At 27.7% G+C, this 112,247-nt stretch overlaps 2 protein-coding genes across 6 annotated transcripts; one reads left to right on the forward strand and one right to left on the reverse strand.

The window, feature by feature from the left end:
- Nucleotides 1-22,446: 22,446 nt before the first annotated feature.
- On the reverse strand, nucleotides 22,447-61,893 carry LOC107452994 (4-hydroxyphenylpyruvate dioxygenase-like protein). 4 transcript variants are annotated; one of them, XM_016069643.5, is made up of 7 exons: nucleotides 47,893-48,064; nucleotides 39,276-39,340; nucleotides 35,335-35,990; nucleotides 26,379-26,554; nucleotides 25,883-26,034; nucleotides 23,786-23,898; nucleotides 22,447-23,567 (listed from the first exon to the last, which is right to left on the reverse strand). In XM_016069643.5, exons 3-7 carry the CDS (start codon nucleotides 35,982-35,984, stop codon nucleotides 23,360-23,362), a joined length of 1,299 nt encoding a protein of 432 aa, XP_015925129.1. In that variant the 5' UTR covers nucleotides 35,985-35,990; nucleotides 39,276-39,340; nucleotides 47,893-48,064; the 3' UTR covers nucleotides 22,447-23,359. The 4 variants fall into 4 exon arrangements, with proteins under 4 accessions (XP_015925129.1, XP_071044351.1, XP_015925128.1 ...); XM_071188250.2 differs by lacking the exons at nucleotides 39,276-39,340; nucleotides 47,893-48,064 and adding an exon at nucleotides 61,806-61,893; XM_016069642.4 differs by lacking the exon at nucleotides 39,276-39,340 and having other exon boundaries at nucleotides 47,893-48,102.
- FipoQ (F-box/LRR-repeat protein FipoQ) lies at nucleotides 57,817-107,768 on the forward strand. 2 transcript variants are annotated; one of them, XM_087155841.1, is made up of 7 exons: nucleotides 57,817-58,012; nucleotides 87,192-87,402; nucleotides 88,316-88,579; nucleotides 90,791-91,057; nucleotides 93,129-93,295; nucleotides 98,283-98,485; nucleotides 105,219-107,768. In XM_087155841.1, exons 1-7 carry the CDS (start codon nucleotides 57,953-57,955, stop codon nucleotides 105,568-105,570), a joined length of 1,524 nt encoding a protein of 507 aa, XP_087011967.1. In that variant the 5' UTR covers nucleotides 57,817-57,952; the 3' UTR covers nucleotides 105,571-107,768. The 2 variants fall into 2 exon arrangements, with proteins under 2 accessions (XP_087011967.1, XP_087011966.1); XM_087155840.1 differs by lacking the exon at nucleotides 57,817-58,012 and adding an exon at nucleotides 80,920-81,126.
- Nucleotides 107,769-112,247: the final 4,479 nt, after the last annotated feature.

Below are 112,247 nucleotides of genomic sequence, written 5' to 3' on the forward strand. Positions count from 1 at the left end.
CGTTTATTTCGAAAATTAAAAAAAATAATAGTAAACAGTAAATTAAGTTTACGTTTTATTTTAGTTTCAGTAAAATTTATAAATCTAAAATTCGAGTCATCAGAAGTATATAAAAGCTATTTACCTTATTTATTTATATAGCGTTCATAAATAGGGCGATAAAAATATGACAACAGTATTAATTGCTGTATTCTTCTCTGATCATGCTTTAGCTTAGCTGAATAGTTTTTTTAGTTTTTGATTTACTAAAATCTCTGCATTTATTATACTATTACGTATTTTTATAAGTTTGTAGTTAATAGCTTTAATTTGCACGATGAAAGGAATTCTGGGAATTCTGAAATTGCCGTACTAAATGGTAATGACATTTCGGGTAAAAAAAAAACTATAATTCTAGTTAATAAAACAAAATATACTGTATTTAAACCATTCATTTGGTAATGATTCACTTCATATGATGAGGATTTCTTATTACTACATATAGTAAAAAAATACATAACTGTAAAGTAAATTTAACCTAATAAATAGTTTTTATGCCATGCTCTACGGCATCATGATGAAATTAACCAATTTTAACCCATTTACCAAATTTTATCACATACTATTATAAAACCATGTTTTACTGCTAATTTTACCAAAATCAGCACTAAAGTGCTTCGAAAAAAATTACCGAGCTTTCTGGTGGTCTCATAGAGTACTGACATTGACTGTACTTTTTTTTCTCAGTGTGTTCTTGAGATTATAAACAAGGGTTAATCAGTTTTGGAAATGCATTATGGAAGAAAAAAAATTATTCCAACGTAATGTTCACAAAAAAAACTTAAGTATTCTTTCGTTTATTTAGTACTTGCAATGTTATCTAGAAATAATAAGAAAGCCAATTTGAAACTTCTGCAGAAAACTGAAAATAGTTCTAGTGATAGCTTACTAGTTTCAGTGATAATGGTCCTCATCAATTTCTCTAAATAAATTTGCTCATGAAGCATTAATATTTTTCAAATTTTATTATAATTAAAATAGGGCTTAGCCCATGTAAAAAAATTACCAAAAATTTGGTGTAATAGCTGTCACTATTTTTTGCGTTAAAATAAACTAAGTATATTTTTAAGTACGTAACTCAAACTATCGTACCAAAACATTATATAAAATTGACAAAATAACAATTGTTTGTAACTATTAGTGCAAATATATTATTTACAATGAGCTTGTTTTTTAAACGAAATGTTTTTGATATGAAGCCAATAAATTGATTCGAATGTTCGTGAAAATATATTACAAAACAAACAAAAACTGAATAAGCAAATAAACAAACTATAACAGTGAAAAAAATTTATAAAAAATGTAATTACACGTACTGTAAAAAACTTTTGTTTACCTCAGCACCAAAAACGTTTAGCAACTATACATTGAAACTTTTTACAGTGCAAGCATTGACCAAGTACAGATCTGATACATTACAAGTCAAAAATATTCATTAAAAATTTTTAATTTTCATTATTTGTCAATGTTTTTGAACTATTTAATAATATTTAAATAATTCTCAAAATCAAATATAATTATTTTAAAGAACAAGTATCTTTCTAGGATGTATCAAGCAATACTCTGCAGTTTGAATATTTAATTTCGCCATGAAAAGCAAGCTTACCCGTCACACGAGATAACATACTTAATACTTCAATGAACACATGTTTTTGTAAATATTTTTTCCTACACCCTTTTTTATTAATAACTATTAAAGTGGTTATGATAATTTTAACCTATTGCACTCGAAGGCTTCTTTCTAGTATCGTAAATTATCTACCACATTGAATGTTACACAAATTTACACTTTTATGGTAACTGTGCAAGCCTTATTTAATGGCCTCCAAGTGTTATATGGTAACTGTAGAAACTTTATTTAATGGCCTCCAGGCGTTATATGGTAATTGTGCAAACAGTGGACTTTTTGGGCAGGGATAGCCTGGTTGGTAGGAAACTGGAGCCATGTCCAAGAGTTCGTGGGTTCGATCCCAGCCGGCAGAAGACTCTCCCTGTAGTAACAGATGATTGATGCATGTTTCCTCCAGTTCCCATAACAAATCAATATCTCTGAGGGTACTGATCCAGGAGTTTTCCTGTCTTCTGGATTGGTTCAAAATTACAAGGCTACGGAGTTGAACATTAATAGTCGTAAACCCAAAATTGGGTCGGCTATTTATTGACAGTTATGTATATAAAAAAACAGTAGATATTGTTTCGGAAACTCTTAGTGTATGCATCAGTTTATTTTTCATTAAAAAGAATCTGTAAGCAGATAACTGCGAAGTGCAAAGATAAGTTCAAAAGGTTAAATACTTTTTTGTTTTAATCAAGCCTATATTCTCACCAGTTTCTAAATCTAATTTATTTTTAATATACCTAAACTTATGAAATTTACATATTTATATATTACATATTAAAGCGACTGCAAATTAACAGAAATACTAGGACTAGGGTGTCATTAAAATGTTCTAAATTTCCGAATGACTTGGATATGTTTGGCAACTCGTGTGCATTTTTGATGAACATAATATAACATAGAACTTATCAAAACAGCATGACAGTATTAATTCCATATGTGGTTCTAACAAAGTTTACTTTTTAAAAGCACTTTAGTCGCTTATTTTTTGAAAATATTTTGGAAATATTTGTCTTATAATTGCAATTCTAAGCTAAAATATATAAGCAACTTTTTAAAGAAATAATAAAAAACATAAAAACCATCTAACTTTTTTCCCGACAATTAGAAAATAACAAAAAGTATCATTGAGCTTTAATAATTTAGCTGAATATTTAGACATAAAAAATTGGGTAAGAAAATTATAACCTCTTAGAACATTCTATTTTTTATCATTGATGTCATCTTGTAAGATGTGTTCATATTTGTTTGATAAGAATTGCAGTTCTAAGCTAAAATATATAAGCAACATTTTTAAAAAAATAATAAAAAACATAAAAACCATCTAACTTTTTTCCCGACAGTTAGAAAATAACAAAAAGTATCATTGAGCTTTAATAATTTAGCTGAATCTCTAAGGCATTAAAAATTGGGTAGGAAAATTATAACCTGTTAAAACATTCTATTTTTTATCATTGATGTCATCTTGTAAGATATGTTCATATTTGTTTGATAAGAATGTAACCTATTGGAGTGATCTGAGAAAGTGCGTTAATCGGTTTTAACGACGTATCTTCAACCGTTACTTTTGACTTTTCAAACGTAAGAGGTAGAAGATTTAAGCGGATTAAACATAGCAATAACATCAAAATGCCATTGGTATACAAGATTGAGCTTCGAATGAAAATAATGGGAACACAAAGCCTTTAGAGGCGATGGCACTGAAGGCACAAAACAAATCGAACTAAATCGTAAGTAATAAAAAGATAATCGGTCCTGAAGTAATATTAAAGATATTTTTGATCTTTGGTATACTTTGCAAAAAATAAATAAATAAATAAATTTAAAAAACTTATCTTGAAGTTTTGAAAAAAGTATCACCTGAAATAATCTTTTTCTACAAATTATGTGAATTTATATTCTTAATTGTGTGAATTTATAATATTTATATGACAAATGCACTTATGCATTTATAGGAATATGCTTTTGATAGCTTATCTTATTTATTTATGAAATTATTTTTTATTAGGATAAGTATTTAGGATATTTTTTAATAACCAATTAGTTAAAATACTAAATTAATATAAACTCTGTTATATCCCAAAAATAAACTTCAGATAAAGAAATATATATATTAAAATACTTATTCTTTAATAAATGTTAAGAGGAAAAAACTGAGCCTGAATTATTCTTGTAACTTTTTTTTGTTTCTTTTGATTTAATGGTGGTAAATCTGCTGGCATTGAAACAAATAGATCGCAGAATATAAATTTTATTTCATAGCGTTTTAAATGCTTTGCGATGCGTTTACAATATTTTAAAACACGTAAATAAAACGTTTTAGTTAAGGTTGTGAAATGCGATTTCTTTTACGTCGGAATAATATTATTTTATATAGGAAGTAAATAAAAATGTTTGTCTGTGAATTAAATTTTTTAAATTTATTTTATTATCTACTTGCAGTTTTATTATTATGTATTATTTTTTTTATTTAAAAAGTATTTTATATCTATATTAAAACATATATTTTAAAGTGTCAGTTATACATACCTGTTTTATAATCTTTTTGAATACAAAACCTTTTTGAAACTTAATTTGAATATTACTGTAATTAAACCTTTAGAAATGTGCATTTTTAACCAAAACATTGTTCTGTTGAAGAAGAAATAAAATGCTGTATGAGAGTCTGAAAACTTGAAAATTTAAACAAAAATAAAAAAAAATTCAAATAAAACACCAAAAGCAATTAGCGTTTTATTATTAAAATACACTATTTTCAAGATTGAATTACGCTTGTATTTTTAAAAGGGCGCAGAAATTATGTTATGAATTGACTGCTTTTGTCATTTTATAAAACTGTGTGGTAGGAATTGGGTAATTCAAAATTGTGTGGTGTAAGAATCTGTGTGTTATAAAATACAGAATGCAAAAATTAATTTGGAATGAATGAAATTTTCTCCATAGTTAAGTAATAATGTCCTGTTAAAAAGGATTTCAAATCTGAAATTATACATTTTCTCAGAAAGCTAAATATATATATATATATATATATATATATATATATATATATATATATATATATATATATATATATATATATATATTTATTTATATATATATATATATATATATATATATATATATATATATATATATATATATATATATATATATATATATATATATATATATATATATATATATATATATATATATATATATATATATATATATATATATATATATATATATATATATATATATATATATGTATATATATATAACGCTTAAGACACGAAACATCTGATCTTAACTTATCGCATCAAAAAAAAATATATTATCTTCACGTCTTACGTAGCAGAGAAGTGGGGATACTTAGCATTCACTCGAGGGAATTTCATGAAATATAGATTAAGAACACATTATTAAATTGCATAAAACTGCAGCTTGTAGAGAGTAATCGAAGGCAGATTTAAAATTAGCAATGTGAAAATATCTAAGATTCGTTCGAAACTCTCATGCAACTGACAACAACAAAAAAAGTTGTTCGCCATTTATATTAGTGATATTTGAATCAATTTATTCTGAATGAATGAACTTGATAATAAATTACAAAAGCTATGAAGCGAAATTGCCGAGTATTCAATGTAGTTCCCTAGTATGTGACACCTCTATTGTAGCAAAAGACAGTGATGGATTCAATTAAAAATTATCTAAAACACGTAGGTTATCAGTGAAGATTTATACTTTCTTGGAATGAATAAAGTACAAGCATAGATGGTGTTTGAAAAAATTGAGCAGATGCGAGTGAATACTTATATGTTCTGTTTTGCAATAAAATTGTCTATAAATTTCTATGGTCCAAGATTGAAACAATTAGAACTTCGATACTAAACCATATTATGACACCATTTCTAAATGTGGAAGATTTGTTATCATTTTAAACTTCGAGGAACTAGAATAGTCAATCATCAATGATTTACATTGGACACATGTATACATTAGAATAATGAACGTCATAATAATTGTTATGTTCCTATTTTAGTTTTAAAATGAGTGTCTCACATTTGCTACATTTTCTGTACAGTTCGGTTGCGCTTAAGTATTTAGTCTAAAGCCTTCAAGAATTTTAATCGAACATATCTTAAAAATGTTAGCCCTTTTCTTACGAATAAAATACAATATTACATTGAAAATAGTATATTTCAGTTTCAGAACTTTGAACTGAGTTAGAAAGAGTTATGCTGTCCACGGACATTGTGCCTAGAAATTTCCATTAATAAGGCATCAATTTGATGGAACAACGATTCGTAACCGGTGATTTCGCATGTTGTCCACTGCATAATGTTACGATTAAAGAAAATTTGTAATGGGCGATTGAAGCTCAATAAGCGGAAAAGCATTTGAATCTTCCAGAATTCTTTTCTATTTCTAAAATTTTTAATAAAGATTTTGAGGCACAACCAATTTTTTTGTTATATTCGGCATGTGTTTACTTCCCCCCCCCCCAAATGGTTTAAAAAATCCCCATTTTTGCAATGACAATTCGATACGAATACCGAACTCGGCTCGCATACACCCCAGTGATGAAGTAAATTATCCTCAGTGCTAGACGAATCATAGGTTAGAGTCCCCTTGCTGTCAGGTTAACCGTGGGAGATTTTCGTGGATTTTCTCTCCGTGTAACGCAAATACGGGTTAGTTTCATCAAGAAAAGTCCTCATTGAAGGCAAATTTCTCTCAATACATGGTCTAAGAGTTCCCTTGTCTTCTAGATTGGGTTCAAAATTACAAGGCTACGGAGTTGTACATTGGTAGTTGCAAACTCAGAATTGGGTCTGCTGTTCGACGTCGGTTATAAAATAAAATTAAATGATGATCATTTAACCTTTAAAAGCAACCTAATAGTTTGGATAAAAAAGTTATCCCAAGCAAAAATTTTATTTTTTTGTTCATTAAAGTTCTTTGTTGCCTCGATTTCTGGCCATTAAAAAATAACGAAACATTATAAAGAATGAAACAAATATTGCGAATAAAAAAGTTTAGAATGAGTATTTTGCCTGTGCTATTTGCTAAAATATTTTTACTGTCAAAAATGGAATTTTAATGGAAAACGTAGAATAAAAAATATTACTTTCATTCTATTTTCACAGCTAAATAAATTTTATAAAAATTTTATGTGTATTATTTTTGAAGGCATTAAAAGATCCTGAAGACAAAAATAGGAATCGTTTCCCCATAGTGAATTTTCATACGAAATATTTTAAAAGTTCACAAATGGCTATTTCGAGCACTCTATAGAGGGTTTAGTACGGTCAAAATTTCAATATTTATAAATATTAGGAGCATTTCTCCAGTTAGCCATAATTAAAACTATTTTCTAATGCAAAAAAAAAAAGCTTATTTGGAAAAAAACGTAACTACCAAAGATGGCCAATTTACACTTTTGAATGTCGTATTTCAGACATTGACGATTATAAAGATAATGATGAGATAATGAGATAATGAAATGAAAATCATAAAATTTAAAGCATAACTCTGATAATATTTACGCGTTAGTGAAAAGCCTTTTTCAGTAATAATAGCAACTCGAAACATTAAATTTATTCATCATATTAATGTGGTGTTTGTTTCTTTTTCTTCATATGCATTTCAAAATTTTTAAGTAGTTCCTTATCTTTGAAAGTTGAACTTATTTCTGAAAAAAAATAAGTCATTATTTTGAAACACCTTAATTTCATTTTGATGTGTTTCTCAACAAATTTACTTTCTTATGTTTATTGGGAAATTTCCAAATACCTCGGATTATTAGATACTGCTGAGAGCTTAACAAAGCAGTATAGTTAATTCTTTCTGAGTACTTTAATTGTCAATTAATGGATTTTAGAGCCAATGCGCAATCATGATGTACTTTCTTCCATAAACTATTTTAGAACCGAGTACAAAAAGAAAATAGTAATACTCTACAGCTAATTTAAATTAATATATAATTTTATATAAAAATTATAAATTAATATTATATTTTTCCATAGGTATTTATTTACATCTTTTAATTTTATCAAATAATATTTGTAATGGTAAAGTAAATGATTTTTTAATGATTGACCAATTTAATTTGGGATGCGGTAAAAAGTTCCAAAACGGAACACTGGTTTTTCAATTACATGTATATATTAGATTCTTAGATAATTGAGTTTCCTTTTCTCGATAAATAATAATTATAGATATGTTGAAATACTCATGCTTTTTTTATTGAAATTGGGGTACCCTTTATGCATGTATATATATATATAGGATAATAAACTATTAAGAACATTTTAGCTTACAAATTTTCGTATCGTAATAAAATGTTAATAATACTGTTCTTTATAAAAGCAAAAAAAAAAGGATGGGTGGAGATCCATAGTTGTCACGTAACACGCTTGAGTGCTGCAGAATCTAACAACTCACTTAATATATTTGGATGAATGAACATAGGATCTAATTAAAATATTATTCAATATTAACATTTTATTTCCTCTACAGATCTGTATAATTAGAATGCAATAATAACTTCTTTTTTTATTTCATTATTTCAACTTCCTTCGTAATGTGAAATACAAATTACATTATTGCAGCTACTTTTATGTTTTGTGGAGATTTATTTACCTTCATTTATGTAAAATATTTAAATTGTAGTTATATTTCTATGAATATTCTATATCGAAACAATTGAAATGAATTAACTGACGATATTTAAAGTATTAAAATTAGTAATTCTATAACATTATACCTATTTAAAACATAAATATATTATTTGATACTGATCAACAAACACTGGTACTAATACCAAAATATCAATCAGGAAAAAAAGTCATTTGTTAGTACAAGATAAAAAATTTTATATTTTAGATACTTAATCTTAACTATACTACAATCTTTAAACAATTTGTTGAGTTATTAAACAGTAATGGAATTTTGTATAATAAAATGTTTCGCACAATTTTAAAACTGAATTATGTATTATTCCGGCAAGAAGAAAAATCTATATGTCGCAGGCTAATTAGAAGACCCGTCTCCTTGAAATTTTGCCGATTTCGTTTATTAGGCTATTGCAGTGGACCTCGTGCACTGTAAAAAATTCTGGGTCAAATTACAGTAATAAGAATGGACACCTTGAGTGCAGCATTCGTACTATCCGTTATAACCGTAAAATGTTTACCGTAATACTTAAATAATTACAGTGATTCAATGATTTAACAGTAAATATTACTGTATGAAAATTACGGTATGTAAGATTTTTTTTTCCTTAAAGTTTTATTGTAAGAAGTACTAGTACTAATTTATTTCCAAAATTTGATTCGGAATTTTCTACAGAGTATAGGTGCATTGCAAGTACATATATATATATATATATATATATATATATATATATATATATATATATATATATATATATATATATATATATATATATATATATAGATAGATAGATATATATAAGGTATATCAAAAACTTTATTTTATACTTTTAAATCCTTTTACTTTAATATTTCTATACTCAAATGAGATTTTTAAAAGAAATAAATGTATGAATGTATTTTTTAATAAAATTTAAAAAAGTTACATTGGAATTACCTACCTAGTTAAGTAGTTTAAATTGTAATTAATTATACATATAGATAAAAAAAAAATTCATTTATCATCAATGATAGTCACTTTGACTTACCTTCAGTTGATGAACCAGGGATTCCATTTGCATTCCTAGAATCAGTGGAATCTTTAGTTTGAGTTCTTATTGGACATTCTGAAATACTTTTTTGTACTCCACTATGACCGTTTTTGAATTCAGAAGAGGGTCTGCGACCATTATGCTCACGTTCATTCACATCAGATCCATTTTGAGAACAATTTTGAAAATTTTCTATTTCATCTTTGCCATTTGCCTTGGAAAGAGAAACGGGAGTTCTTGAAATTAATTCAGAATTCCCTTTAAGTTTTTTGATTAATCCAAGTTTGCCTGTTGTTCCATACTTGTCATAAGTTGGATGAACAGCTTTGCTGTTTTGCGCCAAATGAACTTGAGAGTTATCTTTTCTTGATTTCTCCATAGGTTTTATAGAGTTGTTTTTCTTTGAAAGAACGGTTACCTTTTTTTAGATTTTTATTAAAGGTTTCCCAGCTTCTTTTCAAGTCGAAAAAAGTTTACTTTGAGCATTTCGTATGAATCTAATTCTTTGTTAAAAAGTCCTCTGATGATATTCTTTATTACAAAAATATCATGCGATGTTTGGGGTGATAAGATTCAACAGCTTCGTCTTTATATGCAATCCTAGTTGATCATATAAATGATCATAAATTTGTTACATAATCGATAAAAAAGCACAATAGATGACTCCATTTAATATGTAGACATAATACTTGAAAAAAATTAAACTGCAATCGAACGAAAATGTTTTCGGAAGCAAGGATCATTTCATGCACAAAAACCAACATTCAATAATTTATGCACCATAAACAGTCACTTTTTTGTATGCAAAAACAAATAGCTACTTCATGTTCAGTCAATCCAGCTTATTCAAAGAAAGGAGAATAGAAACTTACCACATAATTAAAAAAAATATCATAGCTAATAGTCTTTCAGGTTCAATTGTAATCCCCATTTATTTGCCTTTATATTAGCAATAACTGATAACACTACTTACTGATGTAATTTCATGTGGTTCCTTAAAGACCACTTTATTAAATGATAGTAATTAAGATAACAGTCTTCACTGAATAAGATTCTTAGTTGATAAAAATTGCCGCAAAAATTATATGTAAGCAACTATAAATAGTTCGAATTTTACAACTGATAATAAATATGAACTCAGAAATGATGCTCAACAAGTTTTATGGGAACATTAAATATCAATTTTCCTCTATCATCTCTTCTTCTACGATGAATTCCATCACGGCATCTTGGATGAAGGAGCATCTTTAAAGAATTGCATCATTCCACTAAGAAACCGTTCTCTGTCACCAAACCGCATCACAATACAGTTTTCTTCAATCCTCATATGCAAAGTGACGTTTAGCTGTTGGAGATCATTAAGAGCGTGATAATACGCATGACCGGTTGCTTCAGATGTTGGACGGAATTTTGGTAGGGAGAACTCACATCCCTTTAAACTAGCTAGCTGTTGCCTTCTCTGAGAGAAAAGCCATAGTCACCTAAGTGGAGATGAAACTCCCGACGTATCGCACCATGTCAACCAAAACCTCTCGAAATCATTCAACCTCGAAGGCGTACCGTTTATTGTCGCAAACGTCCAATCGAAACTCGAATGAACAATGTGACCTGGTACCTATTTCGACCACCTCGAGTTTATTGCGTGCATTAAATCGTTTCCCTTATCTTATTTTTTTAAGGAAAATTCTTCTTATCAAACAAAAGGTGAAAATCCTATTAATCGAGTAGCTATAGTGTTAAAATGTGTGAACAATGAGATACTAAAAAACATGCCGGCTATGTTCCGTGTAGTAAAGCTGTTTTATTAAAAGTATACTATAAATTATATTTTCTTAAATGATTAGTTGTTCTGTTAAACATTTGGAAGTTTATATAATATGATGTTTATTTTACTAAATTTTAAACAATCCTATGAACAAAAAATTTCTTTAAGTTATAAAACAGAAAAAGACATTTGAAAAATATAAATAAAAATCTGTTTAAACTGTTATTTTGTTTCATTTCATTTGTTTGTTCATTTTTGATAACACGATTACAAGTTCTGAAATTTCTGCAAAATTATTTTTTGTCACATACATGATAAAAGTTAAATGTGATATATTAAGGCATATTTATCAGTAATTTTGTAAGACAAAGAAGAGGAAATTAAAAGAATCTTAATGAAAATATAAATTATGGATTATGGAGAAATTTTACAATTTTAAAACTATATATTTTAGCGTTGCGTTTATATATATATATATATATATATATATATATATATATATATATATATATATATATATATATATATATATATATATATATATATATAGAGAGAGAGAGAGAGAGAGAGAGAGAGAGAGAAAGAGATCGGCTAACCCCATAATCACCATACCAATTTATGGTTTACTTCGCAATATGACATCAAGCGCTGTCTTTCTAGAATTAACATCGGACCAACTCTTAAAAATGTTTAAATGTAGGAGACTCACTGCCATCTAAAATGTGTGTTTTTAGCTTCCAATTTGAACCAACGGCTCTAGTCCTTGTCAAGAGAAACACCCGAGAATATAATTCAACTTCCGCTAATATACAAAGGTGTATAAATACTATAGTTACTAATATATATAGTTATCCGAAATACGCCACTAGATGAAGTAATGAGAGAAAATAATGTGTTATAAAATTGAAATTGAATGGGAAGCAACGAATAAAATCATAATAAAAATCTAAACACGCTTCGGTGTCCCATAGATATACACTATAATTTATTTTTATTTATTTTTTTGAATTAACAGAAAAAAACTGTCAGCTAGTGTGCCAGTATAAAACCATTCATTTCACAGAAATGTGCGGTGATTTAAAAACGGAAGCCTGTTTTTAAGCAGCTAAGTACTTTTAGTTCAATAAACAAAATGCATTATTTTAACAACGAAAAAAATAACTCAATAAAGTAGTTGCTTCAGCATAGTTCGAGCCAAAAGTAGAATTCACACGATAAGTCAACTGGGGACACGATCCGAGGACGATCACGAGGACGCCGCTTTGCCCCTTCAACCGCGATAGCTCTTGTGGTTGACTGTCTTATTGAAAAGTATTACTTATTGAAGTCATATTTAAGAATAAAAAGATTTAAAATTACAGTGGCCAACCCTTACAAAAATGTTTGGCAATTTAACTTACCAAAAAATAATATCTTAAAGGCAAATAATAATTAAGTAGAGTATTTTACAATGAAGTCGATTTTATTTATACGAACTTCAAAACCGTAAAATAAATGCTGGAAAGTAAGAATAAGTATAGAAAATTATCTTAAAATGATATAAGAAAAGGTAAAGTAATGTTACGGTAAGCAAAACTGCATGGCAAAAACTAAAATTTCAATTAACACTTTTAATCCGTTTATGATGAGAGTAAAATACAATGAAAAACTGTTTTGTGATAAACAGCTTTAAATCGTCAAATATGCTATAACGATTATATGGGTAGCGATAAAAAACAGAAAAAAATCTGTATCTATCTTTAAACGTTTTTTTTCTGTAAAAAAATATACTTTTATTTCTGTAGAATTTACAGTACGTTCATTAGTAGGATAAATGGCAGGGAGGATATAACGGAAATTATATAATTGTTGTCTCAATTACCGTGACATAACCACTGCCGAGTTATCTAATCAAAAAATGAATCATATTTACAAAAGCAAAAGAGACAAAAAAGTAAATTATTAATTAAAACATTAAATAAATCAAAATCGAAAAACGCCTAAAGCAGCTAAAGCCAAATTTGTTTTATTTTAATTTAGATATTCAAACAAACGTTAAAGCAGGAAAAAGCAATAAAATAAAAGAAGTGTTTGTTTTTAAGATAGCACACCGAATTATATCATTTCTATTTTCCCATTTCTTCTGTATATCTAACTCTGTAAAAAATAACTGTAAATTTTACAAAATAGACACAAAACATATGACATATATATATATATATATATATATATATATATATATATATATATATATATATATATATATATATATATATATAACAAAAAAAACTGTTTGAACATAAAAATAAATGTAGATTATTTTTCTGCTTTTAATCGTTACCAGCGTTATACAAAAAAATCCTGTTTTTTTCCAGATTTTTTTCTGTTTTTAATCGTTACCCGCATGATACAAAAAAAATCCCGTTTTTTTTCCAGATTTTTTTCTGTTTTTAATCGTTACCCGCATGATACAAAAAAAAATCCCGTTTTTTTTCCAGATTTTTTTCTGTATATTTCATGCTTTAACGCTGTTTTTCACAAAGCAGTTTTTTTCTTTTTTTTATTCAAATTTTACTTTTTACCATGTAGTTTAGCTTACCGTAAGATATCGTAGCGTATTTAGGTTTGTAATAATAAATTAATATATTCGTTTTTTTAAGCGCCATCTTTTATTCAATTTTACTATTACATTTACATTTACTTCCGATTTTACATTTACATTCTATTTTACTACTACATTCGATTTACTTATAATGACTAAGGCATCGAATACTAATCGAATATTAAATACCAATTTCATTAACTTTCGTATTAATCAAACATCTTAATAAATAATACACTACACGCTGTTTCAATAATTCACTCTGTCTCTTTGTGTTAAAGCTTCACAACTTGTTTTTGTGTTTGTCTTTCATAATATAGTGGAAACTAATGATTTTAAAACATCTTTTACTTCCATCAATAATGCAAATAATGTTCATGCTAAAAATACGTACAAGTTGTTTTGTAATCAGTTCTTGATGGCGTTTCTTTAAGAGATGCTCTATTAAACAAATATTTCTGCTTCAGGCAAGTTGTGAGTTCAACTTAGATAACGTAACTTGTGAATTTTGCAAATAAATTCAAAATTAGGGGTGAGTTTATTTTTAAATTTTTAAACTTAATTAGATTATATATATATATATATATATATATATATATACAAGAAACACGAAGAAAATTAAGAAAAGCAATAAGTTTCATTTATTGCGCATAAGCTGCAAGTAAACAGAACTCATTAGATATGTTCAAAATGAAGTTAACCAAAGGAAAATTACAGACATATGAAGGGGAAAAAAAAAGGGGGGGGGAAGAAAAATAATAATAAAAAAATAACAAACAACTGGGAAGAAAAAAGGATAAAAATTTTTAAAAATTTTTATCCTTTCCCCCCCCCCAGTTGTTTGTTATTTTTTTATAATTATTTTTCTCCCCCCCCCTTTTTTTTTCATACGTCTGTAATTTTCCTTTGTTTAACTTCATTTAACAAATTAGATTTAAAAAAAAAACAATTATGAAAATATAATAGCTTTTAGCAGAACAACATACACTGCAAAAAACGGTAAATCAAGTTTTTTGTTTCGTAACATATTCCTGTGGAAATGGATTTACAGTAGAAAGTACCGACACCTTAAGTGCCGGTAATTTTTGGTGTAATTTAATCCGGAATTTTTTGCAGTGTAGAAGTTTGAAATGAAACGGGTGAAATAAAACTTGATTTTATGACATGTATTACGTCAAATGTTTCGAAAGAGTTTTAGGATATTTTTAAGTGAAAGCATTACCTTGTAATTATTTTGATTCACAATTTTATTTTCGAGTTGAAATCTTACAAATAGAACATTTTGCTATAACGATAAAACTCCTAAATTTTACTATATTTTATCGCGTATTATGAAACCATATTTCAATGTTAATTTCACAAAAATCATTACCATATCACTTCGATAAAATTTACCGAGCTTTTCTATGTTCCCATTGAGCCAGAAGCACAGTAAATGCTACAATATTTTGCTAGATTTTAGCATACTTTTTTTCTCAGTGTATTAATTTAAATTTAGTAAAAATTGTAAAAAAGCTTATATTGTTAAAATCCAATTAAGTTATCAGTAAAAAAAAAGATTCAGCAATTGCTCAGTTCTGTAAGGTAGCTATACTTTTAAAGCAATTCGATTCTTCTACTCGATTCTCCTTACCTCATTAATATAAATCATTGAGTTCTAAAAATTATATTTATCTAATTAATTAATAAATCATCAGAAAGCAAAGCTGTTATTAGCAAAACTAAGCACCTCTTAGACTTGAGGATCTCTGTGTTATCTCAAGGCCTAGTTTGCTTATCTAAAAGAACCTATTGTTATGGTTGATTGCCACGATAGGATGTGTGATAGATATCACTATGCTCAATTGCAATTTAGGGTTGAGGGGATGATGAATAGGTTAGAAAAAGTGCATAGGAAACTAACGATAGTCAAATGACAATCTATGAGTATCGTAGTTAATAATCCAGCGAAGTAGGCTGTACCAGGAAATGACGTGATATTGAGTTGCTTTATGTCACGTTTTATTGCCCTTGCCATTCGTGTGATTGACATTGAAGATTAATATCTGTTTTATTTTTTTATTCTTATCAACTAAACAAGAGCTACGACAGATTGGTAGGTGATGCATTTAAACTAATGACGTGATAAGCACTTGTTTCATTATTATTATTTCTCTGATTAATTAAATCAATGCTACTGGCTTCTTAACTGATGACAAGTAATCAATTTTCAAGACTTGGATAACAAAAGAAAGGATTACAGTTCCGTTATTGTAATTTTTATTTATATCAGTCTGTTTTGTGAGAATTGCATTAAAATAATATATTCAATTTAAAGTTTCATTCCTTTTTTACATTAAAAAAATTGTTTATTCATTTCAAATATTCATTACATTTTTATTATGTACAACAAGGAATATTTAAACATTTTATTAATTACTAAAATTAATTAATTTGGCAATAATAATTTAAAAAAATAATTGATAATAATTTTAATAGGTGATGTACTAACATAATAACCTGAAAAGCATTTGTTTCACTATTATTCCGATCAGTAAAATCGCCCTAAGCATTTTCGGATCAAATTACGATAACAAGTACTTGATATATATATTATTTGATATATATTATACAAAATTATTTGATATATATATATTGATACCCTCTACAGTTTGGAGGTTAGAGATCCGAATCTGATGAGAAAAAGGTATGTTTATTCAGAGAAAGTACGTTTTTGTGTCTGATTCCGTACCTTAAAATATCGTTTGCACTAATTAATAAGCCTATTTGAAGTCGCCTCCTCGAACCATTAAAAATGAGTCCTATAACGTGATGAACCGATTATAAGATCCAGGGACTAATATAGCTGATATTATATCTAGGAAATATTATATCTATAGTAAAATCACAATTTATTCAGAGTGGTCCGATTTTTTCTTCTGAACGCATTGTACATAGTAAGTGGGATCTACGGAAGTGCATGAAGTGCATAAAAGATTTCAACTGAGTGCATGAAAATTCGCTGATTAGTTAAAAAGGTATTCTTCAATAAGAATAACTTTTTGACACAATTCCTTATTGTCATTTCTTTTCATTTATTAATATCCCACAGTATTCTTCCAATGGATCGAACTCCAATAAAGTAAGACAATGAGTAAACAAACTATACTATTTATAGACTAATTAGACTATAAGAATAAGCCATGAGTAGCCAAACACTGGTTAAGAGTGGTGATGATAATTTAGTTTATATAGTAAATTGAAATTTTGAGCGCTGATTTTTATTTCTTTTTTATTTTATTTATTTATTTATTTTTTTGCACTTTTAAGCTTTATCACTTCGATTCGTTTCAAAAATTGTTTGAGCATGATTTTAAAATTACTTTTCCAAAATGATTTTTTAATACCAAAACTTTAAAATATTGAAAAACTTTCTTATGTTTTTTAATATTTTATGTTTTTTAATATTTTTTTAATCATTGTTTTTATTTATCAGAGTATTTTAATCAATAAGTACCATTTGTACCATTGAAACCGAACGTTTAATTAAAATCTCTTCTATTTTTTCAAAATCCAAGTTTTAAAGCTAGTATGAATAAACAAATACAAGTGAAATAAGAGAAAATAGAATTTTTTCTTTGTAATATAATCTATTATTAATGAATTTAAGGAACAATTTATAAAAATAGAAACTCGTGCAATCGTAAAATAAAGAGAAACTCATGAAACCGTGAGAGAGAAAGATATCGTGCTTACGCGACCGTTAACTTTATAACAGGTGTAAATATTTTTTTTACATTCTCTTTATGAACAAATATGAAATAATTTCTTAATAGATAATTATTTATCTGCAATATCATTACAATTTTTTAAAACTTTTTTGTTCGTTAACTGTTTTTTAATGATTTCTGAAGTAATCCATATCTTGAGAGTTTACCTAAATTTATTACTACACTGTAAAAATTCTGGATCAAATTATGATATTACATACTGTCACTTTGGGCTCATCATCCGTAAAATCCATTTTGCTGTAAAAGTCATTTTTACTGTAAAATATTATACCGTAATTTTTATAGTATATTTTTTAATTAGAAGTGATTTTATGGTAATTACTGCAAAAGTTACTATATAGATGATTTTTTGTTCCATAAAATGTTCCGGTAAAAATGGATTTTACGGTAAAAAATACTTTCTACCACAATTTGATTCGGATTTTTTTACAGTGCAGTGTATAGTAGTGTATCAGTAGTGTTTATAGTGTACATATTAGTGTGTTAAAAAATTGCAATTTTAATTGTAGTTTTAAGGCTTTCATCTTTAATTCCGACACTTGAAACAATAAAAAAGGAAAAGAGATTTGTTGATTTTCGAGAAGAAAATTGTTCATTATTGAAATAAAATAATCTCTTTTAAATATTTCCACTAAAAGGGAAACAATTTCGTCACAAATTGCTTCTTGTAAAAGTACTTGGTTTAAAGCTGCTTATCTGTAATAATTATCCATATACTATTTTGAATAAAATGTCGTACTTAAACTTTAATCCGTACGATTTTTCTCCTACCATTTTTATAATTCTTTTATTTAAGGGACTTTAAATTTTCCCTCAAACTTGTACAACCTAGTTTCAACAATCTTCAGTAAACAATATTCTTAAAATGTAGTTTAGTTATTGCTTTGTGCTATTCAGACGGATATATAATGAAATTTACATGCTAGAAAACTACACGCGCTTAAGAATAAAGTAATCATAAAAAACGAGTATATTAAGAAGAAAAAAAATTCTGATGGATTACGAAGAAAATTTGAATCTAAAAATACTCTATTTTCACACATGAATGATTTAGGATAGCATTAGACTGTTTTTAAACTTTTCATCCGGGGTAGCATCGAGCAAGATATAACCTTCAAAATTTAAGAACGATGGAAGTCGAGAAGGAAAAATTATAGTTCAATTCGCAGCTTATTAGGATAAACATAATCTGATTATTTAGAAGTGCTATCGGCATAGATAAAAATTTAACGCATTTTTTTTCTTTATTACTGTGTAAATAAATTACCCCCCCCCCCTTACATCCAAAGCGTCACGGAAAGAATATTTTTTTAGGGGTTTATTAGTATGTAGGTTGTTCCATAAATGGGGGGGGAGGAGAGTTCGAGTTTTTTTTTTTTAGAATTCTTGACAAAAATAAAATGTAGAAAAATTACACAGAGGTGGTCTTTAAGTAACATTTTAGAAAAGAAAACTATTAAAGATTGACAAATCACCAATTGCAGCAAATGTAGCTTAAAAATACGCAAATGTAGCGAGCGTAAAAAAATTTTTTAATAGTGTTAGTTTTTCGGTCTTCAGTACTTTTCACTTGCAATAAGAAAATCGTATTTTGATTATTTAATTCTGCTTTGATGAATCGGGATAATCTTTTATGAATTTTAATCACCTTTATCTAACTTTCGACAAAAATTTTAAACTAACGAAGACCGGTGTTTTCGAAAAACATTGTTTTGGATCTTTCCAAAATGTAGGTGGAGCCAGTTGTGTCCATCGAAGCACTTAACTGTTTTTTAAAAAAATGAAACAGTGATGAAATAAAACTAAAGAAATTTAAATATACACTACCGTACAATAATAGACCAGAAACTTACAATTATTGACCTTTTTTAAAAAAAAATTCCTCAACAAATACCTAGAGGACTGTTTCATAACTTTTAAGATTGTAATAAATTTAAAAACCTTTAGGGGGGACTTGAGGGACCGACAATAAATTGCGAACGGGAGCATCCTATCCAGAAAATATAATAATTAACTCTAAACTCAATCGACACTTTGGTTTTATACTATTTGTAAGAATTGCAAGAAAATTTCGTAAGCTTAGCTAAAATATTTAAGGAAGTATAGACATTTTTATAAAAAAAATTTTTTTTTTGTCCTACGTTTTTTTTTCTATAACATCAAAAAATATTCAATAAAATAAACAGTTTTTGGAGCAATTTTTGATAAATAACTAACATATTTTAAAATTTGAAACTGCTACTTGCTTTTGGAATTTTTTACCTTCTTATTATTTAATCGCAAATGTATTCTTCTTTGATTAAAATTTGAATCCTTGCAGCTCAAAAATTGGTAATAACAAAATAATGATCATTTTCATAAAAAAATGACTATATAAAAATGGTAAGTCACCTTATTTTCCCATTGAAATACTCAATGCACAAAATATATAATATCAACATAAATTTTGAGTTCTTTCAAACCACAATTTAAAATCGATAAGAGTGGAACATATTTGAGTTTCAATTCGAATCACTCATTATTTCCCTGAAAAACATAAGAGGATTAAAAGAAATAAATAGTTATCTGGAAAAATTATTCAACAATCGCAAGAACTATTCTCTTTCCATTAAAGTTTTATAATATTCTGCTAAAAAGGTAAATTTTAACTTATAAGTTTTTTTTAAATGACTCTTAATTTTGTAATTTTCGATCTAAAACAACATTTCCATTCTTTCCAAGTTCCATTCTTTCATTATTTCTTGTAAAGCCCCGTACACTTAAAAAAATAAGTAATGATGTAATGGTGAGGTATTGAATAAAAAGAATCTTACGCAGAACAAAAATTTAAAAAATAATCATTAATAATGATTGTAAATGAAGAAAATGTTTACTAGTACAACATTTCAGAATTAGTGCAATGCAAATATTATTTTAATGTTAAAACTAAATCAAAATAGTTATAATTTATGAGATTTTAGATTTTACGCCATCATTGAAAAGAAGGAAAAAAATTATAATGATAAACAATAAAATTCGTTTATTAGTCGCTTAACTTCTGCTCTTTGGAATCTTGCAGTTTTGAGGTAATCAACAATTTGTTAACACCTGCTGCTCGCCTTACTAGCTGTTAAATCTTAACACCAATAATTCATAAAGTTTACACCAAGCTCAGATGTTTTCACGCGGTTTAAGGTAGTCAACAGGCCGGTGGATATGTTTCAGCTTTTAATAGTTCTGCAAGTTTTGGAAAACAAAAGTCAGATTACATTTTATTTGTGTTAGAAGTGATATAACCCGGGGCTTGAAACTTCGTCTACTCATAACGATGGAGTTTACTTTATTATTTCTGAAGATATAAACTTTTTTATATCTTCAGAATAAGTTTTGATATCTTCAGTGTTTTTTCGATCTATGATAGTAGACATAACTAGCCTTAGCTATCGATCCTAGTACCTAAAAGAGAGCCACGGTCACAGTCGATCATTTGCAAGTGTTTTCACTCTTCTTGCTGGATGGAGTTGACTAACTCATCATAACTTATTCAATACTAAGTAAATTTCATTTCTCTTTACTGATTGATCAACATATTGATTTTGGTCGATTCTTTGCCAATCATCTGGTTGGATCGATTTGACAAATTACGTATGTTAACTCTTATAAAACACATGTATGTTCTTGGTTGTATAACAGATATATTATGTTCCCATAAGATTTACATAAATCTATAAATTGTATCAAATAATTTTATAATATTCAACTTCTATTCACTTCGGATTTGTTAAGCCTAAATTGAATCTGTATCAATATTCTCTCTGTACTGTGATTAAGAAAGTAATTTTATTTTAAGAAGTACTATATATTCCTTACTTTATATTGTACCGTAAAAATAATTTTACTGGCTCTGATGTGTATCACATTTTACAGTAATTATAAATTTTAGTGTTAAACTAAAATGTTTCTGAGTTTTTTTTTCCGATGGCAGGCACTGAATTTGAATCTTTCCCTATACTATGCCAGAATTGTTGCTCATTTCGCGTTACCCAGTGGGCACCTGTGAACCAAAGTCACGGAGGCGAGCAACATTGCCCACGCCACTCTGCCATAAACCCGTTTATAGGGTGGGCCACATTCACACATCATACGCACACACACAACAGAGGACAGCACAAGGAGAGAGAGAAACATCCATGCCCAGAGCGGGATTCAAACCCGCAGCCTTGTTTCTGAGTTTATTTTAGTGTTAAACTAAAATAAACTCATTGGCACTACAGCCCATAGAGGGTCAACGCCTACTGTGCCCATCTCAGTTTTCTTGACCTTGGGCTCTGGGATGCAAGAGTAGATGTTTCGGTTGGGTGTTTAGCCAACCGCAGAACCCTCAGTGTTTAGTTCACAAGCACGCTTGTTACTTATTTTATCGGCCCACTTAAGGAATGAAAGGCAGAGTCAAACTTGCTCAGCCCGAGGACCGAACCAAGGATCTGTGGAGCAAAAGCTCGGAGCGCTACCACTGAGCCACCGTGAGTGAAATTTTGGTGTTACCGGATAATAAAAATGGTGGTGAGTGTCTACTTTGCATCAAATAGTGTAAAAGAACTTTCTTGGTGCTTTAGTACACCAGCTTCTTGCTTTTTGGTGTAGTGGAACATTTCTTTAGTGTATAGTAAATGCAATTTCGGCTTTAAGATACTCTAAAAATTTTACAGTGTAATAAGAATTGAAAATAACCATGCCCCAAATTTTTTGGCTATTCAGTTTTCAAAATAACAAACCAACGTGAGTTTGTTATAATTAGAAAAACTTTCAATTTTTTATCATATTACATTACAACGACAGGTTATAAACAACATTCATTTTTTAAAACTAGTACTGTTTTTAATTCGTTATTAAATTGTAAAATTATATGATTTCTAGTAAGATTTCAACGAACATGAACTTATTATGCATACTGAAATAGTAAATCTAATATATGTTTGAATAATATTGAATATAAATTAAAGATTTATTTCGATTTTTTTTTATTGCTATATGTATGAAAGTAATGAATAACATAACATTCTATTGAAATTTTTATAATTATTTCATTATTACAATAGTTTTGAGCTATAAAAAGAAATGATGAATGTAACAAAAAACGATAACAATAAACATAAGCCACACAATATTCATTAAAATTAAAGCAATTATGAATAAAATTATGGTAAAAATAATTATCCACTAACAATTCAAGGGAAAATTATTCATATATAAACACCACAAGTTAGATGAATAATGAATTTTATCATGATACCTTTTAAGTAAAAAAATATTTTCTTCTTTGACAGAGGATAAGGTAAGATGTGGATTATTAAAATGATACAAAGGTAATAAAAGGTAATTTAAACAAGGTTAGTACAACTAAATTAAGTTTACAAACCCATTCAGCATTCAAATCGTTCAATTTCTATGTTTTAATAGAATAGAATAAATTAAAAAAACAATAATAAAAACAAACAAAATATTGTTTCTATATTTTTTAAAAGGAGGCAGCATTTTATTTACTCTTTGCTTAATGCAAATCGAAAACTTTTTAAAAGCAATTCCATTTTAGTTATTTTTACGAATCCTTCTCACAAAAATATAAAGCAGTAATTTATATACTAAAATAAAATCAAACATATTAATTTCATTCGCTTTATATTACAAATTGCACAATTTAAATGACACCATATTAAATGATAAATAAAATCTTTAGCAAGAGGACTCAACTAAAATTCTCAAATCATGCATTTCTCAATATTTCTTAACATTACAATAATTATACTAGCTTCATTTTTATCTACTATTATTTCTTTAACTATTTTTAACCAAAAGTCTTAACTCTCAGAGACAACTATAATCACATTTTTAGCAAAATTAAAATTCCGTGAAGGTATCAACAAACTCGACTTGTTTCCTCTTCAATATCTTGTTTCTTTGATGACTCAGCCAACTTTCTTTTTTCTTCTTCTCGTATCGAACGTACTAATGCGATAATATTTCCTTGACCAAGACCTCGAGCTTGGTTGCGCCTGTGAATAATTTCGATGAAAAAGGTTTTGGCTGGCAAAAATATAGGGTGCGCAAATATTTGCATCAAGTACCTGAGAAAGGAATGAAATAAAAAAGTTTATTTAATGAAAGCCAAATATACAATTGTTTACCACATTATGAAATATCTTTCACATATCATAAGAAGTTTTTATTGATTGTTTAATTCTGACTCTACTGCTGACGCAATTCTATTTGAAATTATTTAGATAAACTCAGTTGAAGAGGTAATAAAATTCACGCGATTAAAAATAATTAGAAATAAACTTACTTAGGGCAATTACTTTTTTCTGGCAAATTCTCGGATTCGTTGTCCAACAAAATACCCAGTTTTTCCAGAGACGCTATGTCTTCTTCTTCATTTATTTCTTTCATTTTTCTCAGCTAAAAAAAAAAAGAGTCAATACTTTTTAGTTAGCACTTCCTACCTTTTAAACAAAGGTTATATCTTAGAATTGAAATCTTTAAAAAATAATTTTTTTTATTATATATCTATATATTTATACATATATATATTCTGAAATATCGCATTTATCGTTAAGGATGCGTCCTGATGAAGACCTTTACTGTTTCCCTTATATATATATATATATACATATATATATATATATATATATATATATATATATATATATATATATATATATATATATATATATATATATATATATATATATATATATATATATATATATATATATATATATATATATATATACGAAAAACTTTTTAACAAAATTTTAGAAATAAAATTTAGTTCTGCCTTTACTTTCTTAAATGTACATTAATTTTAGTCATTTAAGTAAAAGAAATTAATGAATAGGTTATTTTTGTCAATTCTAAATTTCTACTCTGTTTTTCAATATCGGTAACTGAAATGCATTTATTATTCCTATCCAAATGTAATATTGATATTACCTAAAAGCCTGTTTGAATAATGAAATAAATCTTTAGTTTTGAAAAATTGTTTTCATCAGTAATAAACTACATTTCTAATTATTGAAGTACGCAAAACTGGTTATAATAAAAAAGGATTCACTTTAAAAGATTAGAAACCAAATTTTACGCACATTTAAAAATTGAAATAAATTGCAAGTAATAGTGATATTCTTGAACATTTTAAATAGGTTAGCTAATGGTTATTTTTATGTTCTTTTTCTGTAGATTGCATTTTTTAACCATTACCAATATTAAACATTAAAACTACAATGTTTATTTTAATTGTTTCTTGCTAAATTATGAAATTCATAAAACAAATAAAGTTACATTTAAATTAATTATTTCAAAATGTTAATTTCAGAAATTAAAACATTTCTTGATTATGTCCATTACAACTTTTATGAAATAACTTTTGCTTTGCTTTTTAGTTGATTATTTTACAATTAAAGATAATTAATTGTATTTTCATTCACATTATAATCAAATAATTGTTCAAGAGTCGTGCCCTACTTGTCATTGACCAACTTACAAGGTTCAATTTTATACGATAGTATCATTAGTGACAAAAATAGAAATATCTTTGTGTAAACAACTGGCAGAACTGTTCATATACGTGTTTTATAAGTGGCTTTCATTTCCCAACTGAGCAATTTGTTTTCGTGAACAAAAATAAATAAATTTTAAACATATATATAAATGTATAGTCTATAGCAAATATATATAATAAAACTAATTTTAATTACTGCAAAACAAAATCTGTTTCGCGATGAACCTCTGCATACTATTTCCAAAATTATTATAAATCTATTGTTTTATGCTATTTTAATTGAGAGAAAAATATTTTTTTAATGTCCCCAAAATGTTCAAAAACATTTTGAAGCTTCTTTCTCATATACACTGTAAAAAATTCTTAATTAAATTACGCTAAAAAGAACTGACAGTGCCAGCATCTGTAAAATCCTTTTTTACCGCAAAATTTATACCGTAATTTTTACAGTAGAATTTATTTAATTGCAGTGATTCAGTAAATACAGTATAAACTAAGGTATATCAGATTTTTTGTTCCTTAAAATTTTATGGTAAAAAGTACCGGCACTTATAGTGTGTCTACGTAATTTCAAATGATAAAATCTAAAATTTGAAGAGAATTAATCAGTTCTTGCGAAAGGAAAGTTCAAAAATATTTCTTCAAGAGGTTGAAATACGTAAAAGGACATTAAAAGGCATATGAGCTTTCACTCATTAATTTTTAACTTTTTTCACTAATTTCATCAATTTCTGATAAGGATCTCGAACCCATAAAATTGAATCCTAATGCATGACAATAAGATCATTAGATAAAGAATTATAAAAGATTTTTTTCACACTGTTCAACTTTTCTTCATTAATGCTTAAAAAATAATAAATTTTTGTTTTAAATTTTACTTACTTCGCTGTAATAGGCTCTTGGAGGTTTCCGAAAACTACATCCTTTTACTGTCATTAATGAAACTGCTCTATATATGTTTGTCGTACTGAGGGCGACATGTTCGATCCCCCCTTGCTGGTGTTCACGAAGGAAAGTTTCAATGTTACAATCAGCTGAAAAAATAAAAATTGTGATTTTGAATAAAAGGATTTGTTTCGTAATACTAATAATAGAAAATATATAACTTATATATATTATTATTATCATACACCGTGGCAGGCCTTCAACAACATGGTGTATAATGAACAGATTTTTATTATCCTATTGTTTTTAACGTCTTACTATTATTATTATTTTTACCATATTACTATGATTATTATTATTATTTTTACCATAATACTGTTATTATTTTTACCATATTACTATGATTATTATTATCATATTACTATTATTATTTTTACCCATGACAATTATTTTTATTATACTATTATTATTATCATCATCTTATAATCATTACCTTGCCCTGGAAGGCTTTCAACAACGACTAGCATCAGACTGTTTGAATTTCGTTCTCGGTTTTGGCACGATGGTGGATAAATGAGTCCTGTCTCGGCGCACCGATAGTATTCCATAGCTTTAAGCTTAATACCTATAGAATCAGCTAAAATCAGACCATCATCAGATTCATTATCCCTATAAAAAATAAAAGAGATTTCAGCTGAAATTAATTAAAACAAATTGCTTTTAAAATTCTGTTATGAAATTTACTATTGATTTACCGACACGAGAAAAACTCCTGCATACAAACTTACTAAATTAGCAAAAAACTTGTAGTATAACCAATTCATTTCTAATGTTTTTTGGAAGGAATACGAAATCCATGAATACCAAGTCTTATATTTATAACATGTTTGCATACATCGAATAAGACGGATTTGGTACTCCTCCCGGTAATGTTCCAGATATGAAATGGTTGGAAAAAAAATTTTTCTCGATTTTGGGTAAGACTTCTAATAAGAATTATACTCGTGACGGTTTGTCAATTTTCAATCACAGAAAAAGTAGTTTAAAGTTGAAACAATAATACTGGTATTCAAAGCTATATTATCAAACTAATTTGCTAAATTTCTCTCTAATGTGGCATTGAATAAAAAATTTTAGGCAAAATATTTTAATTTTTTTAATAACAATATCGTGTAACCATCTGTATACGAATCAATGGTTAGTATGATATGGTTTAACATGAGTCAGAATTTTAAATGTTTTGTCTACAAAAATATAATATTACTCAAGAGAGAAAATAAAGATTTTTTTCTACAAAAGCAAGAATAACGTAATCACTACAAATTAAAATTCACTTCTGAATAAAAAAGCATGCTATAAATATATGCTTTGAAAGTACGATGCATAGGTTTTAATGCATACGCATTCGGAGTATAACAACCATAATAGAAATGATAAGAAAGTTTGGAAATATTTTCATAGCAGATTATTTAGTACAGAAAATTGTTATTCCACATATTTTGCATATTGCTATAAAAAAGTTTGACTAATTTAAGGTTAATGGTACAACGCACAATGAAATGGATCTCATTTAATATTTATTTTTATATTTGTGCCGGCAAACGATGCTTTAAATTACGAAATCAGACACAAAAACGTACTTTCTTTGAATAAACATACCTTCTCGACGGATTCAGATTTCTGAACACCAAAATATAGATGGTAGCCGCAAAATATGGTGCCAAAAGTTTAGTCGGAAGAACGCTCCATAGTTTGGACCCCTTAATGTTAATTTTATTTTTTTGTTTATTTTGTTATATCTCGAGAACTTTTTAATAGAATTGAAGCATTTTTGCATAATTTTCATTTATTCAAAGATAATTCCATTCAAAAATAACATTCATTAAATATTTATTATTTTTTTAATTATTTTATTTAATAATAGTCAAAAAAAATTTTATTGTAAGTTACGCAATTTTTTGCATTATTTTAAAGAATATAGTTTTCACGGCAAAATACAAAATTTGAGCAAACTCGGTCGAATAGTTTCTGAGAAAGGGAATTTTAAATATTTGGCATTCTTAAAATTTAATTTCTCAGGAACTATTCGACCGATTTTGATCAAATTTTGTATTTTGCCGTGTAAAGTTATGTTCTTTAGAATGATGCAAAAAACATTTTTCCTTACAATTAAAAATAAATTTCAGCCATTTTTAAATAAAGTACTAAAAAAAAAACAAATATTTAATAAAGGTTATTGTTTGCATGGAGTTATCTTTGGATAATTCCATTATTGTTTAGCATATTTACTTATTATTCTGCACTTATTATTTAGCATATTTCAGTTCACCCCCTCGAACCATTAAGATTGAACGTGAACGTGAGAATCCGATCTTTAGATGAAAAGTTATTCAGGGAGATCCATTTTTTTCTATTTTACACTGTACTTAATCACATTGTGTTACTTAATAGAGGGATTCTCAATTGAATGTAAAAAAGAAAACAATGAAATAAAATGGCGAATTAAACATTCAGACTAAATTTGAACTTTGAATTATGCTTTAGGGATGGATAGTTTCGTATAAATCACATAGATACGCAAAAGCTAAATGAACTTAAAAGATAAAATCAAGTAGATCTATAATGAAATGAAAAAAACTGAAGAAAACAACAGTTTATCTGGTTCAATAAGTTTAGAAGATTCTACAGAAATAAAATTATTCGAATAGTTTTCTCATGATTTAAATCCGAAATGATAAATAAAAAAGTACAAGATTGCGCTTATTTGTTAGCAGAATAGTTAATATAAAGAGAAAAAATTATGTAATGATTGTGTTTATATAAGAAACGGACCAACATATTTTTCCTTTAGGTAGATCATTTTGAAGAATGTAATTTAACATGGTAAAATTCAAAATTTGAGCAAAATCAGTCAAATAGTCGTTTCGATTTCTCAGATTTGTATTCTGCCGTGTAAAATTTTATTTTTTAAAATGATGTGAAAAATTTTATGGCTTACAACTAAATACCATTATTAAGTAAAATAATAAATAATGGTAAATATCTTCTAAAAGTTGTTTTTTACATGGATCTTAAGATGAATGAATTTTAAAATTGTGAGGAAAAAAAATTCAGTTCGCTTATAAAGTTCTCGAGATAAGGTGAAATACGCAGAAAGAAAAGTTAACATTAATGGGTCTAAACTTTGGGCCCCTAAATGTCGGACCATTTGTATTGGGACCATATTTCTCAGATCGTGGTTACTCACTATATTTATGGGGTTTGAAATTCGAAACCATCGGAAAAAAAATATGTTTATGCAGAATAAGTGCGTTTTTGTGTCTGATTTCGTACTTTAAAATATCGTTTGCTCTAATTAATTAGCATATTTGCTAGCACCTCTTTGAACCATTAAGATTGAGCCCTAGAGAGTGAAGATGTGATCATTGGATCAAAAGTTATTTAGAGCAGTCTCACATATTACGCTACATTGCATAACATATAAGTACAAGCAGCTTAAAAATAAGGCACTGTGTTACATAATAGATTTGAAGCTTTAACTAATTTTAATGACGCGTGTGAGCATAACAATAATGGATCTGTTCTACAACATGGAGCTTATGGAGCCCTTTACAAATTTCTTCAACTTTTGAGAAGTTTTGAGTTCGACAGTTAACAGTTGTAAATCTTTCAACGCTTGATCTTTCGATTGATTTGATTCTTAATTTTCACGTGAATCAATATTTTAATATTTTTTCAGAAAATTGAACTACAATGAAAAGTTAAAATCTTAACGAATAATTAAATACAATTCAGAATTTTTACAAATTTAAAAAACATTCCTTATGAATGAAGTTTGATAGTTCTACTTTAAATGCACCAATCAAATTCTCAATTTCTAAACTTTCTTTACTTTCTCAATTTTCTAAACTTTCTCAATTTCTAAACTTCTTCTTTAAATGCACCAATCAAATTCTCAATGTATATTTCATATGGATTATTATTTCGATGAAAAGTGACAAAAAGTTCTGCCTGTGCAGCGTTGTAAAATATTTGTATTAACATGAAAAATTTGTTTTCAAAACATTTGAATTCTACGCAAAATCATTTACTCATAGCAAAATAAAAACTGATTAAACTTTTCAGATTGTTTACGAACGACATCGTCAGAACAGTTTGGAGTGGGCTCCAAAAACTTTCTGTCGGGGAATGATAAATTTTATTTTGGTGAAATGGAATAAAAACAATTCTTTACTTTTTATTCAATTGCATTATTTTGATTTCTTATAAAATAGTTTAAAATTTGTGAAAATGAAATGCTTTTTTTTAAATTTTTTCTTTGCCCTAGACGATTTTTTTTAAATATAAACTTTTAACCAAAACTTATTTTAAACCTTAATTAGCATCGATCGAGTAAAATTAATCGAGTAATCGAGTAAAATTAACCAAATCATTAATAATTAATTAGCTTTAACTGAAAGAGGAATGTAACCTTTAAAAGTAATAAATGTCATTTTCAATTATCAATATTGAATGGAAAATGAAAATAAATATTTTTTACTTTGCAAACTGTTTTAGTTTATTTAACTTTAACAAAATTTCTTCACTTTATGCTCAAATTTTTAAATCTTTCCTAAAATATGTAATTTTTCAATAACGTTCATTTAAAAAAATATTTGCTTCTAATTAAGTATGATAAAAAGTAAAATAATTGGACTGCATATTTCTCTGATTAGTTAGAGTATTTTTTATACAGCTGTTACGTAAACTAAATTTAAAAATATTACAAATAAAACACTAATAAAAATTATTTTTCTTTAATTTCTCTAAACATATTTACTTTTGTATGCTGTAAAAAATGGATACTTAAAATTTGCGTAATTAAATACGTCTTTGACTAAACCGTTTCCTGATAAACCATCAGAACAAACATTTCGTCAAATTTACGAAATTATCATCACTTGTATCATCACAAGGATACAAATTTCGATTTTAAAAAAAACATAACCTACAGTATTAAAAAATACCGCATGTTATTTACAACAGTTATTAATATGAAGTAAAATTATTAATGGCAGCTTACTTAATAATAGCCAGGCATCAAACCTGGAAACTTGTTTGATAAACGAGTGCACTAACCTTTGTACTATCTCTTCACCCGATACAAAAATAAAATAATAAAAATGATAAGTAAAGAAATTATTGAAATAAAAAAATATGTGGAGTAATCCGTCAAAATTTTTGAGTTCGCGTTAAGATATAATATAATACATAATTCTCACAGGCATGTTATCACACGCCGGCAATTATGTTATAACATGATTACGTGACAAAATATTTGACAGAAATAACGAATGCAGCTCAATGGTTACTGAATGGTCAAATTTAAGTGTTTTATTTCTGAAAGTATGTATTAGAAATAACAATAGACAAAAAAAGATTTAATGATCGACCGAATCAACTATAACAGGGTAATATTCTAAACATGTTGGAAAATATTTAAATAGTAATTAAGATACAAAAAAAAATTTTATTGTAGATGAAATTGCAAAACGTGTAAATAGAAGATTTAAACCCAAGTATTATATTAAATTCTTTGACCTTACGGCAATTTTTCACAATATTTAAAAACTATATTAGTTTAATATTTAGCTTTGTTTCTTACTTTTTTGAATCAAACCTTATAAATACATCTTATGAAACGATAATAAGAAAATAATGCTAAATTACAATGTTAAATTGAGGCACAAAAAAAAAACAGACAGAAATCGAACTCCCAGAAATTCGTTAGAATAAAATTTGTATACTCAGAAATTAAAATTTATAAACTTGAATTATTTTGAAAAATTGTAATAGGAATTTCTGTACAAATACAATTTCATAAAAGATAATTCCTTGTTCGAAAGAAAAAATAAAGTTTTTTTTTTAAAAAAATAAAAACAATAAAAAGGATTTTTGACTTTTAAAAAAATTGTGATATTATTGAATTATTTTACTCTTGGTAAAAAAAAAATACTATGCAATTTCAAATATCCATGGGATAAATATCGTTTTTGGGCTTTTTTCATACTTCATGTTTATTTCTTTCTGTATTATGTCCTGCTATCCGAGGAATAGCATTGTAGCATTCTACTCTCCATAAATTTAATCGAATACGCAATTATTTTAAGCAATTTGTACACATCTCCAACCACGGTCAAGTACATAGCCTTATTTTTAGGGCTTTACCATTAAACGACATGGTAAGAATTTGTACAGGAACAGTATTAACAGCATTGTGTTTTTCAAACTTAATTGCTAAAAAAATAAATTGAGAAAAATATTATTATCCATTTTCATCATTAAAATATAACCATCACCTCAATGCCCAGCTCTATATATAATATATCAAATTGAATTAAACTGTTATTTAAAGTAAAAACATACCATTATTGAAAATTACGTAATTTTGTCATTTATAACTCCTTCAGATTGCTGTTGTAAATTCATTTAAGTATTTTGTGCTTTGAAATTCTACAACTTATACGCTAATGTGCTATTTTAATATTGCACCATGTTGAAATAGATAAAATAAATAATATCATTAAATACATTAACAAAATATGAACTCCACAAAGAGGAAAAAAATTCTGGTAAAATTACTGTACCGCATGGTGATGACATTTTTGGTAAAAAAAAAAAGCCATAATTTAAGTAATTAAATTGACATTGTATATTGTATTTAAACCATTCATTTTGTATTTTTTCCGCTCATTTGGTAGCGATTTTCCGTAAATAGTGGTTTTTAAAATTATAGTTCTTAATACTGCACACTTATTAAAAAATACAAAACTAAAAAGTAAATTTTATCGAATAAATGTTTTTTAGGCTGGGCTCGAGGGTATATCAAGTTAAAACTATTAAATTTTACCACATTTACAAAATTTTATCTCGCATTATAAAACCATATTGTTGTAGTTTTTACCATACTTCTTTTTCAGGGAACATAAAGAAACTTCCGTAAAAAATTTAAAACATTATTTAAAAAAAGAAAAAAAAGTAATATACATTATTAGTTAAAGCATACCAAACTCTCCTTAAACTTTTACAAATCTGATATTAATTTAATTTTTAAAATAATTATTCCAAATCGTAAACTTAATGACTAATATGAGAGACAGACTTTTCCGGGTATTTTACAATATTAGTATAGTTTTAATCTGCCAGTATTTAAAACTAATTAAAGTACCCGACTACCTTTTTTTAGCCAATTTTGAGTAAAATTTTATTTTTATGTTTTTTATATAAAATAAAACTCTGAACTTTTCTCTTTCCAAAACCGTTTGAGCTTTGTTTCTACGCGAAATAGATCAGAAGTTATGATGTAAGTTATGAACCGGAAGTAAGCCTTTTTCGCTAGTTTCGTTTTCGAATTTCAACTTAAAACATAAAATAAGTTTACAAAATATTTTTAAAAAAATCTTTCAACCACATTTCTTTATTTGTACAATATCATATTCGAATAAATTTAACATCACTAGCTGTAAACATTCTATACTAGGTTGTTTACTTTTGAATTTGATTGCGCTCTTATTTCTTTGCTTTATATTGTCGTTATTTTTGTGGAGAGATTTCCGTATCCTGATCTGCGGTAGAATAATCGCCTAGTCTTGGCAATTTCCGGGGAGCGGCCCTAGAGAAACTTAAAAATAACATCACAGAAAGGGACCAACTCGAAATGTATAATTCGTATCTTCCCCCGGGCAAAAATCTATGCGTTTTTTAAAAAAAATTGCAAGTTTAAAATCTATTTGGCATCTCTGCGATTGTAATAGTAAAAGATCAGGATACGGAAATATCCCATTTTTGTTGAATTTTCGTTATAATATTTTTGCTAATTTGTAACGTTTACTGTTTCTGTTATATTTTTCTATTAAGTTGACTATTTTTCTATTAAGTTGACTATTTTTTAATTGTTTCATTTATTACTTCTGGCGTTGAAATGCCTAGAAATTCTTCACTGAACGTAAACGAAAGTTTTATGGAAACAGATTCATGAAAAAAAAACGATGTTTCCTTGGATATAGTTACTCCAACTGTGAGTGCTAGTAAACTGAACCCACAAAAAAGCAATATTACCGATTCTGAATCGGTTACTGTAAATAGAATTATTGATATGGATATAATCAAGATAGTTTTTTCAGTGTTCTGTTGTCCCACTTGTTTTTCAACTGCCATTAGTTTAGTTGAAGATAGCAGATATGAACTTAATTCACACTTTTCTATAAAATGTGAAACATGTGATTTCGTTAAAGGATTTGCCTCTTCTAGTAAAGAAAACAATACGGCAGAAATTAATTCCAGATTTGTGTATGGTTTTAGACAAATTGGAAGAGGACACGACGCAGCATAAAAACTGTGTGCTACAATGAATATACCTTCACCTCTGAGTAAAAGAGCTTTTAACTCACATCTAAATAAGCTTTTTGATGCTGTTTCAAGTGTTGCTCAAAATTCCATGCATTAACATTAGGGGAGAGTGGGGTCAATTGTAACAGGGTACGATTGTAACAGAGCAAAAATTTCGAGTGTCGGGTTCTAGATTTGGTTCCTAGGTGGCGCACAAGGTGTATTTAATAAATCTATATGTACACCCCTGCTGGCAACCATTTTTATGTACTTTTGAAAGAGTTACATCACAAAAGATATTTTCACGCAACGTAAGTACTTTTTTGTATTAGAATATTATATTGCAACAAAGTAATTTTGTTTAAATGAATAAAAATTATTAACCGAATATGTAAGTGGACACCTTAATTAACATTTCAAAAAAAATCATTAGTTTTGTTAATTAACTAGCATTGTTTTTAACAAATGAAGCTGAAATGGCGTCTTGGGGACGATTGTAACAGCTGAAAATAAATAATTTTATGTTCACAAACCATTACTTAACTCTTTAGGAACCACCAATAGTTTCCTATATCATTCATATTATGTTACATGTGCATTATTTTATTTGTCACCTTTCACAGCATAAATTAAAATTTTCAACCCCTTAAAGTTAAAAGTTTAACCCTTTAAGTCTCTGCTCATTATTATTTTTACTCCTAAAATATCACTACTATTTTGATCAATAAAAAAATATATCACAACTATGATAATATGTATAATTAACTATGTTTTAGTTAAATTTATGAACTGTTACAATTGACCCCGTAAGTGGGGACAATTGTAACAAGTGCACGACTGTCAAAAATTGTTAATAACTAATATAATAACATTTAAAATAAGGTGTGTTTTTTTTAGTAGATGATAGTCTACTTTACTCGTCTGTCAATTAATGCTAATAATATATTGGAATTTTTGTTAGTTAAAAATAGTTAAGTAAAAAATGTTACAATTGACCCCACTCTCCCCTATCTATATATTAAAATAAAAAAAATTGTCTATATATTAAAATAAACTAGAATGTACACTTAAAAAAAACTTACCGGCTGATGTTGAATTTTTTCATTCCAAAACAGGTTTCATAAAATTTTAGAACTCTTTCAGAATCTCCTTTTGTCACGGCAATTGTTACATGATCCACATGCGTCATGATTTCTTCAAGTTGTAATCCCGAATCATCACAAGAAAATTCTTCATCTTCTACAATTTTAAATCCAGGCAGAAACGGACCCTTATAGTCCGTTTTGTTTACTAAAGTGTGAATCACATTCCCTACACATGACCGAACACATGAGAATGTAACAGATCCGTATTCATCAGTAACTGTTCTTGGTTTTAGAATCACTGATCCTATTTCCGACGCAATCTTTTTAGTCAAATTATACACATTTCTGACATTAAACGACACATTAAAAACTGAATCAATAGTGTGCCGTTTGCTATCCCCGCAGCAAACGAAAACTGGAAAACTGTTAGATGAATCACATTCACTCCCTACTATTTTTCCGTGATACACTCGTTTATTGACAATGAATATGATGCCTTTACCCAGTCTTAGTGCAACCTGCTTACATTTGACGGTTTCCCGTTTTGCAAATACTCTAAATCCAAATTTTTTCAAAATAGATATAGTATAGTTTATATCTTCAACGCACAACTCAACATGATTTACAACAGGTTCTTCTGTTGACATTATTCTCTGAAAATAAAATAAAAATATTATAAAACACTTTCTTAGACTTAATTCAAAACTGGTTAGTATTATTAGTTTATACAACATTTGTACAACGCAATGTATTTTGTTCAAGAACTAATCATGTAAATAGCATATGAAATATCCATTCTAAAATGCAAATATTAATCTATGTCATCATAAATTAGTAATATATATACATAATGTTAGCAGTCATGGTCGAATGTTTAGCCACGTTGACAACAGTTGGAAGGAAAGAATATTTTTATTGAGTTTCACATCGTGTATTCAGATTATTTTCTAGCATTGGCGGAGCTCAAATCGCGCTCCAAAATCTGTGTGCTTTAGTTTTTATTCTAGGGAAATTAGCATATGTATTTGTAACATGTAAAATCTGTGAAATTAAAAATCTAGTGTAAATCTTGAAACATTACGTAAAAACCTTCAGAATCTCTGGCACTGGTTTGATTGAGGACTGTTGTCCTCTAGGTATTAAAATAGGGAAAAACTTTGCATTCACGATTTATAATATTAACCATAATTACAATAATATTAATTAAATTAAATTTATGATTTCAATTTATTTAACCCTTACAAATGTAGTGTTAAGATTTAATTTTTTTCTCCAAAAGTGAATTAATAAAGAGTTTCTTTTTTTTTCATCAAGAGAAAAAAAAATTATTCCGAAGTATTGTTATTAAGAAAAACCCTTTCTCAAAGCATTGTGTTTTTTCTCGCGTTAAGAAAATTTTTTTTGAAGGAAATAAAGTGTAATAAAGTATTTTTGCTTTTCATGTTATTCTTTTTAATATATTCTAAGTTCAGAAGTCCCGCAGTGGACTGATCGTTAAGACACGGTTCCCAGCAGATCACCGAAGTCAAGCATCACTGGCTGCGGTCAGTGTGCGGGTGGGTGACCACTTGGATCAGTCTGCGTAGGGACCGAGGGTGTGCGGTATGGGTCCTCGTTAAACTGTTCTACCGTAAAGTGCTCGCCTTCGCGCGCAGGTCGTTGGGCTACCGAAGCGGGGGTGCCATCCCCTCTGCAGAGAATCAAAATTGTGATGGCATGTCTTCGGATCATCCTCAGGGATGTTTCCCAGACCGTCGCCAATAGCCCATTGTGCAGCTCTAGTGCGACGTAAATGAACTTCAGCAACTAAGTTCAGAAAAAATTTAAAAACACATTTTAGAGTATGATCATAAAAGCGTGAGTACATTTGGGATTTTCTCTCTCTCACTCTCTTTAATGTTTTAAAGACAAAAATATGAAATTTCTCAAAAATAACCTAAAAAAGCTACTGTATACTACAGAAAAGCGAACACATCTATAACTTTTGTTCTAATGGTTGGTCCTTCAAACACTTGGACTCGATTGCTTGGGAAGTATGCTTATAAATGAATCTATAAGATATGAAATCAACTCTAAATAAACATAAATTTTTTTCTAATGGATTTGGGCACTCAAAATAAGGTAGGTAGCTGCAATCTGTAAAATAGGATTCTAACTGTTTAGGCAGGTTTACAGCCTGGGGCGTATATTCTATTCAAACAATTTGACCCTTAAAATTTCAGATTTTGCCTTTTTTTTTTTTTTTTTTGAATTGCGTAAATAAACTGGTGTATGAATTTGTCGACATTACATTTCAAAATGTTTAGGCCATTAGTCATATAATTAATAAAAAATGATAGTTAGTTTAAAAAATAATTTTTCACATGAATTATGTTTGAATAAACAACTTTTATAATTACGTGTAAATATTTTTTGAAACTCTTCCTAGTTCTGACCCTCTTTCCTAAACTATTAAAACCTTATTTTCCAGGTTTTGTATTACGCTTTCCTATTTTTAGGGTCAGGAATCTAAATCCTTCAAAACATATTTATTCAGTGAAAGTACATTTTTGTGTCCAATTTCTTAACTTAAAATATTCTCTTCATCAATTAATTAACATATTTAAGGTCATCCCTTTGAATCGTGAGCTTTTAGTTCGAGAAAATTTGATGATTAAATTAAAAGTTATTCTGTTTAATAAGTTTTTTTTTCTCTCTGTGCAATAAAAAAAGAAATTATCAATGTACAGAGCGCAAAAAAAAAGAACCACCCTGAATAAATTTTGATCACTTTCTAGGACTCAATCTTCATAGTTTTAGGGGCTGAACTCAAATATAATAATTAATTAGTGCAGACGATATTTTAAATTACGAAATCAAACACAAGAACGCGCATTTTCCGAATAAACATACCTTTTCTACGACGTATTTTGATTTTTGGCCCCTAAAATATAGGGGGTAACAGCAATCTGAGAAATATTGTCCCAATAGTTCGGTCAGGAAAATTTGGACCCCTTAATACTAATTTTACTATTCACGTATTTCGTCACATATCGAGAACTTTGCAAGCGACTTTAAAACTTTTGCACACAATTTTAAAATTTGTTTATTCAAGGATAATGCCTCGTGTACTCCATGCAACAACTGACTTTTCGTAAATATTTTTTTATTCTTTACTTAAAAATAGTCAAAAAAATTTTTCATTGCAATTTTTACATAATTTTCAAGAATGTAATTTTGAGAAATAGAATTTTAAAAATACCACGTTTTTATAGGATTATACATTTATCAAGTGTTTTATAAAATTAGCCTTTGAACTCTAAAAAACAGCTCGTTTTTATTGATAAATAAAATTTAGAAAATTGCTATCTCTTTTGATTTAAATTGCAGTTTTTAAAAATAATATACTAAGAAATATAAATGGTCTTAAAAGTTTGATTAAACTGCAGATTCACCCGAAGAAATGAAAAACTTCGTCTAAAACTTTATTATGAGCAAAAATATGTTATCACAATCATTTTTTCAACATTCTATTATTTCTCAAATAAAAATTTTTTCAATTCTGAATATTTATTTATGATATATAATTTCTTCTATCGTATAGTAGCTTTAAGATTTCGAAGGACTTTCTTTAAAAAGGAACATAATACACCCGTTTTAGTATTGTTGCATTCTAAAATACATAAAATATATCCATTCTAAATATCATTTTATTGCATTAAAGTAATCACAAATTTGAAATCTTTAAAGACAGTGATACAAAATACAATTAAGGCATTATTTAACTCACCTTTATCAAAGTACTTGAAGGTTATTGAAAACTAAAACCTTACTTACTTCGATATATAATATGAAAACTCCACTGGTATATCTTAAGATAATTATTTGAATACTTATCTAAATCATTCGCACTTTAAGAGAAATATAATTCATATAAAAGTAATGAAAACAAATCCTACCTGGAATTTAAATAGTAGCTTTTCAAAATTGTACTGTTCAAGTGTTCCACTTTTCTAGTTTACACCTGTTGTTAACGATTTGTTTGAGTATTTATTCATTTGTATTTAAGTATGTATTACATTTAAGTTATAAATATTAAAGTCAATAAAATTTATTTGATAAGGAAAATTTATTTAAAAAAATGGAGGTGGTGAAATTTGACACAGATTTTTCACATTGTGTCCCATACTTCCTCGTGTTTGTTTCCTGAACAATCTAGCAATAAGCTGTTGTTTATTTAAATTAGCTATTTCTTTCTTTAGTGTGAAAATACTCTTTATTCATCAGCCATATTTATTCAATCTACATTCTGTCGAATAATACCAGCAAATGTCCGTAATTTATGGATAATGCCAGCTCCGAGAGATAAAAGCTCAGAAACAAAACAAATGTTGCTTATTCATAAAAGCCTATTTATTAAACAAAAGAAGAAGATTTAAAAAGATGGTGTATGCATGATACCATTTTAAAGCTATGATTTTTGCTCCCTGGAGCAATTGTAAAAAATATCTCTTTTACAAGAACTTAATATTACATGGTTAGTATTATGGTTAATACACTGTATATCTCCCGTGCTAGAAAATACAGACCGTACAACGCCTAAGCATGCTGAGTATCAAACTATTGAGCTGATTTATTTTATTTTATCCGTCGTTGAACAGCCGACTCAGTTTTGGGTTTATGACTAATAATGTTCAATTCTGTGGACTTGTAATTTTGAACCAATCAAGAAGACAAGGAAACTCCTGGATCAGTCCCCCAGAGGTATTGATTTGTTATGGGGACATGGAGGACTTCGCGACTTCACAGATTTAGCGTGCATCAGTCACCATTTACTACACGGAAAGTCTTTGGCAGACGTCGATCAAACCCACGAACTCTTGGACATCGGCTCAGTGCCCTACCAATCAGGCTAACCCGGCCTCCATCGAGCTCTCGATTTAAGAGAAGAGGACTCAACTCAGCAAGTAATGCTCTCCGAAGTTCCGTTACACTTGTGCGAGGTGTTTGACTGACTGCAACTCGTCGACTAAGCATGACCTACTCATGCGCAATCGGATTCAAGCCAGGTGAGAATGCAGTGACATACTTAAACTGAAGGCATTCGTTGTTCAATTCTCACCAGCATGCGATTTTTGTTCGGTGATGATGGGCGTTGTCTTGGACAAATTTTGCAAAATATGCACAAATTTTGCGTCCATGGCATCCCTAAACATACTAAATTTGACCACTCGTGGTTCGTGTCTGAACATGCAGATCTGCTGTGGAGTCCATTATGATTCCAACAAAAACGATCAATACTGCACCACCTTAACGGTGTCGATCATTGATGTTGTCTTGGTGGTAATGGATACCTGGCACTAGTCACATGAAAGGCCGATGTGAATCAGACTGCTAATTGAACCTGGACTTGTTGGAAAACATCACACAAACCCACTGTGAGGATGTTCACTTTCTCTACTCCAGGCTTATAGCTGACGACAATGAGGTGGCGAGAGTAGAACCCATCTGACAGGTCTGCAAGCATATAAACCAATATTTCCCAAGCATCTATACACGGTTTGCCTTGAAATTGTGGTACTAGTAGCTGAAGAGAGCTGACGTGACAGGTCAGATGCTGAGCTCTGTATACCTTTTTTGGCAGTTATTGTCAAATGCCAATCTTTATTCGGCTTTGTATTTCAAGGAGTGGGGGTGATCGGCACTGTAAAGTTCACTGACATTTCCATCATCTTGGAATCCAAACCCTAGACATTGGGCAAATTCATGCTCCTTGTACTCCATCTGAATACAATTTCAGGTGGTCAAAAGTTCTACCACATAAAAAATTATCCACACGCTTTTAGTTATAACTATTCGGTTATGGCATTGAACGGCTTACAGAACGCTTCTAAGCAATTTTACTTTTCTGCCGCCATTCCGTATAGAAACCTCACTTACATTCTCATCATTGTGAGGTATTACCAGCGTAATTAATTGACTCCCTGTAATTTGTATATCATTCCTGAAGTTGTGTTAATAATTCTACACATGAAATTTTTACTTTAAAGTTTCCGCATAATTATGATTTTCCTTAATTTAAGGACACAAGTGTGTGATTGAGAATTCGCAAATATGAATGAGTTTTGATAAGAACAAAAGAAATTGGTTTGTAAGCAACGATTCGAAAAATCAACATATTTTACAATAACTGAAAATAGAATTATCAAAGCATTTAATAAAAATTAACTTTTTTCAGTTAAGTATAAAAGAGTTGAGCAGTTTGCGAAAAAGTAAATGAAACACGCTGAAAATCTATTTATCAAAAGATCAGATTTTCAGTACTAGGACTCAATGGTTCAAAAGAGCTACCTTAAATATAGTAATTAGTTAATGTAAACGATATTTTAAGTTGCGAAATCACACAAAAACATACTTTCTCTAAATAAACATATTTTTTTTCAATGAATTATGATTCCTGATTCCCAAAATACAAGAGGGAGTCGCAATTTTTATTTTATAACCGTCGTCGAACAGCCGACCCAATTCTTAGTGTTTACGACTACTAATGTTCAACTCCGTAGCCTTGTAATTTTCAACTCAATTCAGAAGACAAGGGAAATCCTGGATCAAATATTGGGGGAAATTTGCTTTCGTGCAGGTTTTTTTGATGGAGCTAACCCGCATTTGCGTTACATGGAGAGGAAGACTACGAGAACCTCCCATGATTGGTCTGACGGCAAGGAGACTCTAACCCACGATCCGCCTACCACTGCGGATATTTCACGTCACCACTGTGATCGGTGCAAGTCGGGTGCGGAATTCAGATCAACCAGTCGTTGCCGGGATCGAACCCCGGTTCACCTCGTTGGAAGGCGAACGCTTTTTTAGAGTGGCAATTTTTTTAATTTTTTATATAACAGTCGTTGAACAGTTTTCCATTCGCTTTGAAAGTTCTCTAGATATGTTGAATTACGCTAAAAGTAAAATTAACATTTAGGCATCCAAAATTTTGACCACTATCCTGGCCAAACTGTTAGGACCATGCATCTCAGATTGCTGCCACCCCCCCCCCTCATTTCTTGGGGTGGAGAAATCCGAAGGAAGGATATGTTTTTTTCCAGATAAAGTAGGTTTTTGTGTTTGATTTCATAACTTAAAACATCGCCTGCCCTATCTAATTAGCATATTTGAGGTCACATCTTCGAACTATTAAGATTGAGTCCTTGAACGTTAAAATCCGATCATTAGATCAAAAGTTATTTCGGGTGTGTTTTTTTTTTTTTTTTTTTGCGCACTGTTGATTAAAATTTTTGTATATTTGAATGTGTTTTTTCAAAAAGCTTTGTGGTTGTAAGGAGGAAAGTTCTTTTCTACTATCTTTACCGCTTTTTTAGATAACTTCTAACAAAATTATACGTAACTTTGAATAGTATAAAATCTCGAAGGAGTGTGGATATCATTAAATCAATTGAAATAGTTCGAGATAAAATAGATTGAGATGGGTATGACATCTTCTGATAATGATTGAATTTGTGAGAATCAATGAAATTTCACTCATTCCTTCGCAGAAAGAAGAAGATAAAAATAAAGCTACAAAACATACATTCATTCTGAGTGCTTTATTCACGTGTGCTTTGAGCTCTATTTCCGTTTTCCAGTTTTATTTCCATACATTGCTCAAAATATACCCTTCTTCATTTGAATAAGTGGAAGATTAAAAAAGGTACTGTAGGAGTGCATGGATGAAGAGTTTTCAGCGCACCAAGGCAAAACACTGGAACTCTATATCAGGAAAAGTGCAAATTGAAAAAAAATTGGAAGATGTCCCACAAACAGGATGTCCAGTTAATGCGACTGATTGAAATGCATTTTCTCCAAAAGTTAAGTAATTTCAAGTTTCTGTAGGAATTGTACTGTGCAAAATTCCGGATCAAATTACGGTAAAATGTACTGTCCCCATAAGTGCAGCATCCGTAAAAAACATTTTACCATGAAATATGATAAAACTTTTATTCTGCAATTTTTACAGTGATACTTAATTAAATACAATGATTAAGTGGTTTTAAAGTAAATATTACTGTAAAAATTACAGTATTTGAGATTTCCTATTCCGTAAACTCTTACGGTAAAAATGGATTTTACTAAAAAAAGTACTGGCACCTGAGTCCCGGTACATTTTACCATAGTTTGATCTGTAATTTTTACAATGTGACTACAATAATTAAAATACAGTTTATATATATCTATGAGTGTGTTCAAATCTCATGTAAAAGAGTATGAGCATGATTTTTGACATCACAATAATATTTTTTTTTACAATTCAAATATATTACAATTCAAAATTTTTTGACTACTATTAAATGAAATATAAAAATTATAAATGACTATTTAAAAATTTTTTCTCGGAATTATTTTTAGATAGACAAATTTTATAATTGCGTGCAAAAATTTTTCCAAGTTCCCTAGTTATAGGGATCGAAATTTTGAACTACTGGGATCCCCCTCTCTATAACCTTTCCAAACCCCATGCAACCCCCTTCCTATTTTGAATATACAAAAGCCTAATTCTTGGGAAAAAATGCATATTTAATCTGAGAAAGTAAGTTTTGGTATCTAATTTCGCAACTTAAAATATCGTCTGCTCTTGTTAATTAGCATACGCAAGATTGAGCTGTCGAACCATTAGGATTGAAAATTAGTGAAAACTCGATCATTAGATGAAAAGTTATTCAAGGTGCTCACTTTTTTTGAGCTCTCCAAATAATTTCTTAAAGGCGTTTTTCCCATCACCGCTTTACTAGAAATCTGCTATTAATGGGTTAAAATGTGCTTAATAATTAATGTAATTATATTTTTACGTAACACAATTAAACACATTAACGTATTTTCCCTTAATATTTTTCCCTCGATTGATTATAATTATTAAGTCCCAAACTAAGGGAAGTTGTCAAAATCTGAAAACTTTGCCTCAATTAAAAGCCTAGATCACCTTGAAGTTATTTTTACTTTTTGAGAATTTTGCTTTACATAAGACTACCAATTTCAATCAAAAGTATTTCTCTCTCAATTATAAGCCTCGTTAACACAAATATAATTTCCTGCAAATAATTGCGTTCAATAATTATGTATTATTCAACTTTACAGTGTTTGAACCATTTTTAATTTACAAGCTGTAAATGTTTTCATCGTGTTAGTTTGTGAATGTACAATAAATTAGTGAAATAATTGCCGAGAAATAAAAATTAAAAACAGCATATCATTTTTATACGAAATTTTGTTTCGTAATTTAAAATATTTTTATTGCATTGTTTTAAATTGTAGGTTTGGACATTCGAAATTATTTGTATTTTGTACGATGAAAAATATTTATAGCTTATAGCTTTAAAATATTAAAACAAACAAAAATAATTAGAACTACAACAAAAATTATCTTTCCATTAATCTAATTATTGTTATTTTATTTATTTAATTTTTATTAAACAAGTTTCATAATGGAGAGCAAAAGTTTTTAGTTCTTTCATTTATTATGTAATAGCCGTGAAAAATGCAAAAAGTAAACAGGACATTAAGTGGTCCACGTTTTTCTACCACTTGACTAAATTACTGGTCATTTTTTCTAGATAGTGAATATTCTCCTCATATTTTGAAGGTAAAGAATCCTTCAATAAAAAGACATGTTTCATCAGAAGAAATATACTTTTGTTTATCTGATTTTGTAGCATAAAAAGCACTTATCACTTAGTGTTAGGTATTAATTACCTTAACTTCAGTGGGGAACCTAAACTGTGAACATTGCATTTTAGTACTTGTAAATCCAATCATTAAATCAGAAGTTAGTACTCTTGTAATATTTTTAATTTTGAGAACTGCATGTTTAATGATCGAATGATAGGATTTTCGGATTATTGTTTAAAAGATCTGATGTTCATGTTAAAGATAGCAATCTTTGTGTTTTAAACTGACCTGTGCTAACTAATCTCTGTGCTAATAATTCTAATTATCTTAATATAATCACCATTTTGTTTAATATAATTAAACAAAATGGTTATCCTATTAAGAATAAATTTTTTTCATTTTGCACTTTTGATTTAAGAGGAAATGAAGTCACTGTGGATTCTAAAAGGACTTTTTTATTTTTCTTTGCTTCGTAAAGTTCTTTGCATAAAAGTTCTAAAACAAATTATCAGGGCCAAAAATTATCATTACTGCGTAAAGTTAATTGTCTCAACATAAATGCAGAAAATTGCCAATTTTAAGCAATATTACAGATTTTGTGTTAAATAATACGACTTCTCTGGGCTAGAATAGTTTTTTTTATGTTTACCAACAAATTTTGCATAGGAAAGTTCTAAGAGATTTATCAGGCTGAAAAATTATCATTACTGCTTAAAGTTAATTATCTCAACATAAATGCAGAAAATTGTCAATTTTAAGCAATATTACAGATTTTGTGTTAAATAATACGACTTCTCTGGGCTAGAATAGTTTTTTTTATGTTTACCAACAAATTTTGCATAGGAAAGTTCTAAGAGATTTATCAGGCTGAAAAATTATCATTACTGCTTAAAGTTAATTATCTCAACATAAATGCAGAAAATTGTCAATTTTAAGCAATATTACAGATTTTGTGTTAAATAATACGACTTCTCTGGGCTAGAATAGTTTTTTTTATGTTTACCAACAAATTTTGCATAGGAAAGTTCTAAGAGATTTATCAGGCTGAAAAATTATCATTACTGCTTAAAGTTAATTATCTCAACATAAATGCAGAAAATTGTCAATTTTAAGCAATATTACAGATTTTGTGTTAAATAATACGACTTCTCTGGGCTAGAATAGTTTTTTTTATGTTTACCAACAAATTTTGCATAGGAAAGTTCTAAGAGATTTATCAGGCTGAAAAATTATCATTACTGCTTAAAGTTAATTATCTCAACATAAATGCAGAAAATTGTCAATTTTAAGCAATATTACAGATTTTGTGTTAAATAATACGACTTCTCTGGGCTAGAATAGTTTTTTTTATGTTTACCAACAAATTTTGCATAGGAAAGTTCTAAGAGATTTATCAGGCTGAAAAATTATCATTACTGCTTAAAGTTAATTATCTCAACATAAATGCAGAAAATTGTCAATTTTAAGCAATATTACAGATTTTGTGTTAAATAATACGACTTCTCTGGGCTAGAATAGTTTTTTTTATGTTTACCAACAAATTTTGCATAGGAAAGTTCTAAGAGATTTATCAGGCTGAAAAATTATCATTACTGCTTAAAGTTAATTATCTCAACATAAATGCAGAAAATTGTCAATTTTAAGCAATATTACAGATTTTGTGTTAAATAATACGACTTCTCTGGGCTAGAATAGTTTTTTTTATGTTTACCAACAAATTTTGCATAGGAAAGTTCTAAGAGATTTATCAGGCTGAAAAATTATCATTACTGCTTAAAGTTAATTATCTCAACATAAATGCAGAAAATTGTCAATTTTAAGCAATATTACAGATTTTGTGTTAAATAATACGACTTCTCTGGGCTAGAATAGTTTTTTTTATGTTTACCAACAAATTTTGCATAGGAAAGTTCTAAGAGATTTATCAGGCTGAAAAATTATCATTACTGCTTAAAGTTAATTATCTCAACATAAATGCAGAAAATTGTCAATTTTAAGCAATATTACAGATTTTGTGTTAAATAATACGACTTCTCTGGGCTAGAATAGTTTTTTTTATGTTTACCAACAAATTTTGCATAGGAAAGTTCTAAGAGATTTATCAGGCTGAAAAATTATCATTACTGCTTAAAGTTAATTATCTCAACATAAATGCAGAAAATTGTCAATTTTAAGCAATATTACAGATTTTGTGTTAAATAATACGACTTCTCTGGGCTAGAATAGTTTTTTTTATGTTTACCAACAAATTTTGCATAGGAAAGTTCTAAGAGATTTATCAATCTGAAAAATTATCATTACTACTTAAAGTTAATTATCTCAGCATAAATGCAGAAAATTGCCAATTTTATGCAGTGTTTACAAATTCTGTGTTAGACAGTATGGCTTCTCTGAACTTTAATTTGGACAATATATCTTTTCTTAAACCATTTATCTTATTAAACGACGTATTTATTTCAATTTAAACCACTTTCATTGTTTTTCAAACTTTTTAACTAATGAGCAATTAACTCATTTTATGTTAAAATAATATCTTATAAGGCAAGAATTAATAATTGCTCGCAAATTGCGCATATTTAATAGCGCAGATAAAAGCAATTTTTGTTACATTCTTAGCTTTGTTTGAACCCTTTAAGTCCTAATTTTGACCTTCAAAATTAGCTTTTTAGTATCTAAAGCAGTGTTTTCTTTAATAAAATAGCTGATTTAAATAATGCTCAAAATACAACTTAAAGCCGAAAATTGCTTTTTTAGATATTAATTACAAATTTTACAACTATTTGAAGATAGTTTTGGACAAAAGAATTATTTGCAGATGCACTCGTAATTATAAACGTGTGAAATTTAAATTAAGAAACGATAAAGCAATCAAAAATTGAAAATATGTAGGTTAGGTATTAAAAGAAAAATTGTTCTTACCTTTTCTTAACACCAAAATCCAAGAAAGTTCTGCTCAACAAATGAAAAATATGTGTCGAAGTTTTATTCTAAAGTGTGAAAATTATCACTGTTACTTGTCTTTGCAAAAGACTGGACAAGAAGTGTTTCTACCACTTTCATTGGTTCTCAGAACAACAACTTGCCTTGACTAACCTCAATCAGAACGACCTCATAATGTAAAAGGACCCCTGACCCACTCCAACACAAATGACGTGCTATGCATTAGTGATAAGAAAATCTGTCGACATCGACTTGTCATACCTTTTAGTTTGTCAGCAACGGAGATAGAAAAAAAAGGTAGATGTTATCGGATTGAAGGGTATTTTCCAAGAACAGCAATAAAATGCAACAACTAAAACTGTAAAACAGGTGATGAAGAAATACCATTCATTTGTCAGGGTCAATGGAGCCATTTAATCTCGCAAAAATAGACAATTTTTAAAACCAACCAAAAGCAGATCCTTATATACAGACAATTAAATAGATAAGCAGATATTAGGAATAAAAATAGATGGTAAGCAAGGTTGTTTTCATATGTAAATTGCTTCCACAAGCATTCTCGAGAAGTTTAAGAAATGTCAATCGCAGCCAAATTGGAGAATAGCTTTGAATCACTCATAGATTTACGAGAAATTGAAGACTGAAAGATTTAACTGGTTTTTTATATTGAATCTTCAGAATACGGTTTTTAGAAAATTAAACTACTTTGATTAGAAAATTATTTGCGAACCTTTCGTGATCTTGCTTAATATGCTTTGTTTTCTATAAGCTATTAAATTTATTCTTAAAGAAAATATGTAAGTATATAAAAATTAACGCAAAACAGATACATAATTGATCACGAGAAAGAGATAGTTCCGAATTCAAAATAAATCTCTATTCTTTCCGAGGATTACATGGAAAAAAATTATAGTACGTTGGCAGCAAAATTTTCATCGAAGAGAGAACTTTGTATTCCTTTTCCAAAAAAAAGAAAGGATCTCTTGGACTAAAAGTGTTCTTAATTTGCGTTTTTGGAAAATCATATTATTACACTCTTAGAAAAATCAATCGAATGTTAAGGCGAAGTATCGGTATGTATTTGTAATATCGCGTTGAACCATAATATTGTCCACCTGTGATGCAACCTTATTAAACTGTTAAATTGAACCCCGTTTCTGCTAAATTTCAACAATTATAAGCAAATTTAACAATTTCTTAAAGTTGCAACTAATTTGCACGATAATATGTTTCAAAGTACCAATAGTTTGGTTAACGTTAAATTGAACCCTGTTTCTGCTAAACTAGATTTAGATTAGACTAATTTAGATTTTTTTGTTTAATTGTTTTTGTTTAATTTTTTTCGTTGCAATTAACGTCAGAAGAATTTTTTATCATCTTCTAAATCAGTTTTCGTTAATTTGAAGTGTAACAAAACAAAAATTAAAAATTTTAAAAACTGACAAAGCTGTAGTCCTAGTTGAGTGACTCGAAACCACCAATAGCATAACTTTGAGGAAAAATCCGTAAAAGTTTTAAAAATTAACAAGCTATTCTACCTAAAGCGCTATTTATATTATAGCCCTAATAGCGCTATTTTTCCTAAACTAATAAAGCGAACCCTTCATTTTCCACTTTTTTTAAAGGTGATGTACTATCAAATAATACTGTAGCATTAAAAGTTTCTAAAGTACGAAAAAGAAATCTGAATAAAATCAAATAAAAAACTTGTTTCCAGAACAATCTAGTAATAAAATCCAAGATGGCAAGGCTAGAGTCCTCAAAGGGAAAAAAACTAAATATCAGAACTGAATGAATTAAATTTTCATATTTCACAATAATTTAAATTTTTTCGCTATTATTATGCTTTGAAACCCTTCAAAAAAGATATTCGAATAGATAGAAGTAAAGAAAAGTTCAAAAGTAAAAACTTTTGAATCAAATTACGGTAAAAAGTACTGGTACTCAGGATGCCAATACTTTTTATCGTAAAATCCATTTTTGGCAGAACAAGCTATGGAACAAAAAATCTGATATACCGTAATAATTACCGTAAAATCTCTGAATCACTCTAATTAAATAAAAATTACTGTAAAAAGTGCAGTATAACATTTTACGGTAAAAATGGATTTATAGATGATGCACCCAAAGTGCCGGTTCTTTATACCGTAATTTAATCCAACATTTTCTACAGTGTAGTTAATCATGTTTAGAAAATTCTAACTTAATGTAACATTTGATATTCTTGTATAGTCATGTACTTATGAATATTCCATATTCTTGGAATATTCTATATTCTTAGAATATTCTATATTCTTAGAATATTCTATATTCTTAGAATATTCTATATTCTTTAAATATTCTATATTCTTAGAATATTCTATATTCTTTAAATATTCTATATTCTTAGAATATTCTATATTCTTTAAATATTCTATATTCTTAGAATATTCTATATTTTATGTTTGGTAGGATTATTTTGTACCTTTAATTGATTTCAATCCTAAAACTCGAAGATTTAAAAAAAGTCGCTTTTTAAGTAAAATTCTTCCATTTATTTTCAAGGTATAAGAAAATTAATTCTAAGCATCAAAACATATGACCTTTTAAATACTGTAAACTTTAAAGAAGGTCATATCATTCTAATGGTGAAAGATTTATTTGTTTTGATTTGAAAAATTTCATAGCTTATCTACTGCCGTATTCTCGAGGCTCAATATAAAACAATCAACTCTAATTCCAAGTATAATTTATTAATCAGTCATAACTAATAGCAGCATATAAATACATAAATTTTAAGTACTGTGATAAAAATTCTTACAATGAAATTTTTAATTTTTATAAACGATTAAAAAGCTTAACGATATCGAATAAAATTAATAGTGAATTGCCAGATCATTTGAATCAAATGTAAATTAATTCATACCTATTTCCCTAAATTGGGAAAAAAAGATTTATTTTAATTATTTTTTTTGGAGATTTGTGCATTTGTTTAATTAAAATTTAATAAAAAAGCTAAGGTATTAATAATAAATACCTTTGCTCTTTTAGATATACACTACCCGACAATAATGGAAGAGACACTTTTGGTTTTTGATTTTTTTTTTTTTTAATTTCTTAAAAAATACTAAGAGGACTATTTTGCAATTTTAGAAGTTTTGCGATTCTTCATACTTTTCAATAAAGGTTAAAGCTCTCAGGGGTTTTAGCAACTGACAATAAATTACAAAAAACAAGTATTTTTGAACACCCTATGTCAGAAATCAAGCAGTAGCTTGATTTCTGACTTAGACTTGTATTGATTACTTCAGCTGTTATTTGCAAAAACTGCTAACTAAGATTTTGTAAATTTAGCCTAAATATTTATGGAGATTTGAACATTTTAAAAAAAAAAACTAATTTTTTTTCTCATGTATTTTGCTATGACTTTAAAAATATTCAGTGAAATTAAACAAATTTTTGGAGCAATTTAAATTAAATTACAAAATTATGGTTTTAAAATTTTGAAATTTTCTGAAAAAAAAAATGCCCAAGATGTGAGTACTTAAAGTAGTTCTTTTATACTGCGCATGATCTGAAAAAAATTAGAATAATTTTTTCATAATTTTATTATGAACCGTATTTGACAACTAATGGTAAAAATTTGATTTAAATATCTTAAAAACGTAAACAGTTTTTTTAAGCAACATTATTACAGTAAATTTCGCATTTTTTGAAAGAAAATTCAAAACAATGAGGGGTTTTCCTTATATTTAATTTTGTTCTTGCTGTTCAATCATTGTAGGGTAGTATGATTTGTAATACTATGTAATAAAATTCTTGAAAAAAACCCTAATTAATTTGAGCTTTATTTTAAAAAGTACAAAACTACTTAGAAAATTGCTTGACACTTTACATTTGTAAGATATTTAAATCAGATTTTCTCCATTAGTTGCCAAATACGAATTCTTCCGCGCATGCGCAGTACAAAAAAATTACTTCAAATAATTATATATTGCGCAGTTTTTAACAAATTTTTTTCAAATTTATAAAACAATAGTTTTTATTAATTAATTTTGAATTGCTCCAAACATTTCGTTTAATTTCACTGAATATTTTTTAAGTTATGACGAAAAAATATAAGACAAAAAATTTGTTTTTTTATAAAATTGTTCATATCTGAGTAAATATTTAAGCTAGATTAACGAAATATTATGTGGTTATTGCAAATAACAACTAAAATAATCGATATATGCTACAAGCTTATTGCTTGATTTTCTGGCATAGTGTGTTTAAAAATATTTGTTTTCTTTTTTAAATTAATGTCGGTTTCTCAAACCTCTGAAAGCTTTAAACTTTATTGAAAAGTATGAAAAATCGCATGAACTAGATACTTTTAAATTTACAAAATAGTTCTCGAAGTATTTCTTGAGAAATTCAACAAAAAAAGAAACATCAAAAACTGAAAGTGTCTGTTTCATCATTGTAGGGTAAAATGTCTATATCTATAGGGCAGGGATGGCGAACCAATGGCACGCGTGCCATTTTTGGGACGCGACACAATATGTTGGGCACTCCACCGATCACAATTATTGTTACACTATGAATTGTTATTACACAAATGTTATTACACTATGAAGCATATGTAACAATTAAATTAAAATTCACAAAAACAAACAAAATAATAAACAATTATTAATAAAAAAATTAAAAATTAATACTAAAAAAAACAATTAATAACCGTAAAAAACAAGCTAACAATAAATAAGTAGCAAAAAAATCAACAGTCCTCCTTAAACTAAGATCTTACAACCTAATATAAGTTATTGGTCAACAACAACAATCTGCAACAACAGAAGTCACACTGATGTTACTTTAAGTTGAATTACGTGTATAACTGAGACATTGCAAAATGTTTTTTTTTTTAATGTAAATAAAGAGCTTTTAGTCGATAGTATTTAGTATTATCATTTTCCCAATAATCACGAAGTCAAAATTATTTGACGGCACGTCTATGACCTCATTAAGCAATTTTTTAGAGAAAATGGCACGTTGGTGTATAAAGGTTCGCCACCCCTGTTATAGGGCATAAGTAGTATGTCTATATCTATAGGGTAGTATGCAACATCATGGGACATTTAAGCATTTTTGTGAATAATTTCAAATAACCTATACATTAAATTAAGTTTAAATATATTTTTCACTTTTCTGGTATCTATTTAAACACCTATATTTAAACAAATTTTAGTTAAATTAGCAGTTCATATAGCAATTTGAATTAAAATCAGGTTCTATGTATTATTTAAAAGTGATATTTTTCCAAAGAAATGGTACGGTAATATTGCTCATGGGAAGCTGCTTAAACTAAAACGTTTAGTAACAAATCCGTCAAAACTAAAATAGAATTTTCTACAAAAAATAATATAAATTTCGGTATTTTTATAACCTTATGTAGTTAAATTGCATATAACAGAAACAAAAAAAAGAATTCTTGTTTCCGGTTATTCTTTGGTAACTTCCTGCCTTACTTAATTTATGCCTCACGATGTACATTAATGGAGAAAAAGAAAATAATAAAGATGCATACAGATTCTAATTTTTTTTTAAAAAAAGAAAGAAAACTACGCATAATACGAATAAAAATGAAGGTCTTCTTTTGTGTAAAGAGATTTTTTCTATTTTCTCATTTTTTTATTTTACAATTTATTTGGTAACTAAAGGATATTTTATACTGTAGATAACTTATTCTTTATAATTTTTACTCAGGAAAGACAAACATAATAATAAATTTAAAAAAACAAAAATAATTACTAATCTTCTTTATCTATCTGTTTTTTGAAACTGAAAGTGTACTTGAAAAAAAAAACACTTCCATTTTTTTATAGCTTTACTGAGATATTTTGATTACCATTTAAAGGTTTGCTTGAAAAATAATTTTCCATGTCATATGGAAGTATGAAATTAACCCCTTACCCCCAGGCTAGCTTTAGCTGCCATCTTGAATTTACTGAGGGCAGAGAAAAACAATCGAGGGAAAAGATGAAACATTAAGTTAGATTTCGTTGTCTTTTTTACATTGAATCGAGTGATGCTATACTCAAGTCTATCGAAGTAATATTGTTTAAAAGTTGTTAGGGATTTGATAAGTATAAAAAGAACAATTTTAAGTACATGCGTACTACTTATTATTACTCATACGTGTCATATTATCTTATCTAGACAAGCGATTTTCCTAAGTATATTTCTAATGCGTTTGTATTAGTCAATAAGACTAATACTTCAAAAGTAATAATTTTAATTTAGTTAGTGTAGTTTTGTATCTACATCAATTTTAAGCATTTGACATTGCTATATTGATAAGCGAAGCATTAAATATTATGCATTATTTGAATTGGATAAAATCAAGTAGATAGACATAATAGTTTAAAAGTTAAGCGATATTTATGCATTAAAATTATAATTTTTGTCTTATACCCTTTAACGCGTAAAGTTCTTATTAATTTGAAACTATTAGATCTATCAATTTAGTTTTGATTTTATTAGATTTAGTGTAAAATCAATGTAAGTGGAACATTGCCTCTCCTTTCAAAATAACAATATTAGATAATAAATAAGTACAAATAGAAAAATTTTACTTGTAATGCATGAAATCTTTATTACAGTTACTACCTCTAAACTATTTTTTTATAGATAATAACTTTCAAACTATAAGTCCTTTTGAATTTAATTAGGTCTCTTTCAAATCTGTGTATTAAATAATACCTAACTACAAGATGGATAACTAAATCTCATCTAAGGGGAGGGAGGAAACTTCCGGTATCCGTATTGGGTCCAAACGAAAACTTTTAAAACAATTTCCGTTTTTCCTTCATTATTTCTGTAGGCATCTCATGTTTTACGGTTTCAGTAAAGCAAAATACATGTCACTACCGTGCTTGGTACACTGTAAGAAATTCCGTATCGACTCGGGGTGCCGGTACTTCATACCGAAAAGTCCAATTTTGCCAGAAGATGTTACGGAACAAAAAAATTTGATATATCGTAGTTTTTACAATAATAAAATCACTGAATCACTTACATATATTACTGTAAAAAATTACGGTATAATATTTTACTTTAGAAATTGATTTTATGTAAAATAGAATTTATGGATGATGTAGTCAAATTGCCGGTACTTTATACAGTAATTTGATCCGGAATTTTTGACAGATGTGGAGATTTTATTATCAAATAAACTTTTCGTGATTATCGGTACCACGCGTAGTTTACGTTAACCATACGATTCCTAGTTCAGCTGTCATCCAAAGTTGTTTTAACAAACTATTGTATACTCTAGAGGCAGGAATAGCCGCCATAACCATTAAAATCCCATAACAAATAACACCTTTGATGGTACGGAATTTGACATTCTTCGTTTTCTAGTTCGGGTCAAAATTACGATCCGCGGACGAATGAATGAATGTATGAATGGGTCCGTCCTATAAACAGGCAGTGACGTGTGTGCGTGTGTGACCGAAGTCCTATTCTTGGCCATAGATGGGGCCACCAAAGAAACGAGAAACGCACCCTCTGCGTTAAATTCGTTTGGTTTAACCAAGTAAGCTTGCTGGTATCAGCAAGTGGCATTAGAAACAACAATATTGTACATTTTTTAATATAACTGAACTTTGCTTTATTAAATAAGTAGGATTTTTTAAAACTATTTATACTATTGTAAAGTGCGCCAAAAAAACGAACCACCTGAATAACTTTTGATCTATTGATCGGATTTTTCCGTTTCAGAACTCATTCTAAACGGTTTGAGGGGTTGATTTCTGATATGCTAAATAATTAGGGCAGATGATGTTTTAGGTTAAGAAATCAGACACAAATACGTACTTTCTTTGAATAAATATACCTTTTTTTCATCAGATTTGGATTTTTGACCCTCAAAATATAGTAATCAATAGTAGTTAAAATATCAAAATTAATATTTTTAACAAATTATTTTTGATATTTTAACCCAATAAAAATTTTATAAAATTAAAATAATTTCATGAAAAAATTTTAAAACTTTTCATCATTATTTCTGTAAACATATTACGAAATATTACTAGAATATTATGAAAATATTACGTAATTAGTTAAACAGTATTTATAATCCTGTTCACTATAACTTAGGTACGCAATTATTAATAGTTTAAAATGTTTGAACGCTCATTTATTCATTTATTCATTTATTTTAATTTTTCATTCAACTAAAAGATTTTAAATAAGTCTTAAATTCAATATAAAAAAATAATAAATGAGTTTATGAATACATTTGGTTATAAAGCTTGAATTTCCAGTTACTTTTCCATTTCATAGATCTTAGTTAAATGTTTATTTAAACTGTTTACTAATTTATTAAGAGTTTTTATTTTTTAATTAATTTATTTATTTTGCTTAGTAATAAATGATATCTTTACTTTGATAGTAAAAATTTACTTTTTTATTGAACAAAACACTTGGAATCAGCTATTGGGTGGAGAACTAGAACAGATAAAACATTGATTTATGGTCTTCTTCAGCTAACAGTCAGCATGCTTATTGCTCAATTTAAATAGCTGCTCTGTTCTATACTGGATGCATTGTATCTGTATCTTATCAAGCAGTGATAGGAAAAATCTACACTGTAAAAAATTCTGCATCAAATTACGATATGAAGTACCAGCATTTTCGGTGCAGCATCCGCAAAATCCACTTTTTCCGTAAAATATTATATCGTGCTTTTTATAGTAATATTTATTTAATTAGAGTGATTCAGTGATTTCACGGTAATTATTACTGTAAAAATTACGATATATCAGATTATAGTTCCTTAATATGTTCCTGAGAAAGTGGATTTTGCAAGGAAAAAATATCATCACCCTGTTTGCTGGTGCTTTTTCCCGGTATTTGATCAGGAATTTTTTACAGTGTACATACTTTATGTTAAAATTACACTTCAAAAGTTATAGTTCCAAAAATACATTAGCTTTGTAAAGCTCTGAGAAAAATAACTGCTAGTTATTTTTCTTGTTTTATTTCTTCTAAATTTGCATTTTGATAATAAAATTATTTTAATTTCCTTCCATCAAGTCAAACATTTGGAATAAATTTCAAATTAAATAAAAAAAAATAATGAGTCAAATTATGATAATCATTGGTTATGAAACTTGAAAATTTGGCTACTGTTATGAAATTGCAAAAGTATTTATTAAACACTAGAAAAACTGAAACTTAGTATATACCTATATTGCCCAAAAGCAGACTAAATGACAGGATTGTAAAAGAATGAATAATGTGCAAACAAAATTTGTTTAATATTAATTTTTAATATTTTTTATTTTATTTATAGTTACATAACAAGTTATTAGTAAATATTAAGAATAAAAAAATTATATGTTGTACAAAATTCTAAGAAATTGTGTCATTATATTCATCAATGTTTTTCTAATTGAAATTAAAAGCAGTCAAAATGACTTCTTTAGGCAATCTAGTGTTAAACTGACGATTTATTTATATTTTACTATTGGAAATAAATGATATATTCTTAAATTCTTTACACGAATAGGGAAAAAAAATAATTTAATTTTAGTTTATTGTATATAAATCCTTAGATTAAGCTATTAAGCGAAGAAACATGCATTTATTGTCTTCCCCCTGTGAATTGTAGTAAGAGTATATATTGCATAATTTAGATATCTGTTTTGCTCAAATATTCATTACTACTTGTCTCGTTCTCGTTTCACTTTCTCATCAAAAAGTGACAGGAAAACAAAGAATTAAGAAACACTTTCCTAAGCTTTCCTTTATTTACACTTAATGAAATAGTTGGCACGAGCTTTAATACGAAAGAGAATTGCTGTTAAGTTAACAATCTTGCTGACTTCAACATTTTAAGACAAGAGCTTTTCTAACTTCTGTCAGGAATTGAGGTTCTTCTTTCAACGGTCTTCACAAAAGAAACATATCCGTTTGTTTTACTTTTAAGTTTCATTTGGAAATTTTGACAAAAAGAAACACCTTCATTTGAAGCTCTTTAGTTCTAGAAAAAAATAATTACTTTCTAACTGCAAGCATGGATCGCAGAAGCGATAAAAAGTCAAAACGTCAAATTGATCCGATCATCATAACGTGCGTAAGTATAAAATTTATACTGTATAAAATGTTTTATATTTATTGATTGGTAAAACATAACTTATTTTATTCAAATTCGAAAAATCTTAGCCTTTTTTCAATTTTGCTAACTGTAAATATATATCTTAAGTATAAATTGGGAATCTGCATAAAAAAACTATACAAACCAGTGTTTTTGTTTTTTTTGGGTGATTGATACGTAAAGCAATTTTTAAGATTCTTATTTCAACGGTATCCAGAAACATATCCATTTGTTTACTTGTTTCACTCGAAAATTTTGACAAAAAGTCGCCTTCATTAAAGCACTTTAGTATAAGTTTAGAAGAAAATAACTTTCAACAGCAAGCAGGGATCACAAAAGCAATAAAAGGTCAAAACAAAAAAATTATACAATTGTCATCATGTGCGTGAGTATAAAATCTACACTAATATAAAAAAATTATATTTATTGATTGGTAAAACATAATTTATTTTTATTCAAATTCAAAACATCTTATCTTTTTTACTTTTGTAAACTGTGAAAATATCTTGAATGTAATTGGGAATCTGCACTATACAAAGCAGTTACGTGTTTTTGATGTTTTCTGGGCATTTGGTCAGCCCTACAATCAGATGAATAATTAAAAAAATTTAAAATGTAATTAGAAAAGTTACTTGTTACTTTAAAAATGTTAAAAATACTCAGTTTATGCGATTTAAAAAAGTAAAATAAAATAAAGGCTTGGTTTTATTTTAAGCGAGGATTTCAAACTTTTTTTCGCAAGAACCAACCATAAAAATTCAAAATGCACATAGTTTTACTGGGAAAAATAAATTTGTAGACTCAACAAAAAATGTGATAACATAAGTGTCCGATTTTTTTTATATACACGCAAAATATAATGCGTAACAACAAGAATGTCTAATTTTTTATATATATATATACGAAATATAACAATACATAACAAAAGTGTTCGTTTTTTTATTGTTATGCTCAGAAAATGAATCTGACACAGCAAAAATATAGAAACAAGTTAAATTTGAGTAATTATGATACATTATTCAATTTATCAGTTAAAAATATTAATTACAAAGGAAAATAGTGCTTTTGAGTTCTGGAATAGTTATAATAAAAATAATTTATCAATCCCTTAATTGTTATAATAACTTACAATTATTGATTTTATAACTACTATCGTACTTATTAAAAAAATTTTTGTAATTATTTACATGCTCTTAAAACCTTTCTGTATAAAAGTTCTTCTCTTTATTTATCTTTTTTTTTCTCTGTTTAGAACAATATTTTCCTAAATATTTTTAATCCCTAAATATTTTTAATTTAATATCCCTAAATATTTTTAATATCCCTAAATATTTTTAATTTAAGTGACACATGAAACAATGAGACCACTTATAATACTGCCACACATAAACAAAGCATTAAATTTTAAATAAGTTCAAGAATAGCGTACAGTGTTTTGTAAGTTTTTCTTTAAATCCAAAAAATGAAGCCCAAACCATTACTTCGATTTCAGTCTCAAGACTTAAAACAATAAGTCTGAATGTGGTTTAGAATTTATATTTTTAGGAGTTAAAAGGAGATTACTTTTTTAATTGCTCAAATTGTCCTCAAACAATAATGAATTTCCCTAAAATTGGAATATCCTTAAAAGGAATGCCATAATTTGTTGCTTTTATCCGTCCTCAAATTAACAGTTTTAAGTGTCAAGACTATTCCAATATAAACTTCGATCAATGTTTTTGACAATAATTATGATACTTCCTTAATTTATATTATATTCATTTTATTTTTAACATTTTTCTCTGAACTGTTCAATCTCAAATATTAATTTTTATTAAGTACTAGGCAATATTACATTTTTTTATAAAATTTCTGTTGAAGTTTAAAAGGTGCTTTTTAAGTAATATGCATTTGGTTAATTGTATATTCGAAGTTTTCAGATTTTTTTAGATACAAAATAAGGATTTAAGCGGAATTTATTTCATTTTATTTAGTTGATTAGATAAGAATTTAATACTGTCGCATCTCTTGAAAAATCAGAAAACTGTAATTTAGAAGTAATTTTGAATGAAATTTGTTCGATTCCTAAAACTGATATTTAACAATGACGCATTTTTCAAAATTCATGAATTGGAGAAAGATGTTTTTAAATCAAAAATATTCGATTGACCATTAAGGTATGTTTTCATAACATTTATTCAGTATTAAATGTTTAGGGCGAGTTGAATAAAAAAATCATGCAAATTGAACCATTCTAATTTTGATTACACGATACTGTGGTTCAGCTAGTAGTTAAAAATGATTCCGTTTGACCACTTATTAAGGTTGCAACGATTTTGTACGACTTTTAAGGTACCAATATTATGAATCAACATTAAACCATTTTTTTAAAATTGTAATGTTGCTTTCGTTTATGTCTCGTTCGTGATTTGAAATCATATATTTTTCAGAAGATATCAGTTCTGTATTTTTAACAATATTTTTGCTTTTAATCTACACAGAGAAAAAAAATTCTAGTAAATTTACCGTAATGTATAGTTATGGCATTTCTGGTGAAAAAAAATTAATTTTGGTTAATAAAAGCAAAATATATGTTACTTAAGCCATTCATTTGACAATTTTTCTGTTCATATAGTCGTAGCGGTTTACCGGAAATTGTAGCCTTCAAAATAACAGTTTTTACTATGACACATTTAGTAAAAGATATAAAATTTAAAATTCAATTTAACTGGATAAATGGCTTTTATGCCATGCTTTAAGGTATCATGATAACAAAAATTTACTTTTACCATATTTTATCACCTATTATAAAACTATGTTTTATTATTAATTTTACAAAAATCATTACCGAAGCTATTCAATAAAAATTACCTTGCTTATTAGTGCTCCCGCTGAGCAGTAAATTTTACCATATTCTTTGAGTATTTTGACCATACTTTTTTTCTCTTGTATATGCAAGCAATTTAAACTAATATAAGACAATACTTACGTGGACAATTATGACTATTATAAAACTATATTTTATTATTAATTTTACCAAAATCATTACCAAAGCTATTCAATTAAAATTACCATGCTAATTGATGTTCCCGCTGAGCAGTAAATTTCACCATATCCTTTGAGTATTTTGACCATACTTTTTTTCTTAGTGTATATGAAAGCAATTTAAACTAATATATAAGACAATAATCATGTGCGCAAAACATGCTGACAAAATTAAAAAATTAAAAGGACTTTAATTGTTATTCCGCTTCCACTTTAAATATTGGTTGAAGTTAGGACTATCGGTTTGCATCTATATGACTAATTACACATATCTATTAAATTACGTCAGAGAAATATGGATTTACTGTAAAGTATTTGAGATGACATAGATTATAAAAGATGCGAAATTGATTTGTGAAGTAGCATAATTAGCCCTGGTCACCTCCAAGCATTATAAAGTGACCCTATAACCCCTGGGTGGGTCCCCAAATTAAATACCCATTTCGATAAAAATGTATAGTTATATAGATTTTTCAGTACCTTATATAATTGTTGATATATTAAGTTAATTAAATACTTCACGTGTGAAAAAGCAAATTTCATTGAAAAATAATGATTTAATGCATTATTTAAACCACTTTATTCATTTTAATAATGTTTCAAAGTGTAATGCCATTGTTTTTTTTTTAGAAAAGGAATTATAAAATCATATATTGTATCATAAAAACAAAATCTAAAGACCTAAAAACAAAAGAAAATGTCCAATAAGACAATTGTGTAACCAGTAAAATAAATAATGTATACTCACGCGGTATATATAAGTTTCAAATTATTTCATTCATAAAGAAATTGAAATTATTTCCATCTTTTTCGATACTTCAATTGAATAGGTGTACGTTTTGTAAAGAATTGAACGTTTGCTGATTTTGTAATACAACTATTATGATTAAAAGTCTACATTCTTTCCAAGAATACAATTGAATAATGACAACATCCGTTCCGTACTTGAATTTCTTTTAATTACATAATGATAATAGGTACAAGTTACTTAACTTATATTTGAATTTCGTATTTTCAAAACGGTGAAAAACTAAATGCTAAATTTAAGGGGAGTCGGTAGGACATCTATCAATAATGCTAGAACTGACCTTTTTCGATGTACCTTTTCTGAGAATCTATTTATGATATGGATTTGAAAATTTTTGGGGATATTTGAGATTGTATCAGTTGTATGATGTGATGATGTTGTAACGTTAACTGGAATACTTTTTGAGTCATGAAAATTTTTTAAAAAATTTATGAAAATTTTTTAAAAAGTTTATTAAAATTTTTAAAAAAAATAATTAAAATTTTTAAAACAATTAATTAAAATTTAAAAAATAAATACTTACAATTTTTAAAACAATTAATTAAAATTTTATAAACAATTATTTAAAAATTTCAAAACAATTAATTAAAATTTTTAAAAGATTAATCAAAAGTTCTCAATTTATAATTTCTTAAAAAAAAATTATTAACTGTATATGTGTTATCAATTGTCACAGTTTAAACATGTATATGTAAATATTCTGTGAAAGAAAAATAATATGTAAATATTCTATATACAGTCTAACCTCGATATCTCGAACTTGAAGGGAGAGGAGAAGAAATTCGAGGTATCGAAAATTGGAATTATTGAAAATCGCATGTTATCGATGGTAGAATAAAGAAAAATGCTCTTTACATACCTTATTCACTATTCCATATTTATTCTAAAAACACTTTTTACACTTTCATTTAAAAAAAAGATTCAATTGTTGTTTGCTTTAGATATGTGTAAGAAAGTTTGTCTTTAACACTATCTAAGTGGACTATAGCTTTAAATGTCTCCTCTGACATATTCGGCTACCTCTCAATAAATCTCCTTACAGTGTCCACTGCAGAAAGTGCTTGTTTGTTAGTAACATTGGGCGGTAAATCTTCGATTTCCTCATCCTCTTCTTCTGGTAGTTCTCAAGAAGCTTTCGTTTGAGCGATGATATCATTGTCATCCCACTGACCACACACTGTTACTGCATCATCTACTTTTACAAAGTCATAAAATTCCATGCCATCAAGCTTCATGAGTCCGGTCAATTTGTTCCAATCATTTTCGGTGTAGTTTTCAGCAGTATTAGCGATATTGATTCTTTGACTACTTTTGTGATCTTTAATGAATCAACTTCTTGAAGCCATTCATTATCGTAGAGGAAGACACATCATATCATGCCTTGTCAGTCATTCCTAAAATTTTTTATTTTTTTGGAATATTCTTTTAATTTTAGAAGAAAAAAAATCTACACTATTTATGGAAAAAAAATTCAAGTTATCGAGGGATTAGAAAAAAAAAAAATTTCGTGAAATCAAGTTTTTTTTAACATTGAGTGTATAGGAAATTTGAAGGGAATTTTTTTTTCTTCGAGATATCGAAAAATTCGTGAAATCGAGGTTCGAGTTAGCGAGGTTCGACTGTATAATGTAATAACAATATATAATACGTAATAATATGTATGTGTATGTAAATATTCTATGAAGGATACTGAGAAAAGGTACGTCGAAAAAAGTCCTTTTAACTTATACATACTTATTTTTCAATGCAAATGTATTTATAAATTTTTTCAGAGTATATTTTATATAAGAGAACGCAAGAATATTTAGTTCGCATATTTTAATTGTGTAGAATAGCCTTGATGTTATTTATTTTTATCTAAAATGATTAATAAAAATACAAATAAAAGCTAAAGAAAATTTGTATCTCGTATACATTTTACATTAAAAAAAACATAACAGATTCAGAATTTATATCCTTTTTCTAAATATTTTTTCTAGTTAAGGGACGAGTTTTTCTAGTTAAAAAGAGTTAGTTTTTTCTATTTATAATAACTTGAACATAAGTTATCGTTTTGAGGGTTTCGTACTTGCATTTTAGTTTTAAATAACTAAATTTAGCCTTAACTGTAAATGCCATTTACATAATAATTTAATTATTAAAACCAACACTTCACTAAATGATGCGAATCATTTTTACTGTGCTGTTATAATTAAATTTAATTATAATAATTTTTAATATGATTGATTGTTTTAGTATCTCTCTGCAAATTTTCAAATTGCGAATTTTCAAGGATATCACTACTAGACTCTTCTAATGTAACTATTTTTTTCACTTAGTGTCAAATTTCCTTTTTAAGCTTGTATTACATTCATTTTGCTCTTAGCATGATTTATTGATATTGCCATTTAAGTCGCATTCTATTAACCGACAATGCCAAATGGTCAACGTATTGAATTATTGTTCTTTGGTTGTTTTCCTTTTGAAATTAAAGGTATTGGGCTGTAAGTTTAGTTAGTAACAATTTTGCTTCAAGTATATGAACAGTGAAAATCCACCTTCATCTAATATAGTAAAAGCTATAGTAGCAGCAAAATAACTTGGGTCCTCCTTGAGCCAATATTCATGAATCTTGGCTCAATTAGGGTTCAATGGACCGTTTTTTTGCCGATATTCACCCGATATTTTACAACCAATATTGGTCCTATATAGAATTGTTATATTCACCCAATATTTTATATCCATTATTTAGCCAATATAGGTTCTTTATTGGCCAATGTAGGCCCTATATAGACCATTCTAGGACCAATATTAAAACAACTCGACATCCCAATATTGGTCCTTCGGTACGCATTCTTATATGACCCATATTGAGCCAATTTTGAGTCCAACTGGGGCCAAGGTAAAATTGTTGCTAGGGAAGTTTTAAAAATTTAATGACTTATTCCTCAAACTGATTTTTAAGAAAAGTTTATAATATTTTTCAATTTCAGTTTTCTTGTGAAGTATAATTATGTCTGTTCTTTTTGCTCATTAAATTTTAAAAACTATATTTTTGACTTCAAATTTTTTTCTTTCAATTTAAGTGCCTGCATTTAAGCTCATTACTTTCAGAATTATATAACTTTCCAATCTATGGCACCTTCTGCCATAATTTCCAAATTACAGTCACTCCCATATATTGGTAGCTCAAAATCCAAAACTCATAGGAAGAGAAAGTTTATTAAGATAACGTATTTTTCTTTAGATTTTATAATATAATTAGTAATCAGTTCTAGACAATTATATTACAGGTTTTTGAATGATGAGGAATTTCTTCGCACAGAGCGTAAAATTCAAACAAAAGTTATTCCCAGAATTCCCATGACTTCTATATTTTTACTCATTTATTTATTTGCTCTATGCATTGATATACCACACTGAGAAAAAAAGTATGGCCACGACTACCAGAACATACTAAAACTTACGGTGTTTCCGGCTTTATGGAAAAAACAAAAAGTTCGCAAATATTTTTTTATTGATGCATTTGATAATGATTTTAGTGAAATTAACCGTAAAATATTTTTTTATAATATGTGAAAATATTTGGTGAATCTGGTAAAATTTGGTAATTTTGTCAGGATTTCTAAAAGGATGGTGTAAAAATCATTCATTCGATTAAATTTACTTTTCAGTTTGGTATTTTCTACTAAATGTGTAGTAATATGAGCTATAATTGTAAAAACTAGAATTTTTGGTAAACCGTTACCATGCGAACGGAAAAATTACCAAATGAATGATTTAATTACTGTACATTTTTTTAACCATAATTATGTTTCTTTTACCAGAAATATGATTACCATATAGTACAATAATTTAATCAGATTTTTTTTCTCAGTGCACTAGCAGAATAAGAATTCTTTAAATACTATACAGAATTCTGAATACTGCTTGGAATTTGGGTGGTTCAAATCTTTTAAATAGTATTTTAAAACAGAAGCCAGTATAAAAACTGTAATTATCATTTCTACAAACATGGCGTATTTCCTTTTTTTGTATTTAAAATAACATATATATTATAGATAGTTAAAATTCTTATAATGTAGATGAGAAAACATTTCCATAGCAAATGAATTCTAGAGAAGAATATAGCTACCGGATGTTGTTGTTGTTGTTTTCTTTTTTTTTTAAGAATTTTAAATATAAATCTCTGATAAACATCAGTCATGCTAAGCCCTACCGTATAAATTTATCATTCATGCTTACCACTTACAAAAGCTATATTTGTCTTATACATTACTCTCATTGTTCTAAACTTATCGTAATGAAGACAGATAACTGTATATATATTTAGTTTTCAGCTCCTATGCCGTTAAACGACTTTCAAATAAACTGACAAGCTCAACTAGTTGTGAACAATTTAATTTCTTGCCAAAATAATAAAAGCTTTTTAAATGCTTAAAGAGAGGAAGAAAAAAAATTTTATGTCAGAAGAGAGGATGATTGCTCAATTATATGATAGCTGCTGAGCTATCTCACCAACTATTTTAATGACAATTTAAGTACAATAAATCTACTAAAACATTAAGAAAAATAGTATGGTCAAATCAAACAGAATATAGCGTAGTTTTTTGCTGAATGGGTACACTAAAAAGCTCGGTACTTTTTACCGAAGCGCTACGGTAATGATTTTAATAAAATTAACAATATAATATGGTTTAATAAGCAATAAAAACATGGCATAAAATCTCTTATTCGGTTAAATTTACTTTTCAGCTTTGTATTTTTACTAAACACGTCGTAGTAAGAAACATAATTTTGGAAACTAGAATTTCCCGTACACTATTACCATATGAACTGAAAAACTTCCAAATAAGTGATTTAAATATCGTATGTTTCGGTTTCATTAACCAGAAATGTCAATTCAATAAAACACTGCAATTTTACCGGAATTTTTTTTTCTGTGAAAAAGATTTTCCGGAGCACCTTTGGTAACTTGAAATAAAACAAAAATCTGTATACTTATGAGACTGTTCTAAACTTAAATTTTATTTTCATGCGTCTAGTTGAGACTTAAAATGAATCTTCCTTGAAACTTTTTTTCAGTGGGTCAAAAAGTCTTCTTTGAAATCTAAATTACCCATTTAATTTTTTTTTCAATTAATGCTTTGAAATCACTTTTATTTCTATCGAATATCAAGGCAGTTTTATCATTTATTTCTAATTTTATTTTATTAAAAACTGCATTAAATGTGCATTATTTTCCCCTTAAAATTGAATATCTCTGTGCTTACAAGCGTATTTTTAAAATAAATGCAATATTTTTGAAACCTCATTAATTATATTAATTAAGCTATAATATATTATTTAAGCGAATTCATTTCAACAGTTTTTCGATTTTTCTATGATGTACTCAAATATATTAATGATTGTTTTTAATGTTAAATAAATTTTAGTGTGTAAACATAATAAAACATAATATTAACTAAGATATTTTTAATTATAAATACGTTGATATTTCGTGAACAGAATGATAATTATTTACTGCATATATGAATAATTGTAATGAATGTATTTTGTTTTAAATTATTCTCTGTTAGCTTTTACTCACTCATGTCTGGTTAAATCGAACAGCATATGAATTTACAAAGGAAATTACTTTATTTCGTGAGTGAATAAGACGTATAATACACGAAGACTGGATAAATAACTAACTTTCTATTAATGTAAACAGTATTTTTTTATGAAAACAAATAGTTTTTATTATTTTGCTATAACATTATAAAAATAATAAATGCTGATAATATTTCAATTACAGTAAAATTTCGTTAAAGCAAAATGGTATTTCTCTTTTTCCCATGATATTTATCTTAAACAATAGTGATTTCTTTTATAAAACTTAAATCACTTCAATTATTATATTATTGTGCTATAAACTTAATATACAAATAATGAGGATTAATAAAAACGTCTAATTCAATTATCACAGCAGTAAAATTTAGTTAAACAAAATGGAACTTGCATATTTTTCTTAAACAATCGCGATTTTTTTTTCGTAAAAATAAACCATTTTTAATGTTAACCAATAATCGTATGAAAAAATAAATAATGTCGAGGAAAAACATGAATGAGGAAACATAATAATTCAATCCTTATAACATTAAAACTTCGATTAAGGCAAAATAAAATTTATTATTTTCCAATAATATTTAATTTTGACAATCGCGATTTTTTATTATGAAAAACCGTTTTTATTTTTGGTCTATAATTGTGTAATAAGTATAAATGATTATTATGAAGAACTTAAATAAGGAGATATAAATAACTCAATCATTATAATGGTAAAATTTATTTGGTAAAAATGGTTAAATTCAATTCATTTAAATTTAAGGGTAAATTTAATTCAAAGGTGAAATTTTGTCAATGCAAAATATTATTTTTCTTATGATATTGGTTTTTAACAATCATGATTGGCCATTTGTTCGTTGTCGTTTTTTTTTTTTTCTTTCTTCGTTCTTAATTTGGAATTCATATTGTTACAATCATCATAAAATAATTTTCAATCTATAATATCCAATTCCAATTCTTCTTCAGCTTAATAAAACTCATTTGACAAAATATTTTTAGACTTCTGAACTTTTTATCTATTGACCATAAATTTAATTTTAGTTTTGATAGCTCTTATACATTTTAATACTCAATACTTTTGAGCACTTGGAAAATGTTTGAGTGGCTAATTAACACTGGGAAACATTTTTTTTTCTGTTGCATGAGAATTTTTATTAGATATTCGATACTTTTATATCCCTGATTTCAAATCTGCAATGGATATCAATCTTCAAGCCACATTTTTTTTTCTTTAAAAAAATTATAAATAAGTAAACAGCTATGAATGGAGAATTCAGAAAAAAATCAAAACTTTCCTATTATGACCTGTTTAAAAACACATGAAGAAACAGGTCATAATAGGGAAGGCGTCCCTAGCCGCGTACGCGTCTTTTCCAGGCATGGGTCCCTTTGCAATTTTTATCTTAAAGATGTGCCTTTTCTCCCCGGATGTTTGTCAAGACATTTATGTGACCACCTGCTATTTTTTGCCTTTTTAAACTTGTGCATTTCGATAGAAAATAAACTAAAAATGTTTTAAAAAAATAAAAATTTGAAAAAAAATCTGTAGCTTTTGGAGCAAAACTAATCTCAGATTTAAAATCCCCACACCCGAATTAGGCAAGATCAAATATTTGTGTAAATGGAACAAAAAATTTAGTCCCCAGTATTATCTTTTTTCCTTGACCTAGACCACTCTCCTTTTTAATTTTTGATTAGAGAAATTGAAGAAAAAAAATATTTCTATTGCACATAAAATACCTTTAAAATGTTTAAAAAAGAATTTTGTCAGTCTTCACCTGCAACACACGAATGTCACCGTCGGACTTAAGGAAATACTACATTTTATCAAAATTATAAAATTAATTATTTGAAAATTAAATTACTTATTTAATTATCAGAATTAATTATTTAATTATTCGAAAAATTTTTAAACGTTTTAAATGCTAAACACACAATTCAAAAGTAATTAAAGTATTTTTGTAGAAATTTTTTGAAATATTTTCTTTATTTTAGTCCAAATATATTTTAGACAATGCTATTTTATACATACAGTACTTATTACCATTAAAATAAGTCCAGCAATCACTAGTAATTACCTTAACTGTAAATAATTACGGATCAAATTACGGCATAAAGTGACGGCACTTTAAGTGAATAATCCGTAAAATCCATTTTTACCGTAAAGTATTATACCGCAACTTTTACAGCAATGTTTATTTAATTAGAGTGGTGATTCAGTGATTTTGCGGCAATTACTACCATAAAAATGTCGGTACATCAGAATTTTTGTTCCGTAACATGTTCCGGTAAAAATGGATTTTACGGTAAAAAGTACCACCACTTTGAAATCCGGTACTTTTTACCGTACTTTGATCCGAAATTTCTTACAGTGTAATCAGAAACAGACTTGTAACTTTTGTTTCATTAAATTTGATTTAAAATTTATATTTACGAAAACATATTTAATTAAGCCAATATATCAAAAACAATTTTGATTGTTCATAATTTTAAAATTATTTATAAAAATAAGTCTGGGATCAAGATAAAAAAAAGTCGAAAATTAGAGAAGTTTCACTTCTAATTAAAATGGGAAAAGTAATCTTGTTAAAAAAAAGGATCATAAATAAAATTTTCCAGAAAGTTCTAGGCTAAGCATAGCTTTCAAATGTAAAATGTCGCAAATCTTGCTGAAGCAATTGTATATCGTTATAGAATTAACAAGAATTTATACTTTGACATTTGGAGGTCAACGTAGTTAAGAATGTCTTTAAAGAAATAACAAAAAATGAATAAATAAGCGGTATTTGAAAAGTTAGCATAAATAACTCACTACTAGAAAGCTTTTTTCGTTCGAGTCACGTATTGAAATTTTGCAAGCACAGAACAGATATATATTATTTATTAGACATAAAAAATTAAAGACATGCATTGAACTCCAACAAAATCACCTTGTTTTGAATGTTTTATTAAAAGTGAGTACCTTGACACGCAGACATAGATATTTTTTAAAAACTATTCTTGATCAAATAGATAGATATACACGACAAAACTTGCTAAAACAATTTTAGATTCATTTAAATTTAAAAAGTTAATTTATTAAAACAAATGCAATTTTTTTAATAAAAATTTTAAAAATATGAAATGTAAAAAATTTACTTCTCTAACATGTTATGTTACCTGGAATTTGTGATAAAATATTTCTATTCATATCAAATAAGTTAAACAGCTTATTTCAATCAAACTATACATTTGCATTATTGGACTAATTAACGCATATCCTGCAGCTGATCTGAAACAATATTCAAATATGCATGAATATATTTCAGCGGAAAATAAATCTTAATCGAAATAATTACAATTTAAGCGAAAAATAATCTTAATCAAATTAAATAAATTTAAATAATTACAATTTTTAAAAAAAATCTCAAATGAGAATTAAATTTCTAAATTATTTACTTAAAAATTTTGCAAAAATAGTCACAAATCTTACTTGTTCAAAAGATCTTTTGTATATATAAATACAATTTATTTACTTTCAAAAACAATACGAATCAAGCAAGATAAGTCGAAAAAATAACAGAAAACATTAGAAGACTAAAAAGAAGAAAATTAGATTATTTATTTCGTATTAATTTTAAAAAAAATCGATGGAACTCGCACTGTAATATCACTGGAAGAAAAATGCCTTATGCTAATTAGTTTACATCGTAATCTCTTTAGTAAAAAAATTTAAATAAAACGTAAATATTAAAAATATTTGGTGATCTATTCAATTAAATGTGTCTTTATTATTCGATAGATAGCACCACTGCCCTCTTGATTAAATTTTAAATGAGGAGATTTTTAAATGGGGAGAACTCAACATGATTGAGAATTTTTTCAATCAAAAATTAAACTTCGATACCTTCCGTTACAAAAATTGAGCATACTTTATTTTTGTTAATTTGTAGTTATTTGTAATTATATTGCAAGTAATAATTCTAAGCTTGAATATTTTTTCGTGAGATGGCGACACTACAGTGGAGGGCGCAAGTTACTGTCCAGATAGTAACGTGAATAATAATATTTTGTAAAAAAAAAAGCAACGAAGCGTTGGAATATTGTTATTCATATTATTATCTATAATACAAAAGAAAATATTTCTAAAAATAATGAAAAATGAAATAAATAATGAAATAAATGAAAAATGAAATGAAATAAATAATGAAATAAATGAGAAATGAAATGAAATAAATAATGAAATAAATAAAAAATAAATTAAAATAAATAATGAAATAAATGAAAATGATCGCTCGAAATCGAAAGAAATAAATGAAAACAAAATATTTTTTTTAAAAAATCATTCAACCTCTTGCATAACTTGGATAATAAATTTCTCCTCTGTTAAAAAAATAAATAAAGTTTTATTTAAACTTTTAGGGTTTAATTGCTTAATCGTTTGAGGAATTAATGCAAAAACAATTTCGATTGTTTAGCTTTTTTTATGACGCTACATATTCAAAAGTCTTTAACTTTCATAACAATTGAATAAAAAATAATGCACGTGTAAAATGACATTAAATTCGGTGTTTTATATGGATATCTCAGTTTCTTATTATTTATTTGGCTCTTATTATTTGTTTTTCTTATTTTATTTTATTAATTTATTCATTTTTATATTTGGGAAAGGTACACAAAGTGGTAAGGAGAATAAAGGTACACCTAATCTGTTTAATTTTTTTTTTTTTTTTAAATTTCTATCAATTTATCTTAAAAGCGAAAAAGCTCTTGTAGTTAAAGTAAATTTGAATCGGGAGCTGACCATAAAAGACAAAAAAACAGCTACGATATAGATTCTAAACTTTGTATCAGATATACAGTTCATGGCTAAAATTATTAGACGCACTTTAATATTCTTAGTAAAATCTTAATTATCAGGTGATACTCTACAGCTTTATTGTTTTTATGCGACTGAAGCCGTTTAGCACTTGTTTACGTTAGTGTATCAATAGGTTAAATTAGACGATATATAATATAAATTTGACGACAGAATAAATTAGACGTTACATTATATAAATATAGAATATTTAGTATATCAAGCATTATAATAATAATTAGATCAAATTATTGGACCCACTGTATTGTTTTAATAATTACATGATTTGTACGAGTTTATATGCAATACTTTTATATTTAAACATAAATGTAATGGGCTTTTATTCGTGAGATTTTCATATACTTCCTTTTTGTATTTATTTTTATCGTATTGCATTACAATGTTAACCAATTAATACAGGAGCGTAAGCAAATTCAAACCGGTTTCATCCGAGTAAAAACAATACAGCTGTATAGTATCACCTGATAATTATAATTTTACATAGAATCTTATAGTGCGTCTAGACCAGGGACTGTAGATTGACAGACAGGTCAGTCACGGATCTCGCTGTACAACATAAATAAATATTATCAGTTCAGAAACAAAGCACTACGATGTAGATTATAATTCATATTTCAGTCTGAAACATTAATGATGTTCAACGAAACGATGTTCGTAAGCATGACAATAATAATAATTACATGTATACGACGATAGCACGATACGAATAATAATAATTACATGTATATTACATGTATACGAAAAAAATTTACGACAAAAAAATAGTTATTCTTTTTTTTATATATTTTTTGAGATTTTTCGAATTTCGTGAAAGTGACCTGTATTTTGTTTTGCTTAGAAAGATAATTTTCCAATAATATATGCTTTTAAAGTCTGAATTTTCTAAGATTAGCATCGATGCTTTTCGATCCAAAATAAAATCAATGAAAATATAACCAAAATCAACAAATGAAAACAGTACTGTGAACACTATAAGAAGAATAAAAATACTATAAAAACATGTAATCTACTGATATAATGTTTTTATTTTAACCAAAATAGTTGATGTAACATGCAACAATTCTTTTTATCCCCCCTTGTCACATACTGGCACCATTTAAAGAAACTTCTTTCCTGTAGAAGCGGGATAAAAATTGCGGACGGCTCCTTAAACTGTTAAATGTGTTGCAATTTTACAATTCCTTGATATGTGAGATAAGCAGAATATCTTAATAATTAGTAACGATTACTATAATTAACTGTTTTGGATTTGTTTGGAGTTGAAAAAAATTTTAAAGCAGTAGCATTATTTTAATTTAGTGCAATATACAAAAACAAATTTTAGATTTAATAAAAATAGCTGTAAAAGAACCATAAAGCGATGGAACTTAATTTTATTATAATTAAATTACATATTCCTCAAACAGTTAATTCACTAAATAATATTGAAAAATTTAATTCAGAAAGTTTTAAAAAATATTCTAAACAACAATGCAAGAAAAATGAAATTTAACGTTTTTGGAAATATTCTTATTTTTAATTTTATTTGAAATTTTAGCTATTTAATTTTCTTATTTTATTTGTATTGTAAAAAAAAATTATAAATCTAAATCTTTTTAAGCTAATTTTGTTGTAAATTCAAACAAATAGTCTTAACTACTCATTGAAAAAAAGTAATAACTCTTAGGTCTATTTCATATTCTAGGGATTTATCATCATTGTTTCAAAAGAGCAAGAAAGAGGTAGTAAACAAACTTTCCTTTATAAAAAAAAATCTAAAAATGAATAAAGAAAATTCTTATAAGCAGCTAATTCTTCAATCATACTTAATATACTTAAAAAACAATTATGAAAATCCTTGAAAAAACTAAGATAAGAACTATAATATATATTCAGGATCCGTTCATAACTTCAGGGTCCCATTTAAGAACGCATTTATTCCATCCTTATTTGACGGATTTTAAAATTGTTTGACCAATCTTCTTCTTCTTAATTTCCCCTACAGCCTAGTGCAGGTTCTCCATTTGCTTTCTCCAAACACGGCGGTTCGACTTATTAGACAATGGATTCCTTTAAATTTCAATAACTGTTTCAAGATTTGTAGAGAAGGAGCCTTTATTATATGGCTTTAAACCCTAATTTTTGAATTTTTAATTTTAATCCATCGCAAAATTCGAAAAGTGTTTAAAAATAGTGTTACATTAAAAGTTATATTTAAAAAAAATTTAATCAATAATAATTCCATTGAAAGATAAGATCTAAAATGTTTATTTTATTCACCCATTTTTATAACGTAAACACTTTTTTGTTCACATGTTAAAAAGACTGAAATTTTAAAAAAATTCAATAGATATTTTTCAAAAATAAAAGCTATTTCTTTCTTTTTAATAGATCTTTTATCGTTTAATGTAAGGATCTCAACAAGTCCCATGGACCTCCAGTGGCCCACCAATGATATTTTAGTGTCATTCAGTCTAAACCAATATTTTTAAGGAAAAAAAAGGTCATAAAAGGACAAGTACTTTAGATGATAGCAAGTAGTACAAAATTCGTGGTTGGCATATATAAAAAAATTAAACGATTTCATTCAGTATAAACCAATAATTTTATTAGGAAAAAGAAGGTCATAAAATGACAATTATTTCAGATGATAGCTAATAGTATAAAATTTGTGGATCATATTTATAAAATGCTGAATTAATTTGCTGAGCAATATGACACCAAAATATTTAAACAGTAAAAGGACTAATGCGGTCACAGTTAAATAAAAACACAATATTAGCGTCTGACAGATTAGAATTTTGAGAATTGCGACAGTAAATATTTCATAGCAATGCTTTAGCTTTGAAAAGAAAAAAAAAATAATAAAATGCACTTTTAAGTATGAAATGGTATTCATTATTTTTGTAACATGAAAATTTTTTTGCACAGAAGTACTATAGATACAATTCAGTGTAATCATGTTTTATTTGTTTCAGACAATAGCAAAAATATATAAAAACAAACTGATTCTACTCTAGTTTTATTTCAATTTTTAAACGATACTAAAATTTTAGAAGTCAAAACTGTGTCAAGCATTCCCTAAAATTAGCTGTATGTTACTTAATGTTAATATTTTATAATTTCAAAACAACTTCTCTACTTTAATAAAAAAAACTAGTTAAATACTAAATCTGTTAATTGACATTTGAGTTTTTTGTTTTACATAGGTATCTCAGTTTTTTTATTAATATATTTTAATTATTTATTACATTGATTTATTCATTTTAATAATTTTCATTTATTTATTTGACTATTTCTTTTTTTTTAAATTTTGTTTCATTTCATTTTACTCATTTATATTTTATTGTAATAAAAGTACACTTTAAAATTTAATGCCTGACCATGGTTGGGTAGTACACAAAAATTGGTTAAGGTTGAAAAATATTCTCAAGGATAACTTATTAAATTGTTTTGGTAATCAAGTAAATGTTATTTTCTCATTCTTGGAATATTTATATTTCATTCCATATGTTCAATAGATTAAATTGCTTTAATTTATATATGACGTAGAGTAATTGAAAAATCCGATTCTACAAACAGACGCTGTCACTTTGCAATGAACCTGGCTAATTCTAATAAGATTGGATAGAGTCGTGGTGGCTCAGGGGATAGAGAGTTCACCTTCCAATAAGGTGAACAATTTTCGAATCCCAGGGATGGCTGGTCGATATGAAATCTCCTTGCCATCAGGCTAACCGTAGGAGACTTTCGTGATTTTTCTCTCCATGTTAACGCAAATGCGAGTTAGTCCCATTGAAAAATCCTTGACGAAGGCAAATTTCCCCCCTCTACGTGATCCAGAAGTTCCTTTGTCTTCTGGATAGGGTTTTAAATCGCAAGGCTACGGAGTTGAACATTAGTAGTTGTAAACCCAAAATATTGGGTCGGCTATTGGAAAACGGTTATAAAATAAAATAAGACTGGGTAAGCACTTTAATTGAAATTGACTCCCTTTAATTTAAGTTGTAATTGAAATGTTTCTATCAACTATTTTCCGCAACTTACTTTCTCAACTTCCTGAAATCCTCTTTAATCAGCTCTTCGGCATCTATAATAGATCATAAACAGAAATAGTTCTCTCTTGTATTATTTGTTGATATTGAAATTTAAATAAAATAAAAAATTTAAAAAAAAACTTATCTTGTTAACTTATTTCGAAAAAATTCCAATTCCATTTTTAAAAAAAGTAGTTTTTAAGTTATTTAGTATTTTTTTAAAAAAATATATATATAGTTTAACCACAAACTGTAGAATTGAAGCAGTAAAATTGTTTTTTTTTTTTTTTTTTTTTTTTGTGTACCAAAAATAAAACTCAGTAACTTGTGATTTAAAATGCATTTTAAATCATGACTTACATTTTAATTTATTTATTTACTTCTTTTACATTTAATTTCCTTAACAGTTACATAAACCTTTAATTTTACTAAAATTTAATTTACTTATATTTACATTTAATTTACTTCAGAAGTAATATGTTTTTGTGGTTATTATCTTGAAGCAAAAAATTGCACTTTAACATCATACGGAGCATTTAAACAAGATCAAAAACCAGAAACGAGTTAGCTTTTTTTTCCCTTTCTTCTTTTCCAGTAAAATTCTTGATAATGGATCAAGCTTAAAATATTAACAAACACCATTTTCCAAAACTTTTATCGCTGTTTAACACTAATCATACCATAACCGGTCAAATGACCGTTTAAGAACTTTGGCATCGAAATGAGCTGATCATTTTATCGCTTTTGCACATTTGACTTCATGACTTTTTCTAAAAATTATGTACAGTTGATATTCTATTATTATTATTATAATTATTTTGCATTTTGTTTGTTTGTTTCGAATAATACTTGTCGTATACCTATTTCTAGCACAACCGGTCATTTGACCGGGAGAACAATTTATTGCTTTATTAGGTTATCGGATCAGAAATTACGATGTAATGCCTGTTCAACGTATTGCATTCGATTGGTTGCACATTTCTGCAAAGCCTGTTGCATAGTTAGTTCAATTAGAATAACTGTGAATTCAAATTTCAAGAAAGTACCTAAAATTTCAGATTGGCACTTTTGTGTAAGAAAAAGTGACAAAAACTAAATGCTTCGCTAAATAGCTTATATTTAATTTTAATAGCTTTACTTTATTTCTAACTAACTGTTAGTTTTTACCCAGAAAAATGTCAAAACAATCAAGACAGCACAAGTTCTTAGAAGAAATAATATTAATTATAGGAATAATTATAAGAATTATAGAAATAATAATAATTAGAAGAAATATGTTTGCGGAAAATGTACAATAGAAACACCCTGTATATATAAAATATGCGTCGAGCAACGAATTAAAAATTCTTATTCTTTGTGTTTGTAATACATAAAAGTTAACAATATACAATTTTGTTTAAAATTATAATTAAGTTTTTTTAGTTTATTTCCTTCTTAACATCCATATTTCATACATTTAATCAAGAAACATAAAGTCCGGTCAGTTAACCTTCTATGGTAGAAATAGGTACAGATTATGTGTTGGTATATTTAATGTTAAAATATAACCAAAATAAATACATTTTTGACGATAAACGTATAAAAGAATAAGACCCACGCAAATGATCAATTTTGGAGGAGAGCGCTTGATTCACTAAAAATGACTGCTTCTCTTCTGTATCGTTATCTCCAGAAGAAATAGTGGGAAGAACTTAAGACTGTTCATCACGGCATCTCAAAATAACTACCTCTTGCTCCTCCAGACATCTCTCTTCAAGATACCTCAACCAACCTCAAGCACTGGGTTGTCATATTTGGCAACAACCTCAACAAAAAAATCTCGCTTTCTCACAAAGATATTACGAATCTGATTCAAATTGATGTTTAAAGTTATGAATGAAATGAAGAATTCATGATTCGATTTATTTGGTTTGTTCATTATGCTAACAAACCCATTGACGAAGTGAGTATTCGAAATAGGTTTTATAAATTGATTATCAACGCTATTTTTCCAAATTTCGAGAATTTTATAATACCTGTTGATTGAATTAGTAAAAAAGAAAGGAAAAAAATTAAAAGAATCCGATACGATCCAATTTTGGGATATACAATTTTGACAAACTTAAGCATATTATTACGATTCATTATGATAATAATTTATCTAATTTACTTTAAAACTATCGCAAAATAAAGTTTTTATTTAAACATCATTATTTATTATCTCACAGAAACTAATAACTGCATATTGGATTTATTATTATTTTTATCAACCCTTCACTTATTTATTACATAAATTCATTTGGCATGATTGGATAAAAATAATATCAAAAATAATGTAATAATCTTCTCGTTAAATTATCTAAACATATTAATATCTACCATTTCTTTCAAGGTCGTTCCTAAAATTATAAGGAATTTTTCATAAATTTATTTAAGGATTTATAAGTGATAGCAAATATCAAGCATTTGGTTGATAATGTACTTTTGCTTAATTTCTCAAAAAGAAAAAAAAATTGCTGTGTCGAGAATAAAAGGGTTTATTTGTTTAAATATTTTTTAATTAATTTACTTGCATACAAAAAAATATTCGTAAATAAAAAAGTGTAATAATACCTTTTTTTAATTTCCGATATTTTCAGATTTTGATAGTTTGAGAATTTTTAAGTTGATTTCGCAATATTTAATATTAAAATGAAAAATTCTATTGAAGAAAAAATGTTTTTTTCCTGGCAAATAAAACTTCACTTCAATAGGTATTGTCGATACAAAATGTATAATTAAACTAATTAATAAATAATTAATTTCAATAGTCGCAACATAAACTGATTAACGTCATTATCTCACAATTACCTAATCACTAAAGAAAGAATCATCCGAAATTCTGTTGTAATTTATTTAAATTTCATAAAAGAAGTTAAAATGCGAAAAATACTTAGATCACAGATTAAAATCAAAATAAAGTTACAAGTTAAAACAATTTCAGATTCTTAATGCACAGTTTAACCTTTTTTTATGAATTTTTGCAATTAAGTAAAATTATTGACACTCAAAATGTGAAAATTTAACTGAAAAATTTGACGAAATAAATAATGTATTATGCCTTCGCAAAAAAGAATTCACTAAAATTGTAGTATTTTTTTTTTCATTACGGTTAAAATTATTCAAAATTGTTCATGACAAATTTGGACACTATCACAGATTAAAATATCTTATTTTTAGAAGAAAAAAAAGTCTTTTTCATAGATGACACACAAATTTATTTCTTTAATTTTTATTCAACATCTTCGAGCAATTTCTTTAAAAAAAACTTCTCCAGTCAGAATCTTGGAATTTGGATGATTAGACCGCAGTTTTACTAGAAGTTACATCATGAAAAAGCCCCATAAAATAGGTCTGTCTCGACCTTTATGCAGGGATTATGATAGGGAATGCGTGGACGAATATACTGCAAAAAGTACCACTACCCAGGGTGCCGGTACTTTTTACTGTAAAATCCATTTTTCCTGGAACAATGTTACGGAACAAAAAATCTGATATACTGTAATTTTAACAGCAACAATTACCGTAAAATCAGTGAATCACTCTAATTAAATAGATATTGCTGTAAAAATTACGGTATAATTATTTACGATAAAAATGGACTTCGATGATGCACCGAAAGTGCTGGAATTTTTCACATTGTTTGAATTAATATAGAAAGACTCGTAAGAAACATTATTATATAAGTATATATATTCGTCATATGTAATATAATAGATGTCTATATTTCATTAGATTTTCTTCTTGCATATTTATAGTAGTTTGTAAGGTTTAACTTTGTTTTTTTTTTCACAAAAAGGGTTGCTTACAGTGTTAAAATTTTCATTCTAAAATTATGGTAAAATAACTGGCAGCTGTCTGTCCATCCGATTAACAGTAAAGTTTACAGTAAAGAACATTTTTTTTTCCTTTATGGTTTTGAAACCATTTAAAACTAGCATTTTTCAAAAACGTGAAGAAAAAAAATTATTATTTAACTAGACATAGGAGCTCGGCTTTTCGTAAGGTAATGGTCATTGGAGAGGGCCGGACACTGGAAATTCTTCATGTGTTGAAGAGAATAGAGGAAATATTGTGGTTTCAACACTAGGACTCAACTCCATTCTACCGGTCATGATTGACAGATAATCCCACTTGGCTACAATACGTGCGCAATTGCAAAGAACTAAGTAGTTTCATTAGGTGGCTCTAGTTGGTGCGATAAAATTCTGGTTGTTTAACCGTATTAGGTGAAAGCAGTTAATAAACCATTTTTCTCAAACTTAACAGTTTGATTACCATTTTATTTATGGTTATTTGACTGTTTTGATTAAATATAATAAAATAACCATTCAATAAATTGTTATTTAACCTTTTTTTTCCGAGAAGTTTCTAACAGTGTACAGAATTAAAAGGGCTGAGATCTTCAGGTCTAAATAATTCGAAATTCCCGGGATAAATCTTATGCCTAAACAATAACTTTGGCGATAGCTTCCAAAAGTTGTTTCCTCCAACCCTAAACTGCAGTTTCGAGCCAAGAGTGAGGAGTAAATTTTTTGTTAGATTTTTTTCCCTCCCCATTCTAATGAGCAAGAAACAGTGCTATTTCTACTGAAGGAATTATAAATCCTATTGAGAAAAACTATTTCCGGTGTGTTTTGCCAAACAATAGGAGGTTATAAAGCCCCTTGTTTTCAGTATGGATCGTAGATTCTCAATGTGGGCCGATGTGTCATCAGCCGCTATTACAACCGGCTTCAAAGATAAAGATGAAACGGGAAGAAATGGATTTATACCAACGGCAGTAAGTCTACATAAAATTATTCAAAAATTAGACATATATCAATGAATAGAGGCACGTGTTTTCTTGTTTACTTATGACACATCACATTCTAATTACAATTTCAATGTCATGTTGTAAAATAATTCCCAGAATTGTAAAATAATTCCTGCAAAAGCTCTTGACATTTTCGTAATTTTTAATTTAAAATATATAGTTATTAAAGATAAAGTAATGAAGATTTTATATAATGATATATTTTACAACAAATATAGAAACACATTTCCTTGTGTTTATTGATAAGTTATTTAATTAAACTATATAGTTATTAAAGATAAAGTAATGAAAAGTTTCTCTAATGATATGTTTTATAAAAATATTGAAACACATTTCTTGTATTTATTTATAAATTATTTTTAATTAAACTATATAGTTATTAAATATAAAATAATGAAGGTTTTATACTCTGAATTAATGAGTATCTGAAGTAATATATAAAGAGTTTATAAAGTAATGTGTATTACAAGAAGTATCAAAACACATTTTCTTGTTGTTTAATAAATTATTTTTAATTGAATTATATTAAATATAAAGTAATGAAGAGATTATATACTAATTAATGAGCATGTGATTAGTATATGAAGTCAGCATATGAACAGTTTATATACTGATGTATTTCACAAGAAATATCAAAACACATTTTCTTGTTTTTATTCTTAAATGAATTTTAATTGAACTATATAGTTATTAAAGATAAAGCAAGGAAGAGGTTATGTACTAATTAAACTATATAGTTTTATAACGTTATATAACTTATGAACTAACTAAACTATTTAATTAAGTTTTAATATTATGTTTCAAATGTGGATTTTTTTTATAAAAAAATATCCAATAAACTTGCACATTCTATAATTGCTTGCATAATTTTATTTTTTATTTATATGATTTAATCATGGCTAAATGTAATGAAGAGTTGGGAAAATATTAATTATTTTTATTTGTTAATCATATAATTGATAAAAACTTACCAAATTATTAATATACTTTTGCGTTATTTTATTAATTTTGAGCCATGTGTAGGTTAATTAATAAAAAAAGTTCAAGGAAACTAAACAAGTGCATTATAGAAACTCTTCCTTGAGGATAACTAAATCAACAGCCCAACAGTCTCTTAAAGTTTTTAATCCTATTTACATAAAAATTTAATCATGTGAACATTTATTAATATAGTTTCTGTTATACATCATTTTTACTCTTTTAAAAAAGAAATAATTATAATAAAATGCCTATATACCACTGAAAAAAAGTCAGAAAAGTTAGAGATTTATACTTAAATTAGTAAAAAACTATGAATTTTAAAAATACTTAGGTGCTGCGTAAATTACGTTAATATTATGCATACTGTTGTTCGTAATTTGAACGAGAAATGAAAAAAAAAATTCGAGGCCACCGCTCTGAAAAATTCCGTTTTGAAAATCCATTACTTAGAGTTAGTGAGTTCTTATTTTATATCCACATAAGTAGTTGCAATTTGTATATCTTTCATGTGAGTTACGATTAGTAGTTATAGAAAAAAAATTTCCAGGCAAACATACCTATGCATCATGTCAAAATTAAAAAAAGATTCATCACAATTACACAGTTACAAAAAATGTGAAATATTCCTTTCTAACATAACGAAAAATAGAGAAAAAAAACATAAATAAGAAACATAAAACTTCTATACATACATACAAAATAACTTGAGTAAAAACCTGTCAAATATCCTTCTTTTAATTTATTGTCTTCTATATTAAAATTCTATGATGCAGGAATTTAAATGCAAAGATACCATTAGGAGTCAACGTTTGCACAAAATTAAATTTATTTTGGTGACAAAAAATTTAAAAAATTTAATTTTATCTAAAAATTCTGGTGGTCACCATTGGGAAAAAGGTATTATTACTATTATTTAACATTCATTATTCATAATTTTTTTAACACGTCCATAGATGTAAAATTTTATAAGATTAATAAATCAAGTACAGTTAGAAATTTTGGAGCGTATGGTAATGCAATATCATTAAAATTTGCTTCAGCCTTAATATGGTACTAATTTATATTATACTAAGTAAATATTATTTAACATTCATCATTTATTCAGTGCATCTATAGATATAAAATTTTTTGACGTTAATAAATCAAACAAAAACATGCACTGCTAGAAATTTCGAAGCTTATTGTACTGTAATATACGTTAAAATTTGCTTTAACCTTACTATGATACTAATTTATAGTTTACTAAGTAAATAGTTTTTAACATTCACTATTTATTCAGTGTGTCTAGAGACATAAAATATTATAATATTCATAAATCAAGTAAAATTGTGCATTTTAAGAAATTTGGGAGCGTATTGTATTGTAATGTCGTAAAAATTTGCTTCAACCGCTATAGAGTTCTAAGTTTAAATGCATTATTGTTTTTCTTGAACTTGTTTATGCCATATTATGGTTCATCTTATGGTTCATGAAGAACATGGATTAGGTTAAAACCTCATGAACATTGTAGCTTATTTGCACCATATTTTGGAGCAGGATACTATTTTATGAATCAAGATTTAAACAATTTTGCTGAGAATGTGCTAAAAGATAAGAGAAGAGGCAGGGGCGTGTGTCGTCTGAAAGGTTTGTTGTCACACAGCTCATTTATCATTTTGATAAAACTGTGACAACACTAAAACTTTGCAATGCATGTTTATTGGGGACATCATTTTTATAGATATGAGTCGCGCTTATAATATTTTTTTATTTTAATCGTTTATATGCCCCTCCAAAACGAAATTTTTTTCTTTATTGACTTATTATTTTGCTGAAATCGTACTTATTTTGATTTTTTATTATTATTTTATGAAACTAGACAAGTAATTCACAACTTAATTTCTAAGATATATTTAAAATGAAAAACTTTTGCCAGAAAGTGCTAAAAATCCTTAAAATAATGAGCTTCCGTATAATGTTAGTTATCGCAGTATCTTTAAGGTAAGTTATGATGTGTAAAAATAATGACAGTTGTTTATAGTTTTGAATGCAAAAAATAAATAAATAAAAACTAAAAAAAAGTTCATGATAAGATAGCAATTAGTTACATGAGGTCTCAAAATCACTTTTTACAATTGTAGTAATACCAAATTAATTTTTCAAATGATAAATTGGTAAATTTTAATTTTTATAAATGATTATTTTTTAATAATATTTTTAAAATTCAATTTGCTGTTTCCTTTAAAGCATTTCCTCAACAGCCCGTTATAAGCCATAACAGATATATTACGATCAATAAGAAATTAGTCTTTAAAATAAAATGGTAGTTATTTAATATGGTATAGAAATTTTTAGAATACGGAAATAAGTATAGTATGAATATACTACGATGTTTGAATAAAAGCTTGAAAAATACAGAAACGTAATATAAGAGAATTTGTAATAGAATAAAAATGTAATATAAATTTGACAGTATGTGATACTAACAATTAAAACAGCGTTTATATTTTTCTTCTATTTATTTAAGTTATTTTGCATACATACCACCCTAAAAACGTTTTTTTTTTTTTTTGTGTTTAATTCGATAACTTATTGTCTAAAACTTACTTTAATTTAAAAAGTACTTTTAAAAAACTTCACTTCAAGCTAAGAGAAAAGCTAATCTATTTCGATAAGAATTCCTGCTGATGTAAGTTTATTTTTAGCTACCTCGACTTTAGAACGAGAATAGATAGCTCAGGGACCCTGTTAATTTCTTCTTTCTTTATTTTAAAAAATAAAGCAATCTCGTAGCAGCAATTCTATTTTACCCAGTATTATACAAATTGCAAGTGATCAGAAATATTTAATTAAATCGTTACTTCTTCGAAAGTTTTAAAAGATATGAAATAAGGAATATGACAATGATGATAATTAAAATAATATTAAAGGATAATGATTTGCAATAATATAAAAAAGTTAACGATATGCATTAATGAAGTAAAATAAGATTAAATGCAGATGAGAAATAATAAAATTTAATATTAAAATTAGGTTTAATGAATATTTTCGTATTCATACCTGTGTTTAGCGTAATACAATGTCCTTTATTCACCGAAAACTTGCCATTAGTTTACTCTGATTTTTTTCCTTTTTCTATCCTCTTTAACAGCTTGGTAAACAGTATTACTGTTAGATGTCACAGATATGACAGTATAGTCAGTTATTGCATTTATTACAACAAAGCAGTCAGCTTAGCCATTAGCTTTTTTTCTTTTTTACTAAATAGTTTACTACATCAATAAATTCCATTAAGCTAAATGATTACAACAAAAAAATTTTAAAAGCAAAAAAAGTAATAATTTTTTTACTAAATATTTTATTCAATTTATTTTAAATTCTAATGGTTCAAACGTTTTTTACGAATGAGATTTTTAAAAAGTTACTGTAATCATTTTTTATTCCTGATTTTTTATCAGTGTAAAAAATAAAGTAATTCAAGGAAATTTAAGCAGCATAAGTGATCAATTGCTCTATTCTATTAATATGAATTCTGAATTTGAAATACATTACTGGTAAATTTTTTTGTGACATTACTTTTAAATTAATTTTAAAAATTAAAGTAATACTACTGAAATTAAATTTTCAATATTTCATTTGATTAAACAATAAATGTTACTATTACTTGACTAATTCCAAAACTGAAAGCAATTCTTGTTACTATATTTTCAACACATTATTTTTCAATAAAAATATATATATATTTTTCAATAAAAAAATATGAAAAATATTTCAGTTTAAAAAAATGATTTAAGAAAATTTTTAGTGGTGCATACTCACAATGAGAGAAAAGTACATAAAAAATTACCAGAATATGATAAAATTTACTGTGTTTTTGGCTCCATGGGAAGACCAAAGATCTCGATAATTTTTGCGAAGCGCTTTGGTATTCATTTTGGAGAAATTAATAATAAAATATAGTTTTATAATATGTAATAAAATTTGGTTAATGTGTTCAAATTTGATACCTTCGAGCATGACTTAAAAATCATTTATTCTATTGCATGTTTTACTAAATGGGAGGTAATAAGAACTTGTAATTTTGAAAACCAGAATTTCCGGCTAACTGTGGCCGTATGAACAAAAAAATTGCCAAACAAATGGTTTAAATACCGTATACTTGGGTTTTATTTTCCGGTATCAAGTTGTTGTTTTTTGTCTGAAATTACCATTTAGTACGGTATTTTTACCATAATTATTTTTCCCGTGAATATAGTTATTGAAGAAAGTAATTGTCATTAATATAAAAATTTTCTCATTAATAAAAATTTTAAACTTTTGTCGTTGCAAGATAATAGGTAGCATAAAAAAATAATGCCTTGATTAATAAAAATATGAAGTGCAGACCAGATATCGACAATGTCAACCTTCATCTACGAAAAGGTACTCCTCCATAGAATCGAGTTATCATGTCTTATGTACCAGTGAATTGGTAATTTATTTTTGTAGTGGTAGACACAATACAGTATTTCCCCACCAGAATTATAGCTGTGGTAGAATTCGATGGACGGATACAACTAGTTGATTCATTGCTGTTCTGTGAGAAGCCGGGATAGCTGTATTAAGATCACCGTACTTTTGAGTGCTGATCGTGAGAGCTGTATTAAGTTCACGGTCGTGGTTGCTCCTATGTTGCCTTTAGCAGTCGAATGAATACGTTGTACGCTGCGTGTGATCGAGACTGAGTAGCAACAGCATGAAGAGGACAATGTAGCAGTTACAAGTCAACTGTTCAATGTGGACCATCCATCGAAGTGGGTGTGTTCAAATCGAAGTGGGCGCTTCTGTCAAGGTAGGCTTGTTCATATCACGTCCAGGTCACCAATGTGGGGAGACTTGCTATCGACCATGTCTACCGTCATCTATGAAAAAGGTATCCCAACATAGAATCGAGTTAACATGTCTTATATACTAGTGAATTGGATTTTATTTCTGTAGTTTTTGGACACAATACAAAATATTCTATTTTCTGGTTTGCTTATTTACTTGTTCTGCAATCTATTTGTGTTAACAAAGGATGTTTTAATTTTCAGACAATCGAGAAATTGCCGGATAAAGTTCTACTCAAAATATTCACTTATCTTCCCCACAAAGAAGTTGGACGATTAGCTAGAGTGTGCAAAAAATGGAGGATGATTTCAAGTGATTCAAGACTATGGACACACGTATCGTTACGACCTGATGTATCTGGATTACATGTTACAAACATTGAAACCCTACTAGCCCTAATTGCAGTACGCTTCGGTACGTACACTTTTTTTTCATTTACATTTCTCATAAGTTTAAAGTACAGTACTCAAAATAAAAATAGGAATAAACATCTTGAATAACTTTTGGTCTAATGAACAAGTTTTCACATAAGATTTGCAATCTTACTGCTTCGAGTATCATTCATTCACACAAGTTAATTAGCATAATTTTTAATATTAAAGTATTTATTAACTTAATGCTATTATTACACTGTTAAAATTTTCATTTTAAAATTATGGTAAAATAACTGGCAGCTGTCTGTCCATCCGCTTAACCATAAAGTTTACGGTAAAGAACAGTTTTTTACTTTATGGTTTTTAAAACCATTTACAAAAAGTATGGTTATAAGACCATGAATACAAAACTATACGGTTTTTTAACCATTAACAACTAACATTTTTCAAAAACGTAAAAAAAAATTATTCTTTAACTAGGCATAGGAGCTCGGCGTTTCGTAAGGCAATGGGCATTAGAGAGTGCCGGACACTGGAAATTCTTCATGTGTTGAAGGGAATGGAGGAAATATTGTGGTGTCAACACTAGGACTCAACTCCAGTTCTGCCGGTCATGAGATTGACAGATAATCCCACTCGGTTACGATACGTACGCAGTTGCAAAGAATTAAGTAGTTTCATTAGGTGGTTCTAGTTGGTGCGATAAAATTCTGGTTGTTTAACCGTATTAGGTGAAAGCAGTTACTAAACAGTTTTTCTCAAATTTAACAGTTTGATTACCATTTTATTTATGGTTATTTGACTGTTTTGATTAAATATAGTAAAATAAACATTCAATAATTTGTTATTTAACCTTTTTTCTGAGAAATTTCTAATAGTGTATAAATACAGTTTTCTTTTATATATTACTACCCAAGTCATTCTTTGATAATATTATTAACGTTTCATTTCAGGACCATCATTGCGTTATATAGAATTACCAATCGAATTGATTACCCATACAGTACTTCAAGAATTGGCTTATAAATGTACTTCTCTTACTCACATGTTACTTGATTTTTCAACTGCTATGCAACTTCATGACTTTAGTGATTTACAAACATTTCCCAGCAGGCTGCGGACAATGTGTATTTGCTTATCAGAAGTTATTTTTATGGAAGGTTTTATGCGAAAAATTTACAACTTCATCAATGGGCTAGAAGTTTTACATCTTATAGGTAAGTTATTCCTTGATTGAAATTTTTTTTTCATGTTTACCTTTAAATTTATCTTCGTAGAGATTTAATTATCATGATTTCATGCTAATTTGTTTGTAATTTACTATAATTTCATATTATTTCGTTATCTAACATTTAGAACAAAGTGTTCTTATCACATAGTTTCTATCACATTATTGGCACGGGATATCATTGGTCTGAAATAGTCATTCTCTGATATTTCATATGCATATAAAAAAAATTACTTAGAAATAAGGAAAAATATTCATTTTGCAGATATTTATCAAATGGTGAAAAAACAATTTTCAAGGGAGAAATTCTGAGAAGCACTGTAACTTTGAATTTTTATTTTGTCTTCCTCAAGCGGTAGACACCTGAAATGTAATGTAAAATTCATATTTAGTTCATAAAGTTAAGATCATGCGAAATAAACATGAACAAAATGGAGAAATAGTGTGACTACATTTTTACGACTTTTATGTACTGAGCAAAAAGTGAAAATAGTTTGACCCTAAGAAAATGTTTGCGTAATCATCAACATACTGAAATATATTCTCGATGATTAGAGGAGCACTCCTAATAATATGCCATACAGACGTTAATATAAGGTACAAAATCAGATACAGAAAAAACCATCTCGTTATTAATTCATATCGATACCTCCAAAGATTAGGAGGTGAGTAATTAAAAAAATGTCCAGTGCTAACAAACTTTTTAGAGCCCCCCTTCCTACCTTTACTGAATCTGCAAAGTTAAAATTTCTGACGAATTTCGCTCTCTTCTTTGCCAAAAGCTTGGTGATGGGGCGGACCCCCAGTGAACCGAAAGGAACCTCTTAACTGTTTTGATTTTAATATTTATGATTTCCCTCATAAGTAATGTAATCTCCTTTGGTTTGTTTACGGTAAGAACTCCCCTAGCAACAAAGTCTGAGACCGTCTGCTGTTATGGAAACAAGAATGGCGCGTTTCAGAGAGGGTAGATTCTCTTCACTTTAGAGTTAACACACTTCAAATTCCGTTTCTCTCGCTGACCAGAGCCAAACCCTGTCCTAAACAGGACAACACTGAAATAGTAATACTTCGTTAACATAGTCACCGCCACGGGTCAAGACGAATGGCAAGGGGAATTCTTATTTTAGACAAACTATAAGCAAAGAAAGAGTTTCAACCGATTCAATTACGTAACAAGCTTTGCTTTATGTATGCTTGAGAAAAAAGGAGAACCTTTCTGTATGCTTCAGAATCAGTTTTTGCTCATATTCAGAGCAAAGATAAGAATTTTTATGAGGAAGATATTTACGTTTCGGCTTCATGATCAGTTAACAGTTAACTTAGTTACGTCACTAAAGGAAAATTTAACTAGTTGTCAAATGGCAATTATTTTTACGGAACTATGTCACTCAAACTGAAGATACCAGAAAGAGTTATTTCTACAACTTGTGTTATTGATTTCCTGATCAACCATGATACTTAAAAATAAAATCTCTTCGAGTCTGCCGCCTTTGCAGAATTTAAAAAATCAAGTAATTACCAAAGGAAATTGTAATTTTAAAAGAAATTATAATTAATTTTATACTCGGAAAAAAGTATGGTCTAAACTACCTGAATATGGTGAAATTTACAGTGTTTCTGGTTCTATGGGAACCCCAAAAAGCGTGGTAATTTTTATCAAACCGCTTTGGTTATGATTTTGGTAATATTAAAAATAAAATACGATTTTATAACGTTTGATGAAATTTGGTAATTTTATCATGATACTTTAGTTAGAGCATGGCATAAAATTCGGTTAAATTTACTTTTCAATTTTTTTTCAGAATGTGTGGTTATAAGAACTATAATTTTGAAAACCAGATTTCCAGGGTAAACTATTACTATATAAAAAGTTAAATTACCAAATGAATGATTTAAATACCGTATATTTTAATTTTATTAACCGGAATTTTTATTTTTTATCAGAAATATTATTACAATGTAGTACGATAATTTCTCCAGAATTTTCTCCGCGAAGAATCGTTCTGAACTATTTTCAAAGCAAACCTAAAAGAATGCAAGAAATAGATTTCTTAGCCTAATAAAAATATGAAAGTGTCATTTACTAGCAAATTATTTGAATTTTGAGATTTCTTTGAATTACTATACTTTTTAAATGATGTGTTAAAAAAGTATAATACCATTTTTCATGTTACATAAATTACAATTTTAATCCTAGGTACGTATGAAAAAGTTGCAGAAGAAGAAGAAGAAATCTACGAAGTAATTAACATTCATAAATTAAAAAGTGCAGTTCCAAATCTTCGAGTTGTCAATCTTTATGGCATTATCTTCGTGGATGACAGTCATGTAGAAGCCCTTAGTAGTAACTGTATACAGTTGGAATGTCTTGCAATTAATTTTTGCCATAAATTCACCGGATCAACTTTAAAATTACTTCTCCAACGATGCAAAAAGCTAAAATGTCTCTTGATGCAACAAACATGTGAGTAAAATGAAAGAAAATAATTACTTAATTTTTAAACAGAAAAAAATAAAAGAGAAACTTTCAAAATCTGTGTTTCATTTGCTTACTGTTATCTACACTCTATAACAAAAAAATCGACGCACCAAGAAGGAGTTGTCCGATTGAAACGAAAATTGGTGGATAGGAAGACAATGTACGGAATAGTAAATGATTAAAATTTCAGAACAATTAAATAATTTATTGCCGAGTTACAGTAACAAGTTCAACAAGGTGTTGACCCGCCTCTAGCCTGGATACCAGCTGTCACACGGCGTGGCATAGACCGATAAAGCTCCCGGATGGTCTCTTGCAGTATTTCCTGCCAAATTCGATCCAATTGTCGAACGAGGTCATCAACATTCCGTGCCCGATGCAATCGCCTTCCCATCATATCCCAGACATGCTTGATGGGAGAGAGATCTGGTAATCTGGCAGGCCAAGGAAAAGTTTGACAAGCTTGCAGACAGTTCATAGCAACACGTGCCGTATGTGGCCTGGCATTATCCTCCTGAAAAACCAGCCCAGGGTGCTGCAAAAGGAACGGTAGCAAAACAGGTCTTAGGATGTCGTCGATGTACCGCTGTGCAGTAAGTGTACCTCTAATGACGACCAAAGGGGTCCGGTTGTCAAAGGAAATGGCACCCCAGACCATAATGCCTTGTTGGGGTCCGGTGTGGAGTGCAATAGTGAAGGCAGGATCCCCCCTCTGCCCTGTGCGTCTCCAAACACGTCTTCGATGATCGTCAGGACACAGTTGGAAGCGGGATTCATCGCTAAAGACTATACGTCCCCAGTCGGCATCATTCAGCCTGATCTGTTCAAAACATTCATGCATACGAAATTTCAAAGCAATCGGATGATTGCTTCTTGGTGCGTCGATTTTTTTGTTATAGAGTGCATTATCTTATGCACCGAGCAGATTGAGAAGAATAATTAAATTATTCATTTTACAAATTTTTTAGTTTACCGAACAAAATAAATTTTTAATAATCGCATTACCTTTCTTTAAAATACAACAAAAAAAAATTTGGATTATAAAAAATATAATACTCTTACTAAACGAGTATCCTCAATAATGATGTTGAGAATGTCTTGAAATCCATATAATAAAATCGGTAATTTTATGCACTTTATCGAGAAAAAAATGCGCGACAATTACAAATGATTCGAAATTTGAATGAAATTCAATGTAACTATCCTTCAAAGAATGAAAAAAAATATTTTTTATAGAAATTTATTATTGTTGGGAAATAACAGAATAATGACCACCAAGTGATCAATTTACCAAGTGACACAGATGGGACACCCGTGTCCCTTTAAAAATGCTTTTTTAGCGTTCTAATTACAAGCAAAAATATATTTTGGTATTTTTTTAATTATAAAAAACGAGCTAGTTGTTACTAAAAATCTGTTAGAAATTCAAAACACGTAGTTTGAAAAAAAAAATTTCACTCATATTCCCGAAAATTATCAATAATTGATTTTGTAAATTAAAGAAATTTCAAAGATGAAAAACTATTTCTTTAAGGCCTAAATAACCGCAAATAAGTGCAAATTTGAAAAATTATTGTTTGGAAGTGAGTCGTGTTTCACGCTGTATTTCAAAACCATAAATTATTAAAATGCTAAGCATAATATTTTTCTCTCATTTTGGCTTAGATTCATACAAAATAATGAAAAAAGTATGAAAAATATGTTTAATAAACATTTTAAGTCTCGGGGTTAAAAGAATTTTCGAGTGTGAAAAAAGTTAGCAAAAGCTTAAAGTTGGCTTAAGCTTATTTGAGCAACACGTGCGTCAATGCAATTCGCGTTATATTTTTTATATGATTGCGTTTGTTGTTTCCTATTGTGTTATCACTTATTTTGACCAATTAAAAGTTTTGCATTAAAGGGTTAATCTAGTTACTGGCTTGTGCAATTATTTCTAATTAATTAGATAATTTGTATTAAAAAAAACATTTATTTGTGATACCCCATCATAAGGTTTTTTTTTTCGCATAACAGACTTAATAAAAATAAAATTTCTTTTATTGTTATTTTAAAATAGCTCTAAAAAGTGAACACGTGATGGCAGCTGAATGGGATAAAACAGTACTTCAGGAATTAGACATTACAGCAACTGAATTGTCCTCTGATTGTCTAATAGATCTTCTGACGAAATTACCTGCTCTTCGATATCTAGCAGCAGGCCAACAAGACGGATTTACAGACCAGGTAAAAATCTTTATAAATTTTTATTTACGAAATAAATAATCTTCAGCAGGAATTAAATAACAGCCAATGCTAGGGCTAATAAAGGCGTTGCTGATCTGATGAAAATTTCATAAAAATAACTTTTCTTTAAATTTTTTTCTTTCTAAATTTGCAAACTTGATAAAAAATTTGTCAAAAAATAAGTCGAAGCATTTAATTTTTCTATGACAAAAAAAATTACTGCATTTATAATCTTTGAAGTCTTGAAACTTTGAGAGATTTTATAATAAGTGAAAATTTCTGAATCTAGAGTACTTCTGAAAGTTTCGTAAACAATGGAAACAACAATTTTATTTTTAAATGGATGGAAAAAAAATTCAATCACTTAAACATTTAAATTAATTATCTCAAAAGATGTCACATATTTGAACTCAAAACTTCGAGATCTATATAAAAAAATATATTATTAATATCTAAATTTCATGTTTCACTTGTCATTCTTGTAAAAACAATAAAATTTACTCAAATAAATTACTTACGGCTGACTCTTTTTACTTTCGAAAAAGACTTGGTTATTATGATAATATAAAATAAAATAATATAAATTGCTTTTATATTGTAGTAAAAATATTATAGTACCAAGTACCGTACCATACCATCTAACAATGCTATAAAATTGTTCTTCTATATTCTTATACTAAGTTTTCAAAGTTTGCTATTATTATCATCAAATTTCATAAATATAATTTTTCATAAAGATGTAGATATCAGTAAGTATTTTACTATTTTGTCTCGTGACTTAATGTTTGCTTTATGAACATGTTCCAAGATCAGATAACTCACGGCTTTGTTTCATAAATTCTCCTTGAAATTCAAGCATTTTTATATTTGACGTTAAATATAACGTCATATTATTTGATGTTATATTATTTAACGTTATATCTTCACTCTGTATCTTCTCAGCTGCAGTATATCCTATCGGTTGGTCTAAATCTCATAAGCAGCAAAAACTTATTTTTCACTAAATACAGAAGGATAAAAGAGTTGTGTAACGTTACATTATTTAGTTAAAATATTATATGTTTAGTTATAATAAATCTTATAACGTAACTTATTATAACTAAATAATATTTAACTATAATATTTAATATTTATACTTAATAATATTTATTTTAATAATATTTAATTTAATAATATTTAATTTAATAATATTTAATTTAATAATATTTAATTTAATAATATTTAATTTAATAATATTTAATTTAATTATATAAATTGTACGATATTTTTAAATAACTCATGCTATTAAATTGTCATATAAATTAATTAAATTACATTATATTAACAGTTAGCGTATGTCGTTAATAACGATGAAATAATGGAAGGGGCTCAATGAAGAAAGTAGTTCAATAACAGCAACGATCCCCAAATTGAATGGTTTTAGATTTTTCATAATCCGATGAAATCGTAAAAAAAATATTTAAAATATTATACTAGTTTCTGGTGAGACAATATTTACACTTTATAAAAAAAAAGAAGGAAAAAGCAAAGATCTGTAATATGAAATCATGAATCTTAAAATAAAATATATCTTCCAATATTGCTGCAACCATTAAAACCTTACTATAAAATAACCAGTTAATGATTAGATTTAAAGGGCGGGATCATGAAGTAGCCGGAAATGGCAAAAGGACATCAACAGGATGGAAAATATTAAGTTTATTAAAGTTAATTCTTTCTCTAGAAAAATTTTTATTTTACATTAACTCTTTGCCGCAGATGGAACACCGGTGTCCCTTTAATATATATACACTGTTAAAAATTTCTCGGAAAAAACGGTTAAATAACAATTTATTGAATGGTTATTTTACCATATTTATTCAAAACAGTCAAATAACCATAAATAAAATGGTAATCAAACTGTTAAGTTTGAGAAAACTGTTTATTAACTACTCTCACCTTATACAGTTAAACAACCAAAATTTTATCGCTCCAACTAGAACCACCTAATGAATCTACTTAGTTCTTTGCAACTGCGTACATATCATAGCCGAGTAGGCTTACCTGTCAATCTCATGACCGACAAAACTGGAGTTCGAATCCTAGTGTTGACACCACAATATTTCCTCCATTCCCTTCAACACATGAAGAATTTCCAGTGTCCGGCACTTTCCAATGCCCATTACCTTACGAAAAGCCAAGCACCTGTGTCCAGTTAAATAATTAATTTTTTTTTTTTTTTACGTTTTTGAAAAATGCTAGTTGTAAATGGTTAAAAAACCATAAAGGAAAAAACTGTTTTTTACCGTAAAATTTACGGTTAATCGGATGGACAGACAGCTGCCAATTATTTTACCATAATTTTAGAATGAAAATTTTAACAGTATATATATATATATATTACTCTGATTACAAGTAAAATTATATTTCGGTATTTTTTAATTATAAAAAAAAAACAGTCCAATAGTTACGAAAATAATCTATTAGATTATCTTAAATGAATTTGTACGAAAATATAAAAAAAAGTTATTTGAAATAATTATTTTTTCATTCATGCTGTTGTAACTTTATTAATAGTTGGTTTATAAATTAAATAAATTTCGGAGACGAATAACTGTTTCCCTTACATCTAAATAGCTGCAAATTTGAAAGATTATTGCTTTTTTAAGTGAGTCGTGTTTGGACGATTTTTCCTTAACACAGAACAAAAGCAACGATGTTTTATGCTGTAATTCATAACCATAAATTAATAAAAAGCTAAATATAATACTTTTCACTTATTTTGACCAAAATTAATATAAAGTAATAAAAGAGTATTAGAAATAGGTTTACTAAAAATTCTGAGTCAAAGGGTAAAAAAACCGAAATTACTTTCTTGCCAATAAAATAGTGCAATTTAATAATGCAATTACAAAATCATAATTATGCTACTTATGAATAGCATCGATTTAAACTTAATTAAGAACCTATATTTGACTTCTCAAAATACGCATTTTGAAAAATTACCCGGATCAACAATATAATTTAGTTTTATTACTCTTTTTAAAAGCATTTATTATCGTTTTTGTGTCGGTGTTTGCTATGAACAATTGTTAAGTCACCATTACCTTCATTAAATTTGTTTTTATTTTTTTATTATTATTACAGACACGTGAATAATGATCCTCTGTGAATGTGAATTACTCCGATGAAGTTCTCATAACTTCAGTGTCTAATTTAAAATTACAAATCCACTCAAATGGATTGACTGCTCATCGATGGCGACAATAAAAGAAAAGTGCCTTGTTAATTTAAATTTTGTTTTTATATTTTGATACTATCACATTGTTTGATAGTTTTTACTAGTCATCAGTGGCATCTTTTGGCAAGCTTTGAAACTGATTTTGAAACTTAAGGATAATAATTAAGCTCTTTTTTTAACACTAAACATACCATAAACGGTCAAATAATAACCGTTTAAGAACTTTGCCATCGAAAATGCGCTGTTCATCTTATCGCTTTTGCACATTTCACTTCATGACTTTTTCTAACAATTATATACAGTTAATATTCTATTATTATTTATTTATTATATTTTGTTTGTTCCGATTAATACTTATCGTATACCTATTTCTACCACAACCGGTCATTTGACCGGGAGAACAATTTATTACTTTATAAGGTTATTGGATCAGAAATTACGATGTAATGCCTGTTCAACGTATTGCATTCGATTAATTGCACATTTCTACAAAGGCTGTTGCGTAGTTAGTTCAATCAGAATAACTGTGAATTCAAATTTCAAGAAAGTACCTAAAATTTTAAATTGGCATTTTTATGTAAAAAAAAGTGACAAAAATGAAATGTTTTGGTAAGTAGATTATATTTTATTTTGATAGCTTTACTTCATTTCTAATTAACTGTTAGTTTTTACCCAGAAAAATGTCCGGCTATGGTAGAAATAGGTATACACCCTTGTGCAAATTAATTGAAACAAACTCAATAAATTCAGAAAACTAAGAGAAAATGCTATTTTATTTAAATTTATATACAAACTCAAAAATTTTTAGTACATAATATGATCTCCACGACACTTTATTAACATTTGGACACGATTCGGCATGGATTCCACTAATTTTTTACAGTCATTTATAATATTTGTGTCCTTGTACCACACATGAATTAACGCCGTGATTAGCTTCTCCTTAGTTGTGCAGTCCATATTTAATAGGCGATTCTTGCATATGGCTCAGAGATTCTCAATTGGGTTGATATCCGGAGAGTTCCCTGGCCATTCCAATGTCTCAATTTGATTCTCAGACAAGAATTTCTGGACAATTTTGGACGTATGGCAAGGAGCTAAATCCTGTTGAAAAATCCCTGTTTCATCAGGGTGTCGTTTCTTCAACTCTGGAACAACTTTTTTACCCAGAATAGTAATGTACTGCTCAGAACGCATCATACCGTCAATAGGCTGCAAAGGTCCAACCCCATTGTAACTGAAACAACCCCAAAACATCTTCTTTAAAAAACACGAAAAAAAAGTTTGTTTCAATTAATTTGCACAAGAGTGTATATTAAGTGTTGGTATGTTTAGTGTTAAACGGAACACAGCTAACGTACTTTTAGTTGCACATTTCTACAAAGGCTGTTGCGTAGTTAGTTCAATCAGAATAACTGTGAATTCAATTTTCAAGAAAGTACCTAAAATTTTAAATTGCCATTTTTATGAAAAAAAAGTGACAAAAACGAAATGTTTTGGTAAGTAGATCATATTTTATTTTGATAGCTTTGCTTCATTTCTAATTAACTGTTAGTTTTTATCCAGAAAAATGTCCGGCTATGGTAGAAATAGGTATATATTAAGTGTTGGTATGTTTAGTGTTAAACGGAACACAGTTAACGTACTTTTATATCCTCTTCCGTGTTTTTCAAATCGTTGGAACTAATTCATCAGATCGTTTAATGCCAACTAATATTTCATTCATAATATTACAAGTATCATAAAATGTTATATTTTTATTCATAGGTATTGAAAGAGTGGATTGAAAAAGGAAATATTAAAAGTCTAGTTGCCCTTGATCTTGATAGAAATGAAAACATATCAGAAGAAGCTTTAACGATATTTGTCAAAATTCAAGGACCAATGCTAAGAGGACTAGGATTATCTAATATTCCACATTTAACAGAACACTTTTGGAATGCTATGTTACCAATGCTAAGAAATACTAAGTAAGTATAAAATTCAATTTAAAGTGGTAATATTGTACAAAATAGAATTATTTATAAGATTTTTCATACTTAAAATAATTTTTTTACTGACTAGGTAGACCTTAAACTCCTAAAAGAACACTGACACAAATAAACCTCATTTTCGTTATAGTCCTAAAATAACAATGTTGAACTTAAATTCTAAAATGTGATCACATAACATAATATATAAGAGTTAACTTTGGTTAATTTTGTCTAGCAGAATACAATGTCCCGCAGTGAACTGATCGTTAAGACACGGTTCCCAGCAGATCACCGAAGTCAAGCATCACTGGCTACGGTCAGTGTGCGGGTGGGTGACCACTTGGATCAGTCTGCGTAGGGACCGAGGGTGTGCGGCATTACTCCTCATTAAACTGTTCTACCGTAAAGTGCTCGACTTCGGTGCAGGTCGGCAGTTCGTTGGGCTACTGAACCGGGGGTGCCATCCCCTCTGCAGAGGATCAAAATTGGGATGGCATGTCTTCGGATCATCCTCAGGGATGTTTCCCAGACCGTCGCCAATAGCCCATTGTGCAGCTCTAGTGCGACGTAAATGAACAAAACTAAAACAAAACAATGAAGCGAAATAAATATGCAAAGTCATATTTAAGTTTAAAAAAAAAACATTTTTAAATTCTTATAAATATTCAAAAGCGAAGTTTAAAAAAAGTTTTTAAAAAAAGTTCACAAATAAAGCGCAGACAGAGTTAAACACGGATCGAAACCAATGAAACTGGAGCGGGTTCGCCTTCATTTGAAACCGCTTTAAAGCTACATCTTCAACTAAGATGATTTTGAATTATTTTAATCCCTCATTTGATTTATTGACTTCAATGATGATCGGAGAATATTCTATCAATGTTCAACTCCATAACTTTGTAATTTTTAACCCAATCCAGAAGACATAAGTGAACTCCCGGATCAAGCATTGGGACAAACTAGCCTTCTTGGAAGACTTCTTGATGAAACGAGCACGCATTTGCGTTATATAGAAAGGAAAACCATGAAACCTCTATGTTTAGCCTTACGGTAATGCGATTTTAACCCATAATCCATCTACCACTGAGGATATATTACGTCAGCACTGTAGTCGGTGAGAGCCAGGAGCAGAATTCGTATCAACCATCCACCGCTGAGAATTGAACCGGAGTTACCTGAATGGGAGACGAGCAATCAATCCCCTGAGTCACCTCAACTCTAACTCTGGTATTATCACCCTTGTTGAACAGCTGACCCAATTTTGAGTTTACGACTACCAATAACTAGCTCAACCCTCCCCGCCCCCGTAAGGGGGCATCCGGGACAACTCCGAAAGTTCGAAATGCGCGCAACAGTTCAATCACATAAGCAAACATATTCAAAATTTTCAAATTAGAGTTTTAACAAATAGGTAGAATATTAAATATGAAATCCAGAAAACAGCTTCGCGCGCAGGTCGTCGGGCTACCGATGCGGGGGTGCCATCCTCTCCGTAGAGGATCAAAATTGTGATGGCATGTCTTCGGATCATCCTCCGGGATGTTTCCCAGACCGTCGCCAATAGCCCATTGTGCAGCTCTAGTGTGACGTAAATTAACAACAACAACAGAAAACAGCGTTACTTAGAAATGAACTAAATACAAACATTATAAAGAAAATAAACAGTATCAATCAGAAGAGTTTTTGATGTCGCATCTTCAGTTAGGGTGCAAAGTTAAAAAAACAAGGAAACAATTTCACATGGTTAAATATAAGATGCTTGTAACTCAGAATATAATTACAGCTGGCACAGCAGTACTTAAAGTATCAAATTCCAGGAATTTTTTTTAAACAAAAAAAAAGGCATTTATATATATATATATGTACTCTAGGAACACAAGACTACCAATGTTCAACTCTATAGATGTGTAATTTTGAACCCAATCCAGAAGATAAGGGAACTCCTGGAACAAATATTGGGTGAAATTTGCCTTCGTGGAGGGCATTTTTTGAAGGAACCGCATTTGCGTTAAACGGAAAGCAAAACCACAAAAACCTCCATTTTTAACCAGACAGCAATGGAATTTTAACCTATGATCCGTCTACTACTGAGGATATATTACGTTAGCACTGTAGTCGGTGAGAGCTGGGAGCAGAATTCGTATCAACCAGCCAAAGCTGGGATTCAAACCTGGTTCACCTCAACGGAGGCGAGCGCTCTATCACCTAAGCCACTATGGTTCAGCCCTAATTAGCATATTTAACATAAACCCTTTGAATCATGAGTCTTGATGTCAATTTTAAATCATACTACTAATCCGATCAACTTAAGAACCGTTTCTGATAATTACGTGAAATTATGATCAAAGTTATTCAGGATAATATCGTTTATATTTATTGTTTCTACTCACTATTCAAGTAAAAAGTACATATTTTTAAATGTACATCTTGACTTTTTTAGTTAAACATGTACAGTGTGCCAATAAATAAATAAACAGGCCAACCTAAATAACTTTTAATCTAATGGTTGGATCTTCACTTTCTAGGACTCAATCTTAATGACACGAGGGGGTTACCTCAAAATACTATTATAAATAAAATCAATTTTAAATAATAAATATCAAATTTAAAAATACGAATCCGCCGAAAAAAAAACAAGTTTTTCAATGAAGGTACGCTTTTGCTTCTGTTTTTCTAAAATTGATTAGCATATTTGAAATCACCCCCCTCGAACCTTTTAAGATTGAATCCTAGAACGCGAAGATCCGATTATTAGCTCAAAATTTATTCAGGGCTGTCCGTTTTTTTATTTTTTGCTCTGTACTTACGATTTTAATTAGTTAAGGGGTATCGTTGTTTTATGGGGGGGAGTGAAAAAAGTTACCTTTATATTTTGCTTTCTAAAGTTTTTTCAGACACTCCTTGTAATATAAGTTTAGGATGAAAAAATATTTGTTCATTATGACAAAATATCGAGAAAAAAAGTACCTCTTTGTGTTTTTTTCCCCAAAGGTTTCCTTCAGTTATTTCTAGTAAAATCAGTTTAAGGGAGATTTATTACTTTATGAGAAAAATCGGAAACAAAAATATCTATTTTTTTCTCCAAAAGTTTTCCTCGGACATTTCTAGTAAAATAATTTTTTCCCCTTGAATTGGTGCTCATATTAAGAAAAAAAAACACTTCTCTTTTTTGAAATTAAAAACATTACATGCTTTTTTTTTCAAGAAAAAAAAACTAAGTTTCACCAACACATTATCACCACAAATAAAACATGCGTTACATTTCGTGACCTTCTGATCAAAGCTCCAGAATTTTAATAACAGATTTTTCGAGTATAACAAACAGCTGAACGTGACAGCTGAAAAGACATGAAGAAATGTTTCAGAATCGTATTTGCAAAGAACAGCTGTATATAACCATGACTTTAATAGCAATTTCACTTTCTTCAGAAAGAATCTATTAAACCACTTTCGACACTTTGCTATTTTCGCTATAACTTTCGAATAAATAAAGTGTCCTCAGATATAGAAAATATAAAAAGTCGTGGAAAAATTTTAACTAAACCAGAGTAGAATTACCCTTCCATTTGAAACTTTATTAACTCTCTCTGTGTATATGTATATATATATATATATATATATATATATATATATATATATATATATATATATATAAAAGCAAAAATATTGAGAAAATATGGAAAATAATAAAAAATAATGAAAAGAAAAGAAATTTATTAAAATTAATTTTTCAAAAGTATTTAAAAAAATATAATTTTTGATATCCTAAAAAAAAAAATTTAAAATTTCGGAAAACAAAACAAAGAAACGATATAATCTCTTCATCAGCCCACACGATTATTTCCGCAAACTTCTAATAAAACTTATTAATTTTCCTCGTTTTTCTCTTTGTTTTTATTGTGCTATATATATATATATATATATATATATATATATATAGCACAATAAAATATATATATATATATATATATATATTATATATATATATATATATATATATAAATATATATATATATATATATTTATATATATATATATTTATATATATATATATATATAATAAAGAGACTAAAAAGAAGAAAGAGACGAAGAAAATTAAGAAGAAATAATAATAGGTTTTATTTACTGCGCAAAAGCTTCAAGTACATAAAGCCCATAAAATGAGTTAAAAATACAAAGAAAACAAGACAAAAATTATTTTTAAAGAGAAAAATAATTACTAAATAAATTATTTTAAAAAATTTAAGAAGTCGGAAAACAAAATAAGGAAAAGATATAATCTCGTCGTCCGTTCACACGGTTATATCTGCAAAAAAAGTCCTTTCTGTTACTGTATTAATATAGCCAAAGCAAAATATAGCAATACAATAGTGTCAGTATTGTATTGTCACTATTATATTGATTTGATAATGTGAGTATTGTATTGTCACTTTTGTATTGATATATTTGGATACATAAATACAATATTAGAAAGCACTTTTTGGCGGAAATAATTGTGCGAGCTGACGTTAAGTCCAAGGTCATACATCTTTTCCTTATTTTGTTTTCCGACTTTTTAAAATAATCTCGTTGTCCGTTTACACGGTTATATCTGCAAAAAAAAGTCCTTTCTATTATTGTATTAATATAGCCAAAGCAAAATATAGCAATACAATAGCCTGAGTATTGTATTGTCACTATTATATTGATAAATTTTGATTTGATAATGTGAGTATTGTACTGTCACTTTTGTATTGATATATTTGGATACATAAATACAATATTAGAAAGCACTTTTTGGCGGACCTAATTGTGTGAGCTGAGGTTAAGTCCAAGATCATATATCTTTTCCTCATTTTGCTTTCCGACTTTTTAAATTTTTTCTAAATTCTTAGTAAAAATTTTCAATTTTTTTTGCTTGCTTTCTTTGTATTTTTAATTTTTTATTTATGCATAAATGCAGTGTAAAAAACTAAACTCAGTGGCGCGACAGCCCGTAAAGGGCCAAGGCCTACTGTGCCCATCTCAGTTTTCTTAACCTTGGGCTCTGGGGTGCAGGAGCAGATGTTCCGATCAGGTGGTCAATGCAGTGTGTCCCACCTAAATAAAGACACCGTGATTTTGGGCCATAACTGGGCACAAAGAAAACCAAAAAACCTTATCCTAACCAAACTCCTTATTAATATGAGTTTTGATATAGACTTAAATACATGCTTAGTTCTCGTTGGTTTTCTTTACATCCTGTTAGAGCACAAAATAGAGGAGGCTTTATTGAATTGATACACTCTAGTAATATTCTCTAACAGAAACTTTAAAATTTATTGCTTATTAATGTTTTCCTTTGAATTTTTGAAGCATCCTCTCTCTCGTTTCTACTAATTTGATGAATTTGAGTAAATTCACTTTTAAAGTTTTTCCTTTGACCACAAAAGGAAATAATAGCATAACATGCCACTTGCAATTATTTCTTGTTCGCTAAATTTAACACTAACTCTATTCGCATTATAGCTATCGCATTCTTGGTTTTTTAATTGAACAACAGTTTTTAAGGTTATCCATCGACTGTTTGTTGCCAAATGCATTTGGAATCTCCTTCCACTCCATAAACACTGTCACTTAGTACCTTCATCCACTGAGATGTCTGAACTTTAATGACTCAAACAAATCAATATTGTATAGTTATGTCATTGTTTTTATAAGATTAAATACATATAGTGTGAAATATAGTTTCCTAATACCTCAATTTTTCAAAAAAAAAAATCACTTAGAATGTATTGTTTCTACTGCTTCTGTAACAACTCAGACTATCTAAAAAACAAGCCTTCTTAGATCTACTCTCCTCTAGAATTTTTTCTTCCTTCTCGTTTTCTTTTTATTAAAATTTACCTTTTATTTAACATTGAAATGCTATAAGTGCAGTGCCCAAAATAAAAAATGGGCCACCCTGAATAGCTTTTTATCAAATGATCAGATTTTCACGTTCTAAGACTCAATCCTTTCATACTAAAGGTTTGAGGGGTAACCTCAAGCATGCTAATTTATTAGTGCAGACGATATTTAAAGTTACGAAATAAAGCACAGAGAACAAACAGAATAAACATACCGATTCTTCGACGGATTCGGACTTCTGCAAAATTCGACTTCTCAGGAACTACCGATTTCGCACAAATTTTGTATTTTGCCATTTCAAATTTCCTCCTTTAAAATGATATAAAAAATTTGCGTACCTTACAATTCAAAAATGTTTCGACTATCATTAAATAAAATAATACTAATAATAATATTTACTTAAAGTTATATTTTTCAAGGAATTATCTTTGAATAAAGGAATTTTATAATTGCGCGCAAAAAGTTCTCAATTCGCATGAAAACTATTCGAGGTATAAGGAAATACGCAAAAAGTTAAATTAAAAGTAAAGTAAAAGAGGTCTTAACTTTGGACCGCTCTCTTGAAAAAACAATAGGGACCATATTTCCCAGATTGCGACTATCCCCTATATTTTGGACAGGAATCTAATTTCGAAACTTAAAGTATCGTCTGCCTTAATTAATTAGCAAATATGAAGTTACTCCCTTGATACTTTAAAATTTGAGTCCTGTAGAACGTGAAGATCCGATCATTAAAACAAGTTATTCAGGGTGGTCCGATTTTTACTCAGTGCACTTTATCCCTCTATGTTTTGGTACTAAATTTGGTAAAATTTTGCTTTTATGTTTTAAGATTTTTGAAAAGAAACATTTTTTTGCTTCTTAGAATCTTAATTATGGGTATGCCAGAAGATTGCTGCCCAAAGATATCTCAAAAGATACACGTGGATTCATTGATGGAATCAATAGCTAACAACTGTTCCGGATTAGAAAGGTTAGAAATCAGGTGGGATGCTGATACATTGAGATTCAGTGATCGTTCAAGCAAAGCCATTGACTTGGTTCGTGTCAAGTGTTTAAGACTTCATTGTATGACTCTTGCTGAAGGGAAATATTTCGAATTAGTGAAATCAAACTTCTCAAGAGCAGATAGAGCAACAGTTGTAAGAACAACTACAAATTGCAGAGTCACTCTATGTTATTTACTTTTATATTACAAAGATCTTTTATTTAATTGAAAATAACTTAAAGATTTCAAATTATTTAATTGATATTCTTGTTTAGTCTGTCGTTTTGAAGTTTTTTTTTTCAATCCAAAACTAAATAATAAATTAAATGATACTAATAAACAACGGTATAAATTAATAAATCATAAATAGAAAATAAATGAAATTTCTAGGGGAAAAAACAATTTTTTAAAAATAAATTAGGTTTGTAGCAGCCAATTTGTTCTACCTAAAAAGAGTACTTATTCCTAGAAAGCGCAACAAAATTACTTTAAAATTACAATTATTCAGAGTTTAAGCAATACACTCTTAAAAGTTCCTTTTAATTGAAAATGAATCAGTTATTAGAGAAATAGCTAGAAAAAGCATTTATCTATTTTATAGATAGAATATGACAAGTATTTTAGGACCATAAGCATTTTAAATTGTGCTGTATTATTCTGTCTTTCCAGTTATTAAGTTACTTTTTTAAAAAAAATTAAGACTCGTGTCATCAATTACCTAACGTAAAATAACCTAAAACTCTAATTAAAAGACATTAAAATAGAAGTAAAAGAAAATTAATGATCAATTTTAACTATTCAGTTTTATAATAAAATTAATGCCAATAATTAAAAATTAATTATCAGCATAATTTCGCGACTAGTGTCGTTTTTACAGCAAACGAAATTGTGACTGCTGAATTATGTAAATATTTATTGAATCATGTTATTAATGTTTAGTTGTAATGAGACTCATTTTTATTTGCTTTAATAGATTTCTCTATGTACAATTGTGGCAAACCTACTGCTTACCAAATTTTATGTATATTAAAAAAATACGACTTACAAGTAACCAATTTAAATCAAACAGAAAACATTATAGAATAAACGTTTTTAATTCTATAAACCTTAAATTGATATATTTGTATTTTAAATTTAAGTATGTGTATAGTAGCAATATTGATTTTTTACTAACTTTCTTGAAATTTTTTTTTATAACCATTAATGTGTTCAAATCACTTTTTTTCAGTTTGTCAGCAAATAAATTAATAAATAAAAGGCATAATTGATGTTTTGGCGAAATTAAAATCATGGATGCGAAATAAAAATGTTTATTTTATTTTCATATCTAACTATCCCAGTTTTTTATTTATATGGCTGCATTGATAGAAGAGGTTCTGAATTTGAAGGTGACTGTTTCCAATTTATTTCGGAGAATTATTTTATGAGGATGAGTTGAAATCAATATTTTATGTCACTTAAGTTTAAATATAAAGCTGTTGTGATCTGAAATACAGCTGTTCTCATTTTTCAGGTAAAAAAAATAATAAATAAATAAAAAATCTGCAATTATATTATTCTTGTTTGTATAGTTGAACTGATCATTTTACAATACAAAACCTTAAAGTCTATAAAGTGTAGTATTTTTCGAACTATGGTGCACTCTGTTTGGCAACAAAAATAAGCAGAGGGTGCAATAGCTTTAAATTAAATTAGAAGTGATTTATATAAACGTGGTAGAGTGGCTTCCTTTTTTATTAAGTGGTGAAGAACAATTTAAATAATATCTTCATTTTTTTTAAAAAACTATGCATAACTTAGCGTAATTTACAATCTACTACAGTAAAATAATTTGGTTCTCAAAAATTACTTTAAAAAGTATTGATATTGTTGAAACTGGCGCTTTTAAATGAGAAAAAGGAACACAAAACATTAAGAAAACAATTCTATTAATACAGGTTTTTAATACCTAATTATTCTCTTTTTTTTAAATACAAACTTTAAAAAAAAAACTACTATTTTAAAGAAACAATAATTCGATATCATTAAATTGTAAGGTGTGAAAAAATGTAAGTCATTTTTACCATTTTTCTTAAAAAAATATATATTAATGTGAAAGTTTCTCCATATTCAACATTAAGAGACAACAGCTTTAAAAATAATTATTTCTTTCCATATAAGTTCCATTTCCCAGAAAACATTTTGAGACAATTCTTCTGAAAACTATGTATGTCATTTTTCTATGAATACAGCCATTGGTAAGATAAAGAATCAGACATTTAATAATAACAATCTATAAAATATATGAAAAATATATTTTAAATTAGTATTTTTTTGAATGTTGATATGCAAGGCCCTGTTCATTACATATGTATATATTTTCAAATCTTCTATTACTTCTTTTTATTTAAAGCTATCACCCAATAAAGATGATTGATTTCTTTTGAATAGTGTTTTATTATTACTTTTTTTAATCCCTATAAATCTAAAAGTATAATGAAATACTAAAGCTACTATTTAAATTCATAGATTACTTATAACAAATCCAAAAGCATAAATGAAAAGTACTTGAAAGTGTTATATACATTTTTGAAGGTAAAAATATATATAGAGAGAATTATATGTTTAGTGGTACTAAATACATAACATTAATTGAAACCAGGGTAAAGAGTTCATTAAAGGTCATAAAAATGATTATAAACCTAAATCATAGTATAAACAAACTGTGAAAATGTGTTAAATGCTAATAAAAAATTGCATGTTGTCAATTATTAAAAAAGTATGCATTGAATATTGAAAGTATCATCACAAACTATTTCTCTCTAGCGTTTTATAACTATTATTTCCCACCACAAAACATACAATATTATAAGATGTAAAAGTTTTCAAAACATAAAACTATTTACAATCATTCATGATAATTATTTTTATTCACAATACGATTCACTAAAACTAGTAGTCTGTAAAATATTGAATTGAAGTAGTCTAAATTTAAAAATATTATGGGGGCTACAACAATTAATAGAGTTTCATGTCACATGAAACATATACAAAGCTTCAAATTCCAATTTCCTAGGAAACGATATTTATGTCACCACCATATTCCAAACAAGAACTATTCCTCCAATTTTAATGTAGCTAAAAGTATTCTCTATAATGTAAAATAGGATTTTCTAATGAAAAATAAATTTTAAAAAACTTATAAAATTAAGTAAATTTATTCTCTGTATCAATGAAATGAAAATACAGCTTCAATTCATTAATATTATTTATATATTCGTCTGCTAAAAAGTAAAAAATTCAATTATCTATAACACCATAAAAAAAATTGAAATAGATGAATGTTAAGACTTTTGAACATAGTTGTAAAATATATATCATGTACTAATAGAACCCAATTGAAGTTGAAAAATTTCAATGTGCCACCTGCTCACAGTAACTCCTCCAAAGTAAAAATTTAACAGAAAAATCATTTCAAGATACTATTTTATACTTTTTAAGATGTCAGAAATAATTTTTTAAAAAGATAATAAATAAAAAAAATTAAAATTAAATTCTTTTACAAAATTTTTGAAAAACTATATAATATAAAATATTATTTGATAAGAGAAAGTTTCAATTTGGGGAAAATTCAGGATCAAAAATAACACATTAATAAAGACTTTTCTAAGATTATATTAAAAGAACCTCTTCTTTATTTATTTTTTTATAACCGTCGTTGAAGAGCTGACCCAATTTTATTGGTTTACAACTACTAATGTTCAACTCTGTAGCCTTGTAATTTTATACCCAATCCAGAACACAAGGGAACTCCTGGAACATTTTTATATAATGTAACTACATATTTACTATAACAATAGATAACTCATATTCATAAATTAAATTAAATAGAAATCAACAGCACAAGCATGAATCCTAGATAAACATTTATTATTCTTGCACAAAATTTTTGTTCGAAGTTTTACAAGTGTCAATAGTTCTAAGTCAAAAAAGATTACTTTACAAGCATTTTTATAAGTATTATTTGATTTAATAAATATAGGAATACAGAATAAAGAAAAGTCGTTTTTTTGCAGACCATTTTTAACCAATTGCATAAATGATATATTTGAAGAAACATAACGTTGGATCTTTAATTATTGTTGCACAACAAAAATTAGATGATAAAAAAATCTTTTCTGTCTTTAAAGAAAATAACTGAGAATTTAGCACATTAAAAATATGTATAGATAAAGTAATGAAATACAAGAGCAAAATTAAATTATATTTCAAATAAACTATTAGTGTTAGTAAAATTTAATAACAAGTTAAAACAAAAAAGGTATATTTTAAAAGAATAAGAAAAATACGTAAACTTGATGACTTTATGCAACTCTACACTCTACTCAAAAACTTTTAATGAAAGTTATTTAAATAAACCTAATAAGTAAAAAAGAAGATTAATAGAAACAATACAATCAAGTCAGACTGAAACTCAAACTAGCCTTACATTTTAAACACTTAATCATAACTGGCACATGGATGTTTATGAAGATGCATAATTAGAAAGGTTCTTTTGCCTTTTTCCAAAAAACGTTCATTTTGAAAATAAAATGTACATGTCTTCAGCTCGCATTGTTAAACTTTATCAACAAAACGTTTAAATGCTTTATTTTAGAAAAAGTGAAAAGAAATTATTTTGGCTGCAAGCTGAAGGGAAAAAGAAACTAGTAACTTTCAACGTGAAAACATGTTTTCATAAATTCTCTATGTTGTTATTTGCCTATTTAAAAAAGTCCTCACATAAAAATATAAGCAAATTTAGAAAAGAAACAGCAAATTATTTAACAAAACAAATATTAAGTAATAAGAAATAAATGCCAATCATTTAGAGTATGCAAAATCTAAAATGTTTTCATTCCTTGTTGGGCATGCAAAAATCTTTATAGAATAACATGCTCTGCTAAGCATGTTAGTCTATGAAATACATGCCTTAATGAAACTTATACATGCCTGAATATTTTTCTACACATGTCTATACTGTAAAAAAAAAAAATTAAATCTGTCAAAAAAATTTTTTACTCACAACACTGTATCTACATCAACCTTTTTTAAGTAGACATCAGAAGTATTGAGTGGTGTTAATAAGGTAATATTAAACATGAATTATAATTGAAGATGTAAATTATAATCAGAATTATTGAGCATTACTAACAAATGCACATCCTGCAAAATGTTGCTTTAAAATTATGCCCCTTTCACATCTGCTTTCATATTATAATTTCAACTTTAATATTATTTTCTTTTACACAGTGTATAAGATTAACTTATTTTAAATAAAAACAATTTTGATTGGGAGTATAAAAACTAACTTTGTTATGTAACTTCTTATTTATATAATACATTTCAATAACATTTAATTCTAACCAAATATAATCGATTTCTTCTTTTTTACTCTCCTTCTTGAATGTTATTTATTCACTCCATCTAGCATTTTAGAAATTTTTGCAATAATGAATATCATGTTGATATATTTATTCAGCTATATGATTACTAATTTGAAAGCTAGTACAAATAGGTAGAGAACAAAAACGTTGAATATAAAAAAAAATCTTGTTATGCTTAATTTTGTTTTCGCCCTCCAAAGTTTCTATAAAATCAGAGTTTCAGCACATTATCCTTAACCTACTTACCTTAAAAACAGACATCATCTAATATATTGCTCTAACTCACAGGATAATGGTAAAAATAATAAGCTTCTCTTATGTCTTTTTGTGTCATATTAACTAAAACACTGTCCTAGACCAAGAAAATTTTGTTAATTTTTAAAAATATCCACATTCAAATAATTTTGGTGTTATTAGGAGGAAAAGAACATGTAAGTAAGACATTGTTTGCAGATACATGCCAACATAACAACTTGGCAGCAAAATTAAAGAATCGAAAATATAAATTTCCAATAAAGTTTTTCATATCCATCAAATGACAAAAGAGAATCCTATATTTAAAAAGGATATATGTATAAGAAGGATAGATGTATAAGTTAAAATATATTTTCAGATATACCACATAATCATTAGTCTGATTATATTAACACTAGAAGTAATTATATTGTATATAGTTAAACTCTGAAAAAAATTCAACCTCTTAATTAGCTAAAAGATGAATGTGTTGAATTTTTTTATGATACTAACAGCACTATGGAACTCTAAAAAACATGTCATGACTCTTTTACAATTGTGTCATTAAATGGATATGAAGTACTTCTAAGTCTACTTTTTTTCAAAGTTTACAATTTTGTTACATACCAACGTAACTTCTAAGCTTCGATAAATAAAGGATTTTTATTACTCAGTAGAAAGAAATGTTTTTTCCCCCAATATATTTAGTAGAAAGGATGGTCTTTCGAATCCCATAATCTGAAAATTAATCTTGCAAATATGTCATCGCACTTAGTTTAATGTTTTATCCCCAAGAATTTCTTTTCATTTAAACAATCTACTTTCTCCTCTCACATAAATAAAATTGTTCAATACTAATATGTCTATAAAAAATACCAAATCTCTTACTAAATATAACTGATAATTTATTTATTACCTAGTTCATTGAAATTAAACAAATTGTGTACATTCTGATTATTTTTTTAAAAAATATGCTTGGCTAGAAAGAGGTAAGATGTGTATATTTGTGCTAGAGTTTCAAATAAATACATTAATTTTGCATCAACCTAATAGCAACATCATACTTAATAGTGATTAACAATAATCAAGACATTTAAAACCTAGAAATAGTGAGATATCAATTGATTTTGTAACATGCAAAGCTATTTTAAAGGTATATTAATATTTCAACAAATTCCACCCCCAAGGCTTTTTAAAGAATTCTGAAACAAATAATTCAATTGATATAGAAATAAAACATATTATAATACATTTGAAACAAAATTGT

The sequence above is a fragment of the Parasteatoda tepidariorum genome, chromosome 12 (assembly GCF_982258835.1).
Source record: "Parasteatoda tepidariorum strain Cologne lab strain chromosome 12, Ptep-v5.0, whole genome shotgun sequence".
Lineage (NCBI taxonomy): Eukaryota > Metazoa > Arthropoda > Arachnida > Araneae > Theridiidae > Parasteatoda > Parasteatoda tepidariorum.

What these genes read in the sequence shown, in the direction of transcription:
- LOC107452994 (XM_071188250.2), bottom strand. Translation starts at nt 35,984, where the DNA reads ATGTCAACAGAAGAACCTGTTGTAAATCATGTTGAGTTGTGCGTTGAA. An exon ending in CAAGAGCCTATTACAGCGAA is followed by an intron (nt 23,899 to 25,882) that starts GTAAGTAAAATT and finishes TTTTTTTTTTAG; the next exon opens with CTGAGAAAAATGAAAGAAAT. An exon ending in GAAAAAAGTAATTGCCCTAA is followed by an intron (nt 23,568 to 23,785) that starts GTAAGTTTATTT and finishes TTCCTTTCTCAG; the next exon opens with GTACTTGATGCAAATATTTG.
- FipoQ (XM_087155840.1), top strand. Translation starts at nt 81,022, where the DNA reads ATGGATCGTAGATTCTCAATGTGGGCCGATGTGTCATCAGCCGCTATT. An exon ending in AGAAGTTTTACATCTTATAG is followed by an intron (nt 88,580 to 90,790) that starts GTAAGTTATTCC and finishes TTTTAATCCTAG; the next exon opens with GTACGTATGAAAAAGTTGCA. An exon ending in TCTCTTGATGCAACAAACAT is followed by an intron (nt 91,058 to 93,128) that starts GTGAGTAAAATG and finishes ATTTTAAAATAG; the next exon opens with CTCTAAAAAGTGAACACGTG.